This window comes from Pholcus phalangioides, unplaced genomic scaffold (assembly GCF_987345545.1).
Source record: "Pholcus phalangioides strain wild (caught in Gottingen) unplaced genomic scaffold, Ppha-v1.0 ptg000017l_1, whole genome shotgun sequence".
Classification (NCBI taxonomy): Eukaryota; Metazoa; Arthropoda; class Arachnida; order Araneae; family Pholcidae; genus Pholcus; species Pholcus phalangioides.
The window spans coordinates 39,911,126-40,022,795 of record NW_028301610.1 but is presented as its reverse complement, the minus strand read 5'-3'; the positions used below and the strand labels follow the sequence as shown (position 1 = coordinate 40,022,795).

Genomic DNA, 111,670 nt, shown 5'->3' with positions numbered 1-111,670 from the left:
ATGGAATTAGTGAAAGGGATAATTCCAGAATTAAGGAAAGAGATAATTTCAGAATTAATGAAAGGGATAATTCCAGAATTAATGAAAGAGATAATTCTAGAATTAATGTAAGAGATAATTTCAGCATTGATAAAAAAGTGATAATTCCAAAATTAATGAAAGAAATAATTTCAGCATTAATGAAAAATAATTCCATAATGATGAAAAAGTGATGATTCCAAAATGAATGAAAGCAAGAATTCCAGGAAAGAAAAATTCTAGAATTAATTAAAGAGATAATTCTAGAATTAATTAAAGAGATAATTCTAGAATTAATTAAAGAGATAATTCTAGAATTAATTAAAGAGATAATTCTAGAATTAATTAAAGAGATAATTCTAGAATTAATTAAAGAGATAATTCTAGAATTAAAGAAAAGAGATATTCCAAAATTAATGAAAGAAAAATTCTAGAATTACTTAAAGAGATAATTCCAGAATTACTTAAAGAGATAATTCCAGAATTACTTAAAGAGATAATTCCAGAATTACTTAAAGAGATAATTCCAAATTAATGGAAGGAAAAAATTATAGAATTAATGGAAGAAAAAAAATATAGAATTAATGGAAGAAAAAAATCATAGAATTAATGGAAGAAAAGTTTATAGAATTAATGGAAGAAAAGTTTATAGAATTAATGGAAGAGATAATTTCAAAATCAATGAAAGAGGTAATTTCAGCATTAATGAAGTGATAATTCCAAAATTAATGAAAGCGATAATTCCAGAATTAATGAAAACGATAATTCCAGAATTAATGAAAGCGATAATTCCAGAATTAATGAAAGCGATAATTCCAGAATTAATGAGATATAATTTCAGAATAAATGAAAGAAATTATTCCAGCATTAATAAAAGAAATAATTCCAGCATAAATAAAAGAAATAATTTCAGCATTAATGAAAGAAATAAGTTCAGCATTAATGAAAGAAACAAATCCAGAATTGATGAAAGCAATTATTCCAGAAGTAATGAAAGAAATAATAATTAATGAAGGAAAATTCAAGAATTGATGAAAGAAATTTTTCAGCATTAACGAAAGAAATTATTCCAGCATTAATGAAAGAAATTATTCCAGCATTAATGAAAGAAATTATTCCAGTATTAATGAAATTAATAATATAATCTTTTTTTATCTTTAGATGAGTTCTCTATCCTTTTTTTAATCTTTAAAACCCAATATTTAGAGACCGAACTGTACATTTCTATGGGCAAATTGCCAGGCATGAACTTCGTTTTCAACGAGTCACGTGATTTCCTTGCATTTGATGTCGCTGCCGTCGCGGAGACAGGATGCTCCCTCCAGTAATATAAGCTCGATGATCCGAGCCCCTTATTCCAACATTTGCCACTGTCTGCATAGTAACGTTGGAAATATTAGGTTTGAGCGCTCCCTCCCCCCAATAATTCTGAGCCCTCCCAATATTTGCAATAAATTATGCCTATGGAGGGGCACCAAATCCAAGCAGAAAGGACGTATAAGTTTTATTGATTAAAAAATGTTGGGGAAAAATATTTCTGTCCACTCTTGGATAGGGGTTTCAATTCCATTACGAGCCGTATATACAGTAGCACTCAGAAATTATCTAAATTAAACATCTAATGTTAACCATTAACCAGACTTACTCGGATAATGTGGAAAAAAGGTTTTTATTTTTTTATTAAGAAATTTTTGGGAAGGGAATAAATTTGGGGGAGGCAGTGGCGACAAAAATAGGTCTGGCGTGGGTGGATATTTTGTCTCGAGCCACATCTGGTAGCCCCCTCACCATTTTTGTAGCACATTTTTTGCCTGTAGACCCGTTCAACCAAGCCCCAACATCCAGGCGGTAGGATCCAACCTTTATTCTTCAAATTTAATCAATTCCTGTTTAAATTTATAGTTTACAGCAAATAAAAAATGAATCTCCGAAGCCCGGGATAGACACATGTTAGTCTTCTTTTTGTGGAGGCTCTACAATAGCCTTCTTATCGCGTAGGCCCCACCCGAGCACGACCTGGTAGCTTCAAGTGTATTGGGTTCTCATGGTAATTAAATTCGGTACTATATGACTTCCGAGAGCAACCATGTGAATTGGTCATGGCCCTTCCATACGGGTAATGTTCTCAGGTGTCCAGTCGGGGCCCTGAGAAACGATTCTTATCTTTTTTTTTCACACTATGAATTCACTATAGAAGGGCCCCTTGAAAATCTGCCTGGGAGTCCACCATAGATCCCAGCCCTAGAGCATTGCTGTAGGATGTGGGAGCATGGAATTGGTTGGGAGGGAATTCAAGTTGTGCTTGCCAACTTTGAGGCACGAATGAGAGCAGAACTCCCCGTTAAAAAGTCTCACCAAAGAGAGCAACAGGCAGCAACGGTACAAATATTCAATAATTACACTTCACTTTTGAAATATAGATAGCAGCACTGAAAAATCAGACGCAACACGAAATACTCACTCAGCCTGTTAGGTGTACATACTCACACTTCCGTCACAATACACTCGGTAGTAAATTTCCCATGGCGATAGACCGGAGTTTTGCTTGGTTTGAAAGAAAGAAAGAAGGGAATTCTCTCTCTCTGGTAGGTGGACTTTTCCCGAACGCCCATGAGGCTCTTGAAACTACTCTGGGCTCTACTGATAGTTCTACTTGAGTCTAAAAGTATTTACACTTTTTCCACCATACCTCACCTGAATGCTTTGTATCTGTTTTTTCACAGGTCTTCGTGCCCTCCACCAGTGGCGTCAGAGCTGAGCACAAATGGTAATTTTTAACAAAAGGCCGAGCACAGAATACACTCAAAAATCAAAATTTCCTACATATTGCTCAAGACAAGAGCCCACAGGTTCAAAACATTTCGACGCCCCTGGCCCTCACCCTAATATATTGTACGTTTAATTATACCTTTTCTCTTAACCTATGAATCGCAGGGACAAGGCCGAAACTGAGGGGGGGGGGGGCATTTGGGTCTTGTGCCCTGGGCCAGAGGGGCGCAAATTCCACTCTTTACCTCTTCTTCGGCATTATATTAGGACGCCAAAATGCATGCTTGCCCGGCTGACCAAGCGTCTAGTTCAGGCCTTGCGCAGGGGTTTCTAAGATTGGTCGTACAAACCCAAGTAGCACAGATATTGATCTATATCGTAAAATTTCAGTTTTCACTATTGATCTATATAAAATAAATAATTTAAAAAAAAAACACACACACACACACACATATACAACAAAAACAAAAGCAATTTTTTCTAAATTAAAAATTGTGTGCAATTATAAAGTGGCAATAAAGTTACGGTGGATAAGTTAATACTCTCCTCCTAAAATACCAACATCTTCGAGGTAAAACATACACAATAAGGATTCAATTATAACTGATCAAATGATTTTGATATATCAATGTAATTTATCCTATTAAAATCAAAATTTCATATGAACAATTGTTCATTCACACATTTTTAATTTCCATTCAAACAAAAAATTTTACACTTGACTTTACATTTCTCCAAATTTTTATTCGAGGGCAATATTTTTATTTGAAGGCACACAATATGTTGATATATCAGATATATCAGCATATTGTGTGTCTAATATACATATCTTTGTCTGTGGCTCACGATAAGATCTATATCATGTTCAGGATATAGAACTATATGTCTAAGATAGATCTATATCAGGTCTATATCATGAATCTGATATAGATCTTTGTCGGGTTCACTATATAAAGTAGATCTATGTATTTCAAACTATATTAAAATAATTTATTGTCCCAAGTGTTTTTGTCCTTCAAAGTAAAGATTATTCACATGGAATCAAATACATATTCAACTGAAAAATTAAAGACTTGATCAATTAATATCATAAATAATTTGCACCGTATAGGACGAGATCGTTCTATATCATAGTTATGACAGAAACAAACACTGAGCTAGAGGGATAGGAAGCGGTCTCTTCATAGCTCAGTTCCCCTGGAAGTAAAAAGAGATAAAACATTTTCATCTTTAAATCGAGCGGTTGGCAACCCATCCAACGTCGATCACGATCGACCAGTAGGTTGCGATCATCATGTCCGTCGATCACGGGACCTTTTTTTCTGATTTTTCTTCGAAAAAATCCTCTCAATAAAAATGTATTGAACGCATAAATTGTTAAGTTATGTAGGCCTATTTGAATTTTGCATCCAAGAAATTGGCGAGGATTCCATAAAAAGCAAGACGTATAAAAAAATTTTGGTACAAAGTACTGTATTTTAGTGATAATAAATTGATAATAAATCGGTAACAATTGATATTAATTGAATCGTCAGGTTTAAGAAGGGAATGAAGACTAAAAATGGCGAAATTACTTTCTGTAGTCCAAAGCAGTGTTTCTCAAACTGTGCGTCGAGGCAATTAGGGGTATCACCGACCTTTCTCAGGGGCGTCGCGGTGAGCTGGAGACATTGATTTGTGTGCCCATGTAGGCTTTCAAGCTGTTCTTTTGTAAGTGAAAGTATCTACCAAACTATTCTGGGGAACCGCAGTTGAATCATGAATCGGGTAAGGGAGCCACTGGTGATGAAAGGTTGAGAACCACTGCTCTAAAGTATATTCGAGCTTCGCTCCGCGCCTAAGCCACTTTTACGGGTGTGCGACAAGTGCAGCCGCACCACAAGAGGGACCTCGCACTCACATTGATAGTTACAAAAAAAAATCAGTTTTGTTTTGTTTTTATGTCAAAAAGTGTCAAGGTGGCTGCCCTTCAATAACGAGAATGCTTATGGAAAGCCAAATGACAGCTCAAGTTTCAATAGCTGGGTGTATTAACGATTTCGGTGTCCTGGGGTAAAACAAATTTTTGGAGACCTCTCGCGAGCGCAATTTATATAGCGCCTATTTGGGGAAAGGGCGGGGTTGTTGGCAAACAAAACAAAATAATTCCATAACTAATGATAGAAATAATTCCATAACTAATGAAAGAAATAATTCCATAACTAATGAAAGAAATAATTCCATAACTAATGAAAGAAATAATTCTAGAACTAATGAAATGGACACTAATGAAAGGAAACATTCCAGAACTAATGAAAATTGGAAACTAATGAAAGAAATAATTCCATAACTAATGAACGAAATAATTCTAGAACTAATGAAAATTGGAAACTAATGAAAGAAATAATTCTAGAACTCATGAAAATTGGAAACTAATGAAAGATTTAATTCGGAAAGAAGGGGAGGGATACCGGCATAAACTAAACGCCATGTAAACGGGTTGTAGCGGAAGCCCCAGTTACTAAAATTCCGGGATATTTTATTTCCCATGTAAACGTTTATTTCGTCATGAAATAAAACTACTCACCAAATTTCATATTTATACCTTCAGCGGTTTCAGCTCTGCGATGATGAATCAATGAATCAGGACATGCTATTTTTTACAACGCATATTGGTCGGATCAGAGACATACGTGGAGGGAGGGAATAAGGGGGACCGTTCCGCCTTCCCCACAGACGATCAAAAATTTATTTTTTTTTATGGACAAATATTTTTCAAAAAATTAAAATTTCGAAAGAAAATGCCTTTATATGTTATTATAATCAATTTCTGTTTATTTCAATGCTATTTGGAGGCTAAGAACTCAAAATTGCTTTCTAAGAAATTCATTGCTACCCACCCTCCAAGTCATGTATAGTAAATCCTTGGCTTCCGGGCTAAATGTGGCCCTGGGGTGTTCATCTGACATGGCCTGCAACCTCAAACCTAATTGTGTAAAAATGAACTAAGCAGCAACATTTACGGATCGCTTAAGTGACCCGTGGCACAATTTCAGAGCATTTAAGCAGCCCGTGGCACATTTTCATATCACTGAAGTAGGTTCGTGGCACATTTTGAGATCGCTCGAGTAGGCCCGTGGTGTATTCACAGATCACTTAAGTGACCCGCGATACAGCTCCAGAACTTGTATCCGGCCCATGGGCCCGAGCTCCCCCCAATATTTTTGAACAGCCGTCTTGGCAACCCCCCCCCCCCCAAAAAAAACTTCGGGTGGATATATTTCTCACACTTGGCTCAGAAAACAATTTTGACAAAAATCTTGTTCTAAATAGTAGCCAGTAGAAGCAATCTGCTTGAAATTTTGTTTTATTATTTTTCTCTCTCTCTCTTTTAGAATCTCAATGCACTTGTTTTTCGACAATCTTGTTCTGTGACAATAGTAGTATTATCTCGCGTTCCCCCCTCCCATTGGATCCCAAATTCCATCCTCCCAGAGTGCTGTCGGAAGGCGTCTATGAGGACGATATCTTGCAGGGCAAGGGATCCTTTCTTGCTTACACTGTCGGAAAGATTATATCTCTTCTTTTGTTGAGTGTGACCCTTGGGAAAGGGAACATGGGACAAACTGCTGATTAATAAGTTCAAGGGGCCGAAACATTTTTCGAGCTTTCACTACCAAATATAACTAGGGATACCGAATCAAATAAACAATAGTAAAATAAAATTAGCATAAAAAGAAAAGAATGGAAATTTTTAAAGATTCTGCAGCCCCTTAGCCGGTCACCATTGCATTTCTAATAGTAATTTAAAATTTTCTCATAAATCAGTGATTCCCAAACTATTCACGTTCGCAGCACTCTTAGAAATTTTAAATGTTTCCAGCCAGGGCCGCAACAAGATGCTAGATCAGCTGGGGCGAGTACATATTTTGTCACCCCTCCTCCCTTGTAATGTGAAAGGAGAGGTGAAGGAGTTAATTTGGCTCCCTCTGGTCTGGCGCCCGGGGCACCAGAACCCCTGTTACCCCCCTCCTTCAGTTGCGACCCAGTTTCCAGCACCTCAACCGATATTTAGGCACTTCGATAACCAGGGTCGGAACTAGGGAAGAGGACAGTTGCCGTAGGCGGAAATCTTGAGGGGGCTACAAATTCTAGGGGAAACGAAAAATACTGTTTCGATCGATTTTTTCAGTGAAGAGGGTGGCAAAATTACATATTATCCCCCCCCCCCAAAATGGTGTCCAAAACTTTACGGCATACCCCAGTACAGATGACTCGGAAAAGCGGAAGAATGACTCCAGGAGAACGCGAAGAGACCTTTTTGTAAATGAAAATTTTGATTTATTATGATAACCATTTTGGCAAGTTTAATAGATTCTGTTCATATACCAAGACTTCATCACATTTATCGATGATTATGTATATTCCCCAGTTCGTAAGGTCGTATTGGTAAGTATAATAAATCGTCAAAATGAATTACTTGAATTTACCAAAAATGATGCATTCGATCGGTAATGTTGGTTTTATTTGTACATAATTATGTGCGTGAAAAAAATCTTTAGACACTTATTTTAATTTAATTTTTAATGACGAAATGCGTGTCGTGGGCGTATCGCAAACTAATAAACAGGTTAAATGAAGACAACAGAAGTGATAATTTTTTTTTTACATTTATCAAATACACAGACTTCAATTAGGAATTATGGATAATCACCGGTGAAAGTACAAATACATTAAAATTCATTGCATTCACCGAGGCGATTGTGATTACGCATAATCACAACTTTAGCAACTTTCCCTTAACATTTATGGGTAAAAGATAGTTTGGAACGAAATATTCCAAAAAAAATCGACATTCGAGTGACAAAAGAAAAAAAAGTAGTTGAAGTAGATTACCAATGTAATGTGGATACAGCACCTATACAACTCCTATCCACTTCAGGAAGGCAATAAAAGAAAGTAGGGGATAGGAAAAAAAAAGATATTTAAGAAGGGGCTTGAGATTTGAGGGGCTTGAGGCTACACCATTATTTTCTATTGTTAAAAATTAAATATCTTCTTTTCCTTAAAATTTGACTCTGATTTACTTGCTCATGAAAGTGTTGTGTTGTTTTCTTTCATCTAATGGATTGCTTAACCCCTTGTCTTGATCCTGCAATATTTATTCGAACCTGGGTGAATGGATTCCAATTTTGAATCAAAGAAAAATATAAATTAAAGAAGAAAAGGATCAAGACAGAATGGTGCCCTGACCACTGAAACAACACAGCATCTTTTGTGCTATTTCCTGATTTGCCATAATGATTTAATCGGAGTCAAGGTATTTTTGTAAAGTTGAGTATTCTCAAAAAACTTCAAGGTGCGGAAATATGGCCAAAATCTCCCCTATGCGGAAATGCACCGTGCGGATCTGCCGCCAAACCATTGGGGGTATTTCTTCAAAAAGATAAAAAATAAACCCAACTTCTAAAAACAAAATAATTTGAATGAATTAAATTCCACTTTTAAATAAATCTTGTAAATTTAAGCTATGTGAATGAACTTTTTACTTCAGTCTTTTCAGTAGGTACTTCTGATTAAAGAATTGCCGGAGAATTCTGAATATCCCTCGCAAATACGAGAATTCTAGTTTCATTGGGATCTTTTTCTTTGATTAAAATTCTGATAGCATTGTCAATATTATCAAAAGATAGTGAGATCTGGCGAGTTGTATTCAAGCATTTGTCACCTAAATCATGAAATACAACGGATTTTGCCATTTTAACTAAGTCATATCTTCAATTTGCAAGCCCATTTTCAGGATTAACATCAAACTCCAGACAAAATTTTGCAGGTTACGATTTCTAACACAGGGTGTCTACCAAAAGCAAAATTCTGTGACTTTTCGAGGACAAAATGCATCATGCTGGACTGTTTTCTTACATCCGTGGTTTCCAAACTGTGAGTAGCAACCACCTAGTGGAGTTTGAGTTAATAAAATAGGGGAATCTTAATGAAAGGGCGAACACGAGTAAATGTACAAAATAACATTTGATAAAGAAATCAATCATTTTAATCCTCCGAAACTTTTCATAGAGCATGAAGATGTCAATGCATATACACGCATACAGACATGCCAACATTGGCATGAAGCCTCTCAGTAGTGCTGAATGGGGGGGGGGGGGAGACAACCCCTCCAACCATAATAAAAACTCAATTTTTTTAATTTTTAAACACTTTTAAAGCCACTTTGAGCCACCTCGTTGGGCATTTTGCCTGTTGTGGCGTTGTATTTGTATTTGAACTGGACCTTACGCTCCCGTAAAAGCATACGCAGCTACAGGTTGTTTCTCGAACGGGGGGGGGGGGGGGCAAATGTCCACCTTCTGTCTATGCCAATAATTTTTTTTAATCGGGGAGCAAACGATTGTCCCTATCGCTCTCTCTGTATCCCCAGCCATGCCTTCAACCAACTTTCCGAGGTCGCCTAAGCCCTCAGTAGATCATGAATATCCATCCAATGCAATCCATTCCAGCATACGCCCTTGTGGGTCGTATATACGGACGTCTGGCAACCCTAGACTCCCCCTTATATTTTTGCCGTATCGGAGTCGGAGTTGCACAATAGGGGGGCTGACAGGGTTCCAGCCCGGGACCCGAGATAATTCTCAATTTTTTTTTACACTATCAATTCACTATACGGGGGCCCGGGATAAATCTGGCCTGGGCCCGTTGAAGATCTCAGCTTAGGGCTCAACTGCAGGATGTGGTTCTCAACCTTTGGAATCCCACGGCACGCTTGATTTCTTTTTCTTGATTGGAAGCTAGGCCATACACACGATTAATGGGAAATAAATGGGTAAAAATGAAATAATAAACCACTCACGGCCTGGTTTGGCCGATGTCAGGGCCCGGTGGTTGATAAACTGCACTAGACCGGGGTCTCTTCGTGATGTTAATTTTTCCCTTCTTACTCCAGTAAGAGGGAAAAAATCACGACGGCCACGACTAGGTAAACACCAACCCAGGGCCCACCCTGTTATGTTGAATTGTCAAAATTCATCATAACATTACATTAACTTAATCTTAAAATAGTTTTAATTGTAGAGAAAAGAAAAGATTATTATATTGAATAGATTTTTGCCTTATGTTTTATTTGTACAGTGGAATTTTGCATAATTAATCATTTGATTATACCGATATTTAATTGTATATATTATGGCGCATATAATAATAATAATAGTGGAAAGCAAAATCTATTCTATAGAAAGTTTAGTCCTTAAGATACAGTTGTACACGGTACTGCTGCCTTGGGGCCCCAGATGAGAAACACGGGTCGAATTACAAAGGGTTGTAAGAGAGTGAAGGAGATGGTCATCGAGCCATATAAGGTAATGTTTGTTTTTCAGGGGGTGTGACTAAGGGTCCTTGGCAAAGCTGCATTAAGAGTTACCTTTAATTACCTTTCATGCGGCTTTGGTCCTTGGCGAGAAGAATTTCTCCGAAGGTCTTAACGGTCCCCTTAAGATTTTCCCCTTTTTTCTGTTGTACCTCATTCCCCCTCTCTCTCCCTTCTCCGCCAACTGTAAATTAAAACGCCGAATAATTCCCTTCAGGACCTGTACTCAGTACAATTTCATATAGTTTTGGATCGCCAAGGGGCCTTTTTAACATACCCTCTGGGAAAATTGACTCGGCAGTCTCTGGAGATAATTTTTCAACGCTACTGTTGGAGGAGAGTTTTTGCTCTCGCTTGTAATTGAAGCTTGCGCGAGTTATATATGTTCGCTCGCTGGTGATTTGAATTTACTATGTGCCTCGTTGAAAATAATTACGCTACCCGAAATGTAGCATTCACGCTCCTGTGTTCTCGAGTAAATCGCGTGCGTCTACCGCTATGTGATAAATAACAATTGCACGAAAGAGCAGAAATCATATGGATGGAGGGTCTGGATCAATGGTCATTAGGGGATAGGAAAAAAAAAAGATATTTAAGAAGGGGCTTGAGATTTGAGGGGCTTGAGGCTACACCATTATTTTCTATTGTTAAAAATTAAATATCTTCTTTTCCTTAAAATTTGACTCTGATTTACTTGCTCATGAAAGTGTTGTGTTGTTTTCTTTCATCTAATGGATTGCTTAACCCCTTGTCTTGATCCTGCAATATTTATTCGAACCTGGGTGAATGGATTCCAATTTTGAATCAAAGAAAAATATAAATTAAAGAAGAAAAGGATCAAGACAGAATGGTGCCCTGACCACTGAAACAACACAGCATCTTTTGTGCTATTTCCTGATTTGCCATAATGATTTAATCGGAGTCAAAGTATTTTTGTAAAGTTGAGTATTCTCAAAAAACTTTTATTGAAATTTATTTTTCTGTCGTAGGGGGTGACCTAAAAAGTATATATTTGTGTTTTCTTTGATGATCAGTTAAAATTTTTCTCATTGTTTTTTGGTGTTACTATGGCTCATCCGGCAAGGGGCAGGGGAAGAAGACGTGTAGAAGGCACTCCCCATCTCACGTCTTATCTAAGCGTAATCCCTTTCTTCTCGGGTAAAGACCCAAATCAGTTTTTTTTTGAACTGGAAGCAGTATCTCGTCATGGTCAGTTGACAGATCAAGACCTTGTTTTCATAATAGAGGTCAAAATGAGGGGGGAAGCTGCAACTTTCCTTCGAGAAAATTTGCAAAAACGTGGCTTCAGTACATACAACCAATACAAAAAGGCCATATTGGACCATTTTTCCAAAAAGGTGTCCCCCCATGAACATGCTCGCCAATTATTTTTGACACGGCAAAAACCCAATGAAAGCATCAGGGAGTATGCAGCCAGAGTGGAGGCACTCTCTTATAAGTCTATCCCCGAACAGGTGCAGGGCACTGATGCTGCCGATCAGGCCCGGGGGGAATTATTAAGAAACGTTTTTGTGGAAGGGCTAAGACCGCACCTGAAACGCTTGGTTCTGCCTATGAACCACAGAACGTTTGAAGGGGCAATGGAACAAGCCAAAATGGAAGAGAGGCTCTCCCAGACATTTTCTAACTCTGGAGAAGTTGAAGAAGTTCAGGCAGTAACGGCTCCTCAACTAGAGCCAACTGCGAGTCCCCTCATGGCGCTAGTACATTCACAACAACAGGCCATTACTCAGTTAACGGAGGGTATGTTAGAAATTCAAAATAAATTGTCACAGATAACAATGAATACGAATTCGAGAGGTCCCGTGGTCTGTTGGTTTTGCAAGAAACCAGGTCATACCCAGAGACGATGCTTCTCGTATAGTTCTAGGGGTCGGGGCCAATCGCATAGACCCAATTTGGGATCTCACTCTAATACAATAGGGGAGATGAGTAATTTCTCGAATACGATTCCAAAAAACTAGATCAGGCCGAAGGGGCTCTTGAGCACCCAGAGCTCACTTCTACTGGCCCTGAGGTGGTGCCATTGTATGCGATGACAAATCCAGAGGAAAAAATGAATCTTCCCATCATAAACATTGCCATCGAAAATAAGATATTTCCATTTCTGGTTGATACGGGAGCATCCATCAATATTTTACAGGGAGACGTACTGGAAAATTTCAATGTGTTAGACAAAAAACAGTGTCGTGTCACTATCAAAGGAATTGCTACTGAGCAAGTTGTTCTACAAGAACAAGTATGGGTAAACTTGCCTTTTGGAAAACAACAGGTGATTACACCTTTTTATGTTTCCCATAATGCTCTTTCTTCCCACTATATCGGCATTCTTGGTTTTCCTTTTCTGACAGAAAATAATTTCGACGTCTCTGTTCGTAAGAATGCACTTATTTCATCTTCGCATTGCATAAATTTTTCTGAATCGAAACCATCTTCGGACCTTTCGAAAACTGATTCCCTTCCTTCTGTCTTTGGTGTCCTTCCTAAAAAGGTCACTCTTCCACCTTTTTCAGAAAATATGGTTAAAGTTAAAATATCGGATACTGATTTCCCTGTCAACTCCTGTGTTCTGCTGGAAAGCAATATTCGTCACCTTTCAAGTATATTTGTGTCCCGTTCAGTGAACATGGTTTTGCCAAATCGTGAAATTTTTGTGAATTACAAAGGGTTGTAAGAGAGTGAAGGAGATGGTCATCGAGCCATATAAGGTAATGTTTGTTTTTCAGGGGGGTGTGACTAAGGGTCCTTGGCAAAGCTGCATTAAGAGTTACCTTTAATTACCTTTCATGCGGCTTTGGTCCTTGGCGAGAAGAATTTCTCCGAAGGTCTTAACGGTCCCCTTAAGATTCCCCCTCTCTCTCCCTTCTCCGCCAACTGTAAATTAAAACGCCGAATAATTCCCTTCAGGACCTGTACTCAGTACAATTTCATATAGTTTTGGATCGCCAAGGGGCCTTTTTAACATACCCTCTGGGAAAATTGACTCGGCAGTCTCTGGAGATAATTTTTCAACGCTACTGTTGGAGGAGAGTTTTTGCTCTCGCTTGTAATTGAAGCTTGCGCGAGTTATATATGTTCGCTCGCTGGTGATTTGAATTTACTATGTGCCTCGTTGAAAATAATTACGCTACCCGAAATGTAGCATTCACGCTCCTGTGTTCTCGAGTAAATCGCGTGCGTCTATCGCTATGTGATAAATAACAATTGCACGAAAGAGCAGAAATCATATGGATGGAGGGTCTGGATCAATGGTCATTCCAGCAATTACTATGATAGAGGACGGCTTCGCCTTCCAAAAGGCCGATAGTAGCCAGCTAGCGATAGTAGCCAGTCGGTGAGTGCCCCTACCAACCTGTTCCTGAGAGGTGCTCTTAACAACAGGAGTGCCCCTACGAACCTGCTCCGGAAAGGTGTTCCTAACAACAGGAGTGCCCCTACGAACCTGCTCCGGAAAGGTGTTCCTAACAACAGGAAAGAATCCTAGCCGCCAGTGACCTGCAGAATATGCGGGAAAATAAATTTCGTCTTCATTATGGACAAACCTCCATGTTCACCTTTTCGAGCTTCAACCGTAGTTTGCATAAATAGACAGAACGATAATATGTAAGTTTTTTTATTTAAATCATTGTAAAGCGATGTTGTTTTTTTTTGTCTCGGAAAATCTAACCTTCATTTGGTAGATGTTTACATTTATCTGTATAACCTTTTTAATTGTTAAAAGGTAGCTACCTACACCATTATTTTCTATTGTTAAAAATTAAATATCTTCTTTTCCTTAAAATTTGACTCTGATTTACTTGCTCATGAAAGTGTTGTGTTGTTTTCTTTCATCTAATGGATTGCTTAACCCCTTGTCTTGATCCTGCAATATTTATTCGAACCTGGGTGAATGGATTCCAATTTTGAATCAAAGAAAAATATAAATTAAAGAAGAAAAGGATCAAGACAACCCGAAGGACGGATTTCACACATATTCCTTTTCCTATTCGCATTTTTCGAAATACGATATTACACGCTTGTTATTTGCTCCTCATGCTTTGCTGTCGGTCTTCAAGATCGCAAGCTTGTCACCGTATTCTAATGGTTCTTTTTTGTCAGTTGGCTCCCTTGCGTAATTCATGGTTCTGCGGCGGCTCCTCAACAAGTTTGGACCCGCTAAAGATCAAAGATCCAACAGCCCTGCTCCACGATGTGAGGGGAAGGTCATGTCCTTTCTAGGGACTCCTAACTGTCGTGCCAATCAAACCCCCTGCCCTCTAGGAATTATCAGGCGATCCTGAGAACACTGCTTGGGAATATTACAGAGGTTGAAAGATCTCACCAAGCAAAGAAAGAAAAGTTTTTTGCTCATTCAGGCTAAATAGCTTTTTTGCCCCACCCATATAATGTCTGCCCTGATGTAGGGTGACTAAACATTGACATTGTTCTTTTCTGTTGCTACTCACCCATCCATCCTTCCCCCAGGGCAAAAAAAGGAGAGAAGAAACCTGAGAGAGAGAAAAAAATATTTAATTCCACAGCTTCTTCAAAGCCTAGATTTTAGGGGGGAAATCGAAAAAGATCTCTGAAGAATCATAAAAAAATCCGTGACCTTCCCTCAAATTTTGTGACTTTTTCGCGACTTCCGTGACTTTTTTCTCATTCCGTGACTTTTTCGTGATGGTAGACACACTGTAAAATCAAATTTTCCAAATAGTGTTATAGCGAAACCGCGTAAAAAGAAGGATATCTGTAATCGATTACTATTTCCCATAACAACCCATGAACGTAATTATCAAATTTTTTCAGCTTCCATGTAAAGGAGGGGAGAGAAAGAGACAGAGGAGAGGAGGGGAAAAAACGGAGTGAAAATGGCGCAAAAAAAAAAGTAAACAACCTCATGGTTGCAAGTGTGATAAGTTTTACAGCAAAAAAAGGGGGCGGAGCACATATGCAAATTTATTTTTAATTTGCCAAACAAATTTTCCCTCTTCTCAAAAATATAGACGTAGAAGTGGTTCAGAAATTACAACTTTTGATTTGTTACCCAGCATCATAAGAATTAATAAAATAATCAATCTACATACATACTTTTCTGTTGTCACCAAAGTATTCTAAAACTTTCAAGTTTCGGTCAAAAATATAACTCATAACACAGTATCACATAAATTATAAAAATTCTAAAAGTGATATTCATTCCCCCTCCCCCAATTATTTAAAATAAAAATCCACAGCTGACAAAGATTTTTCTTACAAAATTACATATTTGCAGCAACTCTTTATTCATCTCTCGCTCAAAGTGGATTAACACATACACAAATTCTTTAAAATTAAGTTTTTCAGTTTTCCTTCTTATTTTTCAGTTATACTCAGAAAGAAATTGTTGCAAAATGAGAGCAAATTTCAGGACATTCTACACGATGTTTGGCGATTTAGCACTCGTTATTTGGCGACATTAGCAATTTAGCACGTTATTTGGCGACATTGGCGATTTAACACTCGTTAATTGGCGAAATTTAAAAATTAACTATCATAATTCGGCGGACTAGCTCTTATTCATGAAATGAATTTTTTTTCCCACGAAACATCGGGATTTGACGATCGACCATAGTAATTTCTGCTGCTTGCAGTGGCGACTTTTTTTTCTTTTTTTGAAAACGGAAACCGCGGTCGGTTGTTGAGAAAAACTGGACTAGAGTAAACCATCTTCAGCTGTACGATCAAGGATATGATCAAGGTTTCACGATGAAAAGCCCGATGAGGGGCCGATAATTTGAATAAGGAGCTGCTGTTACCACAATCAGATTTTCGGGGATAAAATCGAGAGCGGGGGAAAGTCGACATTTTTTAGAAACAGCTGGAAGGATTTTAAGGAGTTTTTAAGGGCCCTTAAAAAGGAAATGAAAATTAATGACTTTTTAAGCACCGTACGAACCCTGCTTTAACTTTCTGGGTGAACACACTAGACTACAAAGGCAACGAATCTCTCAATCTTTCCTTGGAGCTCGTGTACACTGAAAGGGACCGTACGTGGACGACCTGACTCAGGCCAAGCTCACTATTGCTGAGGCTGCCACCAGATGGCGACTTAAAAAAATTAATCTTCACAACAGCCAGTTGTTAAAAGCCTTCGTGTGGTAGTGACGTCATCCTTGCATACGTTACCATTTGGTGGCAACGTCAGCAATGGTGAGCTTGGCCTGAGTCAGGTCCGACCAAAGCTGCATTAAGAGTCTTGAGCATCTTTCAAGCGGCTTTGGATCCGACCGTCCACGTACCGTCCTTTCAGTGTACACGAGCTTCAAGGAAAGATTGAGGGATTCGTTGCCTTTGTAGTCTAGTGCGTTCACCCAGAAAGTGAAAGGACAGGGGTTCGATTCACCACAAAGGTAGTTGAATTTTCTCTTTCCAAAAAAAAATTCATATTCGCAACAGCCAGTTAAAAACCGTGTGGTAGCGGAGAGTGACGTCATCCTTGCATAAGAAGTGAAATCCCATCAAAAACATTTCATGTAAAAAATTAAGCCAAGTCATGAGATTCTTTACCCATATAAAGTTGTGATATATGATGTAGAGCCAAGTCTAATGCTGTTATTAACTGTGACACTTCGATTCGCAAGCCAGGATTACACTACAAAAGTTTCATAAAAGCTCTTTTATAAAACTTTAAAAATCCAACCTATAAACATATCGGTTACATCAGAGCAAATGCAACTAATGATTAGTTGCATTTTTTAAATATTATAAAATAACTTTTTAAAACTTTTACAGCCCAAGGCCAGGATTACACTAAAAGTTTGTGATATTTATGATTTATAAATATTTTTATAAAATTTGAAAAATGCTACCAGTAAGATCATTGGTTGCATTTTCTAGAATGTAACCAATAATCTTACTGGTGGCATTTTTCAAGTTTTACAAAAGTAATTTTATAAAACTTTTATAGTGGAAGGCCAGGATTACACTGTAGAAGTTTTGATTTTTTTTTACAAGTTTTAAAAATAACTTTTTTAAAGCTCTTATAGTGTAATGCTGGCCTAAGGCAGGGATTACACAGGAATTGAAGATATTTTGCGTAATTTATGAATTGTGTCAATGGATATAAATTTTCATCTCTCACATTTGAAATGATCTTTTTTTTTCTCAGTGAACTTCATTTTTATTGGCATCTTTTTTCAGCCATTTCATTGGGCATTTTGCCTGTGTGTGTGTGTGTTGTGGCATTTGTATTTTAAATCAGTCCGTTTGTACACAAATACAAAAGCCACAACAGGCAAACAAGGAGACTGAAAAAAAAAACCAACGAAAAACGTCCATACAAATATGGATATTTAAAAATTCAGCGACCAAAAATAAAAGCAATTTTTATTTTAAAAAAATACTTTCATAAAAATGATGAGCAAAATAAAACACTGCCCATAAAGCAATTATAGTTTTCTTCATCTAGGATTTTAAGTTTGGATAGCCTGTCAATTTATTTTAATATGAATATCGTAATAAAAATGGCACTATTCCTCACCAAGGATTATTTTAGCCATAGTGAAATTTAAACTTTATGCACAGTATTTAATTGCATCTGATTATATTTTCCATCAAACAAGGTCTTGAAATCATCAACCTTAGTCGTAACAACTCGATTATAACAACAAAATTTCCAGGAATCTTCTATGCCGTTATAACTATTTCAGAACTAAGAACAAGCACTGATGGCCAAAATCATGTGTTCAGAATCATCTGCAATAACAATAGCCCTTTTTGCAAACAAGAAAAATAACGAGGAAAATAAATTTATGACAATATTTAGAGATTTTCTTTCATTCTATTAATTATACTATTAGTATTCAGTTTCTATCCAGTGCCATAAAATATATGAAAAACCATCTGATTTTGTCTTTCATTACTTTCAGTAACAAGTAGTCTACTTTTGTTATTGCTTCTAATTTAAATTATACACAGGAAATGTTTATTAAAACTTTTTATTATAATACTATACATAAGAGTTCACAAATTTGACACAATAAAAGTATATACTATATCTGTGAGTTCCAAACATAAAAAAAAAATTCCATCGGAAACCACAATTCATATTATTCTATCCTCTGTTATTGCCAATTTACATATGTACATATATCATGCATATGAACAAACAGAAACAGAACAATTTATGTGAGGAATAGAGGTGAATACTGTTTGAAATAACAGACTAGCTGTTGAAAAAGAAAAACCACTGTGTGTACATACATTCAAAAATATATTTCTTCTATAAATTAAGGAAAAAAAAAAAACACTACAAGTTCACTTAACTTCAGCTGTGTATCACTTGTGATAGCAATTCATGTACAGATAAATCTTCTCTAAAATACAATTTTGAAACATGATTGAAGTTAACAAAGCTTTATATGATACAAAAAATAAATGTTTATACCATTTCCACACCAAAATGCATGCACACTATAAGAATTAACTAATAAATTCTTATGAGTACATGATTCCATACATTGAATTAAATTTTGTTAGTAAAAACTGATACAATTAAGCTAGTGTCGTTATTACAGGAAATTAATGTTTCATTTTGTAAATCTGATGCAAAATTCATTTAAAAATATGTACTTATAGATGAATTCTTATCACAAATGACACATTATTTATAGGTACAACCGCACACTTACTTAAACAACTGTGCCTAGTTTTTATTTTGAAACCAAAAGTATGAAATTTGGGCTATTCAATATTTGTCCATTTCACAATACGAACTGATGGGATAAATACAAAAAGAAAAAAAAAAGGGGGGGGGGGGAAGGGGGATTTCCTCTGCTTAAGGTTATAATGTATCAGCAGATTTTTTGGTACTTAGCAAAGAAATGAATACTATTGATCGTTACATTTATAATATAGTGACTTATATGACCATTAAATCATTTTAAATACCTTCAAATTACTTAAATTTTAAATTGAATAGCCCTATGCATCAAATATTCATCTCCTAAAACATACAAATGAAAATTAAAAATACTTGGAGAAAGCAAATAATCTTTTTTTTGCATAGTTTTTCACAATATGTAAACCATTCATATTTTTTACACAAAATAACCTGAATGTTGAACAGTACTTTCTGGTTCAGATAGTATCACTGAAAAACAGGGTTGATATATATCACATTATATTAATACAAAAAATATGTAATTTTTTCTCGATGCATACAGATCATATTTTCACATGAATCATATAAAAATTTTATTTTTAAAAGCAGTTTGTTCCAATGGCGCCACTTAGTCTGTACGAGCATTAAAGCAGCTTGAAAGATATTGCTTTAGCAGCACCAGTGGTTTAAGCACATCATGCTACCTCCGTGTAATAATGATAAACAAACACCATAGCCTAAAAGGTGGCACTGAATAAATAAATACAGTTCACTTCTGCTCAACATTATCTGTTTCTGCCTGTACACAAATGTTCACTCTGTACACATAAAATACCTGAAAGGAAAAAAAAACCATCAAATAAATACAAAAACTGCTTTCAAAATACACAAAAACATCATGGTAATTATACTGATGTTTTATCATAACATTATTACCAAGAACAGAGGATACACAGTTGATGAAATAATTTTTGGCTAATAATTAATTTGAAAAAAAAAGAGATGAAACAAATTCATTAAAAAACTGCCAAAAATATGCTCAATTTCATTTTAATTTTTGACTATCATATTCATTTGCATTACTGAATAGTTTTTTTATATTTTAGTAGAAAATTTTTAATTCAAAATAATGATGTGATAAAACACTTTTTCAAAATCACACTAATGATAACTTACATATTATTGCAGCCAATGCTCACTCTAATCTACTGTACATGTGTGCACAGACATGTATGAGAAATCTATAAATACACTTTTGGTTAAGTGCTATGTTACTTTACTGAACACTGGAAAATGTCTACACAGGTAAGGGGTCATTCAAGTATTATGTCAGCATCGAGGTGGGGAGGGATTTCGGATTTGATGACAAGGGGGGAGGGGGGTTTGAAGGTTGCTTTACATCATCAACCACCCCTTTTTGAAGATATGAAATATTCTAAGCTGCTGACGAAATTTTGCTGACGGGGTGGGGGGAAAGGAGGAGGGGGTTAGTGTTTTGCTGACAAGGGGGGGGGGGGTAAAAAAAGGTTAAAAATCTGCTTACGTAATACTTGAATGGCCCCTAAACAAAAATTTAGAGGCTCTTTGCTTTTAGCTTTTGACCCATTTAACCCTAACTCTATGCCTCAGAGACAGCGGTCTAGGCAGTTAACATGTAGTTTTATCACCTTTTTTTTAGTTTTAGTATAAAGAAAATTGTGTGGGGGAATTTTTTTTAATACATACTTTATATGCAGTGAAACCTCAATATAACGATACGATACCCTGTGGACCAAGAAAAAACATGTTGTTGTAGAGAGGTTATCATTATAACAAGAGGTAGCATTATCAACAGGCGCCACCATATTTATGCTGCTGTTGGCATCTTTTCTGAATTGTTGTTAGTACCAAGATAAAATAGATTTATAGTGAAACCTGTATGAAATGAAACGTCGAGACCAAAATAAAGTTCCATTTTAGTTAAATTTCCATTTTATGAAAGTACAAATATGCACTAATCATTGAACAGACTATATTTTGATTCCATTTAAGACAGGTTTTCGTCTTATACAGGTTTCACTGTATACATATTTATTCGCAGCAAAAAATTCTAACATCAGTTGATGAACAAAGTCAGTTGTTTCACATTGTAAAGTAGTTCCCAACATAATACTTTTGCATACTAACAGAAAGTAGCTTCACAGCAACTTCATTAACACTTTTAGAGAGTAGATAGTGCAAAATCCTGATGTTATTAAATACCCTTAAAAGAACAAACTCAGGTGAAGAATTTAAAATATCTTAAAATATTATTATAGAGGGATTTATCATTATATCGAATATCCTTGTAGCGAGGATTTCACTGTAGTTTATTATGAATGTGAAGTAGGCTGCTTCTCAAAAAAAACTGAACATGCAACCCTGGACTAATTTTACAAAAGCAATAATGGTCACCAGCCAAAATAGCTTGTGGTGTATTTTGTTTATGTAAATTAAAGCTGATGCGCAGTTGCTGGCTTTTTCTTACTTTTTTTCTGGTTATAAAAGTTGAAAACTGCAATAGCAGACCATTTCCATGTTACTGGGTATTCCAAATCAGCCATTATGAATCTAAATAAAGGTCTATACACACACATCAATCATGGCTTGTGTCAGTTTGAAAAAAATATATTATTCTTTCCTCTGCTCCTAAGTATAGTATACTGAAATATTTCTCTCTGAGATGGGGAAGCAGGGTGAGGAATGTCTAGTCTCCAAAGGTCAAAGAAGATGGAAATAATAGAGGGAAGAACATTTTTTTGAACTAATAAGACAGAGATGTGTGTGAAGTGTCTTTAAAAGTAATAGCACAACCACCCAATTTTTTTTTTTAGAATTCTGGTGCCTAAGGAAGAAAGTGAAAGTTTCCATGAGAAAATGAGCTGCAACATGTGCTTGAGGTTATCACTTGAAACAGTGCATTTAGTAATGCAAGTCATTATTGTGAAATTTATTTTCATATATCTGTTTTTATACACCAAGCGTTCTGAGAGCTTGGATTATGAATAGCAATCTTGGTTCAGAAACTTTTGGAACAGCCCTTGTTAATACCAAAAAAATAATAATATCGGTGACAATACTTCTACATAACTGTTATTACATAAAACTTTATTAAATTAAAAATCTGTAATTGTAGATCTAAAGTTTGTTGCTAAGATTGCTCATTCACAACTTATTTTATACACATTTGTAAAAGATATTTTCTATAACATACGATACAGCATTTTTTGGTATGAATAAACTATTCACCAGCTTATACCACATGTACACAAAGATATTTCACAAAAACATTTTATTTTCATAGCACCAAGGTTTTTCAATTTAATACCATATGATATGCAAACAATTACTAATCTGCCTCATTTCAAAAGCAAGATTAAAGAATATCTTCACATAGTTCCATAAGTGCAAAACTTATTAATCTACCTTTTAATGTCTAATTGAAGTAGCATTCCAAAAGTCAGCCACAATATGTACATGTATATGCACATAAATTTCTTCCTCCCCCCCCCTTTTTTTACTTCAACATAATATACACATTGTACATATATTTTACTATTTTATTTCAGGATACTTGTACTTCTAATTAAGTCATTTTTGTATTATGATTATTTGTATTTACATTTTTTTCCATCAAACGTTTGTATCAGTTTTTAGTTTTCTTATGATTACCCCAGTATTGGCAGCCATTTGCCTCTTGGGTAATGATATTTTTGGGAAGGTAACTGTCATTTAATAAAATAAATTGAAATAAACTGTAAAACACAAACATTTGCTTGAGCAAATTACACGAGCTCTTAAACATTCATGCAATGAAATGTGTGTATGTAGATTAGGCTCTATCAGTGTATGTACTGAAACTTTTGATGTGATTCCATAACCGTGTCATGGGACACTTTTTTAGTGGCCACACATGAAATTAAACAGCTTACAATTTCAAAATTAATAGAAAAAAAATTTAAACAAGATCATCATTTTCTGAGAACTAAGGAGCCGTGCAAGTACTATGTAAGCAGAATTTTGACCATTCCTGCCACCACTCCCCTCGTCAGCAATAATAAACAAAGCTCTGACCGCACCTCCCCCATGTCCGAAAAATTTAATAAGGTGGGACTAAGCCCAGAGTACTGGTCTTTATCTAGGAGGCTTCAGCTGCTCCTCAGACAAGTATGCAGGAGTGGGGCTGACATTGGGGCGCCGTGCACTCAAAGAGACAAAACATTTTCATTAATTTCAAAAAACTTAATTATTGTAGGAAAAAATGACACATACTGTGTTTCAATGGATTTTTGTAAATTTAATTAACCACTTTACAATCAAGGATGCAATATTGCATCCAAACGTTAGTGGAATAAATTCAAACAAGTTCTGTTTTCTTTCCAATTTCCTTATCATCACTGAGGTTTGTTGTAAACATATAATTTTTTTTAACTCTTTGTTTTTTTTATATACCTTGATAATTTTTTTTTCACACATGATGTATCTACTATACAAATGTAAGAGTGAAAAAGAACAGGTAGGGTAAGGATGAAAAGAGAAATGTACTTTAAACCTACTTTCTTATCTCTTATATTGTATTACTCTTTCTTATTCTTTTTTTTTTTTCCTCCTTTTCTTTTCTATATTTTCCCCCTTCTTCTTACGTGCAGTTAGGTCAGGACAAGGTTGTCATATTTATTGCAGGGGGTATACCACCTTCTGATTCTTAATAACCAATCATCCATATGTAAGAATTGATTCATAAAAAGTGCTTTAAGAATCGAGCTCCAAATGCAACCACAGTGCAATTGTTAAGGTCACGAGACGATGGACAGGCCGAAAAATTTCAATTTTAGGGAATTTTGCCACTGACCAATCAGCACCCAGCTAAAAATTAACATGTTGTTGACAAGATGGGGAAAAGGGAAAGGAATTTCAGAATGACGCTAGCCTAAAAAAATGGCGGATTTTATTTAAGGAAATGTGAATGAATATGGTTACAAAGAAATGATAAATACATAATGCTTTTTGAGCCACGTTTCAGTAAAAAAATCGAATAATATTCATACTTAATTATCCGATATGATTTGAATCGAAGATTCTTCCCACATTCACAGGGATGAAGCCCTGCCACCCTCCACAAAGATGGGCTATGTTACATATGTTATGGTGAAAGTGCTAAAGAGCTGTTATTATGAATACCTAGAAACCTCTATGAATACCTCTACCAAGAAATCGCTTCACAAGGATTTATATGAATAGGGAATCAGAAGATAAGTGTGAGAGAGAGAGAATCTCATTTGCTTTAAATTTAACTCAGAAGATATTATTGAAAGAGCTAAGACTTTTTAAAGAAATGGAAAATCAATCAGAAGGGAATTTTTAAATCAATCTATTAGTAAATATATAAATGTGTGTCGCTAACTTTTAATTACAGTGGATCCTGCTCTGATAATGTTTTTCAAAAAGCGGTCATAAAAAACGTAAGCAGGAAAACACTTTAAACAGGAAATCTTAATAAGACTTATTTAGAGTTGGGACGACAAAAATAAGTCCTACTAAGTGGAAAAACGTTCAAAAACGGAATCGACTGTATATTTCTTTTAGATTTATTTCATGTGGCTAAATTCTAAATGTTCAATTCTCAGAGGCTTTTCCTACTAGTAGACAATGAAAGTAAATGAACCTTTGGACAGAACATGTTTTTTTAGAAATGAATTATTTGATTCACAGAGATACCTCCTCCTCCTACCCAGAACAAGGCCCATCGCTCTGTCTCAACGAAGAGATATAAGCAGGTGATCAAAGACATGGGGCATGCTGGAAAAAATTCATAGAGATACTGGTGAATTATGGGGGAAGGGGGGACCATACCTTTTTTCAAGATAATTTTTTCGAGAGGGACCCAGATTATTTGAATACCCTGGGTCCCAGAACAATTACAGTACAGCAAGGCTAACAATAATTTTCATAATGTGCTTGTTTACTTAAGTTAGTTTATGGCAAAAGTAGTAGTATTATTAGTTTTCATGGCAAAATACGCAAGGTACTGTACATGCATCACATAGCTGCTTCGTGGTCAAATAAAAATAGTGATCAGATAATACAGTAATATTAATTTTTACGTACACTTAAGTGTTGAAAAAAGCAAATGCAGCAGCAGGTTAATATGATTTTTATGGTTATGTATAATATTTTGGCCGATTAGAGCTTCTCACATATTGTGTGTGGGAAATTCAATTTTCTTTCATTTCTTAACGACTCATTGATCATTATATTTATGGATTGAGAATTATGCATAATCACTGGTAAATGTGATAAATGTAGTAAAATTTATCAAACTTTATCAAGATGATCTGATTTTAACACTATTACCAGCATATATGTGCTGTATATAGACTCCAACACTGTTTTCCACTCTCCCATACAACCTTTCGAGAACTTTTTTTAAGTTAGGAGAAAGGCAGCTGACCCCCTAAATGATGGGCCTGCTTGAACGGTCCCCAACCCTTGTTAGATTGATATAATTTTCACTAAGGGCTTTTTGTTATCCACTATAGACAAACAAGCATGATTCAGAGAACAGGAAAGCTTGTAATCTGTAGTTATAGAGTTCCCAACAAAACCTGCTTCATAATTTTCCTGACCAAAAGCTTATGAATTAAGAAATATAATTCAAAATCTTGACCTCCCAAAAATGTTTATTTGAAATAGTTTTTTCTCTCCAAAGAATTTTTCTCTGACTTTTATCAAATACTTGCATTTTCCAAGTCACTAAGAACCCTGTTACAGTTCTGAAAAAAGAAACAAAAAGGAAAAACTGGAACTGTGTGAATAAGACAGTAGAAGAAGATATTAATGATATCATCTGACCTTTAACTCCTTTTCTGACAAAACCACTCTCTTTATAAGAGAAATTAAATTGATTTAAATCAGCAGTTGAATTGCTTAAATAATTAAAAAAAAACCATAAACAAGGTCATTTTTATCCTATAAGAAAAAACAAAAACAAAAAAACAACCACATTACAAGTATGTTTGCTACATACACCCTGGTTTGATATTTTCATTTCATTTTTAAATGGGAATAATGGGAGTAAAAATAACAGAAATGGAAAAAAATACTTACTTCAATTTTATTGGTACAATGCAAGAGGGAAATTATTTACTTCACTTTGTTCTAAAACTGAGTTACCATTGGATGTGTATGACATCCTGATTTTCATCCGAAGCTGGCCCTTTAAAATAATATAACAAAATTCTTTTTTTAAAAAAGGAATTTCCAAAAATATATATATGCGCACTGCATGCATATAAAATTGCATTTAAAACATCAGAAAACTTGTGGCAGAATAGAAGTATTTTTCTAATTCATCTTTGAAAATGAAATGAAGCATTAAAATATGTAGAGAGAAAGAATGTCCACTAAGTCCTTATGCAGGCATTTTTATCCTCAACATCTGATTGCAGACAGAAACTTATGATTGCAAAAATGTTCTAAATGAAGTAAATATTCATATTAAGGCCCTTTTGCATAAAAAGTTTTTTGAAATTAAATGCATCACGCATGATCTGTATTGTGCAAAGAGATGTTCTGTTCCCATGTTCCCTAGAGCCAAGCCCGCAGGTTAAGATCTTTGATGATCCCTCTTTTGATTGATCTCTTTAGGCTAAAATTTTTCATGAGCCCATTTATAGCAGTGGGTCTCAACCTTTGGAGGCTCGATTGATTTTCTTTTTATATTGTTAGTTTATACTCACAATGTCCACTCATACACACAACTAATGGGGAAAAAAATAAATTGGTGAATTACTTGTGGCTCCCAGCAGTTGAGAAAAAATAGTCTACAGCAGGGGTGATCAGGTGAATGGTGATTTTTCTTTTCTTTCCTTCTCCTTTGCTCTTGTTGCTGATTCATTTTGAATTTGACTCTTTGTCTACAACAGTGAATAACTCCTGCTATAAGGAATATTTTCACTATTCTTTCTTTGCTACTGATGATGGAACTTAATATCGTTCCGAAACATGTTTAGCCATGGTTCCTTTTTGCAATTTTGGGTCTACACATGTTGGTCTTTCCCTAGTATTCTCACCCAAAAAGTAATTAATTTCTATTAAAAATTAAGCCCATTTCATGTCATTACATTACATATTTTGAAATAATTTGAAAAAGGGGAAAGTGCAAGGTAAAAAAATATGTGAGACAGACAAATCACAAGATATTACTCTTTTCTTTTATACTGAAAATAGAGCCATTGGAAATAAAATGGCCACCAAATAAAGATTTCTTAAAAATTATGAAATTTAATCGATATGAGCTCCAAAAAACTAGAACTAATTAATACCTTATTCGGATTTAAAATCTTGAGGGTCTGTCTTATGTGACCAGAATTATTGGCAGGAATCGTATCGTTAGTTGGTGGCAGTATCTGCAACTGGAATGTCTAATGAAAAAACATGAGAATATTTCAATAGATAAATTGGTCTTGAATGCAGTAAACTGATACAGATAAAAAGAAAAACATATTATTTTCAGGACAGAACTTTTTTTTTTTACTATGGTGAGAATCAACCATTATCATTTGCAATCTATAAGAATACATTGCTAAGAGGTTTTGATTGTCCCCTTATGCCTCTGGTACCTCAACCTCCCACAAATATGTTCTATTGCAGGCCATCACAGAGTGCCATGGGAACTAAAAAATTGGTATTAGCACCTAGAACTTTCTATGCAAGATTACTAATTTGAAGTCTCAGGACAATTTTCCCCCCTCAAATTCATGTCAGTGTATTTACCAGCATGCGAAGAGGGCTCCAAGTCATGGAAAAAGATAATTTTGAACCATTTTTCTCGAGGAAAAAGTGTTTAGATAGTAAAAAATTTTATACACAATTTTTTTAATGATATTAATAAGAATGAATGAATTTATTTGCAAGTAAAAACTACATAACAAATATTATATACATATGTAAACCTTAGTTTTTGTTAGGAAAAAAGACAAGTACAGTAGAACCTTGATTATCCAGGCTAACGGTGTGGAAGTTGGACACGAATAATCGAAAAAGATGGTTAAACCACCAGGAGTAAAAAAAAAAAAAAAGATTTAAAATAACAAAATTGGGAATAAAAGTATTTATGTATTTTACCTGTTTAAAATGACTATCCATTAGTATATATTCCTATTATTTGTGCAAAAAAAAAATATTTAACTTACTGAAAGATAGCCACACTATTAACATACTGGATTTTATTAATGGCAGAAATACAGTAAAACCTTGATTATCAGGACGGGGAGGTGGAGGGGAAGAACAGTTATCCTTTTCCTGTCAGCCATTCTGCACAGCTATAAAATGTGCTATGAGAACGACACAAATAACAAATAGTGCTGGTCCAGCTAATGAGCCGTGCAATCATGTGACTGCATCTGAAGTTGAACCATTCTTGTGCATTATCTTTCAGTTGCAAAAAAGCAATACATTTTAACTAACTGCCCAGCATTTCCTGTAATTGGCTGTAAATTTTGAAGTGCAGATCGCCACAAGACACTGCCTAATTCTTATGAGTGCAAATAGGGTCTGCCGTTTCAACGTGGTGACACGGAGTTCAGCTCTACAATGGGGGAGGTTCTGTAAAAGAATGAAGAAATCCAGTTCTACGAAATGGAAAAATGTTCGTTTTAACCACAAAAACCTCCACAAATATGTACACAACTAATGAATAAAAAAAAAAAAAAATCAACAATATGGACAAAGAAGAGTTGAACATGAAATTTTCTTAACATGGTTAATCCACTTCCGGTTAATTTGCACACAGATAATTGAGGTTCTACTGTATGAGTTGTCAAGGGGTAATTATACCTGTACTGGCAACCAATCAGTGAAATTTACAATCATAGTTGAAAAAAAATTATTAGTCATACAGATACATAATATTAATAACAGTAATAACACAGAAAGGCCAAGCAAAGTCATGTGCCACAATATATAAATTTGCTATGTCAAACTAGGAATTTTGTTTAAAAGAAAGTTTAAAAAGGCAAATGTGGTTAAAGACTTCCAGCAGTTATCAGGACAATTTAAGCTGTTAGAAATTAATTCGAAACGATTGCTAAAAAATTTTTTCATCCGATTTGTTAAGTCCTTTTCTACTAGATTCATAAAAATGACAAAATATTTAATTTATGAGGTATAGCTGCACATGAAAACATGTTTCTGACAGCCACTTAGCTTGTCAGAAAATGCAAACTGGTTGAAATGGCAAAAAACTGAATGAATTATTGAAATGTGTCAGTATGGTATAATGGTGAATTTGACATCAACAAGAAGCTATTACACTGTTTGTGCATGCATTATTCAATGTACCAATTTAACTAAATTGTAAAAAAAAAACACACTGTAATAGAAGCAGATAATTAGTCTTTTAATATCTCAATAAAAAAAAACCACAGTAGAACTCAAAAATTTAACATTTGGTTGAAAACTTGAGACATTCAATAATTGAAATTTTTTATTTTTGCCACTTTTTACGAGATAACCCATTAAAGACGACTTTGATTCTTGGAAATAAAAAAAAAACACTGAGTGGAACCACTCCCACTATTTATTAGCAAAGGAAAAAAATTAAAACGTTGAATGGCAAATTTTCTTACCAACCGACGTCAAAGGGTTAAAGAGACTTTTTAACTCGAGACTTTTCTAAATATTATGTTGAGGTGAATTCGTGAAGTTTACTAGTCTCTCTCCAACAGCAATCAAACCCAGATCCTCTTGCGATCTATGCAAGTGAACTAATCAGAGACACATGGCCTTACTTTCCTTATAACATACACAGTAGTGTTATGCATGGAAGTAGCAGATAGCTAAATAACTAAAACTTATAAGGATAAGGAACATAGAGAGCAATTATAGTTAGAATTAATAATTTTTCACCATATCATAGCTGCCAACATTTGAAAATGAAAATTCGGGAGATTTTCGCGCAAACCTGTATTTTATACTAAAACCACTCCCTAAGAAATACAATAGGGATTTTTCCAAATAAAATAGGGATTTTCCAAACATAAAAGTTAAAGCGTAAGGAATAAAATCCCTACTCAAAAACTGAAGTCAAATTAAAATAGGGATTTTACACACATGGAAGTTAAACACTTGGGAATAAAATTACTACGCAAAAAAAAAGTGAAATTGGGGGCCAAAACTTCAATGATGTAAAAATAAATATTGTGTTCAATCAGAAACGATGTGAACTAACATTCTACGCCAATGACCCCAAAATCATCGGAAGATGAAGGAAAACACCGTCAATTTTTGAAGAACACTGACTTTTTGTGACACTTGCTTAATGTTTTTTTTTTTTTTCATTTCACGAGTGATGATGGCAGTCTTTCCACCATGACCGATGTTTGTGTCCGTAACACAACTTGTACAAAAAGGAAAAGTCGGCCCTCTTCTAGAACGTTTGATGAAAGGAAATTCATCGGGGAATAAGTATCTTTAAAATTGATTAAATATGTTTTTGCTTATCAGTATTCGTGCTTTGTTATATCGCACATACGTAACTTCAACAAAAGAAATTTTGACCATATGTGCGTGACTATAACCTTCAATTATTATCCAGGACTATTGGCTGCTAAGCCATTTCCCTGCATGATAAGACAAACAACTTTCTTGCCACCATCAGAGGGTTTGTAAAACTTCCTTAAAAAGGGAATTTCCCCATTTACGACGTGTGACGTCATTTCGAAAGGGAAAAAAAAAGAGGCTTCATGCCACACAAGAAATTCCTTAGGGATTGTTTTCATAAGCGGGGATTTTTTTAATGAAGTAGGGAATTTTAAGGAACAATTAGGGATTTTTGTGATTTTCGTAAAAATTCGGGAGATTTAAGAAATTTTCGGGAGGTCGAGCGATGAAGCTAAAATTCGGGAGATTCCCGAAAAATTCGAGAGAGTTGGTAGCTATGCCATATATATCATCTTAAATTTCACAAAATTGTTCCTTACTAAACTACTGGCCTTTTTTTTTTTTTAAAAAAAAACACATGCATGGAAAAAAAATCAACTGCTGATAAACAAAGAGAAAGCAGAGCAGGTTTAGTTATGAATTTACATAGAATGAAATAGCTTTAAAAAAACAGAATTAAAGGGTTTTACTTCAAAAATTGACCTTACAAAAAAAAGATATTGAACAAAACAAAAACTAATTTTTAAATTGGTTATTTTGTTACTTAAATGACCATATTTGTCAGAACTTACTTTGGGCACAGCAGCCTGAAACAGGAAGTCATTAATTGGAGCTGTGCTTTGATTAGTTGCTAGAAGGTGTATCACAATCAAATCTGGATTGTCTGGATATTTTTCAAAATCAAATAAAATTTTCAACCCATTTTTGTCAAAAGCACTGATGCATGGAATGCCTGTAAATGCCGATATAAATAAATTACAATCCATTTAAAATAAACTTTAATTAAGAATATTATGTGGAAAAAAAAAAACCATTCGAGTATAGGCATGCACCATGAAAATACCACTTACTTTTCGTAATAGGTGGGGAACTAATTAGTCCATCTACAAAAATATCATTGGTTTCTGAATTCAATGGAGGGGCTGAAACTAAAAGTCAAAACATTGTTTCAAACGCTTACATAAAAATAACTAGTATATTGTTTGCAAAATCTACTTAGATATGATGCAAGAAAATTTTCATTCAACATAAATAAAAGAAATTGCAATCTATATATATAAGGCAACGTGTTTGTGGGTAGTAATTTAAACAAATCTACAGTTTTATTCCAATCTTGATGAAATTTTGCACATTGACCTTCACAGCAAAAAGGTCACTGTCTACATAAGATTTCGAAAAGCCACATCCCAATACGAAAACTTTCTCAGTTTTCGTTTTGGGAAAAACAAAATCAATTTCAGAATTCATTTTGAATTCAACTTTTTTTGTCTACAACAGCGAGTAACTCCCGCTCTATAAGGAGTTTTTATAATATTTTCTTTATTTCTGCTACTGAAAAAGGAACTTCATATAGTTCCGAAACACGTAGAGCCGTGGTTCTTTTTGCAATTTTGGGTCTACTAACGTCACTCGTTCAATTGTATTATCATAGAAATATGTCTGTCATCACATTCTGTATGTGCAAAATGTATTATGAAAAATGTCGGAAATTTGAATAACAAAAATTAACCACAATAACTCAAAATCAGTTATAAAAGAGGTTTCATAATTTTCACATCAATAATTCTATCGATTTGATTAAACAATTATAGAAAAAATATGGAATCCATCCAATGACCTTTTAAGATAATCCTTCCAGTCAAACTGACCAATCATGGCACTTATAGGTAGAATAAAAAAAAATATCTCAGTCAGTTTCGATTTTTGACAAACACCATTTGGACAGTATAATGCTCAACTACTTTCAGGAAAAGTCATAAAATTTTAAGATTCTAAAAACAGAGGTTCATCATGAAACAGGAGCAAGAACTTCAAAAACAGTCAAAATGATCGGTCTGGTGCTTCTAGTGTTAAGATTTCACTGTCAACTACATTAATGCGCTATAATTGTGGATAAAATTAATGTTATAATTATGTGTTAATTTAAAAAATGTTAATAAACAGAAGATTATTTTATTAATGACTAATGTCAGTGGTGACCCAGACATGATTCAATTTGCTGTCCCTGATTGGCGGTGATGACAGCTGGGATGCCGAAAGGATATATCCAACAGTGGTATAGTGCTTTGGCCACTGTTAGTGCCTCTATGTTTGGTAAAGGTTCTGCCTCTACCCACCTAGTGAATCTATCTATCATTGTCAAACAGTATGTTTTACTGTTTGAAGTAGGCAGAGGTCTTATTAAATCAATGTGAATGTGATGAAAATGTGAATTGCTGACTGTGATATGTGTAACTGGGCTTTTCGTACGTTTGACTATTTTTGTCTTTCGGCAAGGTATGTATGATCTTGCCCACTTATTACAATCAGAGTTTATTTTTGGAAAAATAAACCTGTCTGTGATGAGTTTAATTGAAACTTTGGTGCCCGGGTGTGAGAAATCGTGTAAGGAAATGAAAATGTTGTATCTCCAGGACTTTGGCACAAATGAACGAATTTTGCCTGTAGAAATGTCACAATATAATTTGACAGAGCTATCCCGAAGTTTAAACTTTTTCAAGTTCAATGATGAATGTTCATCAGCTAATAGTGATAACAGTTCCTTGTCAGCAAGTTGTGCCTCTGCCATACCTTCGTAATCTATTGGATTTGGACATGTTATGGCTTCGACTCTAGAGAGAGTATCAGCAGGGATATTTTCTATTCATTTGACATGTCTGATATCAGTTGTAAACTGACCTATGTAGTTTAGTTGACGCAATTGGCATGGAGAACATTCGTCATTCTTCTGCATAAAGAAAAAACGAGCAGTCTATGATCTGTATATACCACAAAATTATGCATTTCGACAATGAAATGAAAGTGTTTGATCGCAGCACAGGCAGCTAGCAATTCTCTGTCATAAGCTGAGTATTTTTTTTCTGTGTCATTGACGCATTTTTCTCAACAAATGGGAAAGTTTGTCATCGCCTAGGGCCGCGTTTGATAGCAAATCTTCCACTCATTTCTGTTCCGAGTCGACGCAAGAAATGCAAATCACAACAGAAAGTGCCGGCTTATACAGCGGAAATAAAATTTAAAAATTTATTAGATTACAATTTATTATTGAGCCAACACCCCTCGTTGCGAGAATGGCAAATACCGACAGAATGCGCGAAGTGTGGCTTATATTGTGAAAATAAAATTTGAAAATTTATTCAATCTCAATTTATTATTCTTATCAGTACCCCAACACCCCTCGCCGCGAGAAATGCAGATACAGACAGAAAGCGCGAAGTGCAGCTTATATGGCAAAATTGAATTTTTTATATTGACCCTGTAGGGATTTTGACTTGTCTGGATTTCAACCCTTTCAGGATTTTGACCGTCGGGATTATGACCCAGACCCGTCAAAATGTGCTTGCCCTGTTTGAGAAAAAGTATTGAGTTGCGGCTCTAGATACTGAACACTAAACATGCTAAATGCTGGGCACACACACTTAAGTTTCACGAACACAAATCTAACACAGCTCCAATATTGAGGTGTGAAAATATGTCTCAGTTAAATGGTGACAGATCAGAGTGTTTGGTGGACCATCAGGGAGAGAAAATAAAATCATTCTACAAGGAAATCACTTTGCAAGAATTTATATGAAATCCTTGCTCATATGAATAGGGAATCGGAAGATAAGTGTCTGAGAGAATGTGTACTGAGAGAGAAAGCATCTTATTTGCTTTAAATTTAAATCAGAAGATATTATTGAAAGAGCTAAGACTTTTTAAAGAAATGGAAAATCAATCAGAAGGGAATTTTTAAATCTATTACACAATCTATTAGTAAATATATAAATGTGTGTTGCTAACTTTTAATTACAGTGGATCCTGCTCTGATAATGTTTTTCAAAAAGCAGTCATAAAAAACGTTGTAAGCAGGAAAACGCTTTAAACAGGAAATCTTAATGAGAATTATTTAGAGTTGGGACGACAAAAATACGTCCTACTAAGTGAAAAAACGTTCAAAACAGAATCGACTGTATATTTCTTTTAGATTTATTTCATGCGGCTAAATTCTAAGTGTTCCATTCTCAGAGGCTTTTCCTACTAGTAGATAATGAAAGTAAATGAACCTTTGAATAGAACGTTTTTATAAAATGAATTATTTATTTGATTCACAGAGATACCTCCTCCTACCCAGAACATCGCCCACCACTCTGTCTCAAAGAAGAGATATAAGCAGGTGATCAAAGACCTGGGGCATGCTGGAAAAAAATTCATAGATATACCAGTAAATTATAGGGGGGCATACTTTTTTTTCAAGATAATGTTTTTCGAGAGGGACCCACTTTCACTCAAAAGGGACCCATATTTTTTTATTCCCCAGGTCCTGTGACCCAGGTAAATTAGAGTACAGCAGCATCTCTGCAACATGATGACAATTTCACAGCTTCACATTGTTTCAACTTTTCAGCCATCACGGAAACTGAAGAATAAGTGAGAGTCAAATAACAATAAAATTCATTACATAGCATCATGACTTCACTTGCAGACTGATGCAGAGGTTATCTAGCTGCAAAAGTACTACAACGGATCAACCTACCAAAAAAACTTACCAAGAAACATTTTTACCTTCAACATTCATTTCATAAACTGATTTTCCTTCTACTAGCAATGTAATCTTAGTTTTGGTGTGATTCGATTGAAGACGCATCTATTTGAAATTTGAGGCATTCAAGTCGTAACAACAATTTTATAATTTTCCAGACTCATTGTCTTAAATTTCTAGGTTTTAGAATGAATGAGTGTGATTTTCCATGACATTTTAAAAGAATCAAATTCCCTGATGATTCCAGGTTTTGCCTGACCTGTATGTGGACTCTGTTTAACCTAACTTATATGAACCGTTTTTAAAACAAAACTAAAATGTTAGAGGTTAAAAAAAATTATATATATAGCTATTATTGCTGTAAGAAAAGAATGAGATTGAATGACAGGATTATTTTGGTTAATGTGGATGGATTTCTTTTTCCATTAATAATGTGCTTTTGTTAATATCCTTTTTTCTAATTTACTTAATAGTTAATCGATCATCAACAAGAGACTAAACCTATATATTTTATCCCACTGATCAATTCAACTGAATGCTGAAAATCAAGTCATAAAAGATGAAATTTTTCCTATTGTTCATTAATCATATTCCTTATTTTTCATTCAGACAGATGCAATAAGAACAATTGACAGAAGAATAACAATTCATGTACCCATTCCTATAAAATTGCAGTGGCATAGCTAAGACCCGATGTTTGCAGTACTGCAAACAAGTGATACAACAAGCCATCCTGGAATTAGCCTGTACACTAAGTGTAAAGAAGCATTATACAAATACAGTTGATGCTCATTATAACAACCCCCCTCATTCTATTAAAAATAGACATTATATATCAGGTGGAAAACATAGGATAGTCGTTATATCAAAGAATTTACAAATTATCCTGCAAGTCATTATGTGATAGTGGCTATATCGTGGGGTCAATATGATAAACGCTGATTGCATAAAAGCCACAATAATTGGGCAAACTGCCAATTTGTAAATATGGGTTGAGGAAGTACTAAGAAATTCAAATATACGGTGAAACCTTGCTACAATGATACTCATTATAACGACAAAACCCTCTAAAATGATATTTTTCACATCCTGTTTAGAAATGCCTATAGTATGATGTTAAACTGCTTCCTCTCAATACAACAATAATCCCTCTATAATATTTTTAAATTAAATAAAAATCAAAATAATAATCACGAGAGACAACAAGGGGGAGCACAATAATTATGCAATTGTGAAAAGGAGGGAGATCAGGGAATATTAAATTTTTCTTAGGGAAGTCTCAAAACTTCCTAAAGGGGGTGAAAATGTTTTTGTACAGTCATCTAGCTGGGCTAATGGTCTGTTAAATATTGTATTGTTCTGTAGGGACTTAATTTATAAATATAGTGGAACAATTTTGGGCTGTTTGGCATCATCAATGTTTTGCTTGTATGAGTGGCACACATTTTCAGGATCAAGTTATCTTAGTAACTTGATCACTGACTACAGATGTTTGTCAATTATGCAGGGAAACATTGAATTTATTCACTCATTTACAATGATCACACACACAAACAGCATAAAATCTTATCAAAATATACTAAAGTATAATAATGAAATTTTTCGTGCATTTTTGGACATTCTGACTGTTTCATAGATTTCTCCCATTCTCCCATTTTTTTTTCAACGAAGCATATGTATGTATGTGTATATATATATATATATATATATATATATATATATATTGAAATCTATACTGAAATTATGAATGAAAATAATTTTCATCACTTATAAATTATATTATGATAATTATTACACTATAAATATTCATCTGAACTTATTTGTCATGCTCTAAGTTTTTATCCGTGAACTACATTTCAATTCATTGCAATTTCCAGCAATTCTTCATTACACACTAATTAATTGATAATTTTTTAGCAATAACTAGTGATTTTACCAATTTATGGCAATGTTTTTAGTGGAAATTACCAATGTTTCATTTTTTTTTTCGTATTTGAGCTCCTTTTTTCCGTGGTTTTTTTTTTTTTTTATGAAACATGGTCACCCAAGTCATGATGAAATTAATTCCATTGAAATAAAATTTTTTTTTTTAAATTTGCAGAACTTCTTTACTTCTTCCTCCTCCCGAAATTTTGGTAATATAAGTAGCAAATTCATCATAAATTTGCCTACAATTATATCCCATATATAGAATTACAATTTTTCTTATTTTTCTAGTTGAGATATGGTTACCCTAAGGCCGAACACATACTGGGGATGTGAGCGAAGAGGTACGAAATAGCGGCGAAAACAAATGTACTGTTTTGTTCTGCGCCTCACATACTCGGGAGCGAGACAACGAGGAGAAAGAGGCAGCTCCAAGAGGTACGCGACTCTTTCAAGCCGGTTTGTTTTCATCGTGAGGTAAAATCAGACGCTATTTGGGGATTGGTCAGTTTTCTCCCTAAGAACGGAGGTCTCTCTAATTTCCTATTTTAAACCATGAGGAGGATATTACTGTACTTATATCATTACAAGAATTCTATAACTTCTCGATCAGTTGAAATTTAATTACCAAGTGTGCCTGCGGACCACCTGTGACATCGTTGTGGACCAGAGGAGGTCTGCGGACCATAAGTTGAGAAACGCCACCTTAGGGCATATATGAATGCTGAACAGGATAGAGCATGGGCAGCCACCTAGCTTAGCTAATAGCTTTTACAACAACAGCCCCCAGATGGTGACATATGCAGAGAAACGAAGTATGGAAAACATCTCTCATTTATCTATTTTTTTATTTTAAGGATGCATTTTTATACATTATCAAAAAATGTTGCATATTCCACTCAGACTTAAAACATGTAAATGAGTTTTAACATGTACCTTGAGCAGGAGGTTGAAGCTCTAATGCTCCTAGAAGGTCGAGTAATTCTGTATCGCCTACAGTAGGAATTGAAGGCGCTTTCTCAGAGGGAACAGATTGTATTTCTGTGGTGGTGCTACTTAGGAGATCAAGCAATATATTCTGAGGAAAAAAAATTAGTTTGGTCATGAACAATAAATTCATATTGGTCATCAGAAGAGTTAAAAACATTCTATTTAAAAAATCATAATACACCTGCCAAAAAAAAAGTCATGCAAAGAATCAAAGAAATACACGATGAAAGCAAGTTTATTAGTGAAGTTACCGAATCTTCTATATTCTTCCGGTTTTCTTCTTCATTTTCTTTAATTGCATTATTCAATATCTCATCTTCTTCAATATTGCCATTAGACACTGCTGTTGTAGTAGCAGCATGTTTGGTTTCCATTTGAGGCATACGCTCCAAAAGACTTGATCTAAAAAACAGCCCTCCAACAGTTTAATTGTGTTGTAACAAAAATTATATAATTTTCTCAGTACAAAAATGTCATAATCCTGTGATTAAGAACCAACCATGGTTAAAGGCAATCGTAGGCTTGTTTCCTTTCCACAAATTTTATTTTTTTATTTAGTCACCTAATGACTTACAATATCCAAATTGTGAAATAATTCATAGTATAATCAATCTAAAAAAAGCATCAGCGAGAAAAAAAGCTTAGTATGCTGAAAGGTTAAAAAAAAAAATCACTGGTGGAGGGAGGGATTCAGAGCCAAATTTGAATCCTGTGAACTACGTGGTTGCAGAAGGCACCAACTGAAGGACGATATTTTAACACTAGAAAGACAGACGGGTCTGTGTGACCCTGCGCACTCTTTCTGCTCTCACATCTCAAATAAGAATGAACTAAAAGCTTTAAAATGCCAAGACTTTTCCTGAGTTATGTTCTTAGTGTACACCATTTTTTTCATTATCTTTCTTAGCAACAAAGATAATAGAAAGATGGAAGGGGGGGGGGAAGTCACACTGACCCCTCTCATATATTTTAGAACACATTCGTCATATAATACTACCAACATTGTCACAATTGATTTTGTATGGTTGAAATTATTCTGATAGTCTGTTTGTGCATCTAATGCGACATAATCCCCATTCGTGAGACTTTTTTTACCTTCATTCTTATCTGCATGTGTCTCAGTTTCTGTTGTCAAGTATTTTTGTCATTCTGTCCAATAAATTGTTTGTTCTGCAAAGTAGTAATATCCATGTGCTTAGGATTGCTGTAGAAATGGCAAAAAGATATAGATTCATCGAAGATAAAACTTTTCAGAAGTTGGCAAAGGTAGTGTGTGAAAAAACAGTAGTGCTGATGATGAGAATTCAGAGGAGAGAAAGAATGAAAAACTACCATATGCAAAACCTTTGTGAAATAAGCAACAGTATTGATGATGGATGTGCAAATCAGAATGAAATTATACCTCCAAAAATATCTCAGCTGATACAAAATGAAATGCTACTAGAAACAATTAATGCAAACAATGTAAACCTAGAATGACATCAAAATATCAACTAATTTCCATGAATATCAGAGATCTCAATAATATCCCGTTTATCAGTAGCGAAGAAACTGCTGCAGATAAAAGAGTAAGAAATATCATGGAGCCTTCTCCGTCAATAGGACATCAAGGATTTCAAAATATTTTACTAGAAACTCATTGTCTACAGATACTGTTTCCACATCACTGGAATTATCTGAATTTTTTTCAAATCTAAATCAAAAAGCTTGGATGAAACCCTTCAGAAGATCGTCAGGTGCCTCCAACCACAAAAAAAGATAGCACACACATTCGTTGATCATATTCACAACCTAGAAGTGATGCAAGACTGAAATACTATCGGGAATGTAGAAAACACAGATCCCCCAGTTTTGAGTTTCCTCCACACTGACGCTCATCAAGCGAGATCGTTTGCACGCACATACAACGGAATCCTTTAAAATTAAATAATGATAAAATATATTAATAAATCAATGGTTTCACCCACTAATTCTTTGTGGTATAACTTTATTCTGTCATAAAAATATTATACCATGCTGTAAAATATTAAAGTGTTCAAAAATTACAGGAAAAAGTAATGGGGTCACATAGACCCCTGCCTGCTTTCTAGGTATAGTCCCCCGACCTATCTTTCTAGTGTTAAGGTTTTTTTTTTTTTATCATCAAAATATTATTCGTTTCCATCTGTGTCCTGTTGGTGTTTTTTTAGTGGGACAACATATGTCCCACCTAGGTATTGTAATAATGATTGAAATGCAATGGACACAACTAGATTTTTCATTAGAATCCATTTCGTGAAAGATAATTAATAAAATACTCACAGGACATATATGTCCGAGTGATAGCAAAAGGGTTAATTTTTAACAAAGCCTCATTTTTAATTTATGAAGACCTTTGCTAATTTTTCTTTAAGAATGCATTTCTCTCTTTCTGATATCATTAAATTGACGATGAGCTTAAATGTTTACTTCAAGTTCAGTTATGAAGTTTTATTCATGTAAAGATGATTCTCTTATTTAGCGAATCTTCATAGAAGTAAAACAGATTTATTTTTTAAGATAGAGTCATTATGTATACTATGTTGCCTGGCCAAAAAAAAAAGGGAAAACAACTTCAATTATTTGTTGGACAACTATTAGCATGAACTATTGTTATGCCATCAATTTCATGTGTTGAAGCAATACAGCAACATCCAAAATTCATGCAAAAGGTAGGAACGATAATAACTGTATAAGTCAGGGTACAATTTTGCATACAAACCATATAAAAAATACACTAATAAATATTAGTTGGAACCAAACTTGTCTCATGGTAGAAATTTGAATTGATGGCTTCATGTATATAAACTTTCCTTGTGACTACTACTACTTAATCATACATGCTGGAACGTGTGTTCTGAGGGTATATATGGCCCTATATACCTATGTTCTCCAGAGTTATGCCTGCTGGTGTTTTAGTGATGTTGCCCTGCAGATTCAATCTCTGAGTCAGTATTCAAAAAACTCTATGTGAACAAATGTCATGTGTAATTTGCTTTAAATATATGCTGGCATGATAAAACCCTGGTCCATCAAAATAAATTAACTGCTAGTGTTTGGAGGCAAGAAAACAACTTATATCAGTGACTTGAAAGTAATTGAGATTGGAGACTAGGTAAATGGTCTTTAATATGCATTAATACATTAAACAAAAATTTCTTTAAGACTAGAATTAAAGTAAGACTCCAGAAATAAAACTGTGACTAGTCAGGAAAAAATGGCAGATGCCATACAAGGCTTAAGATTCATTTCTAAAATCCGACAAAGTTTTTTTTTGAGCTAAAGTTTGTTTGCTGCCTCTGGCAGTTGAGTGGTTAGTGTGCTAACTTTCAGCTGTGCTGGTCTGAATTTGAATCTCAGTTCGGGCATGGATGTCTATGAACACTAACAAATTACCAGGACAAATCATACAGATCTCTTGGAATATGTGAAGATCATGTTATTTATATACAGTAGACTCTCCCTCAGCACATATGAGACCAGGATGTGCCAGATTACCAAAATTTCCAGACGTTAATTGAAAAGGCCAATTAACCAGGCCAATCTAAATAACTTCTGTTCAAAGAAATGCAGCGTCATGTTTTTTTCTTCTATGGTCGAAAAAAACCTGCTTAAAAATGTCAGATTACTGAATGGGCCTGATTAGCACACTACCAGATTGAGAATCTACTATATTCAGTTTCAACTTTACACACTGTAGATACCCAAAAATCAGTGCATTTTTGTTGCAAATGTTATTCTAATCAACAAAACAATATATACTTGTTTATTATAATCATTTAATAATCACCATGTCATTAATAACTGCTGTGATAATGCTTGAATTTAAGGAATGCAAGTTTTTTCCCAGAAAAGTGCCTAATTCGAAATATTGCTGTACTTTCTTTTAGACTGATTTGCATCAATGTTTTATTGAGCTCCACTGGTAGATCAAGAGAGAGTCTAGTGCCCTTCTCAAGATTCTTTTTAAAAGATTAAGTTGCACAGGCTTTCAAGACTGAGTGTTGGTGGAGGGCAACCCAAGTTTCCAAATGATGCCTTTATTCTTTCAACCAATTTTTCACAGTTTGAGGTTCATGCATTTTGGCACTGCTATTTTGTAATACCATTGATTTCAGAGAGGAAATGTCTGTCAATGGATAAGTGTCATAAAAACGCATGCTGAAATATTCATTGGACTTCATTTCGGTATTGCATAGTATTGCTGACCAGCACAAACAAACCCAGGTCATGACACTTTCTAACAAATTGGTGTAAAAAGTGCGGTGTATATTTTGTGTACCTAAATATAAACATGATTATTTTTGAAATGTGATAGTTATGTGTTTTACGAGTGCTACCATCTATCTTTTGAATTCTGAATCAACAAATAAGAAAGTTTAAAAAAAATAGAGCTTTTATTTTGACAAAATACACAGTAATCATATTTTTTTAGGAGGAACTTTTTTTTTTCTCTAGGATCACAGATTGAAAAATTAAGTTTTTACACAACAAATAATATTTTGCTTTTTTAAAGCTTATCAAGTTAATATATTTTACAAACATTCATTACAAAAAAGAGAAGCAAATAAGATTTACCTCAAGTGACTATATTTTGTGAACAGAGAAGAAAATTCAACAGCTCTTTGTTGTAACTCTACATTAACATTTGTTCCAAATATATCTAGAAATCTTTTAACACGTCTGAAACAAATATATCTACAATTATCTTTTATCCAATTATATTGTACAATACAATGATAGAAAAAATACAAGTACTCAATAAATTTTATGAAATCTAGACAAACATAAATAAAAACAAATTTTGTTTAAAAAAAAGTTGATGATATACTATATTCATCACCATATTAGGAACATTACCCCCCCTTCCTTCCCACTTCCAAAGTGAATGCTAAAAACCAGGTGTGCCATATGTACTAAGTGTTTGAATGTACAAAATTTGTATGGGGTATATAAATACACTGGTAAATATAATAAACATTTTTTATGTGATACAGGGTGTATGTAAAGTGTTTGGAAAAATATTAGAGGGGCAATAGTACTCATCAAGACGAACAATATTTACAATGGAGTCTATAGTTGCAATCCACTAAGAGTGTTAGAAAAGCATGAAGTAAATTGTTCACACTAAAGTTTCAATGGTGAAAAAAAAGACAACAAAATCACAAGTTGCACAATCCCATGCAGATTAGCAAATGACCCAAGAGATATTCAAAGTGACATCAAAGGGTGTTGTTGCACAGTTCACATCAACTATGGTAACTGGAAACACCAGGCAGACTTATACACCATTTTTTGTGAAAAGTATGACATCAATATTATCACTACAGCCAATAGCTGTTCCCTATATGCCATTTTTTTCATGATACGGCATCAACAGAGACCTCCAATTTTTATGCTTAAGTATCCCCCATACTAAAATGTGTGATTTCTGGTCACATAATGTAGAATAATGTTAGCTGTTTTAATAAAATTAATTTTTTTATTTTTTCATTACTATGATACCCTTATATGCACCTGGGGTATCCAGGTAATACCCAGGTAGACGCAAGCATTAATACAGGCCAGCAAGTATGGCCAAGTGGACATCAAAGAGATTTTCACTTTTTTTGGCATTAAAATTTTTTCAAAAGATATTTCTTAGCATTCTTTCTTTTCAATTTTGTTTTCTCTAAATTTTGAAGACTCTGCCACTTTTTTCCCCTCCAAAATGGCAAACTAGGCATTAACACAAAAGTCATGAAAATGATACACTTGAGTCATTTTCATCATTGAGAAATGATTACAAAAGCATATAAATTCAAAAAAATCTTTGAAAAATGAACTGTAATTGTATAACAATTCTGTCGCTTTTAGCAAGCAGGTTTTTTTATGGTAGCTCAAAGCTCCTTGTTATAAGAGGGTCTGATTTTTCAATCAAGAATGTGGAAATTGATATCCGTATTTAAAGTTAGAATTGAAACTAGAATCATTATCATATTAAAAATTTATCTGTTAACTATCCCAGTTTGTGTAAAACTTTCACGACTGGTAGCAATAATATACTTCTACTTCCTTGTATTGAGTTCATGAGTAATTCAAATCAGAGAAAAGAAAAAATTTGGAAATTTCAAGTTACTATTGTGTGAGGAGCCCATGCTCAGAAACTGAAAATGTTTCTTAGATTCCAAAAATTGATTTCTGAAAATTGTAATCCCTAGATAGAACTGAATAACTTTGTTTCAAAAATATTGATGACTGTGAAATGGCAAAATCTCTTGCTAACCAATTTAATATGTGAAACGATCTTCGATGCCAATGCTCCACGTACGACATAGGAATAACTTACTTTGTTACTTCAGAATTCATTTTTTGTGACAGAAGGTAAGTGGATAAGTGTTTATAACAAAACAAAAATTTAATTGTGTTCAATACATACGGTGCCATCTCTGGAAAACGTACACTAAGTTTCGTCAATGCAGTCACAGCATACTCTTTAGTAGTGATACTCATATGATGATTCATAGTTATTTTCTCAAACATGTCGATCACTTCATCCTCTGTAACCTATGAAATTAATGGTTTTGTAAACTTAGTTCTACAATAAAAGTAATGAATTGAATTTCACAAAATATTTGCACATAAGGTAGAAATAAAACAGAAAGCTTACATTGAAATTTTAAATCTACAGAAAATACTAAAGCTGAAAATTTACATTCACAGGAGAAGCTACAGCTACTGTAACATCCACAGTATTCAGATAATCAGCAAATTCTCCAATACACCAAGATGCAACTTGAACAAGAGGTTGTTTTGTGGCCAAGTCACCTGTGAGTTTTCTCCACAATTGCTGAACAGTGTATATATGAAGTTGACTTGCTTCTGAGATAAGTTGAATCAAATTGCTTACAACGTCATCAATAACATAATTTCCAGCCTGTGAAAAAATAATATATTTTTTGGAATCTGGTTTCCAACAGCTTCAAAAACATTGAACTTGAGATAAAAATTTAGAAATTCTAATTGTGATGGAATTTTATATTTCTAAGCATACAAAATTGCTTTCTCATAAATACGAAAGAAAAAAAAACAAAAAAAGTATTGAATAATCATTTTCTACAACAAAAAAAGCTTTAAATGCTTACAAGAGTGAGGACTTTTAACATTGTTTCAATGTGCCACCTTTTATTTGGAGCATACCTGTTGGGAAAAGTAAAAAATTATCCATAAGATTAAATCTGTTCTTGTAATAACATTTGAATTTGATCATTTTTGTTGCACCACAGTCATTACCTGCACATCAGGGCCAATTATACCAGAACCTACATTATGTCAGAAAAAGTTCTCACAAGGACTGAGTGGGTTTATCAAACTCTAAACACCTCTGATCATCCTTTGGTACTGTAGGCCAATGACCTACATACACCAAGGCTAGCTGCATCCCCATATGGCGCCTGGCAGTCCAGTGGTTAGGAAGCTAGCCTCTGACTGTGCAGGTTTGGGTTCAAATCCTGGTTCGGGCATGGATGTTTACTAACAGTAAAAAATTCCCTACACAGATCTTACGGATCTCTCGGGAATACATGAGGATCACGATATAATTCATATATATATAAATTACTTCACAGCAAATAATGTTCATAGGAAATTTTAAAAAAAAGAATGAATAAAGAAGTTAAAATAGAGCTGGAGACAGATTTGACTAACTAGTAACAGTATTTTTTGCATGATACACCCACTCTGAATTATGGATACTGTTTCAAACATGAGGATGGAAGTAAAATTGGTTGCAAGTGAGAACTGTGACATGAAGTATAGTTTAACCCAACCACGGATCAACTAAATGATTTTAGATGTTGCAAAAAAAACCTTCCTTGGATTGAAGTGTTATGGGATTAACCCTTAAACTGCTCCTATCGTAAATAGATGATGAGCGCAGCAGCCGACAGAATCGCTTTCTGATTATTTGCAATACATGGAAAAAAGAATGTTTTTTTTTTTCAGTACATACAGAAAAACATAAACATATTCTAACTATTTACCCATTTACATAGCTGCCAACTTTTGAAAATGAAAATTCGGGAGATTTTCGCGCGAACCCGTATTTTATGCTAAAACCACTCCCTAATAAATACAAATACAACGCCACAACAGGCAAATTGCCCAACGAGGTGGCTGAGGGATTTTTCAAATAAAATAGGGATTTTCCACACATGGAAGATAAACCCTTGGGAATAAAATACTACGCAAAAAACAAGTGAAATTGGAGGCCAAAACTTCAAAATGGTGATCTAAACAAATAAATAAATATTGTGTTGAATCAGAAACGCTGTGAACAAACATTCTGCGCGAATGACCCCAAAATCATCAGAAGATGAAGGGAAAAAAAAACGCCAATTTTTGAAGAACACTGACTTTTTGTGACACTTGCTTGATGGGGGGTTTTTTTTTTTCATTTCACATGAGTGATGATGGCAGTCTTTCCATGACCGATGTTTATGTCCGTAACATAACTTGTACAAAAAGGAAAAGTCTGCCCTTTTCTGGAATGTTTGATGAAAGGAAATTCATTGGAATAAGTATCTTTAAAATTGATTAAATATGTTTTGCTTATCAGTAACCATGTTTTGTTATATCGCACGTATGTAACTTCAACAAAAGAAATTTTGACCATGTGTGCGTCACTATAATCTTCAATTATTACCCAGGACTATTGGCTGCTAAGCTATTTCCCTGCATGATAAGACAAACAACTTTCTTGTTACCATCAGAGGGTTTGTAAAACTTCCTTAAAAAGGGAATTTCCCCATTTACGACATTTGACGTCATTTCAAAAGGAGAAAAAAAAAGGCTTCATGCCCCACAAGAAATTCCTTAGGGATTGTTTTCATAAGCGGGGATTTTTTTTAAATGAAGTAGAGAAGTTTTAGGGACAATTGGGGATTTTTTTGTGATTTTTGTAAATATTCGGGAGATTTAAGAACTTTTCGGAAGGTCGAGGAATGAAGCTAAAATTAGGGAGATTCCCGGAAAATTTGGGAGACTTGGCAGCTATGCATTTACCTCAGAATTTTCTTATTTTCTCTCTATCCTCTGGCATTAGCGATACACAAATCATTGTCCCAAAGTGAAAATTATGCGAGATGGTTGGATGAGTAAAAAATGTATATATAAAGTAAATAGGGCAGTGGTTCTCAAACTTCTGTCACCCTCGGCTCCTTTGCCTTAATCACTATTCATCTGTGGCTCCCAAGAATAGCCTCGAAAAGAACCACCTCACGACATTGAATAGGCACAGCTCACCATAATGTCACTGACAAACGTTAGTGATGCCCATTTTGAGAAACACTGATAATGGATGTTGTGCATAATGAAGAGAGAAAATCCACTGCACTCACCTTTTCACCCTTTTACTATATATATATATTGTAAAAATTCATTGTTTATGTATGAAAAACTGAAAACAAAATTGATAAGAATTGGCATTTGTAAGCAATATATGAAAATTGAAAGCAGTATATGAACATGGGAAAATTCAAAAATAAAATTAATCACAGCCAATGTCTAGGGCTCTCATGGGGAAGGGGGGCACCCAGACATTGAATAAATACTGAACATTTCTGAGAGCACTCCTTAGCCTAAGCCTAAATAGATGCTCGGGGTATGGCATTTTACTGACAAACCATTGAACTTAGAGCAGGGTTGGCAGGTTTTTGACACATGGCAGTTTAAACTGTCACGTCAAAAACATCACAAATATACTGCTTTTCAATATATAAATTCCCATTGGAAATACACACATTAATTGCATGTAATGTTTAAAGTGACTATGTTATGCAAAGAATAAATATTTAATATGATTGTAAAATAATTTTTTACTCTCTACAGAATTATTTTGGACAATATATATTGTATTTTTCTTATAAAATATACAATTTAATAAAGCATAGCATAAAAACTCAAGGGAAAACTATGGAATCATTTGACATTCTGACTCAAGATGATTCATGACCTTCCAAAATTTCTTCAACTGCTTATAAACTGAAGAGCCAAAAAAACTGGTACAGGCATGCATATGCAAATAAAGAGATATGGAACCCATCAGAGTACGGCGCTGTGGTTGGCAACGCCTATATAACACAACAAGTGTCTGGCATAGTTGTTAGATCGGTTATTGCTGCTACAATGGCAGGTTATCGAGATTTAAGTGAGTTTGAACGTGGTGTTATAGTCGGCGCACGAGAGATGGGACATCAGCAGGACAATGCGACACCCCACACATCCAGAATTGCAACAAAGTGACTCCAGGAACACTCTTCTGACTTTAGACACTTCCGCTGGCCACCTAAATCCCCAGACATGAACATTATTGAACATATCTGGGATGCCTTGCAACGTAGTGTTCAGAAGAGATCACCACCCCCTCTTACTCCTACGGATTTATGGACAGCCCTGCAGGATTCATGGTGTCAATTACCTCCAGCACTACTTCAGACATTAGTCGAGTCCATGCCACGTCGTGTTGCGGAACTTCTGCAGGCTTGCAAGGGCCCTACACAATATTAGGCAGGTGTACCAGTTTTTTTGGCTTTTCAGTGTATATGTGCATTGATATAAACCACTAGCTGTACTCTATTTACAACAGATAAGTGTTTAAAAAGTTTATTACATCATAATTATGTAATGTTGATTTCTGTTATTAAATTATTTAGATAATCACCGATACTTAAAACTATACTCTTATTGTGCATCACATTGAAATATATCTAACGATAAAAATACTAAATGGTAGGACAAAAATGTCATTTAATTTGGCAATGCTAGCGTGTATATTATGCCTAAGAAACTCCTATAACTTATCTTTAGTCAAAATTAGTTATTCTTACTTTTGCACTATGATATGGTATATTTACTAGTATTTTATAAAGTAATGGTTTCCCAGTTGAAGCCATATTTAAACATGCAAAACAAATGCTTTGGGTATCAAGTCCTGTCAGCTCTGCTTTGGTTGAAAATACTCTTTAAAACTGTGGATTTTTACACCCTGAGCTAAGAAACTTTTAGGTGAGAATAAATGAGTTTAATTAGTGTATTAACAGATGCTGTGTAAGAATTTTTATATAGAATAACATTTTGGGCAGATCAGAAAATTTAAAATATCAAAATAGATATTTTAACTCAGTGATTATAATTCCAAATATAAAACCCTTTAATCTACATAAAAGTAAGTGTTTTGTTATTTAACATATCTATCAGGCTAAAAAAAACTACTTGACAACATTGGCAATACGTTTTTGACTGTTTTAATACCGAATTAGTTTCTGAAGTCAAACAACTAAACCCTTATGCCCTACCATACATATTTTGAATGAACAACTCTATTCCGCTTAGCAAATTGAACCCAGGTAATGAGTAGCTTGGATAAATAAACCATAAAATTATATTTTATATGTTCTAGACTCTTTATGTTGAAAAATTCAAAATTGCAAACTATAATTAATATTTTGTTTTAATTATTGTAATACATTAATGTTTAGAAATAAAACATTGTGATATGCAAAAAGGTAAGTTCATCATGTTATATATATTATGTTCAAAACATTATCAAAAAGTATTCATTTAGATTTTTGACAGTTTTCAACAGTTTATACCAGTTTTTGACGCTTGTCATGGTTTTTGATGTCAAAAACCTAACCTTGTCCTAAAGGTATACTTCTAATTAGAAAAAGTTTTCAAATAATGTGTAGTACTCAGATATGCCATCCTAACTGCAAGGGGTTGTATAGTTATTAAAATAAAAAAATTAACTTTTTATACAGTCCCTGTATACTTCGAAAGCCAATTAGAACATTGTTTCCCCGTCTCTTCCAATGCCAATAAAAAATATTCCATGTTTCTAAGTGCAATATTCATTGAGATATTAAAATTTGAAAAACTGAGGAAATTTGGGAAGAAAACAGCGTTAAATGTGGGTAAAACGGTTTTCCCCAACTCTGCTCCATTTTTCAAATTCGAATATTTCAGTGAATATTGCACTTAGAAAACATGGAAGTTTTTTTGTTGACATCAGGTGAGATAGAGCAACTCCCCCCCCCCTAATTGGGCTCTTGAGCACCGGGTATCCATATAAAAAAAGTTAGCACTTTTATTTTTAAAACTACACAACCTCCTGCAACATGAATGACATATCTGAGTAATACACATGATTTGGATACTTTTTCTAATTGAAAGTATGCCTCTAGGATCAATGGTTCGCCAATAAAATGCCACACCCCGTTTGCTATGCAGAGTGTATATATCTACCTACCTATCTATATACAGGGTGTCCGAGAAAGATCTTTATTATTCTAACCATTAATAACAAAAATACAAAAAAAAAGGTGAAATGAAATGCAGTTTGTGACAAAAGAATGAAGAAATCTAACAGTTTTTAGTATAAATTGCCCAAGGTTGATGGCGCTTGTTGCCCAGAAGCTGGAATAAGAAAAGAAAATGGCAACCACGCAGGAGAAGGCACAGTGTGTATTGTGGTCAGTGGCAACAAAATCACAGAAAATGGGTAAAGAAAAGTTTTGTCTGATGAACTATAAAAATCCATCAAGTATGCCTTCAATTTATGCATAGATACAGAAGTTTAAAGACACCGGAAATGTTGATCATGTGAAAAATTATGGCCCACCATCGACATCAGAAGAAAGTGTCGAGCGAATCAGGGATGAATTTCAGTCGAACATGAACAAGACAGCCCCAACTGTAATGTTCGGTGTAGTCTTTTACACGACGCTGTAATTGACACCTGGTGAGAAATCGAAAAATTTGCATGCTCAGCATTTCCTGTGTCTTTTAAACTTCTGCATCCATACATAAATTGAAGGCATACTTGGTGAATTTCTATGGCACATCAGGCAAAACTTCCTTTGCACGGTTTTCGGTGATCTCAGTTCCATACACATTGTGCTTTCTCCTGTGCAGTCATCATTTTCGTTTCTTATTACAGCTGCCGAGCAACTAGCGCTGTCTACCTCAGGCAACTGATACTAAAAAAAAATGGTTAGATTTCTTCATTCTTTTGACAAAAATGAATCCAAGTTTTGACACTTTAACACGGTCTTTCCCCTCAAAAGAGTCAATGGCTAAAATTACCAGTTGGTGATGCAACCTGAGCTGTATCTGGTTTAAAAGAAAGTTTCTTAGTTATTAATTCATTAATTTTGAGTTGTTGTACCTAGGTATTTGTAATAGGATTTTTTTTCGGCACTTTAATGGACAATTTGTATTTCTAATTTGGCTAGAAATTTATACCAAAACTTATCAGTATGCTTATGATTTTGATCATAGATCAGCTGTGTTAATGAAACTGCATTACACCAATAAAAATCTGAATATTATGGGAAATAATTATAAATATTACAACATTTTGACACAAATCAAATATGAAATATCTAGTGTTTCCCAAAGTGGCGATGGAATGGTCCAGGAAGGGGCAATAGGGAAGCTACGGGTATAACATGGGACTCTATGGGTTCTCTTCAGATGGGGGTCGATGAGAGAAAATATTTTTGAAGAAGGGGGCAATACGGCAAAAATGTTTGGGAAACAATGATCTAGTTCAATGTATGTTAAGTATGAAGAATGAACGTTTCTCTCTGCTAAAAATAATATTTATGTCTTTGTACTCACACATTTTGATCAAAAATAAAACATATAGAACAAGGAATGATCTCTAAAAATGTTCTTATAATTTTTGTAAGTCAAATAATAAGAATTCTGCACAAAATGTTTTGGAGATTCTATTTTTGATAGAAAAACATTACAAAACTTACATTTCAGCAGAAATGAAGAGATTTGATGAGCACTGTGATTTGAAATCTGGATCTGCTGTCTCAAGAAATGATAAAAGCTCCTTGGTCATGGAACGGATATTGTTAGTATTCACAAGAGCAAAGCATAGCTCCATAGCTCGCCTGAAAGAAATTTTCACTTCAATCATAATTTTAGTTTATTTCTATACTTGAAAAAAATAACAAACATGAATTAATCCAATACATTAAGCTAAAAACAAAAATAACAGCAATAAATAAAAAATATTAAAAAAAATTAATGACTTCTAAATCAGAATGTTTTGCAACAAGTCCTCAGCTGAATGGAAATGTTCTGCAGTAATAATTGCCATGATAGTGTTATCTTCACTTCCTTTAAAATTCTTCCAGGCTGTTCTGCAACAGCACTGATTGTTCTGTGACGTGTTAGTCCTTGGCATATTCTGCTTTGGGGAATATGACAAAAAAGCCCGCACATGTGCATTTGGGCGATTCTTTCGAATTTAATAAATTTTCATATCCAGAAATGCCAACATTGGCATGAAGCCTCAGTAGCGGTTAATATTGACCTTCACCAGATGGGTAGCCCATCTTTCTGGTAATTCTCATACTCTTCTGTTCTGCCACACACATACTCAAATTTGTCATTACGCTATAGTTAGTAAATAAAGATTGACGCAATTTAAAAAAAAATAAGAAAATACCGCAAGAAATTCAAAGAGACCCAATTTTTTTTCGGGGGGGGGGGGGGAGAGGAGGGGGAAAAGTCAGAATAAAAAAAATTATTTCAGTAGTATTAAGAGTACCTCGCATAGTTTGTAATTTAGTGCTGCCATCAATAGAAACCATAATACAAACAATCTGTAGTAACTGCAAAGTCTGGATGAGGTCATAATAAAGCATTAAAAAATAAAGGTGAAAAAAATTGAAGCATCAACATACTTTCTTATAGATACATCTGGGTCCTTCAAACATTCAACAATAGTACTACGATGCCTTTGAACTGCATTGTAATCTGCATGTACAGTTGCCAACAAAGTATTTAAAGCCACATATCTGAAATAACAAAGAACTATAAATACTGGAGAAAAAATTGTAAAAAAAACCAATTGAGAAATATTTTTTTAATGACTTAATTTACATTCCAGAGAAAAAACATTTTGAACACAAAAAATTGTCATATTTTTAGCATCTGCCATCATATGACATGTTTTATATACCCCCCATTTTTTTTTTTCAACTCAATTCATTTTTGGATGGATAAACTCTTGAGGCTATTTTAAATCTTCAGATTTTTATTTGGCCGCTCTTTATCAGAGACTTGTATTGAAGATGAAGAGATGGAAGAGTTTCAATTATCAATAAAACTTTCCTGCAACTGATTGCTGATTGTATTTGCTCAGCACATTGCAACTGTGGAGAGATTAAAAATGACTTCATAAGCAAGATAGTAAACCAAAATTAACCAAAGTAACCAAAAATTTACCCAACCAAGTAAACCAAAATTTTAAAATTTAAATAAATAATTAAACGCTTAAAAATAATTAACTAAAAACTAGAAAGAGAATTACAAGAGAGGGAGAAATTATTGATAGAACACATTTCTTGTAAACACCACCATGATACCTCTATAGTATCTGAAACCAGATAATTCTGAAAAATTTCACAAAAAATTTCCTTTGGAAATATCAGACAAATGTCATTAATATAGATCAATGTACAAGATGATTTTCTCATCTTTTATATGCATATTTCTCAATCAGATGCTGACCTAAAAGTGCATTGTTGTAGTTCCTACAAATACAATTTATATCAAAAAGCAGACCCTCAACTTGACTCGTTGATAAGAATTTGCTATTCGAAATTTTAATTTTTTTTCTTTGCTAATAAATGGTCGGAGTGGTTCTACTCAGTGTTTTTATTCTTTTTAAAAATCAATCGTCTTTAATGGGTTAATAAATTCAATATAATTACTACTTATATCAATATAAGTTGGGATGGTTGCTCACCTAATATTTTTATCTGTGTTTAGCAAAAACCTTCCAAGTATATTAACTCCAAGGACCTAAAAAAAGTAAATTAACAATAAATTAATAAGTTGCATTAATGTGCAATTATTTCATACACACAAAATTTGCATCATTCCTTTTTTTTTCAATAACTAAGAATTTGTTGGCATAAAAGTAGCAATTACAAAATGGGAAAAAAAATTGTCAAAAAAGCAATTTGCTTTTACTAACAACCACACTTCAGATGTTCAAAGATACTTTTCTACAAGAATACGCTGTTTCATGCCAGCATTTCTGAGAACCCACAGTATCAAAAGCTGTGAAAGTGCAGATTGGTGTTTCAATAAAAATTTCAGAGAACCCATGTTGTTTAGGTTCTGTAGTAGAGTCTTGTAATCGCCGCGAATTCTGCATTAACAAAAACGTTAGAAACTTTGGATCTATGGCATCCTGAAGCGTAAGTGGAAATAGACCTGAAGGTCTGGGGGAGCATGATGGTGATGCCCTCAGTACATATATGCAAATATTAGGTTGCCCAAACACATTTTTGATATATGTTGCCCCCCTCATCTATATCCAGCAGAGACTCTAAATCACTTTTTTATGAGTACACCACACATCTACTTTTTTACACTTGCTGACCCATTTCCATCCAATTATTCTCAAGTACTTGGTGCCAATCCAATGCTTTGCGGCCATCCCTGACCAGTTTTTTTGTTTTTTACTTTTTTTTTTATTTGTGCGTGTGAATGTTTTCTAATTTCATGAATTTCTTACAATGGTAGACACATTGGTATACCGTTTCAGAAAGGTGCAAGCATATTCCATTCAGAACAAAGTGACTGAAAGTTTTTTTAAAATGGAATTTAAGTCAGAACGCAAATGTCAAAAAAAGCACATTACTAGTGATATGAGATGGGCTCTCATATTATTCTACATACTACCCCATCCGCACGAATATGTTTGTTTATAGCGTAAGTTATGGAAAGGGGGGAAATTTTTTTCAAAGCTGATACATGAGCGGTTGTGACAGGGCCACGGCGTTTAACAAGTGATGATGATCATCTTGATGCTGATTTGTCAATAAAGATCACGGGTTTATTCTTTTTTCCTCTGCTGCTGCGAGTGTTTTTGAAAACAAGATGGAGGACGATCGCGTTGGCTATCGCTACAAGATGTTAATATTTTTGTTATTGGTAGTTTTATTTTATTGAATAATGTAACGAATTAGAGAAATTTCAAGAAACAGATGTTTAGGAACTTGGTACAGCTCTTTATACGTTCCGACCTCGTCACAAGAAACATTCTCGATCACATTTCTGGAAGATATCGAGGAATCCGATTATGATTCTCAAGTAGTTGATGAGGTATGTAAAGCTTTATTTAACAGTTATTTATTTCCTTTTTATAAAATTATTATATAAACAAATTGAAGTATTCAAAATGTGACACATAATATTGCTGAGTGGTCCCTGATTATTATCCCTCAACCAAGGTCCCCACATTCTGAAGCTGGGTTCACATGCCAGGGTTTTTTGCGGGTCCTTTGAAGCTCTGTCAGCATCCCCACCCCATTCTCCCCCGCGACAACTGCTGCTGCTTTTTTTAAAAAATATATTATTGTAAATGCTGAGAAAATATTAATGTCTGATGATTTCACGAAAGTAAAGTCAATTTCTACTTTTTTCATATAAAAATGCAAATACTTTTACATTCAAAAGGAGAGGTTTATGTATGTGTATTCGATTGAGCCATCAAAGAAATGCCAGTTGAAGAAAACAGTTCTGTATCTTAGAATGAAGGTTATTATATAAAAATAGCTTCCTTTATCAATCAACTTTGATTTAATTTCTTTTGTTGTGAACTTATTTCTGAAAATTTATCTAATTTTAAAATTTTTTAAGGTTTTAATCTAAAGGTTTCTAAAATCTTCATAACAAAACTTTTAAAACCTCTCATCATGACCAGGATTAATTGGGGGGCGATTATAGCAAAAATTATTTAGTTGTAATGTTTCAGGCAATGAAAACTGATTTATACTTCACAATATAAACAAAATTAGCAAAAAAATGTAAATTTAAAAGAAAAATGAATATTCTCTCGATTATTCTCCAATTTTTACATCCAGGAGAATATTCTCACCTCACATCTCTAATAAAATTATATAGAATAAAAAATACTTTAAGAAAGTTTAAAGCAAATAAGTGTTGTGAAAACATAAAAATAGGTTAAGAATTTATGAGTATTAGATTATTTCTATTTTGTACTTATTTTCATTGGTTTTGAGTTTCTAAGCTATAAAAATTGTAATCTACATTATTATTTCACTGTCATTGTTTCATGTGTAAAGTAAAATTTCTGAAGCAGTATGAAATATAGTTGATACTTGAAAAGTTGACACACATTAATTTCTGGCTACTGTACTTTATTACAGAATTTGATCAAATCAAGTAAACCTCTCAACTCCTAAGCAAGCAGTCTACAGGCACTACTCTTGAGGGTTTTCTGCACTTCCTTTCACACAAAAGATACAACAAGAGAAGCTCATGCCAACTTTTTTTCTGCCTTTTAATTATTCAATCAATACATTTATGAGTATAATAAATAGCAATAATAGTTTTGAAAGTTTGGTTGACTTTTTTTTCGAAATTGTCAATTTTCTTTCAATTGATTTTTAAATATTATTTCAGAGTACAGTGTCTTTACACTACAGAAAACAAATACAAATACAACGCCACAACTGGCAAATTGCCCAACGAGGTGGCTGACTTAAGAACATCATGGATCCCCGAGTCATTTTTTGGAGGCCCTACCTACTACTGCTACACCCCAAAAGCACCCCCCCACGGACCCCCAACGAATCGGTACATGCGGGAAAGTGCGTGTACGTGTAGTGAAACCTGATGTGAAGTTTTTTGTGTTTCTCTGTAATACTTGTTATGTGTAGTGCTGCCATCTGCCACCAGTTTTTCTAACTATGAGTGAAGTGTTATGATTGAATGATTTATCGTTGTAGGACTGTTGCTCTCTGTGGCAAGACTTTTTAACGGGGAGATCGGCTCGCATTTGCGCCTTGAAGTTGGGAACCACAGAAAACCAACTTCAGCCGCCCACCACTGTGGGGTTCAAACCCGGATCCTCGCATCACGAGTCTGTCACTATAACCACTCGACCACCACAGCGGCAAAACATGTTTTATATGTTCATTTTGCAGGAAAAATTTAAACGTCTCTATGTTTAAGGTATTCGAAAACATGCCACCTTGTATATGAGATTTGTGTGCTGAAAAAATCTTGGAAATGAGAACATATGGAAATACATTTTCCCATCCGTGCATTATATTACTAATAACATTGGACTACGGACAGATTGTATCAAAAAGCACCATTTATCTTTACATTGAGAAGCTGAGTTTGAAAAAAAATTATATCAAGAGTTATGCTCGAAATGCTATATGAATGCATACTCATATTGAGCATCCAGAAGTACATAATTTATATAGTTACCCACATTTTGCAGTTATACAAAATATATACTGAGCTGTGTTATATTCAAATACATAATGAAATTGCACAGTATAACTACAGTATACTGCTCCATCATGACACTAGCCATAGGAATAGGCATTAACAACAGAACCAAAAATTTGAAAAGACAGAAGAGAAATTACGTGCCATTTGAAATGCTGCTCTCTGAAAAAAAACCTCTAGAACAGCGTTTCTCAACCGGTGCTCCGCGGAGCCCTTGAGGCTCCTTGTGCACTCTCCAAAGGCTCTGCGGCCGCTCAAGGAAAATAAAAACAGTACAATTAGAAAAAAATTAGAAACATTTTCAAATAGTAAAAATAAATCTAACCTTGATGAATAAGTAAAAAAATTGGCCGACGGGGCTCCGCGAGTCAAAAAAGGTTGAGAACCGCTGCTCTAGAAATTTTAATCAGTGTTTGTGTAATTTTTTTCCTGTATCAAAAATACAGCAAAAAAAAAAAATAAATAAATAAACAGTGATCAACTTTTTCTTTCAATAGTTTAAAGTATATTTTAATTACCAAATAAACAGAAAAAATTGAATGCAGAGACTATGAAATAGAATTCAAGTTTCTAATATATGTATATACATATACGAAAATAGATTCAAAGTCCAGGAAATGAAATTTGAATGTTTTCATTATTATTAATATTACATATACAGCCGATGCACTTGTAACGTCCCCACAACGTTTTCTTGATTAATAATTACTTTATTATGTCCCCCACATCCTGGAGCAAAGTCCCTAGGCTGTGATCTTCTGCTTCTATAGTGCATTTATAGCATGAAAAAAAGTTATGTTAATTGTCCCGGGACTGGAGCCTTGTCAGCCCTGCCCTTGTGGGGACACGGGTGGATATACGGGGGCGGGGGACCCCAGGGTCAAAGGTGGAGTCGACTGATCTAATGTATATATGAATTGACATCATCGTGCCCCCCCCCCACCTTCCAAGTCTATCTCCGCCTATGTGTGGAGGGCCATGGTCCCAATCATTCTCAATAAGATTTTCCGTTTAAAGCGTTTTCCCATGATAGTTTATGAAACATGTTATAGGCGGGACGAATCCACTGTTTATATATATTTTTGGTAATTCAACGTCCGCGAAATTAACTTTGAATTGCCCAAAAAACGTTATGCATTTCAGATTCATGAAACTATGAAGTACCCAAGAAAGAAACCGAAAAAAGGAATTCAAATTCCGCAAAAGAAATTACCAAAAAAAAAAAAAAAATTCCAAGTCTGAAGTTTGTATAGTCGATCTCGTTATAACGAACTCCAAGATACCGAAGAAATCACAGAAATTTCGTTATGAGGTAATTCGAGGTTTTTGCATTGCTCCTATGTAAACTTAGCTGGGGAATGAGAAAAAAGTTCATTAAAACGAGATATTTGTTAAAACGGGATTTGACTGCATTAGAAATGTCAAAAACATTGAAAAAAAATTTTTTTTAGTCTGCAAAACGAACTTTGAACTACCAAGAGAAAGAAGGAAAAAACGAAATAAATTCAGAGAGCATGAATAAAATTGGAATTTTCGAAAAATACCTAAAAAAAAAATTAAAGTCCATGAAATAAATATTAAAGAAAAGTGGAAAAAAAGAAGTCCAAAAATACACTAATCACGCATGCGTTAACATGCCTGTCATTTTTTAACAGCCCAAATAGCAGTGGCTACATTTTCACGAAAAAACCGGCTGCTAACCAGTCTGTGAAATGCTGAGAATACTGTTTTCCAAATAACCATCGTTTTAGCAGGCACTTGCATGTTAACAGCCGTCTGTGAATACGGCCATTAGAGAAAAGATGAAGTGACAATAAGAGGCTAATAACTAAAGGTAATATACATACAGCAAAAGTCTGTTATACAAACAGTTCACAATCACAAGGAAAATTTTTGACATAAGAGTCCTTGTTATAAGCAAAATTTCAATTTCTTGCTGTTGGATTATCAATTATTTTAATACAGATAAAGTAACAGTTTTTAACATCTTTTAGATCATTTCATTACACAGTAGATTTCTGTAAGAATTTTGTATTATCAAAGCAATTTAGCCAAACAATTAAAATTCTCTAAATTATTATATTACTGTTTAAGTTTCCATGACAGTATAAACTTAACATTTTTCTGCTAATTGGAAAGTTTTCTTGGCACCATTTCTTCAGGCGTTCAGAAACAATGACTTTAAACAGCAAGTTCCGGTCAAATACGCCTTGGCAGTGACCGTGGTCATTTAGTTACAGGGAGACACAAAAATAAAATAAAATCATCATAGATTCTATATGTATAAATGAAAAAGCTTAAAAAATGATTGGCTGCAAAAAAAATTATATTGTGCCCATTCTTTGAGAAGTAGAACCATCTTATTCTTCTTAGAAATACCTCAGAGTAATGTTTATGAGGAACATGGTCAATAAGTGCCATCCTTAGTTTTTTCTTGAAGAAAGAGAAACTGTCATTTGCGTGAAGTTTTTTAACGTTATAATAAAAGCTTTTCAATTTTCAACATGCTATAACAACATTTTTTACATCTTTGACATCAGTTATTTGACAATCACTTCGAAATCATTTGTTATAACAAGATTCTTTTTGTAAGCTGTACTCATTACATCTCCCCGTTATTATTCTTGATTTACATTAATGACCACCTTGAATCCCTCAACTGCACCACTAGATTCTTTGCAGATGACTGTGTGATTTACAGCATCATTCACCAACAGTCTGATCAAGAACTTCTCCAACATAATCTAGCTTCTATGTCTGACTGGTGTTCACTATGGCAGATGCCTATCAATATTTCAAAAACAGTTTTCACATGAGAGTTATCCGTTAACTACTTCCTCTTGAATACCTTTACTAAATCAATAATTTAACCATTTCCCAAGTTTCGGAAATTAAATACCTTGGCATCATGATCTCAGCTGACCTACGTTGGAACAAACATGTTGATGGCGTCTTTCAGAAATGTCTCAACAAACTTTTCTTCCTCCGCCCAACCTCACATTCCACTTGGGATATCAGAATGGTCTGCTACCAAACTTACATCTCTCCCGTACTCTCCTATGACACTGAAATCTGATACCCCTACACCATCAGTAATATATACAAACTCAAGTCAATCGAAAATAAATCCACCCGTTTCATCCAGGATTGCTGGTCACCTTTTGTTTCAGTGTCCAATCTTAAAAACAAACCTAATCTCCTCCCTCCTCTCTACTCTTGGTCTTATTTCTCGACTAAACCTGTTTTATAAGATTTTTCATGGCCATCTTAACTTTGATACTTCTGGTATTCTAGCTAAACCATCCCACAACTATAGAAAAGACTCAACCATCCCCTTAAAATGAAACCTATTTTTGTAGCTGTGTTTTAAACACAGCTTCTTTCCTTATACCATTGGTGAATGGAACAAACTCCCCAGTTCTATTGTCGACTCCCCCACTATCACTAGTTTTTTGCAAAATATTAAACAATATCTTCGTCTCATTCAACCGCATTTTCTTGTATAGGTCTAGGGCCAACAATATTATATAAAAATAAAAAATATAAATAAATAAAGTCTTTTACTGTAACTGAAATGATAAAATTTATATATATCAACAAACCCTGAATGTTTAATGATATACAGGGTTGTCTTAAAAGCATCATGGGCCACTAAGCAGTGATTTTTCAAAGGCCCCTGCCAGATAGAAATGCCTGCCTGCCAGTTTAGATGCTTGCTTCTGAAATTTTAACTGCATTTCATTTTCATGAGGCCCCCTCTGAACCTGAGACCCTAGGCAGTGCCCAGGCAAGCACATGAATTAAGCACTCTGATGATGTTTGAAAACTATCATTTTGTATCTCGACATAAAATGTTTGCTAACTGCATTTCATTTTCATGAGGCCCCCTCTGAACCTGAGACCCTAGGCAGTGCCCAGGCAACCACATGAATTAAGCACTCTGATGATGTTTGAAAACTATCATTTTGTATCTCGACATAAAATGTTTGCTAACATAAGTAACTTTCAAGACTGATCAATAATATGCACACTTTATTTTAGTGATTAGACAAAAATATATTTAAAACTGAAAAGGGTCAAATATTGTCATTAGTTTCATACTTACTCGCAGCCCACTCTCGGACTTGATGTCCATTATTGATAAAACTGTTTCATAAAGTATGGCATTTCCAACATTTTTACTAGTTTCTGTGTTTGTAGCAACCTGAGAATCAATGAAGAAAAAAATGCAGCAAATTTAAATTTGTTGTGAAAGAACTTTTTTTTTTTAAATAAAATATTAGAAAATACCAATGAAAGGTATACAGGTCATTCTCATGAAATTAAACAAAAAATAGAAAAGAAAGGTTATAACAAAATGTCAACCAAAAAAAAAAAAAAAAATTTAGAGGCACTTTTTTTACCTGCAAATAAATGAAATATAGTCAGCTATGAAGTTTGTTAAAAATTGATGGTGAAAAAAATTAAAGTTTAACCATGTTAAGAGATGGCAAAGCTGACGAGACATTTTGCTTGTTCCAGCACTTAACTTGATATTTTATGCTTGATAATCGCAATATGTGCAGTCTATTTCAGTAGCTCATTTCCAACTTGGACAAGCACTGGTACTCTAAACAATTTCTTTGTCTATTGCTTTTTTTCTTTTGTGTTTGTCGTTCCTTTTCTCGTCAATTTTATGGGGACAAGCAGACAACAGATTTTTAATCTGTCGGTTTTGCTGGGGGGGGGGGGGGGAAAGCACGAGATGCACTCTCAAAGCAAAGCCTAGATGAAACATTACTGCAGTTTGATGTTGCAACCAAGAAATATGAATTTTTTTTATTCTCCTTAACTTATGATAAAACCATCTTTCTGATTATCTAATGCCAAGAGAAATACATTTTTACATGTTTTGCAACACTGATACTAAGCTGTACTACATACTAAGCATGTTGAAAACATGTGCTTTCTAGAAATAATAGATGTCTCTGAACTGCAACATGTGGTGAAGCAAAAATAATTTTCAATTACCTATTTCTCACAAAAAAAAGTAGCCAGGAGAAAGAAATTTAATAAAGACACGCCTCTTTTTTTCCTAAATAAGCCTCATTTGTGAATTAATTTACAGTTCTAATTGATTGAAAAATATGTTCAAGTGATGGCTACATTCTTCTTAACCTTCTGAACACAAAATTTGATAGGTGACAACTAGTGTTGTAGGACTTGAACCAATATTCCCCAAATGTCACAAATGGGAAAAAAGAGCTGGGGAAAATTTTCATTTGGCTTAAACTATTCATAAAAAATATTAAATATGAAAGTATACTGGTCCTAAAAATATATTTTCTTGAAAAAATGTATTTTTGTTTTAGGATAGAAAGTTTTTAAAATTTGAAAAACGGGCTGGGGACAGCCAGAAGGAGGACATTTCCTTAACAAATTTGAAAATTTGTTCAAGAAAATTTTTAAAATCTATTGATGTAAAAATTAAAAACAGAGTGGCGACATTTCAGAAACTGGAATATAAATAGAAAGTAGCACAAAAAAGTTCTATGTCAAATATATTTAATGTAAACTGCTGGGGACACAACACACGCACATTTCATGAGAATCATCGATACATGTTTTTATTGACATCCTACTATTTGAATAATTTAGCAAAAGGAATACATAGGGTGATTCTCAAAGTAATAATACATTATCAAACAATAGCAGCTTACAGAAGTGTGAAGAATTCAAAGTTATTACTCTGCACTCTATATATACACACCTGTTTTTACTTAAGTTACTTAAATATAATTTTTAAGTAAAAAATTTAACAATTCCAGCTTGCTTTCTTTCAAAAGGGTCATTTAACTTTTTCAAAAGCTATTCGCTTATCTTTTGAATTTCTCCCTTTTTTATTTGTGATCTATTTTTGTTTTGAGAGTACCATTAAATGAAATAATTTTCAATTTTATTGAATATATTTAGTCTTCAATATAATTTTTTAGAAATTTTTACTTAAAGTTCATAATCTAGAGGAGGTAACCAGTGATCCCAGTCATGATGACAGGGCAGGGTTGGCAGGTTTTGACACATCAGTTTTTAATGGTTTAAAACTGTCACGTCAAAAACCTCAAATATTACTTTTCAATATAAAAATTCCCATTGGAAATACACACATTAATTGCATGTAATGTTTAAAGTGACTATGTTATACAAAGAATAAATATTTAATATGATTGTAAAATAATTTTTTACTCTCTACAAAATTATTTTGGAACAATATATGTTTTTTTTCTTATAAAATATACAATTTGAATAAAGCATAGCATAAACACTCAAGGGAAAACTATGGAATGATTTGACATTCTCATGATTCTTGATCTTCCAAAATTTCTTCAACTGCGTATATATGTGCATTGATATAAACCACCTGCTGTATATATATATACTATATTTACAACAGATAAGTGTTTAAAAACGTTTATTACATCATAATTATGTGATGCTGTGATTTCTGTTATTAAATTATCTAGATAATCACTGATACTTAAAACAATACTCTTATTGTGCATAACATTGAAATATATCTAACGATCAAAATACTAAATGGTAGGACTAAAATGTCATTTAATTTGGCAATGCTAGCGTGTATATTATGCCTAAGAAACTCCTATAACTTATCTTTAGTCAAAATTAGTTATTCTTACTTTTGCACTATGATATGGTATATTTACTAGTATTTTATAAAGTAATGGTTTCCCAGTTGAAGCCATATTTAAACATGCAAAACAAATGCTTTGGGTATCAAGTCCTGTCAGCTCTGCTTTGGTTGAAAATACTCTTTAAAACTGTGGATTTTTACACCCTGAGCTAAGAAACTTTTAGGTGAGAATAAATGAGTTTAATTAGTGTATTAACAGATGCTGTGTAAGAATTTTTATATGGAATAACATTTTGGGCAGATCAGAAAATTTAAAATATCAAAATAGATATTTTTCCTCAGTGATTATAATTCCGAATATAAAACCCTTTAATCTACATAAAAGTAAGTGTTTTGTTATTTAACATATCTATCAGGCTAACAAATACTACTTGACACCATTGGCAATAAGTTTTTGACTGTTTTAATACCGAATTAGTTTCTGAAGTCAAACAACTAAACCCTTATGCCCTACCATACATATTTTGAATAAAAAACCCAATTCCGCTTAGCAAATTGAACCCAGGTAATGAGTAGCTTAGATAAATAAACCATAAAATTATATTTTATATGTTCTAGACTCTTTATGTTGAAAATCGCAAATTGTAATCAATATTTTGTTTTAATTATTGTAATATGCAAAAAAGTAAGTTTTTCATCATGCTATATACCTATTGTGTTCAAAACATTATCAAAAAACATTCATTTAGGTTTTTGACAGTTTGAGTTTGGATGGTTCAAACCAGTTTTTGATGGTTGTCATGTCAAAAAACTGGTTTTCGACATCAAAAACAACCCGGTGACAAGGCAAAACTATTTCAGTGGGAAATGCACTTACCACAGGTATTTAATAAGTAGGGGAGAAGTATAGATCCAACAGCCCATGAAAAGGTTAACTAGTTCATATGCGTCTGTAAAACTTTTACGCTCTTTTAGCACTAAGAGATTAGAATTTTTTTTCTTATTTAAACTTTCCATTTGAGCGAAATAAAGGAGGGAGGTGGTCTCAAAGGCAGTGACAACAGTTATGATACACTGCATCGATATCCCTTCAGTTATAGTGAATATCAAAATGAATATTATTACACCTATACTTGTTACCAAACAATTTATAAAGGCTTATGCTATACAGCAGTGGTTCCTGTGTTTCACAGAAAGATAGGAAAGGGAGAACTTATTACTGTATTTCAGTTGTATAAGAAGCTAATTAGAGCATTAATGCTCCATGGTCAGAAAAAAAAAGTTTGGGAACCACTGTATAAATCATTACTGTGAGCATTTTATAATTGTTTCAAGAAAACTTTTAAAAGGATACTGTTGAAGAGCCCTATATTTTTTGATTTTGAAAAAAAAAAAAAGAAGGTATTTATGACTGAAAAAAGATCAGTTTTCAGCACATCATTCATAGAATCTTTTCACTCAAGACACAACAAGCAAACAAATGATACAGTAAGCATCTTACTTGTGCAAGAATATCATTCATTGTTTCACTGGCTTCTGGATCATTTTTTCCCAAGAGCCTCAGCAACCTAAGGATTTTTACCTAACAAAAAGCAAAGAAACATTTTTAGGGAAGAATCTGAAGTCAAAACAACTGAACTTCATCAACCATTAATAAAGTCGCATACAATTTATATTTTCTTTTTCCTTACCGCTCACCAACTCTGGTCATAGTATCATGAGTAATTTAACATTGATGGAATTGGGACAGAATTATTTTTCTTTAGAAAAAGTACTTTTGGGGTATAAAACTCTACATATATAGTTCTAGAATGGTTTTAACCCTTCCAATTCTGGGTAGGGTGGCACATGTTCTTATGTCATATTGTAATCTCATTTTTTTTCCATGGATAGCAGGTATTTGGCTGGGGCATATTGGGAAAGCGCCATTTATCAAGGTCGCCTCAGGGTCAAGAGGGAGATGTTTCTTCTTATGGCAATCTCTGGGACTGAATCTGCACACCAGAAGCTTGCCTTAATTCTGGTTTGGTTGCTGTATTTGTAATAATTTTTATACTACCATTATAACACTTGTTTTTAAATTTCTTTATGAAAAAAATAATCAACTCTTAACCTTTGGGATTAAAATATCAGAAAGTTATAAATGTATGTCTCAAAAGTTTAAAATTCCATATAACCTGTGGAACTGAAATCAGGAAGAAAAAATCACTGAGATGATAAAATAAAGGAGATGATCATAAAACAAATCATTCAAGTTCAGATTACTTCCTTAATTAGATCATTGATAATTTTTGTTGCACCATGGTCATTTTCTGCACACAAGGGCTAATTAGACCGGGACCTACAATTTACTGCAGATTCCAAACATCAGGCTTGTTTTTTTATACTCATCGAGAGGTTGATGCGTTAACCCCTCGATGGAGGACTCCCTGCAGTAGCAATTTTTTCTGCTGTCACATCACCGTTTTTGTTGTACAAATGTCAGGAAAGTTTTCCGACAAGGACGAATCGGGTATCGAACTCATGATACCTCTAAACATCCTTTGGTACTTTAGGCACATATCTTATCGACCTGGGCTACCGCGCCCTCCTTAATTAGATATATGAGTGTTTCAGACAAGAGATATAAAATTCTTGGCAATTTCAATCTTTCTGAGAATATTTGAGAATATCTTCCAACCAGAAGAGCTACAATAGTAAATAAATTCATCTTAAGAATTTCACTTTTGGATGAATATCTAAAAAATATTTGCAAAATGCTACATGCTTGGGAATAAAATTAAACAAAAAAAAAAAATCACAGTCAAACTGTGTTATAACGACAGAGATTCCAGCAATGTTGAGCATAAATCAGAATTTATCCACCACTTGCAACTATAGAATATATGCCATTAGAGATTTATTTCTGAATTATAGAATTTAGAACTGCCTATCAAGAAAAATGAAACTTTCTTAGTGAAAAATCACAAAGTTTATAGGCTTAACCCTAAATGCCAATCTTTTAAAGCAGCGGTTCTCAACCTTTTTGACTCGCGGAACCCCCATAGGCCAATTTTTTTAATTATTCATTAAAGTTACTGATCTATTTTTACTATTTAAAAATATTTCTAATTATTTTTTTTAATTTTACTGTTTTTTTTAAATTTTCGACTGGTCGCGGAGCCCCTGGAGAGTGACAAGGAGCCTCAAGGGCTCCGCGGAGCAACGGTTGAGAACTGCTGCATTAAAGGAAGAAAATAAAACTAACATAGCTGAATTGAACAACCGGAGAAGAAATATGAGTGACATTGATGTGCTATAGCGCAATCAAATACCCGGAGTTTCGGAAAAGGAGCGCATCAAATACCCGGAATTTCGGAAAAGGATGCATAAAAATTTGGTTCACGCGTTCCTATAAGACACATTCTTTCCTAGTTCCCAGAAGAAAAAAGTAGGGAGAAAAACCTCAAATTTCTGTTCCCTTTCCTTTTTTCATTCTTTTCACAGTCCATCACGATCGCGCGATCTTGAGAAAGTGGTTTTACTACTTTGTAAACTGTACTGTATTGTATTGATATACACACGGGTTGTTGAAGCTATTTAGTTGCTTCCTTCAATGAGGAGCCATGTACAGAATTTTCAAATTCCAGAGTTTCTATTCCCCTGTGGATTTCCCCCCCCCCTCCGGTTACATACCGGAAATTATGGTACTTTTGTGGCTATCTGCTGGCATTCAAAGACAGTGTCTATATGGCGGAAGATTCTGAATGCCGGTTTTTTGAAAAATCATTGGTCGGTGTAGTAAAGTTGTAAAAAAGGGGGGGGGGGACCCTGTGTGTGGGCCATGTAAAATTTTTCTTCTGCTCAGTTTGAGGGTTCAAAAACTCATTTTGTGTCAATGTTTTGAGTAGTCATTAAAAGCTTCTATCTGGACAGAAAACTTCATAGTCTTGGACTATTCATTGTACAGTAACTAACATTCATCATTGGAAATTATGGTGCACATTTTGTTTATAGGTGAAACAACACTTTGCATAACAAAGCAGCTGGACACATAAATCTATTAAAATTTTGTGATTCTGATGCTATCCAATAGAATTCAATTGTCTTCTGTATTTTTAGGGCATGCAGAAGCATAAACAATATTTACAATGCTCAGCAAAGAGCTAGAAATAAAAGTGCTTCATTTATCAAAAATGATTACACTGGCATTGAACAGTAAAATGTAAAAAAATCCCTTTAAAAAAAAGGATGAACAACACAGTAAAATCATTCCGTTCACCCTGACTTATTTACATCAGACCTTGTAATTTACACATTTTGCACTGTGCTTTTGAAAGTGGTCTGAAAAGAGTGTCATTCTTAAAAAATTTACAGGTCTTCATAATGTGCTGTGCATTGTCGAATAGACAGACTGTGGAAGACTCCTAATAAGAATGTAATATATATTGTGAGGAAAGACAGAAGAATTATTTGTGGCTGCCTAATATCTTATTTTGGACAAAAATTGCTTTTGTTACCAAGTCATTTTTGTCATTTTGTTTTGGCTCGAGTCAATTTTATAGGATACTGAAATATAGTGCTATGAAAACATTTTAATTAAAATTTTTTTCAAAAATTAAAAAAAAAAATTGAGTTTGTTTTTCATAAGGCAATAATTATGTTGGCTTAGGGATACCCCCCTCATGTAATACTCTTTTCAAATTTTTTGAATGGAAACCCTGCATATCGATATACCATTATATTATGACGTAAGGTTGATGATGTATCACAAAATTTTTTTTATATCATCCAGTCCGACTTGGCTGGTAGCTACTGGTGCTTTTGCAGCACCTGGCATATAGTACTGACATATCTCCTTCAGACCATCACTTTTTTCTGGTCGATGCAAAATACAGTGTCCTAGAAAAAAACCATTAGGCAGACGTTATTTAAATAATTTGGCATCTAGTAAGGTAAGCCAAAGAATCTTGAAAAAAAAACTGCCATATGCAAAACTGAAGTGTGTAATGCAAGTGTCTTAATCAGCAAAGTGCAGTGCTTGACAAATCAGAAAAAATCAAAGCGCCAGTTGAATATTTTGGGAGCCGAGTAATCACACAGAAAAAATTTTAGGTATCAATACAAATTTTTTACTTGTCATTACGATCCAGCACCCGGGATTTATCAAGCCCTGAGTTAAGCAGTAGTGTCAAAAAAAGTTATGCAAGAGTGTACATCAACATGGTGTTTTCTTTAACAGTGGTGTCACATTATCTAAGTTTATTTTTCATACAACAAATTGTTTCAAGAAGTGAGGAGACTATTCGAGAGAAGTTTGGTATCAGAGTCTACTTAACAGTCAACCTGATAGTCCAAAAGCTTTGTCATGATCACACAATAGCCCCTCCCCTGAAAAAAGAGCAAAAAGCCACTTCTTTTCAATATTACAAGGGTTCTGACAGGCCCGTCATTAGGCCCTTAGCTTTAGAAAATACACTAGAGAAATGGTATATATATATATATATATATATATATATATATATATATATACACACACAAATAAATAAATATACATGCACACACATATTGTTCTTTGCCCCCTTCCCTGGAAAAAGTTGAAATGACGGCCCTGGGTTCTGAACTGTCTCAAATAAACCTGGTGTCAAATTTTAAAAAAATAAAACTTCATTTTTAGCATTAGAACTTTATTGTGCTAAACAGCATAACCTTCTTGATATGTATAAGATGTTAGGAATATGATGAAATTTTTTTGTCAAAATGTTTACAAGATTCAGAAAAAATAAACAAAAAAATCTAATAAATACATCATATGAACATATATCAATGTATGCAAAAATATATCGATTCTAGGAAAATTCATTATACCTGCAAAAATGGGTCACTCACTCCACAAACATCATGCTCTGGAGAATAACCAGCCATAATTAGATTCTTTAAGACACGTACTAGGTTGGATACAAGCTAAAGAAAAACGTATAACATCAAAATTGTTTTTCTACTCAGGATTTAAACATTTATTAACACTAGAACAATGGAAGCAGTTTATTTTGACTGCAAAGCTACTTGCATGCAATTAGATCCCCTAATTTATCTCAGTTAATTGAAATTTTATGCCTTTTCTCCTGTTCTTGAATTCGTAGAAGATAGATGTTCTAGGTTTTTTAAATTAAGTGGTAAAACAAATGTTCTAACCAAAATGACGGTCACACAGATAGTGCATGAATAAGATTACAAAACATCCTGAAATGGAGCCTGTACGTATGCAAATAATGCATGGGAAGAAAAGATGTTTTAAGGTTAAATTTTTTTTTACATTATAAATAGCACGAGTTTTGAACACTTTGGTGCAAAAAAAAGGGGGAACTCGCATTCATTGAAACAATGTCGCACAGTGAGTATCCATCTCTCGCAATTGGATCAAAGATTCAAACTTTAAACTCTGTTGACCAATGCTAAATTCACCCCTCAGTAGAGCGCTACATCAGATCTCCTATCTGAAGAAATGTGGCAATTTGTTCACACCAATTAAAGATTCTCTTGGCAATGAAAGAATATTTATCATTGTTACGTGATCGAATCGCAGAGAACTTCCACAGAATTGCAAGGGTACAACTAAAGAGTTCTTTTCAGTGAAGGTAGTGGCGAATGGCCAATACGTAGTGTGGCTCAAAAAGTTTTTAGATTCATATTGAAAACATTTTTTAAATATTATTCTTGTGGCAGAAGATAGCTTTTACTTTTTTGAAAGACCCCCAAATGGCAGGACTGCATAAATGAACATGATATTTTTCCTTTGTGATAAAAAAACAACAACATAGCCATTGTGCCATTAACTTTTGATAGTAAGATAGATGGCTTCTTTCTCAGCCCAAGATATCAAGGAAACAGTTATTTTCCAGATATTTTTGCTGAGGTGAACTCTGAAAGAAAAGTCACCACGTCTCCGCCGGGACTCGAACCCAGGCCCTCTTGCATACCGGGGAAGAATGCTACCATCTACACCACTGGAGACATGACCCTGCCTTCCTTATTTCACGCACTGTGCGTGAGGCGCTGAAGTAGAGGCATTAGTATTTTCTTTCAGAGTTCACCTCAGCAAAAATATCCGGAAAATAACTGTTTCCTTGATATCTCGGGCTGAGAAAAAAGCCATCTATCTCACTCTAAACCACCGGGGCCATTTCCTGAAGTTAAGAGAGGCTACTAATGCCTCTACTTCAGAAAATCTTCAGGCATCTTCAGATGCCTCTCTGGAAAATCGAAACACTTGTGAGGGAGAATTCACGAATAACGCACAAAGCCATTTCAAATAAGTTGAATATTAGTTCTGGAAGCTTTAATTCCATCCTCCATGATAGACTGTCCCTTAGTAAACGTTGCTCTAGATGGATTCCCCATTCCCTCACAGAAGTGCAAAAGGCAACATGCTATGATTGGTGCCATTTCATGAATAAATAGTTCAAAGATAGCACTGCTAAGAGTATCTGAGATGATGTGATGGATGAATATGAAAACTTTTTGAACCACCCTTGTACACTCCTTTTATTGGCAGCTGTAAGAAGAGAATCTTCAACTTGTATACCATGCACAAGTTTCAAATGCTGATTAAAAATTCACAGAAATTATGAAATTTTATAATACATAATTTCTGGTGGCAACCAAATGATTCTCCAAATGAATCATTATCCAAAAGCTGTTTTTTCCAATGTTCCTTCTTTTCCATATTTTACAATGTTCTGCTGCTACTCCCACTTATTTTTCATCCCCACATAAGTAACTTTACTAAATTCTTGATAGTCCTATACTCCAAACCTTTTCAAACCTTTTAAATGAAACTGTAAAGTGAAAATCAAGCAATAAAATATAACAGCTTAAAGAATCACAATCAAAAGAATCTTTTGATTGTTTTTGGACATGTGCTGCAAGCCAAAGTATCCAAAATGCCAAAAAAGATCAATGAAACATATTTATTGTAAAAATGAAACTTTTTCATTAAAACAGCCTTATATATATATATATAACTTGTGCTCAACTGATCAGAACTGTTTAAGTCAAACAGGGAAAATGTGTAAGTACAAGCTTGATATTACTGCCAGACATTATTTCTTTAAAAAAAAATTTCCATTCATGCAAATGAACCATCAAAAAGTAAAAAATTTCAACCCATCAGCCTAATATCCCAAAAGTAATGCATGGTTCTTTTAAAGCGTAGCAACCAAAGTTGTTAGTCCATGGTGGAAGCATGATAGAATCAAATATCTTTTGCTTGTTACAATATAAAAAACAATAGGCCTAACTATGTATATTGGTTTTACAGTTTTGAAAATGGAATAGATACCTTTTTAAAATGGGTCAAGGCATCTGGGCTTCTCTCACACATTTCAGTAATAAGTACCACAGCAGTTATAAGGACACCTGAAAAATATTAGTCAATTGAACTTTGTTTGGTATTTGTCTTTCAAAAATATTACGAACTAGCTGTTACTCGTAGCTTCGCTCACATGGATTTGGTAATTTGCAAATTGTTCACAATGATTTTCCCCATACAACACTTGAGCCCCCCCCCCCCCAAGACCCCCTTGGGAGTTGAATTTCCAGAAATCCCATCTTGGTGAGTATGTTATAAAATATCACCAAATTTAAAATACTCAATTTTTCACCAAAAACTACTGACCAAATTTCATATTTAAGCTTCAGCGGTTTGAGCTCAGCAATGATTCTCCCATATAACCTTTGAACTTCCCCCCCCCACTCCCATAACCCCTTTAGAGGTTGAACTTTGCAAAAAAATCTCCTTAGTGAGTCTATACATTACAAAATAAAACGACTGACCAAATTTCATATTTATAACTTCAGCAATTTCAGCTCAGCTGATGATTACTCCATATAACCTTTGAACCCTCCCATGACCACTTTAGGGGTGCAATTTCAAAAAATCCCTTTTTAGGTAGTCCTTACATAATGAAATCATGCAATAAAACTACTAGCCGAATTACACATGTACAGCTTCAGCAGTTTCGGCTCAGCATGATTTCTCTGTATAACCCATGGAACCCTTAGGGGTAGAATTTTGAAAAACACCTTAGTGAGTCCTTACATCATAAAATGAAACTACTGACCAAATTTCATATTTATAGCTGCAGTGGTTTCGGCTCTGCGGACATGTTATTTATTATTACATGTTTATTCATCAGGACATGTTATTTATTATTACATGTTTATTCATCAGGACATGTTATTTTATATATAGATGATTTGATACAAGTTATTAATCAAATTCATTAGAACCTTAACTAACCAAGGCAGATGGGTCTAAATTCAAAGGATACAGAGAACCTTAGTTAATAAAGACTAATGTTTGAAGATGTGGCAAATACAAGTCTGCTGATCACAGACACATTTTGTCTGATAACAGCTATTCTTCGCACATATTCAGCTCTATAATGCTACAGTCCAATACCCCTTCATCTTTCTAACTTTGAATTGCTTAAAACGATTCATCAACCACCAGTTTTTCATTGAAAGTCGCTGTTTTTGGCAAAATGGCATGAGAGATATTTCCACGGGCATACTGCATTCTTAACCAAACACAAACCGTTTCATCAGGCTCTTGAATTGAGTTTTTTCCAACTGTGTGTACAAAGCCTTTTTTAATTGATTGTTAGCACACAAAACTTTTAAATTTCTGCTTAGTGTCATTTTCAGTCTGCAGCCATTGTATATCTAATCTTTTCCTTATTTATTCTATGGAGTTTCTTTCAACAGATTCTCAATTTTCCTGTCTATTCCCTCAATTGTCATAAAGTTTAACCCTTTAACTGACAGTACTTTGAAGTACCACATTCTTTTTTTTGCCTTGTAACATTTCTCACATAGATTGTAGGGTATTTTGAAGCATAAAAGCTGTACAACTCTGATTACACGATGACGGCACAAGTATGGGGCAACATTTTTTTAAAACATTTTAATTAATAAAATTGTTAGATGTTTTTCCCCTGTAAAAGCGTTCCCTAAGAAATGTATAAAAAATGGTTTTCTTTGGGGGTGGTAAAATAAATAAAACTGTATTATTCAACATATTCAAATTGGCATTTTTTTTATTTTTATATTGTAAGCGTAAAACACAAACGTGACTTTAAAAAGTACCAGGTTAATTAATTCGAGCACTAAATAATTTTATGCTTTAATTAGAGCTACAATGACTAACCAAAAAGTTTATTATTTTATTTTTCCATAATGTGATGGATAAAAGGTTAAATTGCAGGAATTTTTTTTCTATTGATGCAACTGTCATTTTTTCATCAAGGGGTAAGAAATAATTTTATTTTTGTAACAGCACATTTATTAATTTCATAGCACTCTAAATTTTTTTAATGAAAAAAAATATACACTTTTCATATACATATATACAATGGCATACGCAGGACTTTTTCAGGAGAGAGAATTTTTTTACTACAAAAAATAATTGTACATGGAAAGGAGGGTTGTATTTCCTCTAATTTGACCCCTCCCCTCATAAAATCCAAAATGAATATTGTTTTTCTTATAATTCAAAAATCATAAAAAAATTTAAGTAATATTTTTCGATTCCACAGCGTTAAATGTGCCATTCATGCAATGGTAGTAAATGATCTCGCACTGACCCCTTACTTGATTTTGGACAGATTTTCTTCAATGACTGAAAGGTAGGTGCTCAAACAACTGAGTATGGGCCCAGTTGCGATAGCCTTGTATTTGGGTGGTCATCATGACACTATTTCTTTCTCAAATAGGTTAAAGTAGTATTTCTGTCAGAAAGATGCTAGATAGCCAATTTTGAAACCCACAAAAACCTTTGTGTATGTGTGAATATCCTTTTTAACACCAGGTGTCATTATTAGAAGGTGCTTCTATCTATGTACACTTTATCACTTCTGATTCATTTCATTCATGTGTATTCCCATTTAATTATGTGGGTGTGATTCGTGTTGGCTTCTTATTGGTTATAGCAATTTGACAACAATGGCAAACTAGCATTTTTTTTGTTTGGCAGAACAGATCTTTTACATGCAAATGAATAAAAGTTTTGTGCCATGGTGATAGATAGCAAAAACCTTGGCGTAACTCACTGTAGCAAGATTTTTTTTCAGAAACTGAAACCAACTCGGCAGTAGGAAAACTGCAGAAAATAATCCTCTGCCACCACTATACAATCACAAGAAACCAAAAATACCTTTTTTTTCTGAGGATTTAGCTTAATTTCATATGACTGGAAGAAGAATGTTGCTCAGGTTCTTCACGCTCAGGTCAGGAGACTGCAAGATATTTCTAATTTTAATGCACAAAGGTGCCAAAAAAGTTGACATCATGCATTTATAAAATCCAAAAAATTTTTTAGCTTTATCTGCGCAAACCTGTCTTTTTTTTTTTCTGAACAAGGTATAAGCCATATATATTAATGATATACACTGCTCAAAACAATTAGGGGAGCACATGGTTTTAACAAAATTACGCAAAGATGTATACCGATAAGTAACATAAAATGAATCATCCATAATTTAAAGCCTAGCAGGAAACGGAAGAAGAAAACTTCATATGCAAATCAAAGTTCATGACGTCAAAAACCAGAAAAAGGAGATAAGGGCAGAAATCGGGATGTTGCAGAAACGTCTGTTTTACTGCCGTAACTGTGAAATTCGAATGCGCAGTATTTTTTTTTTGAGACAAGGTGACTTGAGGATGTCTCAACAACGTGATTTACCGGAATCCATGGACTGGAATCCGGGCAAACACAACGTAGTGTCGCGGATGCTGTTGGAGTCGCCAGAAGTGTTGTTGCAAGGCTGTGGAATCGATTCCAAGAAACAGGAAATGTTAGACGTCGACCAGGGCAAGGTCGGCCACGCGCCACTACAGCAACTGATGACCAGTATATACGGTTAACAGCCCGTCGAAACAGAACAGAGAATGCTACGCAGCTGCAAAGACGGTTGCTCTTGGCAACAGGACGAAGGGTGTCCAGCCAAACAGTACGTAATAGGCTTCATGAGGGAGGGCTCTATGCATGTAGGCCAATGGTCTGCATTCCGTTGACCCCACGCCACCGTACGGCCCGAAGAAGATGGGCTGCTGAACATCGAGATTGGGAGCAACATGATTGGAGCCAAGTGCTGTTTACAGACGAGTCCCGATTCAGTCTGGAGTGTGACACCCGACGTGTTCTGGTATGGAGGGACAGGGGCACTCGAAATAACCCCGCATTCGTTCGTGAAAGGTCACAATACAGACGAGCTGGTTGGATGGTATGGGGTGGAATCAGCATAGGCGGACGTACGGACCTGCATATCATCGGAATGGCACTTTGACGGCCCGAAGGTATGCAGACGAGATACTGAGGAGACCTCATGTCATCCCTTACGCTGGAGCCATTGGAGATTCCTTTGTTTTCCAGGATGATAATGCCCGACCGCATAGAGCTCGTCTGGTGGAGAACATGCTTGAAGCTGAAACAATACAGCGTATGGAATGGCCAGCGTGCTCTTCTGACTCCATGTCCCAAACATGCTCGGACGACGCATTGCTGCGCGACCAAGGCCGCCTGTTACTGTCCGAGACTTGCAGATTGCACTTCTTGAGGAGTGGAACAGTATTCCCCAAAGTCTGATCGATAACCTCATCGCATCCATGGCAAACAGGTGTGCAGCAGTCTTAGCTGTTCGAGGAGACCACACGCCCTATTAAAACTCATGCATCATGTCTAAACAGTACTTTTTTTTATCGTTTACATGTAACCAAATTGTTGCCCTAAATCATCTTTTCATGTTTTTTCCATATTTTCAAAGAATTAAAGCTTAATTCCAAATTTTTTTACGTCTTTTTTCTGTATTGCGCATTGATACGCGTGTACTATCCATTGTATGCCAATACGTGGCTGTCTCGCACGGTTTTCTTCACTTTTTTGCTTGCTCCCCTAATTGTTTTGAGCAGTGTATTTAGTGATTTTATATGCACAAAAGAACATTTTCACGATGTCTGCCTATACATATACAGCTTAGAGAGGATATTCATGACATCTGGAAGGTTTTAAAATCCAAAGAAAAACAAAATTGTTGAGACCAAAGCAAGAAATGATTTGCAGTTTCTTTTGATGTATGTATATATATATATATATATATATATATATATGTGTGTGTGTGTGTGCATTTATATATACAGGGTGTTCTGTTAATGGATCGACAAACTCAGGGTTGTTAGTAGGCATCAAGAGGAACAAAAATTGTAATGGAACATGGTATTGCAAACCACGTTGAGAGGGTGAAAATCGCAAAAAACGCATGCAGGCTCTGAGGCCAGAGAAGACGAAAGGTGGATGTCAGTTGATCACTGAATGCATTCGTGGGTTTGCTCATTGTATCTGACGTAAGCAGCGGCGCAAAATGCATGCGCTGAGTAGGATCTCGCGTTTGGATTGTTGGGGGAAAAAAATTCTTCATGCCTTATGCAAATGACGGATTACGCTGGTCGGTAACCGGTCTACTTCCATGAAGGGATTTCCGAATATGAAAGATGATGCTTGTTCTCATTCCGTTTTCATTTTTTGGTTATAGTTATGCAGTATAGTTCAATTGCAATTCAATATATGTGTGTTATGTCTCGTCACTGTTATTTTCATGCTAAGCCTGATATGGAATAAAGTGAAGTTTTCAATCAAATTGGGTTCTTTTTGAGAGACACTGCGCTGACACGGATGACGTAAATTAGCGCAATTGTGGTAGTAAGCATCTGTAGCAGTTAGTTGTCTGTTTCAATGAGTATCGTGATGGCTGACTACGCCAACGAAGAATACGCTGATATGCATCTGATTTACAGTTGAGCGGATGGCAATAGGCGCTTAGCACAACAGATGTACTAACAGCAATATCCTGTGGACACACCGAAGGATCTCAACTTGGATTGCCGGCGTTGCCGCAGACAGCAAAAGCATATCTGGTATCTTCGAGCACATCCGGGAATCATTTTTATGTCGTTGCAGACTGTGCAATGACGTGAGCGGCCACCACTTCCAACAACTCTTGTAATAATTAATCAAATAAATCTTTTCTTAGTTATTATTTTACTTTTTGTCGTTCCAGCGTGACGTCGAAACCTGCATGTGTTTTTTGAAATTTTCCCCCTCTCAACGTGGTTTGCGACACCATGCTCCATTGCAATTTTTGTTCCTCTTGATGTCTACTAACAACCCTGAGTTTGTCGATCCATTAACAGAACACCCTGTATATATAATTATTTTTGCGGAATATATATTGAAGTTTAAACAGGTGCTAGAGTGAACTTAGCACCACATTGAAAACAAATACTCGCAAAAATAAATTAAGAAAACAAAAACTTTTCCATGATGTAGATAACCTGATGTTAGAAAAACTAGAAAAAAAAATACAATAACAAAAAAATAATAAAATAAGTAAATAAAATACAAACCATGATTTTTTTCGGACAGCAATGACCTAGTGGCAGGAATGAACATCTCCATCAACTCAGGCAATTTTTTGATGATTCGAAATGCACAAAGAGCAGCCTAAAATAAAATCATACAGAAAATAAGTCATAATCTGCAGAATTGTAAATTCAGATAAGTAATTTTTATGGTGTAAAACTTTTAGTTCATGAAAATTCCTAAATCCACTTATTATGGATAATCACTGACCATTTATGTAAGTTTGATAAATTTTGTTCATATATTGTTAATTTATCATATTTAACAAAATTTACGTATAATCTCCCAACTTGTATGGTCAGAGATGTCGCTGTATTCTAATTTAACTGGGTCACGGGACCTGTTATATTAAAAAAATTTGGGTCCCTCTCAAAAAAAATTATCTTGAAAAAAAAGTATTCCCCCTCCCCTTCCCCCCATAATTCACTGGTATTTCTATGAATTTTTTTCCAGCATGCTCTAGGTCTTTGATCACCTGCTTATATCTCTTCCTTGAGACAGAGCGGTGGGCCATGTTCTGGGTGGGAGGAAGTATCTCTGTGAATCAAATAAATGATTCATTTATAAAAACATGTTCTATCCAAAAAGGTTCCTTTACTTTCATTGTAGGAAAAGCTTGCAAAGAAGCCCATTAACACAGAGAACGTAGCACATTTAACAAATCTAAACCAAATATACAGTTGATCCCACTAATAACGTTCCAATTTAGAACATTTTTGCACTTGATAAAACTGATTTTTATGGTCCCAACTCAAGTAATTCTTAAGATTTCTCGTTTGAAGTGTTTTCCTGCTTGTTTTTTTATGGGTTTTTTGAAAAATGTTATAAGCAGGATCTACTGTAACTAAAAGTTAGAGAGGCACAAATTTATATATTTACTAATAAATCAATCCATAAATTCCCTTCTCATTGATTTTTCATTTCGTCAAAAAAATCTCAGCTCTTTCAATAATATCTTCTGCGATTTAAATTTAAAGCAAATAAGATTCTCTCTCTCAGTACACATTCTCTCAGACACTTATCTTCCGATTCCCTATTCATACGAGCAAGGATTTCATATAAATTCTTGCGAAGCGTTTCCTAGTAGAATGATTTTATTTTCTCTCCCTGATGGTCTACCACTCTGATCTGTCGCCATTTAACTGCGACATATTTTTACACCTGTATATAGGACTATGTCAGATTTGTGCTGGTGAAACTTAAGTATGTTTGTGTGCCCAGCAATTTGCATGTTTTGTGTTCAGTAGGTGGTGCCATCTATCTAGAGAGAGGTAAACACATTTTGGCACCCTGTGTAATGTAGAAGCAGTTATAAAGGGTGAATTTGGAACCTCTAGTCCAGAGCCGGGGGGGGGGGGGGGGCACTACACCTGTCTGCTCTCCCCCACACTCTAGTTGCGTCCGTGCATCTATCCTCTAAATTGGTAATGCATGGATTTGAAATTTAATGTATACATATTTATGTTATAGGTTTATGTGATTGTCGTGGCAACCAGAACTATTTTCAAAGGAATAGCCGACTCAAAATTGGAAAACCTTAAAAAAGCATATTTTTAGCTGATTACCACTGCAAAATTACGGGTTCCAAACCCAGATTTTCACCAAAGGCAAAATCCTTGTTTTTTGATTTTCACCAGAGGCAAAATCTGGAGTATGAGGGCCCGTGCCACCCCTAGAAAATGAAAAATTAAAAATATTTTTGTAGAAAATTAAAATATTGGAAAAAAGGAGTCTTATACTATTGTTAATTTAAAATTCTTTTTCAGCATTAATGACCCACAATTTCTGTGGAAGAAATACTTCTGCCCCTCCAAAAGCTAATTCTGAGTACACAACAGTGATTTTTGGGATAGATGAGGTTACTATCACATAGTAGCTAGATGATAAAACTGGATATTCAAGGTAGAATTTTTACAGATTTTTTTTTTTCTGAACAATCTCTGAAAATGTTTCACTTTGAATAGGCGTTCTAAATCCTTTAATAATTTTCAAAAAAACATGCATTTGCAATCTTGTAAGAACGTGAATTTACATCATATAGAAAAAATAACTGTAATTTCTGATATGTAACCGGAGGGAGAAAATCCGCAGGGGAATAGAAACTCTGAAATTCTCTTCGAAAATTCTGTACACGGCCCTATTAAGGGAAACTAAATATCTTCAACAACCCACATGTATATCAATATAGTACAGTGTACAAAGTAGTGAAATCATTTTTTCAAGGTTGTGAGATTGTGATAGACTGTGAAAAGAAAAAAAAAAATTGGTTTTTTTTTCTCTTACTTTTTCATCGTAGAACTAGAAAAGAACGTGTCCCACAGGACGTGTGAACCAAATTTTTATGTGTCCTTTTCCGAAATTTAGGATATTTGATGCATATTTTTTTGTCAAAAAAATGACATTTTTCATCAAAAATGTCAGTGTAGCAAACCCTGTTGTTTCAGAATATTCATGTTCTGATAAAATAGCTCTGCAACATGAAATCACAATAAGTGAACTGAACAATCTTGTTCATTATTTGGAACTATTAAAAGCCAATGTGGATATACTGGAGCGGAACTACATTATTGGAATCTTCTGGGAAAGCTTGAGTCTCACCATTAAACCTAATATAATAACCATCACATACCCTAACCATCTAAACCATTTTAAACCTGTTGTTGTCAGTTTAAACCTTTCTTGAAAAGAAGGAAAATTTGTATTTTGTTGGAACGTTTGCAGCATAAGATTTCAGAATGACTCGAGCATGGGAAATATTTATTGACTCGTCAAAAAAAAAAATTTCACTGTGGTTTCCTTTCAGCTTCCATTCATTCGTATTGTAATCCATATGAAAAATCTTTAAAGCAGAGACTTACTTATATTTCTATAAGTCTCAGTTTCATAATGTACTATACACTACTAGATTATGAAATCAAAAAATGTTAAATGCGTGGGACTCTATCAATAATTCTAGTAAAATCTTTTTCTCAAAATGAGGATTAATCAACTTTCACCACTCTGACTTTAACCTCTTCATATGAATTACTAGCTGAGTTAGGTCTGACTGCCCATTGTACAGTCCCATTCATCATATATACGCTCTAAGGAAATAAAAATGTTTGTTGCTAGTGTAGTGGTCTAGTACAGCGGTTCTCAACCTGGGACCATATAGGCCCCCTTGCGGTCCTGGGATATTCTAGGGCAGCGGTTCTCAACCGGTGCTCCGCGGAGCCCTTGGGGCTCCTTATGCGCTCTCCAGGGGCTCCGCGGAAGCTTGAGGAAAATAAAAACAGTAAAATTTAGAAAAACAATTATAAGTATTTTTAAATAGTAAAAATAAATCACTAACTTCAATGAATAATTAAAAAATTGGCCTATTGGCTCCGCCATAGAATTTTTTTACTTGTAAGGGCTCAGCGAGTCAAAAAGGTTGAGAACCGCTGTTCTAGGGGGTCACAGGAGAAAATCAGAAGAAAGGTGATCCACGAAAGGTGGTGAAGGGAGTCATAGAGAGCTGTGAAGAGAAAAGCTTTAAAAGTGAAACATGGTTGAAAAATATTACTACTTTCAGAATTCATCAGATCCATCCATAGAACCAGGAGCATATTAACCCTTAGGTCTATGTGGGCATGACCTGGGTCTTTGTCTATAATGGAGGGAGGGGACTGCCATATGGGATCTGGTGCTATGATTTTCACATGTAAGCTGTTAATTCCAGCTAAGTATGGAGGGCCGCCAGAGCAATGGTTGATCTGTTGGGAGGGTCGATTTATCGTGAAGGTTTGTTGGATTGTCCCGTATTTTACCATATAATTTGACTCCTAGGAGAGATAATCTACCATTTGAATCCGTGTCTAGCCAGGATTCCCGAGATTGATCTGATTTATTCAAATTTCATTCATAATAAAAAAATAGAAAGTATCTCACTCATGGATGAGGGTAGAGACCTTCCATGTAATACAAGTGCATTTCAGTGAACACCTTTACAGAGGTGAAAAATTCAACCAAATTTTATTAACTAATTTTTATTTCATGATTTTCGATTAAATCCTTATAAGTGCATTTTCTAGTAGTACAAACAATGCTGATTCAGAAAAGATATGAACAATAGCAAAAATTTGATAATGCAAAAGTCTGATGATAATGCTGCCTTCCGATATAACAACAATCCCTCTACACTATTTTTCCCTGGTACGCAGAGCATTATTATATAAGGATATCACTGTGTATGTATTGGTATTTGTAATACAATAATTGGTTTTATAAACAACTAGCTATATTACCCGGCGTTGGCCGGGTTTTCTTCAATGAGGCTTTTTGGATCACGTGATATCTCCCTCTTTCTTTGAGGGACATACAAACTGTGTCCAAGTTAACCAATATGGCAACTTCCCGCGCGACTCATGAAATAAACAAATCTAGATTTAAAGAAACGTAGAAGTAAACATTTTTTTCCTTTTTTAAAGGGCGCTAGGTAGTTAGTTCGATTTCCCCCCCCCTCCCTTTTTGAACTTCAAGTTATCCATCTCTGCCTGTTTAAGCTTCCAAAAATGATTAGTTAAAGCTGTGGAATTTCTTCGATGCACTTTACGGGCCCATAATTAATTTTAAAACAACCTATAAACTATATGAATTTATGCAGTTGAATATTGAAACATTAATTTTCATGCATCATTGTATTGTGTTATTTGCTTGAGAAGATATAAATGGAAAGTTAAAATCAATGTTATTGCATGAATATCCAACTCAAAAGTAGGTCCGTCTATTCACTTCGTATTTAATTTTCTGGGCTTCGTATCTCTAAGCGAACTCAATATTTCAAAAATTGAGAATTCAATACACTTTTTTAAAATTATTGATGTAGTGGAAAGCCCCACTAAATTTCCGCATTTCTACAGTAAAATCGACAATTTTAGCACTGATTTCTATGAGGATCACCCTTTTCCTGACTCTCAAAGCGATGCTGATGATGATTATGACGTCTATTCAAAAAGCCTCATTACTGAGAGTATATTGAAAATGTGGCAAACCATTATAAAGGCATAAATATTATACATATATTGACAGCGTTGAAGAAGTGGCAAGCCATTGTAAAGGCATAAACACGTCTGAAACGCATTGCTAGGGATCCACAGTAACCAATGTAAACGTTCGGAAAGTGATTGTTGAGGCCCAAAAACCATTGTTGCCCGACAGTTTTTTGCCCATTTGGGGCACTTGCCCTGCTCTGACGAAATTTTAAAGTAGCCTATCGTTCAAGTTGGGTCCCATTTGGTATATATGCAAAATTTGGTGACGATCGATTTAAAATTGTAGATTTGTATAGAGAACATACATACACACACACAGACACACACACACAGAAAATCAATTTTATATATATAGATGATAATGTTTATATAATAGTATATGTCATGAAATAATTTTCAATCCCATTTTCTTTCTTGATGGTTGTGTGCATTCCACCTCCACCATTGTCAATAGAACTCTATGTATCAACGGTATTCATAATCCAAGCTATAATTTGTACCACCTCCTTGGTCCTTAACACAAAAGCAATCCCCATACCGTTTTTTGTCTTTAGAGAGAGAGTTGTTTGTTAGAAATTAGGGTACCATGTCTAAACTAAGGACCATTTTTCAGTAACTACTAAAGACCAAAATTAAAGAGCGTGGAGAATGTGTAAATTATCAGTGGACAATGTCATCTTGAAAACAGAAATTCATCATCACAGTGAGAATGTATGTTAGTATTTTTGTGTTGAAAATGTTTTTTTTCAAAAAAAAATATTTTTATTCAAGTTAAAATGTTAGCTAGACAAATTATCATTACTGTGGTACAATCAAAATTAAATAAATCTTTATTATAATCGAAATAGGTTGATTGGTTGACATTGGTTGGCCAGAAATTTTAGCGAGGAAGTCAAAATAAAATCCCAGCTATTCATAGAAAGTTAAGAATTGTTTTATTGCTATCAAACTACAGGGGTTGGACAAAATAATGTGAACACCTGTGCAAAAAACAACACTCAAGGGAACCTGTCGTATACGCCCACCCTCTAGTGTGGAAGAGTTCCACTTAGTGGGCGATAATGTACACACATCAGTCTAGTCGTAGCAGTGATAGCGTTCGGATGCGATGTATATTGGGGCGTTAAAACTTCGTTATGGCTAACCTCACAGGGTAGAGGCATGATTGTTGGAGCTCGTCTTGCCAAAGCCACAGTAATGAAAACGGACATCCTTGTTGGTGTCGAAAGAAGTACTGTGTCAATGGTAATGACAGCCTAAAGCAAACGGAAAGACATCTATCAAGCATAACAGTGGCCGAAAGTCGAAGATGGCCAAAAGGGTTTTGAAGCGGATTGTGGCCAGAAAGCACAAGATAACAGCATCCCAGATAACATCTGAGATGAACACACATCTACAGGAAGGTGTATCCACTAAAACTATCCGCAGTGAACTGCATGCAGCAAACATACATGGTAGAGCGACTATTCCAAAATCATTGGTGACACCATGCAATGCCTTGAAACGACGAACATGGTGTCACGAACATAAGAATTGGACACGACAACAATGGTAGAATGTCATCTGGTCAGACGAATCTTCGTTTACATTATTCCAGATTAACGGACGTGTTTACATTTGGAGAACGCTAGCACAAGTTTATGATGATGACTGTTTCCTTTCTACTGTTAAGCATGGAGGGGGATGAGTGATGCTGAGGGGTGTCATGTCTCACCATGGTATCGGCTCACTTGTTGTCCTGGGTGGGTTAAAGCATCGGTTTATGTCAGTATTCTGGCCAACCATTTTCATTCAATGGTGCAATATTAGTTCCCTGATTCTTGACCTGTGTTCCAAGATGTAATTCGCCTGTTCACACTGGTGGAATTGTCGGAGAATGGCTTGATGAACACGATGAACTGCAACACCTCAATTCCCTGATCTTAATATAATTGAACCTTTGTGGGGTATTTTGGAGGCCAAACTGAGCAGTAGGTTTCCACCTCCAAAGACACGTTCTGAATTAGGGACTTTTTTGCAGAAGTGGCGACTACGTATCCCTGTTACTGTGGTGCATGACTTGTATTTTTTCATCCCACAACGGATACAAGCTGTAATTAATGCAAAAGGAGGGCCAACAGCCTATTAATAAAGATTTTGTCTCATTTCACAGGTGTTCATATTATTTTGTCCAACCCCTGTACTTTTATATAGGAGTTTTCAAGATATTTTCAATATTTTTAACATGCTTCTTATAATCTCCGATACTTGAAACTACATTCTGTGGCATGAGGATACAATCTCAATCTTTCTCTTTACTGCAAACTGAAGGCCCCTACTCAAAAATTTGAAAAAGTAGGATGGGTACACCTACCTAGACACATAATCATAGCATAATTGAAAAAAAAATCCCTTTTTTAATTAAAAAAAGTTCATAGCACTATTTGAGTATTCTATAAGATTAACTCAAGCCAAAGCAAAAGGAGAGAAATGACTTGGTAACAAACAATTTTTCACCAAAACAGTGTACTAACAATCAGATAATTTCAGATTAATCCTTTTTTCTTAATTTTCCACAGATAAATTTTTTTTTGTCTCCCTCACAATATATATTACATTCCTTTTTGGAGTCTTCCACAGTCCAGTCTGTCAACTCTCATCGACAATGCATAGCAAATTTTGAAGACATGTAGGTTTTTTAAAAATCATGCACTTTCGAGACCACTTTTAAAAGCACTATAAGACCCAATGTAAATAAATCAAGGTGAACCGGATGGTTTTACTGCATTGTCCATCCCCCCCCCTTTTTAAAGGGATTTGTTCAAGTTTCTGCATGCCCTAAAAATACAGAAGACAATTCAATGCTATTAGATAGCATCAGAATCACCAAACCTAGAATAGGCCTATGTATCCAACCGCTTATTTATACAATGATGATGTTTCACCTATACTCAAAATGTGCACCATAATTTTGAAGGATGAATGTTGGTCCAAGACCATGAAGCAGTAAATACAAAATTATTTTTTACATCCAGACTGAAGTTTTTAATGATTACTCTACTTGTTGAACGCCTCAAACTAAGCAAAAGGAAAATTAATAAACCAAATGGTCCACATACAGCCCTCAATAACCTGAAAAATAATATAATTTCTGCTTAGGCAGAATCATTAATAACACTCTACTACACTGGTGAAATAAATTAAGAGAATTTGCATATTTTATCGAATTTCATGAAAACTGAACTGAACTGAATGTAAAACCACTGCTTCTAGACAAAAATGCAAATCTTGTACGTCAAATACGTAAGAGTACACGTGTGTGTAGGCGGAGCCAGTAGAGAAACAGGCTTTATAAGCACGCGTAAGTTAAGACGCATTTCGTTCGCTAGCACACCTCAGAGAATTTCTTGGTGTTATTTTGCAGCAATCGGTTAATTTCAAATTGTAACAGTAAAAATTAGTAACCACCAACGTTTAGATGATGGAATGAGGTGGCAAATTGTGGGGAGGCTAGAAGCAGGCCAATCTCAAGTCCAGATTTGTAGAGTGTTCAATTTAACGGCCAGCGTCGTGTGTAAGTTATGGAAACAGTTCCAGGATACCGGATCCATCGAGAGAAAGCCTGGGCAAGGTCGTCCAAGAGCCACGACGGCCAGAGAAGATCGCCATTTGTCGATTATAGTGAGGCGTAACAGGAGTGCTACAGCTTCTCAGCTCTCTCGTGACTTGTATGCAGCCACAGGAACCCGTGTATCAAAGGTGACTGTTTCCAAAAGACTTCATGAGAGAGGGTTGTTTGCAAGAAGACCTGCTGTTTGCGTCCCGCTCACTTCTACGGACAGGAGAATCTGTTTATCATGGTGCAGAGAGCATAGAGATTGGAGTATGGATCAATGGGCGACCGTTATCTTCACTGATGAGTCCCGGTTCAGCCTAAGCACCGATTCTCGCCGTACGTTCATATGGAGAGAACCAGGGACCCGCTACCTACCCTCCAATGTCCACGAAATCGACCATTATGGCGGAGGAGGTTTAATGGTCTGGGCAGGCATCATGTTGGGTGGCCGCACACCTCTCCATGTCTTTGAAAGAGGCACTGTGACTGGTGTGAGGTATAAGGATGAGGTCTTGGAGCCCTATGTTCGCCTTTTCAGGGGTGCAGTAGGCCACATAGAGCTCTTCTGTTCGACGATTTTCTAGAGAGTGAGGATATTCGCCGGATGGATTGGCCAGCCAGATCTCCAGACCTTAACCCTATAGAGCATGTCTGGGACGCTCTGGGGAGGGCAATTGCAACTCGCAACCCCCCTCCGGGAACCATCCAGGGAATGAAAACAGCGTTGCTGAACGAGTGGGACCAATTGCCACAGGAAATGATAAACTGCCTTATTTCAAGTATGAAATCACGCTGCGAGACCTGTATATCTGTAAGAGGGAACCATACCTCCTATTAAACCATTTTTTTGTTTATTCTGCAACCGCTGTTTCATACGTTCCGACTCCAACGAGTATTACGCACGATCATGCGTGTGTATTACAATTATTGAATGGTTATTTGTTTTGTATTGTATCAATGTATGTACATATCAAATTTCATTAAAATCGGTACAGTAGTTCTAGAGATAATCGACCAAGTCTGCAAATTCTCTTAATTTCTTCTCCAGTGTACATTTGTAGTATTTGACAATATATCAATGATTCCCACCTCAATTAAAATCAATTACATTAATTTTGTTGATAGGATTTGGTAAAAAAAAATAGGACAAAAACTAGAAAGGACATTTTACCAAAAAATAAGAAAAGTAGGGCAAGTGGGAGCCCTGCAAACAACCACAAATGAACTATAAAATACAGACAGGAAAAGAATCATATTGCAATAAAAGAATTACTTTTTTGCGTATGTATGCATTTGATGTCTTCAGAAGCTTTTCCACTTCAGATGCTAAATCTCTGCTCATCTGCGGTGAACAAATCACTCCTAATGTACATAATGCTAAGCCGGTAACAAACTGGGTTTGGCTGTTGAGATCACTAAAAAATAATTGGATTGAACTCAAGGCAGTTGTTACATGAACATAAATTTTAAAGAGATATTTTCAATTACTTTCAATATCACTGATATGTTTTGATCTTTAAATTCTGACAGTATCCAATATTTAATATGAATACACAAAAAAAAAGTTTTTTTCATACTCAAATATTTACTTTTTCAAGGAATTAGTGATCAATAAATGAACATCTTGTCGCTCATCTAGCAATAACATGGAACCAAGGTAGCCAATCCTTTTGTCAGTAAACCTGGGTGAGGCTATCAGTTTCAAACATTCCAACTATAAGAATACAAGATAAATGCAAATATATAACCACAAAATATAATCAAGCTTATTAACCCTTAAACTTCTCACATCCTCTTTAAGCAATTCGACATAATAATGCAAGTCTTGATGAAAACAATAATTCAAGAGTTGTTCTATACCTACATTTTGGACCAAAGCTCATGAACAGTCAAACCCTGTTTAGGGACCACTCCAGTCAAAATTTTGGTCCCTAACAAAAATTTCAGGTCCAGAAAACAGACCTCAAACTAAAAAATTTTACATGTAAAACTGCATTTTACAAACTTCCAGAATTTAAAATGGGCTTTGCATGATTTCCCTCGCACCCATATTTAAAAAAAAAATTATTCAGAAAAGGCAACTCAGGGAAATTACAGGGTGTGTTACTGCAAGTCACTCGGTTACAATCCTAACAGTAAGTTTAATCCGCAACTGTGCTGTGCCTCTTGAAAAGTATGCATCATGAGCCACCAGAGAATGGGATCTTGAGAGATCTACTTGAAAAAAAAGTGAATGTATACATCTTGGATACACTGGCTTTGAATGGAGGTAGCTGAAAAATAACAATGATTTCCAGCGCACAGCCTACAGAAATGCTTGCTGAAATTGAGGAATTTGATGCTGTTGAAAATTAAATTGTATATCGGTGTCTATATTTGCAGAATTGCTCCTGAAGCCCTTTGAAAGGAAGATGAGGTTAAATATGGGATGAAATATTAGTTAGACATATAGCATTTTAAATGACATGAAAAAAACCTGTTTTAAGATAAGTGTATCTTAATCACATGTGTATCTTATCATCCCGCTAAGGATGAGTGAAAATTAAATATTTTCATATTACAATTTTTAATCCTGTTCCAGAATGAAGAAAATATCTATGTATATTTTCCTCGAAATCATCTGCTATTACCTGTTACAAAAGTAAACAAAAAACACTTTTTTGGATAGCTTGCTAAGTAACATTACCATTTAGGCACCCGCGAAAATGGTCCTTATTCTAGTCATTTATATAGATTTTAATTTGTTTCACCTTGTTTTTGTTTCCGGAATTAATCGGCAAGATCATGTGTCACCGATTGGCCGCCATATTTATTTTGCGTTGTCGGGTTCTGTGATATATTTGTGCACTATTGCTTTTCTCTCTCTCATGAAGATATGTAAATTAGATGCAAGTTCAGTTCCATACCTTCGGCTTTCTGATTGGTTCCGTCAAGAGGCATTATGGGAATGCTCTTGTATAAATACCAGATGCATAATGAGATGCTCGCTACTTCAGACTGATTCCTGCGTTTTCAAAACAGTTACTTATTCAAAGACGTCTCGCCCTGTTGAGACGTACGCCAGGAGATCTGTCAAAATAATGCATTAATTGCAGAAAGGTGTGCTTCGGCACCTCTCGTCTGCAATGTTCCCGTGATGTTCAAAGGTCGTCTCGTCCGGCATGTGGATTGATCGGTAGCCAGACCGGCTGCCTCTTGGCCTCTCTCGACATTCACCACTTGCTGTGACCTATGCAGGGTTGGCCGGTGGTTTCAACGGACATTTCAGAATGCAATACCGTGAGAACTCGGCTCCGGGGTTTTCTTCAATTGTGGTGCATAGACCAACCCTTAAAGGTGATATTGTGGATTATAGACGATCTGGATTAGCACATGAATTTCTGGACAAAGCGGTGAGAGCGTTCTTTTACTGTGTCAAATAATGTTTAGAGAGAAAGCTAACTGTGATAATCCTTTTGTGTTAAAATTTCAATAGTTAACTGAATAAATGTTTATTATTTAATGAATGTCTAATTTCTTTCATTGCTGTCATCCATTCAGCGATCACACTGGTTTTAATTTAATATGAACTGGGAAATGCACGATAATCATTGCAGCTACAGGAAATTATGGAAACACTTTCAATTCAAAGTACTACTTTCAAAGATCACACGATGGCGTGATTATGGCACAATGGTGGGAAGAAAAAGATGAACGAAAGTAGAGGGGAACTCTCTACTCTTTTACAGCAGTGTTTCTTAATGTGTGAATCGCAACTCCTAAGGGAGTTGCCAACTTTTGTCAGAGGCGCCACAACAAACTGGAGATATTATGCGTGTACCCATTTATGCTTCAAAGTTCTTTAATGAATGAAAATATGTACTGAGCTATTCTGGGGAGCCACAGATGAATCATGAATTGGGCAAGGGAGCCGCGAGTGATAAAAATTTGAGAACCACTGTCTTATAGGACACATGAAAAATAAGGTATAAAAGCAAAATTTCACTAATTCAAAATTATACAAAAGAAATTTTTAATATGACACATGAAGTAGATTCTTATCATTGCTTACCTGTCCAAAATGTGCTGGATATCCAAGCATATGAATGTATAATAGCTTGGCAACATTTCGACAACGCCATGTATTATCTTCTTCTCGAAATGTAGAGCGTATATAAGCACATTCTTTATGAACAACGGCTCGCTCATCAGCTGCAGTACGGGCTGAACGAATTTGACGTATCAAATCCCTCAGTCGCATCGGGGTTGGCATACCAGATGCGAGTCTAAATTGAGAAGAAAAAAAAATTAATTCAAATCTGTAGTTATGTTTGATCTAAGAAAAATCAATTTTGCCATTCTGTGATACCAAATGCAGACATGCCAACACTGGCATGAAGCCAATAGGCTAGTGAAATTTTTTACTTTTACCATGGGGTTGTCATCCCTCTACCCCTCCACAACATAACCTTAGTCCAATGGAAAAAAATCATTCCAAAAATTTAACCAGCACTCCCATAGGTTTCTTAACCCTACAACGCATGATTTTTTATTTTGAGCTGATAATTTTTTCCATAATTGATTAAGCCTATAGAAAGTCGGAAAAAAAATATTTAAAAAATCTATTTCGAATTGTACTTCTTATACAGGGTATGAAAGAGGACATACAGAGGATATAAACTTGAATATAAAATAAACGTATTGAGGTATTATTACTTTCCAAATATACATAACTACCTTCTTTGTGATTCAAATTATAGAAAGAAAAAAAATTAGGTTGCAAACTTCAACGCAAAAAAAAGAAATGCAAATAAGTCATTTCGACGCTACAGTGCATAATTTTCTTTTTCAACAGGTTACAGATGATTTACATTTCTTTTTTTAATTGTGGAGTTTTACTGCCATTCATGAATGGCTTTCGAAAGAAAATGAGAAATGGGAATAATGAATGTTTCAAACATGAAGTTTCCAATTGGCAACGAAAAAAGAAACATGTTTAAAGTAGCTGTTGCCAATTGGCAACAGTATGCACTGTTGGGTTGAAACCAAGGGGTTCACAGGCTACATGAGCTCTCTTCCCCAAGCAACTTTGCAAGGTTGCCTAATTCAATTTAACCCTTCCCTGCATACACCTTGCGGGTAGTATATTCAGGGTTGTTTGGTTTAAACCATGGTTTAAACAGAGTGGTTTTTTTTTGAAAAAATCAAATAAAAGTTGCCTAAATATCTTTTTTTTTCCTTGAAAAATATATTGGTTCATTATTAGTCAAAATGTTTCATTTTTACCACATTTTATATCCTTGGGGTACATTCGGATGGTATATCTTTAAATGACATAAGATTTTATAAGTGGTTTTTTTCAAAAAGTCTCATAAAAGTGGCCAGAATATATATATATATATATATATATATATATATTTTTTTTTTTTTTTTTTTTTTTTTCACATGAAGTATCTTAGTTATTTAAAGTTATATATAAAAGCTAAAATTTCTCATTCTTACAACATTTTCTAACCTTTGGCTACATTCTGATGCTCTATATATCTTTAGCAAATTCATGAATGACGATTGCATCACACATCTAAATGTAGTGGTGTATTATCTCACAGGGTTTCTTTTTCCCTTCACAAAGAAGCAGCTACAGTAGTGACACCATCATGCTAGGGGCAGGTGGTCCTATAATCCAATAAAGACACCAGCTGTCCTTAAAGGACAAAGACTAGTGTACTAGTGGTTACATTACCTCACATACATTTTCATTTTCTTTCCCATAAGAAGTAGCACATCTCCTACTGTATATCTCCCAGTCTTAATATTCAATAGTTGTTTTTTTATACTTTCACACACACACTGTTAAGCCCAGTTAATCAAAGTTCTACTGTATAGTAGTAACAGATTTATGAAAAATAATCAGCTTACGGGGTGATTATAATTTAAGATTTGATTCCAAAACTATACAATAAGTACTGATCAGAATGACTTGAAAATTTGCATGGATACTCCTGAAGCAATGGAAGTTTCTTTCGCAAAAGAAAAAAGTGCAAAATGTGCGAGTAGATGATGCTGTACTTGGCCAGCAGTATAAATCTATTTTGTGCAACCACATCATTTCGGCACTTCCACAGCATCAGTGTGTGGATAGAACTTCTATCAAGATGCACATGATGAATTGTAATCTCCAGCACATCCCCTATATATTAGAAGTTCCTCATTCCTCAGGAATATGAACGGGGGAAAGGGGGCGCATTTGGTTTAATAAAGCTGAATTGCAAGCACATCCACATTATGACCATGGCATACTCCGATTCTGTTGTCGAACAAGAATTTTTGTGCTTTCAACCTCATAGCCAGAACACGTGGTGGACAACATATTTAACATTTCTTAAGTAAGTTGTTATTTGTTCAATCACTTCGTTTTTTGTGATGTTTCCATGAATTATGAAATCGTGAAATGCTATAATTAAGGTATCATTCTGCCATGACTGGCTATCGTTTCCATTCTAAGAGCAAATTTCCCACATGTTGGATGGTGTGTCATTAATTTTACATTTTTAAGTATTTTTTCCCCCTTTATCCAATAAAATTGAATTTTTTCAGGAATATTCATGTCAATTTTCAAGTCATTCTGACAATTGTTCTTTTTTTTACAGTGTTTTGAAATCAGAACCTTAGTTATAATCACCCTGTATATCGTAAATCATTGTTAATTAATCTGCATTATTTATGCTTCATTAAATACATTATATTCACCTAATTTTTATTACTTTTTGCAAAATAGCTTCCTAATTAAGTATACTGAAAGTAACTGGAGAAAAACCTTTATATATTATATGATTAATAATAACATTAAAAGAATTTTCAAACAGACAATAATGCATTGAGTTAAGCAAAAAATAATTAAATTTGAAAAGTTGGTTTTTGTTAAAATGTAATAAATATTTATTGATTAATTAGCATGGGAATAGTGTTAATTACATTAATAAACATTTTATTTTAGTTAATTATTGGAAGTTTGAATGATTTTTCAGAAATTTCATTGTTTTTAATGTTAATACCATTCCATTTAAAACAAAAAACCGGTTTAAACCTAAAAAACCTGGTTTAAACCAAAAAAACCCGGTTTTTTGGTTTTTTAAAAAAAAACCCCGTTTTTTTTACCAACCCTGGTATATATGGATTTTAGGAAACCTCTTTTCTTCATATCACAGCTCCTACAGAACCTACAATTGAACACTCTCTGAAACAAGCTGTGCGAGTGTGCATGTTGAAAATATGTTCTGCCTTCAGACGAAACAATTAAAATGAAAAGAAAAAGAATAGGCAGTGTTCTCAACACTAATTTAACTTACTATATACATGTTTGACGTTTTCAAGAAAACTACAGCAGTGCACTGCCATATATATTGTAATCCACATCCTTAACTTGACCCGGTCTCGTCAGATGCTGCCTGATTTATCCAAGCGTGCTTACGTTGCCTACAAGGGTGTTGCTGTTCAACACCCTTGCCTCAACGTTGCCTACAATTTATGTTGTCTACAAGGGTAACGTAATTCAACGTGTGAGGCTTTGCCTCAAATTCCAGGCAAACCGTTGATCCGAGAGGCATACTTTGAATTAGAAAAATTATCCAAATAACGTGTAGATTTAAGATACATCATTTTTATATTGCAAGGGACTGTATAGTTATTAAAATGAAAAAAAGTAACTTTTTTGTAACTTAACTTTTTGTAACTTCACCCTATTCTAAAAAACCGAATTAGCTGTTGCCTTGTCTCTTTTGAGAACAAAAAAATTCTGTGTTCATAAGTGCACTAATATTTGTTGAGAAATTGAATTCAAAAATCGCTGAGAATGAGGGAAAGAACAGCACAAACTAACAGAAAAGTTTATTAGGCTGTTCTTTCCCACTCTTTTTCAATGATTTTTTTCAAATTCAAATATCTACTGCATTTAGAGACATGGAATTTTTTTTGTTGGAATCAGAAGAGACAGTACAAAATTTTTCTAATTGGGTTTTTAGGACAGGGTGACCAAATGAAAAGTTGATTTTTTTTCATTTTAATAACTATACAACCCATTGCAATATAACTAGTATATCGTCAGAGTTAGCAGGTTTTTGACATATGATAGTTTTTGACGGTTTAAACCATTTTGTCAAAAACCTAAAACATTGCTTTACAATATAAAAATTCCCAATGAAAATACACACATTGATTGCATGAAATGTTTAAAGTGATTATGCTATACATAGTGACTATGCCGTACTCGGCATGGAGCTTTGCCGGACAGAACATTAACCTTAAAAAATTAAAACTGTTCTGAAGAAAAATTGAGAAGGGAGAAAATTACTATTTTTTTGGATTGCAATATGCATGGTTCTGGAAAGCTACTTCTGTTGGTCATGGCAAAATATCAAACACCACGCTGTTTCAAGCATGTAAAAACTTTACCGGTGACCTACACATTTAGCAGAAAAGGTTAGATCATCCAAGAAATTTTCATCTTTGATTTCAAAATCTAACCAATAAGGTTATTGGTTACATTCTAGATGCAACCGTTGACCTTATTGGCTGCATTTTTCAAGTTTTATAATAGGACTTTTATCAAACTTTCATAGTGTAATACCGGCCTTAAAAAAGAACTTGATGATCATTCATCAATTCAGTGTATTATGTATAAATTTACACTTTATTAAATTTCAAACTAATGCAAATAGAATGTCGAAGATTCTTTTACTGTCATACTTATCGGTCAATATGAAATTTGGTTGTGAAAAATTTTGTCAGAACCTTGAGTTTCACGTTAATGAGGTTGGACTGTATATTTGAAATATACCTTTTTCATTCCATTTGGGATAGCGAAGGACTATGCGTACAATGTAAATCATACATGCTCAACCCATGGCCCTGTGATGTTATATAAACCAAATTTTGTAAAAAATTAACTAAGTGGCACATTTCCACACAGATTACTCGAGTGACCTGTGGCATATTTCCGGAATGGCATGTTCTAGAAGACTTAAGTGGCCAGCAGCACATTTTCAGATCACTTAGTGTCTCACGCCACATGACAAGATGACTTAATTGACAGCGCTCTCTCAAAGGCTGAATACCCTTGATGTAAATCATAGAAACAAATAGTATTTCTCTTCCTTGGTTTATTGCTCTTGAAGCTAAAGGAGGAGGGAAGCACCATCATCTGCACTAAATTCAGGGAAAAACTTCTTGAAAAAAGATGCACCATTTTACTCAGGGTTTGGTTATTTCCACTGTGCCAAGCAGGGGGGGGGGGGACTCGGGGGTTTGCCCCCACCCCCCAAAATGTGAGAAAATTTCCGAAAAAAGGGGAAAAGATAGCCAAATCTATTGTTCTATCACTTTCGTCCCCCCCCCCGAACGAAATTTCTGGCTACGCCCAGGCCCGTCATTTGGGGGCCCCCTGGCTTTTGAAAATACACTAAAAATGATATATATATACATACATTGAGCATATGTCTTTGCCCTCCCCCGGAAAAAGTTGAAATGACGGCCCTGGCTACGCCACTGATGCTAAGTATGATGCTGATCAGTTAAATTTAAAACCGTGGAAAAGGTTGAAGTGAGAAGACTGTTCTGTAGGAAATTTGATGAACTGAGAGAGCTAGCTAGTTAGCAATCAAATATTCCTGTGATTTTATAATCTTAATCTTAGGTTAATATGTTAATACACACTTCCTAATACAATGATACCTCTGCTTACAAATTTTTTTGGACAACAATTTTTTGATAATTTGCTGCCTCGGTTAACGAATGATTATGGAACAAATTATCTTCATTATATCAAGGTATCACTGTACATGGTTTACCTGTGTCACCAAAACAGCAATTTAATAGCAACATCATCCTTTCTGGTGCATTTTCAAATATTTTATTGGGTGTTCCCATTGATAGTGATAGCAAATAGTGTCAATCTGGTATGGCAATAAAAAAGACAGCTGCCAAACAGGTATATATTTGAAATTTACCAATTACACAATGTCCAGAAAGAAAAGTAGTGGATAAAACCATCGCTCTAGAAGTTTGCAGAGGTCACTTTGAATATTCGTTGTGGAATAACTATACAGTAGTCTCGATAATTTGAGGTGAACAGGACCGAAGCAAGCTCTGATTACTGAAAACTCAGATTATCAAAAAAAAAACCCAATAGAAATCAGTTTTTTTGGGGGGGGGGGGGGTGTATGTAGTAGTACTTACTCTTTACTATTGTCTGTTTTGTTCTTTATTTAATGGCTTAGTTCAGTGGTTCTTTAACGTTTTTCACCCGCTGCTCCCCACAATAGTCTAAAAAAGAATCGCTTCAACACACTCAAACAGGCAGAAATCACTACACCACAGATCTTCAATGCATTGCTGTGATGCTCATGACCCCAAAGCATAATGTTTTGCATTGTTTTGCAATGAGCCCTCGGCTGAGTGTAAATGTTCTGCGGTAAAAATCGTTGTTTCTTATACTTTTTCTTAAAATTTTTCCAGAAATCTGCAACGTACCTCGCAGATGTTGCCATATTCTGCTTTGGGGCCCTGACAGAGGTTGGCGACGCCCTTAGGAGACACGACGCAACTTTGAGAACGACTGACTCAGTTAATTAAAATTAGGACTGCCAAGACCGATGGCCCATTCATAAGGGAGGCTACCATGGGCATTCATAGCCCTGGGACACAATATGAATGTTATTTTTTGACGCCATAAATTTACTATAGAAAGGCCTGTGGAAAATTCTGCATGGGAGGGTGTCTACCGAAGACCCCCACTTACGGATCAAAGACCCCTAAAACTGAAATTACATTTGTTGGAAGAATCAAACAAAATATATATGTAAAGCATTTTGAGAATAAATTATGAAAAATTCTAGCACCTCAGAATTTTGAGACTCAAATTATTGAGAGACTACTGTAGTATAATCTCTTTTCTTTGGAAACTTTTTTTAGCCTGTTGGAGCTTTTCTTTCTGGTCACAGCTGTTTTACTTCCACTGGCATTTCTTTCTTTTATCGGCTATTATTATTTTCTTCACCTTGTAAGTTTGCTATTTTATTTTTTTACCACTGTTCTGTTTTCTCATCATCTTAAGAAGCCACACCTAGAGGTAGATAGTAACAATAACCTTTTGTGTTGAAAAGTGCAGCATTTGAATCCCTTAGAATTTTGAAGCTTATTTTCTTTATCTCGTTATAACGTTTATACAGTACACAGGAGTGGGAAGTGACAAAGTCCATTTTGGAGCAGCGAAATTCAGGATTCTGAGCAGTTTTGGAGCAGCAAAATACAGAATTCGGAGCAGATATTTATAAATTGGAGCAGAGAAATTAACAAGAATATTTTCATTAACCCTCACTCCTTTTCAAAATAAAACAACTGCACTGTCTTTTGTTATCAAACATCTTTTCATCAGCTTGTTTTTTCTTTTTGGTGTTTCAGGCTTTTGACACCTTGTTTGAAAGAGTGGCTGTTATAAAATTTTTCACACCAGTCTAAGATGATTTTTGCTTACCGAGGGCACTATATTGGCTGTCTGGAACTGCAGCACTTCGAATGACCTAAAAATTTTATATAAGTTTTCAATTTTTTCATACTCGGACAGAAATTGTTGCAAAATGGGAGAGAATTTAGGAAGAATCAACACAACGTTTGACAATTAAGCACTCATTATTTGGCGATATTGGCGATTTAACGCTCGTTATTCGGCAAAGTTTCTAAATTAGCATTCGTAATTCGGCGGAAATGCACTTTTTACTCCCGTAATGAAAATTTTTTTCACGAAACATTGGGATTTGACGCAATGAAGATCGACTACAGTAATTTCTGCTGCTTCCAGTGGTGACTTTTTTTAAACAGCAACTGTGTGAAAGCTGAAAGACCATTACAAACCATCTTCAGTTGCACGATCACGGATATTATCAGGGTTTCGCGATGGAAAGGCTGATAGTTTAAATAAGGCATACAGTGGAATAAAACACGCTCTTAGAAAGAATCGTTTCGCGGCAAGCAGGAACAAAAATTTTTTAGTGTCCTTTCCGGGCATACTGAAACAAAATTCGCTATTTAGAGCAGAAAAATGCAAAAATACACTATTGGCGCAAGATGTTAATTTTGGCGCCGTGTGGTGTAATTGGCGCAGAGTTCCCACCCCTGAGTACATTACTATTGTTTTGCTTGTCAAATCTCTTGTTTTGGAACTCGTTTTCTCTCAGGTTGTACACCTCATATTTCTATTTTTATTACTTTTTACCTTGTGTTTTAAGGATTCCAGTTTTAATCCCACAATCATATTTTTATTAAACCCAGACAATTCTAGTACTATTTTATGGCCAGGACCATTGTATTATTACTATTACACCAGGGTGGGACAAATCCTAGGAACCAGGTCACCATGATGACTAAAAAATTGGGATTGGTGCCTAAAATTTTCTATATGTGGTTACTAAATTGGAGTCAAGACAAAATTTTTGGAATTCATATCAGCATATCTATCAACATGGAAGGAGACTTCTATGTCCTGGAAAAGTTTAAAGAAATATTATTTTCAACATGTTTTTCTTTGAAAAAAAAATTTTTTTGGCTCCTGAAAATTTTTTCTGGCGCCTAGATTTTTTTGCGATTCGTCAAGCCCAATGTTATACTATTAACAATTATTTTAATGTATTGTCTGAGGCTTTTCATGGGTGGCATTCAATGACTTGCGAGCTGTTTCCGGGCTACATATTAGGCTATGGTCAAGAACATTTTCTTCCTAGCATTTCACCCACATCTGTGGCAGGCATCTTCTAAGGTTAAACGGACGTAGGTCTCCATACATCAAGTGTAATCAGTGTTCTCTATATGCACTTCTGAAGCTTGATCGGCAGCAGAAACACCTGGCTTGTGGGGATATGTTGTGCTCTGATTCATGCGTGTGGTGTAGAGTTTAAGCTGGATAAAAAATTCCTTTCACAAAAAAGTGAAAATGGGAAGAAAAGCTTTAGCAAAATGCTACAATGCTAAGGGGCCATTCAAGTATTACATCAGCAGATTTTTAGCCATTTTTGACCCCCTCTCCCCTTGTCAGCAAAATTTCATCAGCAGCTTAGAATATTTCATATCTCCAAAAAGGGTGGCTGATGACGTAAGCAACCTTCAAATCCCTCCCCCTCGATGCTGACGTAATACTTGGATGACCCCTAATATAATGATTGATGGTTGGATGTCTACTCGTTGCGTACCTCCTGTACGCATTTTTGCGAAAGTGGCTACTACTTTTTTTTGCATTCTAAGATTTTCTTTCGCATTTTGCAATAAATGCGACTGTAACTTAAACCCAGGTGTGGTGTCTAGTGGAGATTGGTTGTCGAGGTCATTTCCTCTCTAGCTCTTGTTAGGGGCACATCTTGGCTCTCTGTGCCGATGAAGTAACGGGACCCAAGTGGGATGCATCTTCGTCTCCTCCTTTTGATTTATGTCATAGTGCTTAAATATTTCAACGGCTTCTCTATTAAAACGAGCATGGCAGTGCACCTCAGACAATATTACTTTGGTGTTTTAAAATTTAATTTTGTGACTGGTTTCCCACATACCTGCTGCAATGGCTGAACTTTCCCTTTTTAAAAAAGCAGCAGCTTCTCTGGTGTTCCTTTATTCTTGCTGTTCCTATGTATACTTTTTCACACGAGCATGGAACCATGTATAAACATCTGTCATGCAAAACAGATCTCTCGGATGTGCTGCGAGATGCACAATGAGAATTTTTTATTTTAACAAAATAATTTAATCGCCAGAATTGGTTAGGAATTTTTCTTTTTTGCAAGAAACACGTCTGAAAGCATAACTCTTATTCACTCTTGGCAATTTCTCATCATGTTTTCAGACGTTTTCTTGCCGTAGAAAAATCACCAAAAAGGGATATATTCCATATAGTGTTTTATTTTGTTTTTAGAACATCCTGTAAAAAAAAAAATTACATTTGGCCTCAGATGTTAGTACACCCGGTCTCTAGCTGTCAATAGTTTATAGGCCTACTGTTAATTAGTTTGGAATTTTTCTCTCTTTTGGTGAAAATCCCAGGAATATTTATATAGAACATTCATAATTTTTTAGTGAAAAATCACTCAAAAACGACTTACTTTTTGGGTCAGCTTGATCCTCTAAGTTCCTTTTTGCGATGTCACAGCAGTTTTAGCGCACACACAAAACACTTTTTTTACCGGAACCTCCACTTATTGAATTCAGAATAAAAAATTAGACACCCACCTCCCAACTGAATTCAACATTTAGAAGACCAAAGTATTTGTTTCTTCTCCCCCCAACAAAATATAAACAGCAGTCCATTAACGATTCTGACATATATTTAAAACAGGAAATTGAAATTTTTTAGTAATCAGAACTCATTTACTACAATTTATACTGAACTATCATAAATGAACTACAATTAACCATAAAGCAGAATGTTTTGCAGTGTTTGGCAACGAGTTCTCAGCGGACTGAAACCTTCCAAGGTACAAGTTCCAACACAAGTGTTTTCAACTTCTTCTCTCAAAAATTTCTACCCGAGATTGCTCTACAGCAGCATTTAAATTGTTCTGCGACACGTCACACAGTTTTCAGCACATTCCGCTTTGGGGATAATTAAATTTGATATAAATTCTGATGATAAATACAGGTTTGATTGACAAGCATACAACAGCTAATAAGCTACTATCAACACTCCTCAGAACTTTCAGCGGAACTTACTAGTTCCAGATCTTAAAATATCAAAACCAAGGCAGCATTATGACTTCAAAGTAAATATCGCTCCACTCAGTATAATACAGTCAAACGATAATGGATCGATATAGAATATAAAACACTAGTTACTAAAACTCATCGATCTTAGCAATGACTCAATCACTATTTTATCGTTATTTCACCATAAATGATCACTTCATGCTCTTATGATAGCGATTTCTCATCGATATAGGAATATGATTCATAATCACAAATAAGCAACCTATACACACAATATAAAATGATCATATTGGTAGCATTCAGTACTGAGCACCTGGTGTATCAAATAACGCCAACGGATCAATTTCATGGGTACTACTACTGAACATGAGTCATTCTCTGGTAAATAAACAATTACATAGTCTAAGGACTTAGCCAACACCATTATTTTTTTTACAAGATCTTTTACCCATCGTTTTTTTGGAAAATAACAGCTAGGGAAAGTTATGGAATAAAAATAATCGGATTTTTAATCGTGAACAGTTAGGGTATTGGGCAATATCTTACATTCCGGGAACCCTAGATGGTGGAATATCATCTTCTTCAGTACAGAAAGTGTAACATCCATCTCTCAAATGATCAGTCCGTGGGTGTTTTTTCTTGGGCATGGCTGTACTATTGCAATTTCAACAAATACTTATAAATAATGAAATATTTTCTCAATCAATCAATGCATCCACTAATTAACCAATAACGGCGCCAATAAATCAAGAAATGGCGTTGATGACCATCATATTAAGTTGCCACTAATTTCTAGACGATTATGTAATATGACAGCAGGTATTGTTGCGGACAGGTCACCAATCAAAAATCGCATGCTGACCGTTGCCGAAAACACAAGTATCATCAGGCAGACGACAAACGATGATAGGTACATAATTATTAGGCCACGCCCATTTTATAAGAATGCTTCCCGTAATTTTTTAGGACATTACCGAAACCGAAACATTTTTATTATAAAATAAAATTATTTATTAAAAACTCACTTTGCTATGGCAGCTTGAATATCCATTGCGTAAGGGTTGCCAACTTATTTCAGTAGTATAACACGTGTCAGGAAAATAGAAGTAAATTTGTTTTTTTTTTCCCACTCAGGTGAATTTGTTTACAGGTAGATATTGTTCTGAAAAATTTATTTTTACCCAGATTTTTAATTTTTTTGAGAATATAAAAGGTATAGAGAAATAAATTGAGTGCAAATCTTATTAATGGTGCTCTATCTCAAGCGAATGAGAGCGAAACGAAACTTCTAACAATAGCATAGTCTGAAGCTAAATCACTCTACATTTCTAAAGATCCCAATAAACTACTAGTACTAATGTAGATATTACTCTTACATAAGAAATACCGTGTGGTCCAGCTCTAGCATGGTAAAGGAGGAGATTTCTCCACGCCGGCCAGAGCCGGTTTCATGCAGGTGCCAAAGGTACCTAAAAAATATACCGGGCCGCAAAAATAAAAAAAAACGACATATTCGTCTTACGAGGAAAACAAACATACAGATACCTGTAGAAAGCCGCAAAATTGTTTTTCCGCACCGGGCCACACGGTACCTAAACCCCGCCCTCACTTGGGTCCCGTTCAACAGCTTCGAATCACAGCTGGGCATGAATGTTTTTGTCCAACCCTGTGGAATCGGCTCTAATTGGCAGCAGAAGATAACCAAATTTTGTGCTAATCGTAGGAAAATAAAAGAAATCGTGTGGATTTTTTTTTGATGCAAGTCATTATTCTGAAAGTAAAAATCTTATCGTACCATAATCATCTGGAAGCCACATCCATTAGTCTGAGAAGTTGATTTCAGCAAAGTTTTTTATTTTTATTTTGAGGACTGATTTGGTCTAAAAAAAATATTCTACACCCAACAACCAAAGCTGCATTAAGAGTTCGTTTCAAGCGGCTTTGCCCAACAACTATGTCTGGTTTTTAAATCATGAAAGATTTCGTTTTTTAACTTTTCTAGCTCGAGATGTCATATTGAATCACAAAAATTTTAATGCTTTCAATTTGAACTATCTCTCTTCTGCTTGCTTACATCTTTTCAGGCATTGTACGAGCATTCAGTTAGTTCTGAAGAGAAAAGAACATCCCGACATTGGCGTATACAAAGAGTCTTAAGCTGAGATACTGTGTATTTTATTTATTTATTTTGTATTCATATCCACGTATAGAGAGAAATAACATCCCCATTAAGAAGGGGTAACAAAAAGAATCCCCAGCCTTTTCCCCTGATCTCATTGTTTGTGGTTATCCTATCTGAGAAAATAAAATACTAGTTTCCCTACACCAAAAGTGAAAGTAGTGAAGTAATACAACAGCTTATAAAATATTTCATAACACAAAAGACCTCCTTGCGCTGTGGAAAAAAAGACTTCACCCTGCTAAGAAATTTCATTCCAAGGAAAATATTACTTCGCCCCATCCAAGATACGACTACAGAAAAGGTCTCTCTCTGTCTATTTTTTATGTTTATTCATTAAGATAATTTTTATGTAATATAATTCACCAATAAATCCTGCTAAAGAGAACGAATATTTTTTTGAAGCTACAAAATTTTCCAAAAAAAGTCAAATTACATAACAAGAACACATGCAAATTCTGATATGAAATCGAAACCAAAACTAATCCTGTCACATACAGTGTGTTTACTAGATTCCCTGACGTTTAGGTACTAAAACTGGTCAAACTATAAAAAATAGGCTTTTAAAATAGGCGCTAAAAAGGCATTTACAATTAATGAAAGAAAGGTAAAATAACTAAAAGATATGATATATTAAGAGTCCGAAAATTGGCTGTACTTACTCCATCTGCCGGTTCAATTATAGCTTATAATAATTCAGCAAATCACTCAAGAAACACACCTGCGCAGACTCAGAGGTGGAACCGGGGGGGGGGGGGGAATGGGGGGCAGTTGTTTCGGACCACAATCCTGAGGGGGGTGGCAAGAACACGCCGGTGTAAAATCATCGACTTTTGCAGTTAAAGTAAAGTTGCCTATCGGCGGCAGAGCCTGTGCTTTGTTCAGTTCAAAAGGAAGTAAAAGTGAATAGAGTGGAAAAATTACTTTTGCTGCCTTACATCTCGAAAATATCTTAGGGTATTTATGTGTTTTCAGAATCGGAAATAGACATGCACTATGCGTGCGTGTTTCCGGTTCTGGAAACCCGCGTCGTTTCTGATTGGTTAAAAACCTGAATTTCAACTTTTTAGTTTTCAGGTTTCAAACGACTAATGGGAAAAATTTCTTTGTGTTTCCGATTCCAGCAATCGCTAGCGATCAAACCATAGTCGGAATGGAGAAACGCTCTGCTGATTTGTATAGCGTGTCGCCGCTATGCGCGAACTGTCACACGAGGAGAAAAAAAATGTGCTCACGAGAAAACCCATGCACTTTAGCTTCCCCCGATCACTGGCCAGTCTCCCGACTTGCCAGCCTTTCCTATCAGTTCAATCAGGGGCAGCTCGGTGGACAGGGTGTGCTCCAGAAGAGCGTCTAATCCGAAGTGAAAAGGCAGAAACAAAAGTTTTTATAATTGGAGAGGTCGGGGGGGGGCCGAAAATAGGTCCCGCTCGGGTAGAGATTTTGTCTCGAGCCACTCCTGAATGCAACGTATGTGTGTGTCGAAAATTGTAACAAACCGTATATACACAACTGAACATCTTTTCGGAGTTTCATGGATCTTGTTCCAGATACTATGAGGCCTTGGTAAGGTGCGGCCACAACGGGACTCTAAAAAGACATCTTTCCCTTTCAAGAAACTAATGAGGAACGTATGTTGGAAATTCAATTTGATTTTTTTTAAACAGCTTTGCAAACCATATTCCACAATCATGACCTCCCCCTCCCCCAATTCTGTTTTTTAAACTAAGAAAAAAGTTTGAGGTGCAAAATATGTATTGCTTTATTCCATTGGTATCGTTGTCCGTAAGATATGCTTCACAGCATTGTTTTGCACCTTGGTAAGGTACTAGGTATAACAGCGATGATATGTCTCACCAAATAGATTTATTAATTAAATAGTGTGCCAGTTTATTAAAACATGCAATTTTTCTACTATGTTATACATTATTTGGGAATACAAATCATAGTGCGAACTTAATCGAGCTGCCTGTAACTGTAAGGTAAGCTTATATATTAATTACGATTTGAGGCACAGTGGAAAACATTTGGAAAACATTTGGATTGGCGAAGCGAAACAAGAAAAAAAGAAGTTACGGAACTAAAAATTCTTAGGAAATGGAAAGATAACATCTGAAAGAGAGAAATGCGAGATTTTCCAGGAGAAGATTTAGTGGTCTTTTGTTGCCATTAAAAGATGTAGGAAGAACAGGTGGAAGTTACGATTAGCTGAGCAAATTCGAAATAATAGAACCATAGATCGAACTCCTTTTTCAGAACAGTTCGCTCTGTACAAGTCTCACAAACACCAATCGTTTCGGTAAGTTTGATAAATTTCGCAACATTTATCACTTTTACCGGCGATTATGCATAATCCTTTTAGACCATGTATGCACAAACGTGCGGGTTTGCTTCTTTTCACTTTAGATATTCTTTTTTTATCCTCAGGGATTTTCAGCCCAAACTTGTGCGTTATCGCTGAAATTAAAGCCGAAGTCCCTAAGGGTGAAAAAAATCTACAGAAGAAAAAAAAACAACTCCTTCCCAGTGCCGTCTTAACGCATGGGCCCACCCGGGCGCGGCCCAGAAGCCCAGTATCTTTTGGTCGTCAGACTTGAAGAGGCGACGTTTTGCCACGTTGGTTTGTTTTTTTCCTGCGGATTCCTGCAAGTCCATTTTTGGTCATATGTCGGGATCTTCTAGTTGAGCTTTTCGGGGGTTCTCGTAGCTCCAAGGATCGTCATTTGAGACTTGAGATGCTATCTGTCTCACTAGAGGTTTCCCCGACTCGTACTTCTCCTCTGACATGAGGCAATGACGACAGTTTTGTGGACATGGTCTTCTCGATAGAGCGTCGTGCAAGGAGGAGTGATAAGTGCGAAGGAGAAATTTTCGACCGTAGAGATAGTGATGGAAATGCTCGACGGCTTTGACGATTGCAAGCAACTCTTTCCTCGTGACGCAATAAGTCCCAAGAAGCTCCGAAGCTCGTGCACATTTTCTGGTCGCTTTCAGTCTTCTACGGCTTTGGTCTTCTCCCCAAGTAGCACAAAGATATAGATCTATATCGTAAAATTTCAGTTTCCAATATAGATCTATATCAGGTCACGATATCGTTCTGGCTAAAAAAGGCATAGTCAGAGATAAATAGATCTATATCGTGAATATGATATATTCAAATACTTCAAATTTTGGACGATAGATGGCACCCTTTCAGAAGAAAAAAAAATGCATTTTTCTGTAGGTGGGTGGGTTTGAACCCATCCCATCTGAAACTCCGCATCTTACCAACTCACCACAACAGAACTGACTACAGGATGTTATTATTACATTAGTTTACAAGTAATGGTTTGTTTTATTTGTGTTTTCAATTAAATTTATTCATTTTCATATGTATGCACACAAAAATTACAAAATAGAGAAATAGTGAGATATATTTATCATTTTGAGGCAGATAATTGAAAAAATTATATTATAAATAAGGAAATTATATATAACACAAGAAACAAATCAATGTATTGTGTAGTATATTAATTATTTATTTAAAATTATTAATTTATGCTAATAAAACATAATAAAAATATGCAACACAAAAAAGTTAAAACTCTCAAAGTATGGTAAAAAATGAAAACACATCAAAGTGAAAAAATAAATAATAAATAGTTTTAAGAAAAACACACATATACAACAAAAACAAGAGCAAATTTTTCTAACTTAAAAAAATATGTGCAATTATAAAGTGGCAATTAAAGTTACGGTGGATAAGTTGTTGCTCCCTACTAAAATACCAACATCTACGATGTAAAACATACACAGTAAGGATTCAATTATAACTGATGAAATGATTTTTATATATCAACATAATTAATCCTATTAAAATCAAAATTTCTTATGAAAAATTATTCATTCAAACATTTTTAATTTCCATTCAAACAAAAAATTGTACCGACTTTAAATTTTCTCCAAATTTTTATTTGAAAGCAATATTTTTATTTAAATGGACACAATATGTTGATATATCAGCATATTGTGTATCTGATACATATCTTTGTCAGGTTCACGATATAGATGTATGTCATGTTGAGGATATAGATGTATGTCATGTTGAGGATATAGATGTATGTCATGTTGAGGATATAGATGTATGTCATGTTGAGGATATAGATGTATGTCATGTTGAGGATATAGATGTATGTCATGTTGAGGATATAGATGTATGTCATGTTGAGGATATAGAACTATGTCTTCTTTGAAAGATCTATATCAGGTCTATATCGAGAATCTGATATAGATCTTTGTCAGGTTCATGATATAGATCTATGTTTTTCAAACTATATTAAAATAATTTATTGTCCCAAGTTGTTGTCCTTCAAAGTAGAAATTATTCACATGGAATCAAATACATATTCGACTGAAAAATTAAAGACTTGATCAATTAACATCATAAATAATTTGCACCATATAGCACAAGATCGTTCTATATCATAGTTATGACATCTGATATTCCTCTGACATTTCGATATATAACAATATGGTCCAGATATTGTACTATATCGTTGTGCTACTGGGTCAGGATCTGTCCTTATTCCTTCTCGGGAGATGATGTGACCCAAGTAGGTGACTTCATGTCTAAACAGACGGCACTTTGTCGAGCTCAATTTCAAGTTGCCATCTCTCAGCTTCTAAAGAACTTTACTCAAATTCTCTATAAGTTCCGAGAATGTCCTCCCAACAATGATTATGTCGTCCAAGTACGCGAAACACGATTCTTAAGACAGTCCATGTAAAACGGTCTCCATTAGTGGGTCGAAAGTAGCTGGGGCGTTGCACAGGCCGAATGGCATCACCTTGAACTGCCACAGTCTTTGTCCAGTCGTGAAGGCCGCCTTTTCTCGATCGTCCGGGTGTATATTTCTACTTGCCAATATCCACGCTTCAGGTCCAGGGTAGGAACCACTGATGTCCGGAAAGCGTGGCAAGATTGTCGTCGATCCTTGGTAGTGGATAACTGTCTGTAGGGTTCGTTTTTAATGACTGATTGTCACAATCATAATCACTGCCACTTTTATATATATTACTTGGTTTATTCATAATTTCTCACAATAACATATTACACGTCCTCCTCGCTTACAGCGAGCCTTTTATTACCTCCTGAGTCCACAGGAGCCACTCTCTAACTAACTGAAAACGCACCAAGCGTCTTTCCTCTTCCCGTCGAGGGCCTTTCTCCCCCCCCACCCACGCTTTCTAATCTCATCATGCTCCTTCCCGATGGGGGAAAACCTTACATTACCCCCTTCCTAAGCGTGAAATATGCATAACATATTTTACAAGACAATCTGGTTACATACATTGATACGAGTAATAGAAACTAGGATATGATCAAATAACACGATACTGATAGCAATAAATATTTACATAATTTGCAATAAAACGCAAGTAAACATTAATGTTCATTATTGCAGTTCACACAGTTCATTCCGTTCGTAAACGCGATATCACGTCTGTGCTTACATTATCTGTCCCTGCCGTGTCCGCTTCCAGGTGCTGTGATGATGGTCGGGCACAGTATGAGTTTTTGTTCTGCCCCTACTAACGTAGTAATTGGAGCTCTGTCTGAGACTTCATTCTTTCCTCTCAACTGGCAAGCTTCACATGCACATACAAAATTCCTTCGTATCCTTGACAATCCCCTCCCAATAAAATGAGTACCGGATTTTGTCATTTGTTTCAAAAAATTGTCATTTGTTTGTTAGCACTCTTGTATATGTCCCTCAAAAGAAGTTTTATGGGTCCTTCGCAAAAAAACTTTTTTTTTCTTTAGGTAAAACCAACCCCCAGTTTCTCTTTGTGGAAGAGCAAAGAGTCCTCCGTACCCTCCCTTACCCTTCGCTGCTGACTCCCATTCGGCAACCAGTGGGTCGCTAATGTTTTGAGTTCTTCGAAATTTTTCTTGTGGGGGTGAGGGTGTGCGTGCTCTGTTTATGTTTTTTTCTCTCATCCACTCCATCTCTCCCACCCTGGTTTGCCTGCATTTCGTTGTTCGTTATATTCTTCTTGTTCACAGCTGCGAACTTTTGGGCCTTCACTTCCCCTTTGAGTAAGCTGATAATTTGTGGATGCAATATGGCCTCCTCACTTATGTGGGACGTAATAGCGCACAAGATAGCTCTGTGGTGGACTACACTTGTTTTGTCCGTTCTGGGAATGGCCAGATTGATGTGTCTCAAACCTGCCAAAATAGGCTTTCCGAATGCAGGTTTCAAATAGGTCTTTGCTTTAGATTCTGTCTTGTGGCGAGGAACCAAATCTTCTCTTAAGACAGAAATTTGGCAACCTGAATCAATCAATGCATTCACAATTTTTCCCTCAATGCTAACTTTCGTTCTCTTCAATGCGGTGATAGATTGGATATATCCCGAATCCTGTCTGATATCGTCACTGATACCGATTCCTGTTACTGAAAACACTTCCGGATCTTGTGGTACACTTTCCGTTTCTATCTGGTTTACTCTAGTATCCAAATTACCTGCTCTTCTATTACTCCTGTTGACTCTGTTCGTATTTTCAGGACAGTTCCTTTTTACATGGAATCTTGACGAACAAATGAAACAGCCTTCCTCTCGAAGTGACTTCCGATCAGAATATTTCTTTCCATGGTCACGATCACGAAAATATTTATTCTCTTGGTTGTCATTATATATCCTTTGTCAGAAAAATTAGTGTCATTTCCTGACTGTGAACTGCTGTTATTCGTCGCACTCGTGTAATTATCTATTTCTTTCGCGAGTTTAACTGCATCGAACCAATCGTCTGTTTCTTTCAACTGTATATAAGTTCTTATGTTTGGAGACAGGCCTTCTTTAATTTTATCAACGATGACCAATTGTTTCAGATCCTCCAACGTGCTAACTTCCCTCGACTTGAGGTATAAATCTACAGCTGTTTCCACCCTGACCGCATACTGACTACACGTTTCCTCCGTTTTCCTTTTCATCGTGTCTAGATTCTTTTTATGTTCAATGGGGGTGATTTGAAATTCCTTCAAAATAATTTCTTTGATTCTGTTGTAATCATCAAAATCGGGTTCTGCCTGTCTCATACTTATGCATCCAGCCTTCCCCCTCAAAGTACATAATATAATTTTCCCATGGTATTCCTCCGGGACCTCATACAACTTGAACATTGTTTCTGCTTGATGAAAGAAAAAAGGCCAATCCTCTATGTTTTCCGTCACCTCTGGCATTACACCTTTCATTAAATTCAAATACCCAATAAAATCATTATTGCCACGTGTTCCACGTCTGTCATTATGTTTTACTCTTTCTACCTCTAATTCGTGGTTTCTTGCTTCTCGTTCTGTTCTTTCATCGATTATACTATTTAGTAATTCTTTCACAAATTCTGGTTCATAATGAGGGCTTTTCATGATTAGCTCTTTCAAATCCACAACCTTCGCGTCTTTGGGGACTTCCACCCGTAACTCATCTGCTAAAATCAGCAGGTCCTCTTTTCGTCCCTTGGCAAAGACGGACATTTTTAATATTTTTTTTTTTTTTTTTTAAACCAGTATCGGATGAAATTACTGTACGAAAATAGTTCGGTTTCGCCTAACAACAAAAAAAATGTGACCGCTCACCTCAGTATAGGCGAAAGTCCTGATGCTCGTTCGTTTCTGCCGATGGTCGAGCTTTTACATAAATATTCCGATGTCTTGAGACACTGGTGACCACCCAATGTGTGATCAGCTACGCTAAGTGATCAGTCCTGATCCTTCTATTCTGTCAACTGCTTAACGATGATTTATTCCTGCGATCACTTTCGCACAAAATAGTCAGTTTCCATTTCT

At 35.0% G+C, this 111,670-nt stretch overlaps 1 protein-coding gene across 2 annotated transcripts; it reads right to left on the bottom strand.

Annotated features, from left to right (window-relative positions):
- Positions 1 to 18,105: 18,105 nt before the first annotated feature.
- AP-1gamma (adaptor protein complex 1, gamma subunit) lies at positions 18,106 to 102,755 on the bottom strand. 2 transcript variants are annotated; one of them, XM_089247139.1, is made up of 23 exons: positions 102,689 to 102,755; positions 91,000 to 91,213; positions 88,538 to 88,662; positions 88,222 to 88,363; positions 78,326 to 78,422; positions 72,207 to 72,283; positions 69,734 to 69,829; positions 65,388 to 65,468; positions 61,364 to 61,462; positions 53,729 to 53,784; positions 52,662 to 52,775; positions 51,723 to 51,863; positions 45,045 to 45,099; positions 44,615 to 44,836; positions 44,339 to 44,466; positions 42,499 to 42,603; positions 38,154 to 38,304; positions 37,849 to 37,990; positions 31,316 to 31,393; positions 31,037 to 31,197; positions 27,128 to 27,226; positions 25,911 to 26,019; positions 18,106 to 19,620 (listed from the first exon to the last, which is right to left on the bottom strand). In XM_089247139.1, the coding sequence occupies exons 1-22, from the start codon at positions 102,712 to 102,714 to the stop codon at positions 25,918 to 25,920; spliced, it is 2,511 nt and encodes an 836-aa protein (XP_089103265.1). In that variant the 5' UTR covers positions 102,715 to 102,755; the 3' UTR covers positions 18,106 to 19,620; positions 25,911 to 25,917. The 2 variants fall into 2 exon arrangements, with proteins under 2 accessions (XP_089103265.1, XP_089103266.1); XM_089247140.1 differs by lacking the exon at positions 102,689 to 102,755 and adding an exon at positions 101,063 to 102,450.
- Between the last annotated feature and the right edge of the window lie 8,915 nt (positions 102,756 to 111,670).

Coding starts and splice junctions, on each gene's coding strand:
- AP-1gamma (XM_089247139.1), bottom strand. CDS start 102,714: ATGGATATTCAAGCTGCCATAGCAAA. Junction 52,776..53,728: donor AACACAGATAAAAATATTAG/GTGAGCAACCAT, acceptor TTGTTATTTCAG/ATATGTGGCTTTAAATACTT. Junction 38,305..42,498: donor ACAAAATATAGTCACTTGAG/GTAAATCTTATT, acceptor GCTGTTTTTTAG/ATCAAGTCTTTTGGAGCGTA.